Source organism: Hyaena hyaena, unplaced genomic scaffold, assembly GCF_003009895.1.
Source record: "Hyaena hyaena isolate Hyena2069 unplaced genomic scaffold, ASM300989v1 scaffold_298, whole genome shotgun sequence".
Taxonomy (NCBI): Eukaryota; Metazoa; Chordata; class Mammalia; order Carnivora; family Hyaenidae; genus Hyaena; species Hyaena hyaena.
Genome location: NW_024080927.1, coordinates 1180745 through 1324823, shown reverse-complemented (window position 1 = coordinate 1324823; position 144079 = coordinate 1180745). Strand labels below are relative to the sequence as shown.

The 144079-nt window shown below is 39.0% G+C and overlaps 4 protein-coding genes and 1 pseudogene across 5 annotated transcripts in view; 4 read left to right on the top strand and 1 right to left on the bottom strand.

The window, feature by feature from the left end:
- The window catches only part of SKA2 (spindle and kinetochore associated complex subunit 2), a 28461-nt gene extending 21150 nt beyond the window's left edge, over positions 1–7311 (bottom strand). The window contains exons 1-2 of the mRNA XM_039247317.1: positions 7191–7311; positions 2036–2042 (exon numbers count right to left, since the gene is read on the bottom strand). Coding sequence (XP_039103248.1) covers positions 2036–2042; positions 7191–7311 — 128 coding nt within the window. The remainder of the gene's footprint in view (positions 1–2035; positions 2043–7190) is intronic.
- Positions 7312–7949: 638 nt separating this feature from the next.
- PRR11 (proline rich 11) lies at positions 7950–36003 on the top strand. The gene is made up of 10 exons (XM_039247310.1): positions 7950–8030; positions 22530–22662; positions 25828–25978; positions 26220–26342; positions 29527–29787; positions 31634–31732; positions 32711–32823; positions 34415–34474; positions 34564–34660; positions 35707–36003. Exons 2-10 carry the CDS (start codon positions 22535–22537, stop codon positions 35773–35775), a joined length of 1101 nt encoding a protein of 366 aa, XP_039103241.1. The 5' UTR covers positions 7950–8030; positions 22530–22534; the 3' UTR covers positions 35776–36003.
- Positions 36004–41080: 5077 nt separating this feature from the next.
- SMG8 (SMG8 nonsense mediated mRNA decay factor) lies at positions 41081–46382 on the top strand. The gene is made up of 4 exons (XM_039247361.1): positions 41081–42833; positions 43536–43681; positions 44651–45523; positions 45942–46382. The coding sequence occupies exons 1-4, from the start codon at positions 41081–41083 to the stop codon at positions 46137–46139; spliced, it is 2970 nt and encodes a 989-aa protein (XP_039103292.1). The 3' UTR covers positions 46140–46382.
- Positions 46383–56116: 9734 nt separating this feature from the next.
- Positions 56117–112440, top strand: GDPD1 (glycerophosphodiester phosphodiesterase domain containing 1). 2 transcript variants are annotated; one of them, XM_039247298.1, is made up of 11 exons: positions 56117–56397; positions 68492–68534; positions 83324–83459; positions 85852–85897; positions 97011–97129; positions 97632–97721; positions 103474–103607; positions 109146–109205; positions 110426–110477; positions 111122–111341; positions 111677–112440. In XM_039247298.1, the coding sequence occupies exons 1-10, from the start codon at positions 56256–56258 to the stop codon at positions 111242–111244; spliced, it is 945 nt and encodes a 314-aa protein (XP_039103229.1). In that variant the 5' UTR covers positions 56117–56255; the 3' UTR covers positions 111245–111341; positions 111677–112440. The 2 variants fall into 2 exon arrangements, with proteins under 2 accessions (XP_039103229.1, XP_039103228.1); XM_039247297.1 differs by having other exon boundaries at positions 111122–111356.
- A 21677-nt stretch (positions 112441–134117) lies between these two features.
- Positions 134118–135511, top strand: LOC120241915 (annotated as a pseudogene).
- Positions 135512–144079: the final 8568 nt, after the last annotated feature.

Here is a 144079-nt window from a genome sequence, read left to right as displayed (position 1 = left end):
GGGCTCAGGTCATGATCTCGCGGTTCGTGGGTTCGAGCCCTGCGTCGGGCTCTGTGCTGACTGCCAGCTCAGAGCCTGGAGCCTGTTTCGGAGCCTGTTTAAGAGTCTGTATCTCCCTCTCTCTCTGACCCTCTCCTGCTCACGCTGTCTCTCTCTCTCTCTCTCTCTCTCTCCTAGAAATAAATAAAACATTAAAAAAAAAATTTAAAAAAAAAAGAAACCATAATCCATAGAAAAATAAATGTATAAGTTGGACTTGATAAAGTCCAACTTTATCTCACATTTATTTGAGAGGGGAAATAAGAGAAAATTAAAGGACTCTCATAATAATTAAAAAGACAAACATCTCAATTTGAAAACTGATTCAAAAATTTCAACAGATATTTCAGTAGAGAAAATATATTAACTGCAAATAAGCACATGAAAAAATGTTCAATATCATTAGCCATCCTGGAAATGCAAATTTTTTTAATGTTTTATTTATTTCTGAGAGAGAGAGAGACAGTGTGAGCAGGGGAGGGTCAGAGAGAGAGGGAGATACAGAATCCGAAACAGGCTCCAGGCTCTTAGCTATCAGCACAGAGCTCCACGCCGGGCTCGAACCCACAAACTATGAGATCATGACCTGAGCTGAAGTTGGATGCTTAACCGCCCGAGCCACCTAGGCGCCCCAGCAAATTTAAACTATAACAAGATACCACCACACAACTATTAGAATAGCTAAAATGAAGAAGACTGACAATACCAAGATACGAAATGTTGGTAAAGATGTGGAGAAACCACAGCTTTGGTAAAAATTTCAGCAATTTCTTATGAGATGAAGCATATATTTTATCACACTACCCAAGAGAAACAAAAACACTACATTATGTCCAAAGACTTATACCATAATGTATAAGTACCACAACTACTTTATTCATAATAGGCAAAACCTATAAACAACCCAAAGCCCATAATCTGGTAAATGGATAAAGGCTTTGTAAGGCTATAGCAATGGAATACTACTACAATGAAAATGGTCCAACTACTAATATGTACAACAACATGGATGAATCTTATTGTGTTAAGTGCAAGAAGCCAGGCACAAAAAAAAATGCAAGCTATAAATTATTCCATTTATGTGAACTTCTAGAAAAGGCAAAACTAGAGATTAATGATTGTCAGAAAGTTGGAGGGGAGGAGGTTGACTACAAAAGGCAGGAAATGTTAGGTGACAGAAATATTCTTTATATACCATGTCTGTGGTGGTGGTTGCATGACTGTTCACGTTTGTCAAAACTCATCAAACTATACAACTAAAATCGGTACATTTTATGTATGTAAGTTATATCTCAAAATTGATTACAAAAAGGTAATGGATATACACTTTATTATATTTCTTTATTACAAAAAGAAACTTTAAAACAAGCATTCTTGAGTTTTAAATTCAAGTATAAACTACACAGTATACAAAATTAACAACAATTAAGATTTGGGACAAGTTATCATATGAAACATGTAGCAGAGATTGTTTTCATCACTTACTAATTCACCTTAAAACTTAATTAAAAAAAAAACAACAAGATTTGCCAGAACCTTTCCAAATCTGTTATAGAAAGAAGCAAAAGACAAAGCACTTAAACAAGCCATAACAACTCTAGCTATAAAAAGTATGATCTCAGTGTGTTTCATAATGCATTAATTATGATAGTGAGCTTTTAATTAGTTAAAAAAAAGTTTTTTCAAGTTATGACTTTTTAATACATACACTTTGGGTAATAAAATTACACACTTCTTAGCAACAAAGTTTGTGACAAATTACTCACAGATAATGAAGAAAGATGTAAAGCAAGAATCAAAATTCTGGTGTGCATTCTGCTTTCAGATGCTTTGACAATACTATTGCACTGCTAGCTGTAAAGTACAGTAGTGCAATAAAGTCAGAGCATTCGTTAGCAGAAATTGGTAGGAAAGGAACACAAAAGCATCTTGCATCAGTTGAAGCTTCAGTGTGAAAAGAATTTAAAGAAGGGCTGCCATTTTGGACAGAAGACACCCCAAACCTAAGAACATGTATATCAATGTTAAAAAGAAACAACTGAACTTAAATATCAAAATAGTTTTCTGATGACTAATCTCTGATTAATATTCAACAGAAATCTGTAGAAAGGAATTATGTAAATACATCCTAAGCTTTAGAAGTTATTAACATGGGTATTGTTAAAATGTTAGGACTGGTATTAACAAACCAGTTATAATTACTACTAAAGCAAAGTTGTGAAAAAGATTTCTGTTCTTGAGACATGTTGGTTAGCTCCCCCATAGCAACTGATTGTTTAAGAATATCAGAGAAAACAGGGGTGCCTGGGTGGCTTAGTCGGTTAAGCATCCGACTTTCGCTTAGGTCGTGATCTCGTGGTTCGTGGGTTCGAGCCCCGCGTCGGGCTCTGTGCTGACTGCCAGCTCAGAGCCTGGAGCCTGCTTCAGTCTGTGTCTCCCTCTCTCTCTGACCCTCCCCTGCTCACGCTGTCTCTCTCTCTCTCTCCTAGAAATAAATAAAAATATTAAAAAAAAAAAATATCAGGGAAAACAGGGGCACCTGGGTGGCTCAGTCAGTTGAGCATCCAGCTCTTGACTTCGGCTTGGGTCAAGATCTCACTGTTCATGGGTTCGAGCCACACATCAGACTTTGTACTGGCAGTGTGGAGCCTGCTTGGTATATTCTCTTTCTCCCTCTCTCTGCCCCAGTCTCGCTCATGTGCTCTGTCTCTCTCTCCCTCTCAAAATAAATAATTTAAAAAAAAAAAGAATATCAGAGAAAACAAATGAAAAGTAAAATAAGTTTCCCGATCTCTAAATACCCAATCTATGTTTCTGGAATCTAAACTGCATTAAATACTAAAAAGCTGTAACCATCGTATAGCTTCTTATCTCAAAAGTTTACAGACTTCTAGGAATTAATGTCTCCTAAACAAGCCCCTACCTAATGGAATACTATGGAAAGGGATTTTAAAATTTCAGTGAACCCCTGGGGTGCCTGGGTGGCTCAGTCACTTAAGTGTTCAAATCTTAATTTCAGCTTAAGTCATGATCTCACAGTTCATGGAATCAAACCTGGAATCAGGCTGCACCCTGAAAGCACAGAGCCTGCTTGTGATTCTCTTTCACTCTCTCTCTCTCTGTCCTTTCCCTACTTGTGCACATGTGCATGTGTACACACATGCTCTCTGTCTCTCTCTCTAAAGCAATAAATAAACTTTAAAAAATAAATATATAGGGGCGCCTGGTTGGCTCAGTTGGTTGAATGTCCAACTCTTGATTTCAGCTCAGGTCATGATGCCGGTGTCATGGGCTCAAGCCCCATGATGTCAGGTTCTATGCTGACCATGGAGTATGCTTAAGATTTCCTCACTCTCTCTCTCTTTCCCCATCCCCTTTGCCCCTCTCCCCTGCACTCTCTCTCTCTCTCTCTCTGTAAAATTAAAAATAACACATTTTTATAAATAAACAAATACAATTTCAGTTAAGCCCTAAAGAGCTTAGATATAGGAGGAAATCATCTCCCATTTCCTTCAAACATAGAAAAATCAGGGAGAAAATAATACATGGTACAGGAGGAGGTTCTGAGATTTTAAGAATCCGGTTTTCTTGGATTCAAGCCAATTATCACCATCCTAACCTTTTAACTGGTAAGAAACCAATCAAAAGTCAGATGTAAGCCCAGAAATAGAAAAAGTACGATAGTATAACATTGTACTTTTGTGCATAATCACTAGTGGTACCACAAAAGAACACTGGACAAATACCACTCAATCAGTAAGTGAAAGGGAAAAAGTTAGAGAACAAAAATAACCATACAATGAGCTTATTCCCCCATTAATAATGTTGATTGATGCAAAATACTTTCCATTATTTTCACTAACCTTTCTTTAAATCAGCTACTTGGTTATATTGAACCTTCTAAAAAATGAACTCAAATTCAGGACAACTGGAACAGGAATGACTTGGCCTCAAATCCTAGGCCATGTAACTCAGGTATTAGAATAGTTCAACTCTGCTAGCCGAGGATTTAGTATAAGCCAAGTACTTATAATAAATAAATAAAGTATTTAAGAGTCAAATAATTTTCTGAATTAGAAATTAATCCAACTGAGAAAAATATGAAATATTTTTTAATTTTTTTTTAATTTATTTTTGAGAGAAAGAGAGAGACAGCGTGAACAGGGGAGGGTCAGAGAGAGAGGGAGACACAGAATCCGAAGACAGGCTCCAGGTTCTGAGCTGTCAGCACAGAGCACGACGCAGGGCTTGAATCCACAAACCATGAGATCATGACCTGAACCGAAGCCGGACGCTCAACTGACTGAGCCACTCAGGCACCCGTGAAATATTTTTAAAATAAGAGGATCAGGCTGTCTACAAAATGAGAATAAACACTTTCTTTTCCAAGTTCAATACTATGCGTTCTCTTTCACTTACTAAATTTTCTTTTTTTATTTGAAAGAGAGACAGAATGTGAGTGGGGAGGGCAGAGAAAGAGGGAGACACAGAATCTCAAGCAGGCTCCAGGCTCCCAGCTGTCAGCACAGAGCCTGAGGTGGAGCTCCAACCTAGAACCATGAGATCATGACCTGAGTCAACCCCCAACACTTAACTCACTGAGCCACCCAGGTGCCCCTCACTTATTTAATTTTCAACATTAGTTCCTCAACAAATACTTTATTCAAGTAATGTAGAACCAAAACTCAGAGAATTGTACAGGAAATAATTTCTTCCCAATCATAGAAACTAAACTAGATCATACATACAGCACATGGCAAATCTGAAGATAAGACGCACCCTCTTTTACTATTCGATCAATAAAAAGCAGTAATAAGAAAACTGTAATAGTTCAAATACATTTTTAAACTCTAATGATTATGGAAACAAACTAATAACTGGAAGGGAGGCGGGGAATGCTACCACTAGGTTACCTGCAAGTAATTTAAGAAGACCTGCTTTCTTCTCTTCATCTCTTAAAAAGAATTTTTAAAAACTACCCCAATCATTCAAATACCTACAAGTTTAAGAGCCTGGCTACCTCATAATTTTATAAAACTTACTTTTATCAAGATGTACACTTAATCATTTTCCCTTTAAATTGTGTTCAATCTAAACATTCAAACATCTAAACATTTAGAGGGAAAAAAAAAGGCGCCTCGGTGGCTGAATCAGTTAAGCGTCCGACTTCGAACTCCAGTCATGACCTCCTAGTTCCTTAGTTTGAGCCCCATGTCGAACAGCTCAGAGCCTGGAGCCTGCTTCAGATTCTGTCTCCCTCTCTCTCTGCCCCTCCCCCACTCATTCATTTTCTCTCTGTCTTTCTCTCTCAAAAAATGACTAAACATTTTTAAAAATTGTGTCTGACTTTGGGTCAGGTCACAATTCCACAGCTCTTGAGTTCCAGCCCTGCGACAGGCTCTGTGCTGACAGCTCAGTGCCTGGAGCCTGCTTGGATTCTGTGTCTCCCTCTCTGTCCCTCCCCTGCTTTCGCTCACAGTCTCTCCCTCTATCAAAATTAAATAAACATTAAAAAAAAATTTTAATTGTGTTCAATCTAAAAAAAAAATAAGGTCTGTGAGAATATTGACTCTTTGTGCAGTCAAAAAAAAAAAAAAACCCTTAATTGGTACCTCAAAAATAAACAGCCAACTTGAGGGGGGGAGGAAAACTGTTAAAAGCAGAATTAGTATCATTTAGCATCTTACAATTAGGCAGAAATCTCCATCTGGAGGGAGAAATCCAGAATGGGTAAAAGGACAAGATGGTGTTAAACATTTATGCCTGTTGACAGAATCAAACTAGGATACTTGACATGTTCTGGTTCTTTTGTTTGTTTAAAGACAGTTAATTATAAAAATAATAAAACTTTGAACTAAAAGTTCATTATTACAGGTTTGGAAAGTGGCAAAAATTCTCCCTTCTTCACTGCCATTCCCTCCTCATCCCACTTCCCCCCCAACTCCCACAAAGAAAATTAAAACTCAAAAAATTGTTAGAATCAACTGGAAAGCTTCAAGTCGAATTTGTATAGGAGAGGCACTACAATTCATTAATACATCAGGAGAAAATAATAAGATATATCAAGCTCTCCTATTTTCTGGCCGTGGGAATCAGGGTATGGTACTCAGTTTCTTCCAGGATCAGTACAAGTGCAGATGGCTAAGTGACCGAAGGTTCAACTTGGAGAGAGCAGCCCTGACACAAATGGTGTCTAAGTTGTAATGCAGGGTATGGTAGGGAGAGGACGGGCGGTTTGAGATGGAGAAGAAAGATTCGGGCTTTTTGAATTAATTTTGTTATATTCTTTAACAAAAAAACAAAACAAAACAAAAAACGAAAGGAGCTCAGTGATGGGCGCGTCCTCCAAATCCCACATATTAAAGAAAGCCAGCCTAATTCAAACATAGTAACGTGGGAGGGCGGGGGGAGGGCTGAAGATAGAACAAGGGGAACCAAGAAGAAAAAAAGCGCGGGCGATCAAGCTGGTAGTCTAAGAATGGGAGAGAGGGAATAGAGAACAAATGAGGAAACGATCCACAGAAGAAAACTAGGACAGCCCTTCAGCTTGGCGCCCTGGAGCAGGCCAAGCGGCAGCCGGAATCCTCTCCAATTATTCACCCGCGCCCACTACTTTCATAAATGAATGAAACTAGGCAACTCGAAAGCAGGGTGCCTTCCTTGTCCCAATTCCTCCCGCGCTCCAAGAAAGGAGCTGGAGGTTGAGGTCCCCATCGCTCACACCTTTCCCCCACCCAAAGGTGGCCCCTTCGATCCAAACATAAATTGGTCTTGGGGCTTCCTCGGCCGCTAAGAAGTTGTGCACTCGAGTCTAGAACCTTTCTCAGACTTTCTCAGCCCGCCTTGGAGAACGCGAATGGCTCTGCCCTAATGGGATTTCTCTCCGCCCCCCTCGGTTTGCTCCCCACCTCATCTTCCATCTCCCTTTCTTTTAGTGTGAACGACCTCTCCCCTTCTTGGGACGGTTAGGGATCATTCCACTCACGTCTTTTGGGGGGGAAATACACAAAACACTACCTGCACGAGCCACAGCTCCTTGAGGGAAGGAAAAGGTAAAGGCACGGAACAAGGAATTCCAAAGGCCAGGCTACCTCAGCATCTCCCGCCATTTCCCTCACGAGTTTCCCGGATGTAACCCCTTCCCCCGCGGCGGTTAAGAGACCAGGCGGCTGAGACTCCCTTTGATACAAGAGGAGGGAACTCGAATCTGGTCCAGCTTCTGCCGCTCAGGGTTTCCGGCGACTCGAAATTGCATTCCACCTTGAAGGCCATCCGGGAGAAATAAACTACCCAGTAGATCTCCTTTACTTTACACTCACCATCAGTTCCAGCTTATCGACCTCCGCCTCCATGTTGAATAGTTGACATTCCTCAGACCGCGGCGGTGCTTAAGCCGCAAGCCGTACTAGCACTGAGGGTGCCTATTGGACAGCTGTCACTCAACGTCTCGCACTCATTGGTTCCTCTACTTTACTGGTGCCCGCCCATTGGCGATTGGGTAACGCCCCCCACATGAAACACCTTCTCCAGTTGGGCAAAGACACAAAACGCCGCAGGAGGATTGGCTGCTGTACACCTTTTTTTTTCCATTGGCTGCACCCTCATCTCTACTTTCAATTTCATAGCTAGGGCTCCGCAGAGAAGAGATTGCGATTGGTATAATCGGAAGAGAGCCAACCAATTACACAAAAGCTACCACAAATAGCATAGGGTACACGACACACCTTCTGAGGTCTCCTGCTTCCCCTCCCCTTCGCTCCCGCCTTCCACTTATTCATACAAGAAGCGCCTCAGCTTTCATTGGCCAGTGCTTGGTGACATCTTAACCAATCACAAACCAGTCTGTGCTCCTACAGTACCGAGAGCGCGAATCGTGAAGAGACCTTGGCAACGATTGGCCCCTCCGTGATAAGGTTTTAATTTTGAATTGTTCTACTTGGCGAGGGAGCGGCCACTACCCGGACTGCATCTAATCCCGAGCTCTTAGACTAGTAAGTGCAGGGAGATCTCCGTTTGTTAGCTGGGCTCGCATCTTTCGTAGCTGGGCCTGTTGCTGCTTGTGTTCTTATGATTTACGGAGGTGGGGATTTTGGCTGTATTCGGGGAGATGCAGCTGGGAAGAGGAAGTTTGAGGGTGGGTAAGAAATGCTCGGCCTGGCTCCATCCTAACCATGCTTGCATTTAATTAACGCTCTGCAAAATGTTTTGGAGCAAAGCGTCTACCTTCCTTTTGCACGTTCCTTTAGATTCACTTTTGTCCGGAGACCAACAGCATCTTCATAACTGGGGCGCTTGTTAACAATGCAAATTATCGAGCTCCACCCAGACCCGCTGATCAGAATATGAATTTTAACAAGATCCTCAGCCTTAGTGGTTTTTATGCACGTTAAAATTTGAGAGTGTACATTACTTGATAGCGAGTATTACTATGTTGCTTGATAAACTCTTAATATCGTCTATCGTTTTATGAGAGTGTCAATTTGTAAAGTGTGCCCTGTTTACTCGTGCCTAATACGGTGCTGAACTACATTTTAGGGAGCTGCAATCTCGGTAGAGAAACAAGACAGAAACTAAAAAGGCAATGTTGCACAGTGTAAAACAAAATTAAATACAACCAAGTACCAGAAGTAGCCTTATGCATGTTCAAGCGTAATAAACTGGTCGAGGAAACTGATAAATTGACTGAAAGCTGCTTATGGAAAAGTGTAAGAAACCTCCATAAAAATGTGTTTTTACAAAGAGCGTAATGAAATGCAATTTTCATTTTCATTGCTGTCAGTTTTGGAAGTACCTCCTGACCAACAGCAGTTTTCATATTATAGGGTGGAGTTGTTGTTTTTAATTTATTTTTTTGTTTATTCATTTCTGAGAGAGACAGACAGATTGTGAGCAGGGGAGAGTCAGAGAGAGAGGGAGACACGGAGCCTGAAGCAGGCTCCAGGCTCTAAGCTGTTAGCACAGAGCCCTAAGCAGGGCTTGAACTCGGGAACCGAGATCATGACCTGAGCTAAAGTTGGACACTTAACAGACTGACCCACACAGGCACCCCTAGGGTAGGGTTTTAATAGAAGGAACAGTGCCAACTACTGCAGAATACTGTAATTCTTACTCTATTATTTATTTAACCTTCATACTGGGAATAGTTTTGGAGCCATCCTTAAGCATATGTAGGGATGGTATGATTTAAAGAACTTAAAAACCTCCCTCACTAAGAGATTTTCCAAAATTTAATTGTATTAAAGCATATTCGTTAACTAAAAAGGAGACCTCTTGTTAGTTAACCCTTAGCAGGAATGATTTATTTCATTCATTTGTTGAATGAGAATTATTTAGTGCTTGCTACCGTCTTGGTCCTGGGGAAACAAAGATGAGTAAAATTTATTCTAACCTTGAAAATCTCACAGTCCAGCTGGGTGGCAAACATGCAAACACAAATTACAATGCAATATAATAAATGCTATAATAAGAACATGTATACAATTTATAGAAGCACAAAAGAGATGACGTTTTCAGCCAGTATAAATTCCATAAGGACAGAGACTATGTTGGCCTTGTTTGGAATTGTGTCCCAATACCTACCACGCCTACCTACCATGGTGGATTAGCAGCACTCAACAAATATCTGTGAGAAAAAGTAACAGTATCTTGAAGGCGATGTAAATTGACTTGAAAGAGGATACCCCATGGGGCGACTGGGTGGCTCAGTGGCTCAGTTGGTAAAGTGTCTTGACTTCAGCTCAGATCATGATCTCACTGCTCTTGGGTTCAAGACCCACGTCAGGCTCTGTGCTGACAGCTCAGAGTATACAGCCTACTTCAGATTCTGTGTCTCCCTCTCTCTCTGCCCCTCCTCCACTCACACACTCTCTCTCAAAAATGAATAAATATTAAAAAAAAAGGAGGAGGAGAAGGATACTCCAAGCATGGGGAAAGACTATAGAAAGTATACTATTTGGTGTTTGCTATACCTGAAGTACAAACTGCTAATGACTAGAAAAGATGAGGCTGCAAAGGACCATCAGAGTAAATTGTGACAATCTTTTTTTTTAATGTTTATTTTGAGAGAGAGAGAGAGACAAAGCATGCATGGAGGAGGAGCAGGGAGAGGGAGACACAGAATCCAAAGCAGGCTCCAGGCTCTGTGCTGACAGCTCTAACCCACAAACCACAAGATCATGACCTTAGCCAAAGTCTGCCGCTTACATGACTGAGCCACCCCGATGCCCCTAAAAGTGACCTTCTTAAAAGTATGGTGAGGAATTTAATTTATCCAGGGGATGATAAGGAACCTTCAAATAGTTTTATGCAAAACAACAACAACAACAACAACAACAAGGCACCTGGGTGGCTCAGTCTGTTAAGTGTTAAGTGTCTGACTCTTAATCTCAGTTCAGGCCATGATCTGAGATAATTATGGACTGCTTATTAGATAACATCAAGATTAAACTTCCTGACTGTGATTATGGTTTTGTAGGAGAATGTCCATGTCCATGTTAGGAAACTCAAGTTCAAGTACCTAGGTGTGAAGTATCATAATGTCTGCAACTAACTCCACTCAGCCAAAAACCAAAAACTATTATTTGTGTATATGTATGTGCTGTATAGTTACATATATGTATATATATTATATATTTTTTGGAAACATTTCAGATTTTGTGAAAATTTACAAGAAGAGTATAATTGATGCTCATATTATTTACCTAGATTCATCAATTGTTGTCTTTTGGTTTAGGGGTGGGTGTGTATGTAATATATAATATATGTATAATATATAAAATATAAATTTATATTTTACAGATTCTTATTACATGTGTTATTTATAATATACACTATACACACACCTATACAGAAAGAAAGATAATGGAGGAGCGCTTGAGTGGCTCAGTTGGTTAAGCGACCAACTCTTGATCTCAGCTCAGGTCTTTTTTTTTTTTTTTTTTTTTAGTTTACTTATTTGGAGAGAGAGAGAGTGTGCACATGAAGAGCACAGAGAGAGAGAATCCAAGCAGCCTCCATACTGTCAGCACAGAGCCCAACACAGGGCTTGAACTCAAGAATGGCGAGAAAAATCAAAAGTCTGTCCTTTAATCAACTGAGCCACCTAGAGTCCCTCAGCTCAGGTCTTGATCTTGGGGTCCTGAATTCAGCACCACTTTGGGCTCTACACTGGGCAAGAAGCCTACTTAGAAAAAAAGGGGGGGTACACCTGAGTGGCTCAGTCAGTTAAGCGTCTGATTTCAGCTCAGGTCATGCTCTCACAGTTGGTAGGTTCCAGCCCCTCTTCAGGCTCTGTGTTCACAGCTCAGAGCCTGGAGCCTGCTTCTGATTCTGTGGAATCTGCCCCTCCTCCGCTCACACTCTGTCTCTCTCTCAAAAATAAATAAACAAAAATGTTTAAAAAATTTTTTTAAAAGATAAGAAATTGGCAAATTTAGGTGAATAGTATACAAGTATATTTTTCCAGAATGAATATGATTTTTTATTTTTTATTTTTATATTTTTAATTTATTTCTTATTGAAGTATAGTTGACACATAATGTTACACTTGTTTCAGGTGCTGACATACAAGTATTAATGATACTAATAAATTTGTCAAGGTTTGAAATTTTTCAAAATAAAAAGAGTAGGAGAAAATAAACTAAAACAAAAAGCATTTTAGGGGAAGATGGCAGAAACAAGTGAACTTACAAGACAGAAAGAGGAGGGACAGGATGAATGAATCAGATAAATATTTCAAATTCATGCATATAAACATAATATATATAACATACAGATTATATATTTTATTCTATAATGGAGAATCCTCATTTCCTCATCTGCCTTTTTTTGTGAGTGTTAGTAATATTGTTTTTAATCACCCTTAAAGTCTTTTCAAAACAAGGCAGGTAAAAAGGAAGGAATAGTACTTTTAAATAAAAAAGTAGGAAAAATGCTTTGAGTAATCATGAAAAAAAATGAGCTTCTATCTAGTGTTAGCAGTTGGAATCCCACTTATTCCAGCAAAAAGAATTTGTAGGTCTCAAGGGACAAGGATATGTGTTTTAACCTACAAAGACTGCTGTAGATTCATTCAGGTAATTATCCTCTACAGAATACCTAATGCTTTTAATAAAGCAATGATTATAAAACAAACTTCAGCTTGAGTTCTCTGTCTTGTTTGATGTAGGAAGTCATTATCTTTCATTTTTGAAAGAACAGTTATCACTTTTGAATGGAACACTAATCTAGGAATTATCTCAGACTGAACCTTTTTACCCTGACAGATGTGACATATCTCTCAATTCTCTGCATGTGCCAATTACTGTATTTAATTAAAAGGTTATTAGAGTAACAATGACCCAGAGCCCAGGACACACACAGAAACACACAGACACACACACACGTACAGAAGAAAAAGGAGAAAATATGATTTAGTTCCTAGATTTTTTTCATTGAAAAATTATCTCCAAAATGACATACATCAGCTTATATAGGACTCTTTAGAAATCTGAATGAATGGGCATTGGTACAACCACCAAAGTTCTAGGAAGAGATGGCTCAGTTTCAGAATGGTAGTACTCTATTTTTCTAGCTAATAATATATACCAGAGGGGCGCCTGGGTGGCTCAGCCTCGGTTAAGCATCTGACTTTGGCTCCGGTCATGATCTTATGAGTGGTGGGTTTGAGGCCCGGTCAGGCTCTGATGCTGACAGCTCAGAGCCTGGAGCCTGCTTCAAATTCTGTGTCTCCCTCTCTGTCCCTCCCTCACTCATGCTCTCTTTCTCTCTCAAAACTACATAAACATTTTTAAAAATTTTTGGCGGGGAAGCGCCTGGCTGGCTCAGTCGGTTAAGTGTCCAACTTCGGCTCAGCTCATAATCACACGGTTTGTGGGTTCTAGCCCCTCATCGGGCTCGGTGCTGACAGCTCAGAGCCTGGGGCCTGCTTCGGATTCTGTGTCTCCTTCTCTCTCTGTCCTTTCCCACTCCCACTCTCTCTGTCTCTCTCTCAAAAATAAGTAAACATTAAAAATATGTTTAAGTTTTTAAATAAAAATATAATATATACCAGAGATTAATTGTCAAATACTACTATAAGTCTTATTATAGTTAGAAACAAACAAATAGCAGTCCTCTGAATCATCTCTTTATAATCCTGACTCCCATTTGCCAAAGACAATTACTATCCATTCTTGTAATTGTTTCTGTTTACCTCCATGTTTCTAACATTTTTTTTTTAAATGTTTTATTTATTTCTAGGAGAGAGAGAGAGAGAGACAGCGTGAGCAGGGGAGGGTCAGAGAGAGAGGGAGTCACAGACTGAAACAGGCTCCAGGCTCTGAGCTGGCAGTCAGCACAGAGCCCGACGCAGGGCTCGAACCCATGAACCGCGAGATCATGACCTAAGGGAAAGTCGGATGCTTAACCGACTAAGCCACCCAGGCGCCCCTTTTTCCCCCTATTTTAAATACTCGAGATGATTTCTATTTTCTTGACTGATATAGGCAGAAAAAAACCTATAAACATCCACTCTCTCCAAAGTCCCCTAAACAAGGCCCCTAATCCCAACATCTAAAACTCAAAAAATAAACATTGCACTTACCATTTTGGAGTGAAATTTCTGGGATTACAACCCTTCTCCCAGAATTTATACCTCAAGATGAATTTGACAGAGGAAGAAATCATCTCACTCCTCTGGGCCTCAGTTTCCTCATCTATAAAATGAGATGATTTCATCTGTAGCAGGCTGAATTGATGGCCTCCAAAAGATCTGTCCAAGTCTTAATCTCTGGAACCTGTAAATATTGCCTTATTTGAGGAAAGGGTCTTTACTCATGTAATTAAATTAAGGACTTTTATTTTTAAGAAATCTCTACATCCAGCATGAGGCTCGAACTCATCACCACAAGATATAGAGTTGCATACTTTGCCAACTGAGCCAGACAGACACCCCTTAAATTAACGATTTGGAGATGAGGAGATCATAAACTAGTATCTGGGCAGACCCTAAATCCAATGACAAATATCTTTATAAAAGAGACACAGCGTAGAGCATGCACAGAGAAAAAGAGAAGCAGTGGGGCCATAGTCAGAGATTGGAATGATGCAGCCCCAAGCCCAGGAAGGCACCCAGCTACCCAAAACAGGAAGAGGCAAGGAACAGATCCTTCCCTAGAGCATTGAGAGGTAGCACAGCCCTGCTGACACCTTGATTTTGGAATTCTAGCCTCTAGTACTGTGAAAAAATGAATCTCAGAGATACCTGGCTGGCTCAGTCAGAAGAGCATTCAACTTTTGATCTCAGGGTTGTGAGTTCGATCCCCACATGGGATGTAGTGATTACTTAAATAAATCACAATAAATAAATAAAACTTAAAAACACTGAATTTCAATTGTGTTAAGACACGAAGTTTGTTGTAATTCGATACAGCAGCCATAGGAAACTAATTTCACTTGCAATGGCTGCCATGATAAAGTAGCACGGACCAGGTGGTCTATATACCAGAAATTTATTTTCTCACTGTTCCAGAGGCCAGAAGTTTGAGACCAAGGTGTTACCAGAGTTGGTTTCTTCTTAGGCCTCTCTTTTAGCTTGCTTTCTCACCGTGTCCTCAAATGGTCTTTTCTCTGCACACACATCCCTGATGTTTCTCCTGTGTCTTCAAATTTCTTCTTTTTATAAGGACATCTGTCGAGTTGGATGAGAGCTCACCCTAATAGCCTCAGTTTAACTTAATTCCTTCTTTTTTTATGTTTATTTATTTATTTTTGAGAGAGAGAGAGCACAAGCAAGAGAGGGGCAGAGAGAGACACACACAGAATCCCAAGCAGCCTCCAGGCTCCGAGCTGTCAGCACAGAGCCCAACACAGGGCTCAAACTCACAAACTGTGATATCATGACCTGAACCAAAGTCAGATGCTTAACCCAATGAGCCACCAGGCACCCCTAACTTAATCATTTAAAGGGCCTATCTCCAAAGACATTCTGAGGTACTGGGATTAGGGCTTCAACATATGAGTTGGGGAAGGGAGTAGGGGATACAATTCAGCTCATAACGTTCATGTTCTCTTCCCTTGGCCTTTTTATCAGTTCCCTGAGTAAACTGTAGTGTTGGCCGCATTAAGTACTTTTCCCTCTCCCAAGAACTTTCTTTCCCCAGACCTTATCTCCCTTGAGACCTGATAAATTGCAATTCGTTCTTGAGATTATAGCTAAATATCACTCCCCAGGTTTCTCGCTATTCATGATCAAAATACAATTCACTGCTTTCACTGAAGCATTATTTTGTTTTGTTCTGAGTATGTGTGTGTTTAATGTCTGTCTTCCTTACCAGACTGTCAGCTCCATGATATGACAAACAGGATTCACATTGTACCCATAGTCCCTGGTATGTAGCACACACAAAACAAATATATGAATGAATGAATGAATGAATGAGCTTGTGATAAATGAGAAAATATTATACAACACTTAGTATACTGAGAAAGCGTTCAATGCATGGTAGCTATTATCTTGATGACTCTGAGCCTTAAGAACCAAATTAATCTGTTATTACTTTGCCAAATATGTTTTCTTACAGACCGTCTTGGAAAATTCTTCCTGCCCAAGCTGTAGTCAAACATGTCACATAAGTGGTAAACTTACAAATGTGCCTGCCTGTGCTCCAACCATCCCTGGAGAATCTAGAGCTGGACTTTCTCCCACATTGCCACAGCCAGCCACCCATCTTCCTCCTCTTCCACCTCCACCTCCACCCCCTCCACCTCCTCCTCTCCCTCCACCTCCACCACCTATAGCACCTTTGCTGCTCAGAAAATCCAATCGCACTAAAGCACTTCAGGTAGGAAATAATCCAGTAATAATGTGTTTTGGTCAATGCATAATGTAGGAGTAAAGCAAGACAGCCTTTAAAAATAATTTTTTTAATGTTTATTTTTGAGAGAGAGAGAAACAGAGTGAGAGTTGGGGAGGGGCAGAGAGAGAGAGACAGAATCTGAAGCAGGCTCTAGGCTCTGAGCTGTCAGCACAGAGCCCAATGCAGAGCTCAAACCCAAGAACTGTGAGATCATGACCTGAGCCCAAATCTGGCACTTAACCTAACTGAGCCACACAGGCACACCACCACCCCCCCTGCCCCACGCTCCCCCTTTTTTTTAAGCTAGGTAGACTTTTAAGACTAGGCTAAGGGCCTTTAGAGGAAAGCCACATTTTTTTTTCTGGTTCCATATCTTAATTATGTCAATTATTATGTTTTTAAAAACTCAGGCACATAGGAACTCACAAAAGCTGGATTTAGAAATAAAAGTGATATTTTTTAATGTTTTATTTATTTCTGAAAGAGAGAGAGAGAGAGNTGCTCTCTTTCTCTCTCAAAACTACATAAACATTTTTAAAAATTTTTGGCGGGGAAGCGCCTGGCTGGCTCAGTCGGTTAAGTGTCCAACTTCGGCTCAGCTCATAATCACACGGTTTGTGGGTTCTAGCCCCTCATCGGGCTCGGTGCTGACAGCTCAGAGCCTGGGGCCTGCTTCGGATTCTGTGTCTCCTTCTCTCTCTGTCCTTTCCCACTCCCACTCTCTCTGTCTCTCTCTCAAAAATAAGTAAACATTAAAAATATGTTTAAGTTTTTAAATAAAAATATAATATATACCAGAGATTAATTGTCAAATACTACTATAAGTCTTATTATAGTTAGAAACAAACAAATAGCAGTCCTCTGAATCATCTCTTTATAATCCTGACTCCCATTTGCCAAAGACAATTACTATCCATTCTTGTAATTGTTTCTGTTTACCTCCATGTTTCTAACATTTTTTTTTTAAATGTTTTATTTATTTCTAGGAGAGAGAGAGAGAGAGACAGCGTGAGCAGGGGAGGGTCAGAGAGAGAGGGAGTCACAGACTGAAACAGGCTCCAGGCTCCGAGCTGGCAGTCAGCACAGAGCCCGACGCGGGGCTCGAACCCACGAACCGAGAGATCATGACCTAAGCGAAAGTCGGACGCTTAACCGACTAAGCCACCCAGGCGCCCCTACCTCCATGTTTCTAAAAGACATGCTTTTTACAATACTATTTCTTTCCTTCCTTTCTTCTTTCTTCCTTCCTTCCATCTTTCCTTTCCTTCTTTCTATTCAGTGTTAAACACTTATATAAATTAGATAACTGCTGATTTCCACTTTCTCTCCTATCTTTACAATATACCTATATCATATTTTTGGCTAAATAAATAATCACTGTTTATGCTCCTAAATATTGTGTAATAGCTGAACATGTAATGTTACTATGATTACATTTTTTCTTTTTTTCCTAGTCATTTTAAAATGCTTTTTAAAAAGCATTTATCAGTAATCTGGCCCCAAATTTATAGAACAGTAAACTCAGCTCAGAAAGGTCAATACACTAAGTAATTTATTCATTTCCCTTTTTGTCCCTTAGAGACAATGCTACTGATGCCTGCTGTCAGTCTTGCTCGCTTCACTGGCTGTGTGTGCTCTTAAGACAGGAATTTTTAAAATTTGTTTTAAAAACTAGTTTTTGTAGCTCTCATGACCTAAAAATGGTTTATACAATTTATAATAATTGAAGAAAAATCAAAAGAAGAATATTTTGTGACTCATGGAAATTATATGAAATTCACATTTCAGTGGCGATAAATAAAATTTATTGTAAAAAATTTATTGGAACACGGCCATGCTCATTTGTTTTAAGTACTGTCCATGGCTGTTTAGATGCTACAGTGGCAGAGTTGAGTGGTTACGGCAGAGACCAGGTGGCTTACAAAGCGTAAAATATTTATTATCTGGCCCTTTACAGAAAAAGTTTGCTGACTCCTGCCCTAGTTCTGCTTCAAAGCTGTCTTCCAAGGACTCCTGGTCACTATTGCCCTGGAAATTGCCACTGTTTATCTTAATTCTGTCTTCACACTTGACTAAAAGTTTGACAAGGTATAAAATTCCAGGATGGAAAACATTTCCTTCAGAAGGGTGGCTGTTAAGTCTGATACCATTCTATTCTCAGTCCTCTGTATCTATACTGTTTTCTATCTTGTGAAGCCTTTAGAAGCTCCTCTTTATTTTTGTGATGGCATGCCTCAATGTGGATCTTCTTTTGTGGACCATTTCAAACAGAAAATTCAAATCTTTCAGTTCTAGGGAATATTTCTGTATTGTTCATTTGATAAAATTCTCTCCATTTCTCTGTTCTCTCCTAACACATTTATCTTCCAACTGTTGTAATATGTTTTTAAAATATCTACTACTTTTAATTTTTAAGAGTTTCTTTTTCATCCTTCTTGTTTCATGAGTACAGCATCTCTCTCTCTTTTTTAAGTTTATTTATTTATTTTGAAAGAGAGAGGCAGAGGGAGAAAGAATCTCAAGCAGGTTCTATGCTGTCAGTGTATAGCGCAACGCCAATCTCAATCTCCTGAACCATGAGATCATGACTGGAGCCAAACTCAAGAGCCGGACGCTTAACTGACTGAGCCATCCAGGTGTCCCTACAATAGCTTATTTTCTGAAAAATTTCAAGTTTTCTTCTGCTTCCTATATTCTTTCCGTTTCCTCTGAAATGGAAATATTTTTCCCCCTCTTTTTATTTTGGCCTCTGTCTTTCATGTTAGAGACTTTCCTAAAATGACTGATATTCTTCGGCTGTTATATGCCAGAGGAAGGCACAAAAAAATGAAATTGGAAGCTCGAAGTACAGTAGGTGGATCTCGTCAACCTGTGGATACCACAGTGGGTAAATGATCAAGAACTCGGCCATTTTGGGAAGTCCCTAAATGTCATTATCTGTAGGTCCTTTTTCTTTGGGCAGCCAGTTTCCCTGGAGAGGAATCTTCTCGCCTTCTGCAAGGGGAATGAAAGGTATGGGGGTTTGAGTGAGAAAATTAAAATTGGTGGCCTGTGTTCTGGGAGCTGAGCTGAGGAGGCCAATTGAAAGTCTCACTTTTGAGTTCAAGAACCCCATATCTTCTGTATGATGACACACACATGACTCTGCTATTGTTATGCCTGATGGCCCACAATTCAGCACCCCTATGGTTCAACTTCTCCAGAGAATAAACCTATCCGTCTTTTGGGAGAGGACATAAATACCAGGAACTGCCTGGCTAAGAGGACTGGAAGACAGACTCCAGAAGCCTATCCAATCCTTATAATGACTTAATTAAACCTATTTTAACCCCAACTTAAACTTTAAAAGGTGCAAAGTAACTTCAAGTCCAGAATCTCCTTAAAGTAAATTATCTTGCTTCCAGTTGGTTTCCCTACCACAGGCCTCAGCTCTCTTCTAATCTGCCAAGTTTTTTGCCATTCATCCATCTGCTTTCCATTTTCCATAATTTAGTCAATATTCATTATCTGTCATAGTCTGCTCCCATTCTTTGCTTTATGGGCTTATAATTTTTTTTATTTCTTTACTGCCTTATTGTTTAAGACTTTATTTTTAAGTAACCTCTATACCCAACGTGGGGCTTGAACTCATGATCCTGAGATCAAGCATCATATGCTCAACTTACTGAGCCAGCTGGGTGCCCTATAATGTTCTTTCTTGTAAATTTCATATACAGCTGATTTTCAGAGAATACTATTGTTGATTTTTACAGACTTCTTGTATCTGTAGCCAACCTAAGGTTGCAATTTATAAACAAGTATAGTCCTAATAGGAATGGCAGTTGATATTTTCATTTATTATTCTACGGAGTAAGATAAAGTGAAACACAAAGATTTCTTTGGATCTTCACTTCAGTTTTATAAGCAGCCACTTTGATGAATCAAATACTAGTTTTCAAATACTAGAATATTCCTCAATTTTTTAATGCTATTCACAATGTAACAATTACAGACAAGATATGCTTTTAAATTTAATCTGCATTATTAACATTTTCTTTATCACTTTCTTAACAATCAACAACAAAATGAATCAAGCCCTGATTTGTAGTGTTGTTGTTTTTTTAATTTTTGTAATGTTTATTTTTGAGGATGGGGGTGGGAGGGGGGAAGCAGAGAGACAGAGAGACAGAGACAGAGGATCCAAAGCAGGCTCTGTACTGACAAGAGAGAGCCCTATATGGGGCCGTAACTCATGAACCTTGAGATCATGATCTGATCTGAGCCAACGTTGGTCACTTAACCAACTGAGCCACCCAGGTGCCCCTGTAGTGTTTTTTGATATCCATCGTTTAAATACTCCCATCATGGGCAATTTCAAGTTTTCAATATGAAGTCATTGAAAGTGGGGTTGGAAAGAAAAGAACATTCTATAGCATTTTCACTATAAAGATACAATAAGGTGAATAACCTCAAAAGCATGGATAATAGTAAAATCATTAGAAAGTGATGAGTTTTGCATCATATTTATTACCATATTAAATATAAATTATCTAGGGGGCTCCTGGGTGGCTCAGTCAGTTAAGCGTCTCACTTCGGCTCAGGTCATGATCTCACAGTTCGTGGGTTCGAGCCCCGCGTCAGTCTCTGTGCTGACAGCTAGCTCAGAGCCTAGAGCCTGCTACGGATTCTTTGTCTCCCTCTCTCTCTGACCCTCCCCTGCTCATGCTGCCTCTCTCTCTCTCAGAAATAAATAGAAAACATTAAAAAAAAATTTTAATATAAATTATCTAATTATAAGTTTATATAATTTAATTTTAATGATGGATGTGTTTAACAACTAACTCGCAGACTTCCTGAAAATGTAGCAGTTGACACTAACCCCAGCACACCATTGGAGTGGAGATAAAGGTATAGAGCCAAGTTTATACCAGAATGTCCAGCTCTTTAAAGTCTATTTTTATAACTAAGGGATTGGTGAGTATAAGGGGGGAAAAATGGCAGGAAGCCAGTTCTCTGTGTCAGTTTGATGTCTAACAAAAGATATCAAAGGGAGAGAGGGAACAGAAGGGGGAGTGCTGTGTAGGGGAGGGCAGATTGAAGACAAAAAGAGGAGGTTACCATGGAAGTCTCAGATTCTGGGGATTTCAACCAATGAACTCTGCACCTTAGAGAGAGGTTCCCAGTGACACTTCTCCATAGAAAGTTGTGGGCATGGGTTTGATGAGGTTTAATCTTCTTTTCAGGCAACCACAAGATTGCTGCTTCCTCTGAGGCTTCCCTAAACCTCTTCATTCAGAGCAATTTGGTTTTTGTGTTATTTTAAATGTGTTTAAAAAAATGAGTCCTTTAGCCATCCTTTGTAGTTAATAATCCTTGCTTGGCCTTTCATTATTTCAGCAGGAAGGAGAAGTGATATAAGTGATAAGGCGAAGTCAGCTAACTATTTTTCAGTATGTCTCCCAAGCCTCTAAGAACAACTAAGGAAAACACTCTGTTTGAAACCTGGCATCGATTCAATAAGATACTATAAGGAAATTTTACTCCTAAAAGAGCTGTTGATAAAATGCACTGTCACCCATTGCCATTAGGGGTGCCCTCTGCAAATCCAAAGCTCTTGGTAACTACAGTAACCCACTTCTGTTTTTGTAATGCACAGCGGGTAAAAAGGCTGGGTTTCTTCGGTCAGTGCAATCTGAGAGCTGAGCAAGCCTAGAGCTGCATACCAATTATTGAAAGGTTACTGGATGAAAAAAGTGGAATGAATGTGTATTTTAAAGGCCAATTGTTCCTATTCAAATGTAAGTTTTAAGGGAAGGAGGCCCAGCCCTTGAGACCATTTTTATTTCTGCTACTTGAATAAGGACATCTTTGTTCTTCAGGTAGCAACAATTGAAACCAGCAAAGCTCTTCTTATCGAACTAGCTCTGACTTCATTTTCTTTAGAAAAGGATCTAAATTAAAAGCTAACACTAGATGATGTTTTAAAATGCTTTAAAATAAATGTTTTAAAGCCCCCATGTCTTAGATTTTGTATATCTCCTATTTAATCTACTGTTGCACGATAGAGTATTAGAAAGAACATGGTCTTTCTAGACTTACTTATTTACTGCATTACATTGGGCAAATCATCTAATCTTTTTATGTCTCAGTTTACTCTAATGTAAAAAGGGGAATAAAAATCCTCTTCCCCAGGATAAAACCTTGCAGGATTTATTCACTGAAGATTCACTGAGAAAATGTACATGAAGGTGCGTAAAAGTAAATGGACATTCAGTGGTTAAATTTGTTTCTTCCACTACCAACTCCACCTATCACAGTGGATGCTCAGTAAATGTTACTGGTAAAGAAACTTTTAATACCAACTATAGCCATTTTCTCTGTTATAAGAAAGGGAAATACACTTGACTTAATGAAGAAAAGCAAGACAAGCACAATATTAGAGAGTAATGTAATGCCAAAGCCGAGTCTCTCTAAAGATACTTCAAATCTGGGTTTCCATTTTTCTTCACTTCAGGGACTTCCGGGATGCTGGTAGTAATGTATTTCCTAAGGTTGGTTACAAGGGTGTGTTCACTTTGTGATAATTCATTGAACTGTAGTGTTAAGATTTGTGCGTTTTCTATATGTATATATTATTCTAAAATTTAAAAATGTAAAAAAAAATTTTGTCTACAGAAATCATGCCCAAGTTCAAGCAACGAAGAAGAAAGTTAAAAGCCAAAGCAAAAAGATTATTCAAAAAAAGAGAAGCCTCTCACTCTGAGCCCAAGCTAATTACACCTCCTCCTCAGCCACCCTCACCAGAAAGGTAAGGTATAAATGTCGAGCAGAAAGTAATATTAAAAATCTGATCTGTTAAGGATAGGGTTGAAGTGGAAAATGTTGGAGTTCAGAGCCAATGGCCAAGAAAGAATTTTTTGAGACCTCTTCAGTGCAAAAAGATGGTTTTATTAAAGCACAGGGACAGGACCCATGGGCAGAAAGAGCTGTCACCGGTGTTGTGATGGGTGGCAGATTGTATACTTTCAAGTGGGTAGGGGGTTAGGGATAGCATAAGTCTCTAAGAAATTTGGAAGCAAGGTTTTCAGGACCTTGAAGGACTAGCTGCTTTTAGGTTAAGGTCATTTACTAACTATCTTAGTAAAACCATAGTCGTGAGATCTTTAGATGTGTATCAGCAGGTAGTATGTTTGGAGAATGATTGCTAACATATATCTTGGGAGAGTAGAAATAAAGGAAGTTTCCATAAGTATTTTCATATGCTAAAGAAGACTTACAGGATCCTGGGAGGTCAGTATAATATTAAGCTAAGACTGCCTTTTGCCAGCTGAGCTCCCAGAGGAAGGTCATTCTGTCTATTTCAAGAACTTATAAATGGACTGTAGGCAATAAGAAAATTTAATTTTTCATTTGCGTTTGTTTTCCACATCAGAATTACCAGATTTAGCAAATAAAAACACAGAATGCCTAATTAAATTTGAATTTCAGATAAACAATAATTTTTTTAATATTGTACCATGCAACATTTGCAATATACTTATTCTAAAAAATTATTCAAACTTCATCTGAAATAAAATTTTGACTGATGGGGTACCTAGGTGGCTCAGTTGGTTAAGTGTCCGACTTCCGCTCAGGTCATGATCTTGCAATTTGTGGGTTTGAGCCCCGCATCGGGCTCTGTGCTAACAGCTCAGAGCCTGGAGCCTGCTTTGGATTCTGTGTCTCCCCTCCTCTCTGCCCCTCTCCTGCTCATGCTCTGTCTCTCTCTGTTTGTCAATAATAAATAAATGTTAAAATAAATTTTTTTGACTGAGCATTCTGAATTTTATGTGGCAAACGTAATTCAAGAGTAAAAATCACAGAGAATTGTATGGGAGATGCACAGATTGACAATTTTCTCCTTCCCTAGTCAATTTAATTGTATAAATCTGCTAAGTGGTGAAATAGGGGTATAGGACTGGAGTTTAAATCTTAGTTTTGGTTTGGTCAGTTATTCTCTGGGACTTAGGTTTAGATGTGCTATTGAAAGAGACTCTTAAGTTATAGGAACCGAGGCTAATAAGTTTCAAAATAACATACTTTATACATTTTGTTGTTATAACTCTCTTTACAAAAAAGAGTTTAAATAAAGCATTAATCATGATATTATCTTAACTCTTCTCTATCACTCTTGAATATTGAAAGCAGCCCCTAACTGGTCTTCCTGCTTCTGCCCTTGCCCTATGCAGCCTATTTCAACACAGTAGTCAACGTGAGCCTATTAAAAATCATGTTAAATTGCCCCTCTACTTAAAACTCTCCAACATCTTTTCCGTGCTCAGTCAGAAGAGCGTGTGACTCTTGATCTTGGGGTTCTGAGTGCAAGCCCCGTATTAGATGTAGAGATTACATTTCAGTACATACATATATACATACATACAAACATACATACTCTCTAATGTCTTTCTCTCTCAGAGTAAAAATTAGGGGCTCCTGGGTGGCTCAGTCGGTTAAGCGTCCAACTTCGGCTCAGGTCACAATCTCACTGATCATGGGTTCGAGGCCTGCGTTGGGCTCTGTGCTGACAGCCAGCTCAGAGCCTGGAGCCTGTTTCCGATTCTTTGTCTCCCTCTCTCTTTCTGACCCTCTCCTCCTCATGCTGTCTCTCTCTCTCAGAGATATAATAAAAACATAAAAAATAAAAATAGAAAAAAAAATAAAAACATTTAAAAAAGAGATAGAGAAAAGAGTAAAAATTAAAATCCTTTGTATGACCTACAAGCCCTTTGTGATCTGACTTTGACATTATCTCTTAATTCCCTACCCTTTAGTTTCTCCACCCTAGTCATCCTGGCCTCCTTGCTGTTCCCTAAACACCTCAGACAAGACGCCATCTCAGGGCCTTTGCACTTACTATTACCCTTGCCTGGAATGCTCTTCTCACAGCTAGTTGTATTGCAGGCTTCTTCAATTTTTTTTAAGTAGGCTGCATGTCCAAAGTGGGGCTTGAACTCATGACCATTGATCCTTTGATCAAGAGTCACTTGCTCAGGGCACCTAGGTGGCTCAGTTGGCTCAGTGGCTGACTCTTGGTTTCAGCTTAGGTCATGATCTCATGGTTTGTGGGATCAAGCCCTGCATCAGGCTTCATGATGACAGCTGACAGCTCCTAGCCTGCTGGGGATTCTCCCTTTCTCTCTCCCTCTCTCTCTAAAAATAAATAAATAAACTTAAAAAACAGAGTTGCATGTTCTACCAACTGAACTAGCCAGGCACCCCTGTATTGCTAGCCTCTTTACTTTGTTAAGGTCTTTTTTTTTTTTTTTTTTTTTCTCAAAAGTCACCTTCTCAGTGAGACTTCCCTGCCCACCATACCTATAATTTCACCTCCACCCAACGTTTCTCTCTTTGTATATCCTATTCCTCATAGTATTCGCTATCTAGCAACCCATATATGTTACTTATTTACTTACTTGTACCTTTCTTTCATGACATGTAAGTTCATTGAAAGCAGGGTTTCTATCTATTTTGTTCATTACTGAATCCCTGATGCTTCTTCTTCTTTTATTTAATGTTTATTTATTTTTGAAAGGGAGAGACAGCCCATGAGCAGGGGAAGGGCAGAAAGGGAGACAGAATTTGAAGCAGGCCCCAGACTCTGAGCTGTCAGCATAGAACCCAACGCAGAGCTTGAACTCATGAACCATGATGAACCATGAGATCATGACCTGAGCCAAAGTCAGAAGCTTAACTGACGGAACCACCCAGGTGCCCCACTGATGCCTCTTTATTTACTATTTATTTTATTTATTACTGTCTATGTACTCCAAAAATAATTTGTGGATCTTGGAACTCTAGAATTTACTGAAGAATTTGGCTTTAGGTAGGTAGTCTCTACTCCTGAGTCCTACTATAAAACTAGCTTTTTATTTAAGTAGAGGCTGTTACTCCAACTCAGAAGTTTCTTACTTATTTGGTTTTGTTTTTCCTACAGAGTGGTTACTCCTTCAGCAGCTATACCCCCTAGCAGAAGCTGGCTAAGAACATCCTGGAACTTCAGATTTCCCAATATCAAAGATACAGTTAAACTTTGGACAAATCGAGTGTGGTCTATATACAACTGGTGCCAGAACTGCATGGCCCAGGTATGGGTTTGACATACTTATTTTCAGCAATATGGTTTTTCTACATACTTGGTATGCATGGTCACATGTCTGTGTGCTCAAGTCAGCACAGCACTCAGGCTAAGCTCAGGTAAGATGAAATTATGGAGTCATGTATGCCTTTGCTTCTGTAAAACATACATCAAACCACTTTCTTGTCTCTTTTTTCTTGTTTTTATCATGTTGCTTATAGAATTCAGGCTTGTTTATTTTTGAATTTCAGAGCTTAGAAGTATTGAAAGATACCATCTTTCCATCCCGTTCCTGTTACCGAGAACTTCACAGTCTAAAACAACGGTTTTGCATTTTGGAAAGTGAATTGTGCAAGCTCCAGGAAGCTGTGAAGGTTGGTGTTGGGTTTTGTTTAGTTTTATTTTGTTTTTAAGTTTTATTTATTTATTTTGAGGAAGAGAAAGGAAGAGAAAGAACAGGGGAGAGGCAGAGAGAGAGGGAGAAAGAGAGAATCCCAAGCAGGCTCCGTGCCCAGAAACCAAGAGATCATGACCTGAGGCGAAATCAAGAATCAGACACTCAACCAAATGAGCCACCCAGGGGCCCCTGAATGTTGGTATTATTAAATAAAAAAGAAATCCAGAATTAGAGAAGGAAGGCAGGCAGGCATTATCCTCCATAGAAATTCCATTATGCTTTTGCCAGAAGGAGAGATGGGTACAGGCAAGTGCTAGTCTTGGGGCTCTGTGTCCTCAGATCCATTCCTTAGGCTTCAAGGCTCTGCTGTGTACTGCAGGGGGACTAACGCATTCAGGCTGTATTTCCCTGAGCTCCATGTCACGTGGTTCCTGGTTGTGCTGGGCTAATGGAAGACATTGATGAGAGACTAAGGCTGGGGGGAGAGACTAGGCTGGGGGGTGTTTTCCCTCTTCATCCTCTGCCCTGGGCAATTCTCCAGTGATGGCTGCTGTTGTCTCTCTCACTCTAGCTCCCTCCAGGTAAGTCTACCTGTTTCTTGATTCTCCCACCTCCAGAGATGTTATACTGCTCTTCCCTTTATCCCTCCAGCCTCAGGGTATTCATGGCTTTCTACTGTTGCTAATCTCTGAGTTGCCTCAGTGTCCCCTGTATGCTTTTCAGCTCATTCATCGCCAGTGTAACCAACTGCCTACATTATATTCTTCCTCTTTTATTTTTTTAAATTTATTTTTCCCCCTATTTTTTTTAATAATTTTTTTTAATGTTTTATTAATTTCTAGGAGAGAGAGAGAGAGACAGCGTGAGCAGGGGAGGGTCAGAGAGAGAGGGAGTCACAGACTGAAACAGGCTCCAGGCTCTGAGCTGGCAGTCAGCACAGAGCCCGACGCAGGGCTCGAACCCATGAACCGCGAGATCATGACCTAAGGGAAAGTCGGATGCTTAACCGACTAAGCCACCCAGGCGCCCCTTTTTCCCCCTATTTTAAATACTCGAGATGATTTCTATTTTCTTGACTGATATAGGCAGAAAAAAACCTATAAACATCCACTCTCTCCAAAGTCCCCTAAACAAGGCCCCTAATCCCAACATCTAAAACTCAAAAAATAAACATTGCACTTACCATTTTGGAGTGAAATTTCTGGGATTACAACCCTTCTCCCAGAATTTATACCTCAAGATGAATTTGACAGAGGAAGAAATCATCTCACTCCTCTGGGCCTCAGTTTCCTCATCTATAAAATGAGATGATTTCATCTGTAGCAGGCTGAATTGATGGCCTCCAAAAGATCTGTCCAAGTCTTAATCTCTGGAACCTGTAAATATTGCCTTATTTGAGGAAAGGGTCTTTACTCATGTAATTAAATTAAGGACTTTTATTTTTAAGAAATCTCTACATCCAGCATGAGGCTCGAACTCATCACCACAAGATATAGAGTTGCATACTTTGCCAACTGAGCCAGACAGACACCCCTTAAATTAACGATTTGGAGATGAGGAGATCATAAACTAGTATCTGGGCAGACCCTAAATCCAATGACAAATATCTTTATAAAAGAGACACAGCGTAGAGCATGCACAGAGAAAAAGAGAAGCAGTGGGGCCATAGTCAGAGATTGGAATGATGCAGCCCCAAGCCCAGGAAGGCACCCAGCTACCCAAAACAGGAAGAGGCAAGGAACAGATCCTTCCCTAGAGCATTGAGAGGTAGCACAGCCCTGCTGACACCTTGATTTTGGAATTCTAGCCTCTAGTACTGTGAAAAAATGAATCTCAGAGATACCTGGCTGGCTCAGTCAGAAGAGCATTCAACTTTTGATCTCAGGGTTGTGAGTTCGATCCCCACATGGGATGTAGTGATTACTTAAATAAATCACAATAAATAAATAAAACTTAAAAACACTGAATTTCAATTGTGTTAAGACACGAAGTTTGTTGTAATTCGATACAGCAGCCATAGGAAACTAATTTCACTTGCAATGGCTGCCATGATAAAGTAGCACGGACCAGGTGGTCTATATACCAGAAATTTATTTTCTCACTGTTCCAGAGGCCAGAAGTTTGAGACCAAGGTGTTACCAGAGTTGGTTTCTTCTTAGGCCTCTCTTTTAGCTTGCTTTCTCACCGTGTCCTCAAATGGTCTTTTCTCTGCACACACATCCCTGATGTTTCTCCTGTGTCTTCAAATTTCTTCTTTTTATAAGGACATCTGTCGAGTTGGATGAGAGCTCACCCTAATAGCCTCAGTTTAACTTAATTCCTTCTTTTTTTATGTTTATTTATTTATTTTTGAGAGAGAGAGAGCACAAGCAAGAGAGGGGCAGAGAGAGACACACACAGAATCCCAAGCAGCCTCCAGGCTCCGAGCTGTCAGCACAGAGCCCAACACAGGGCTCAAACTCACAAACTGTGATATCATGACCTGAACCAAAGTCAGATGCTTAACCCAATGAGCCACCAGGCACCCCTAACTTAATCATTTAAAGGGCCTATCTCCAAAGACATTCTGAGGTACTGGGATTAGGGCTTCAACATATGAGTTGGGGAAGGGAGTAGGGGATACAATTCAGCTCATAACGTTCATGTTCTCTTCCCTTGGCCTTTTTATCAGTTCCCTGAGTAAACTGTAGTGTTGGCCGCATTAAGTACTTTTCCCTCTCCCAAGAACTTTCTTTCCCCAGACCTTATCTCCCTTGAGACCTGATAAATTGCAATTCGTTCTTGAGATTATAGCTAAATATCACTCCCCAGGTTTCTCGCTATTCATGATCAAAATACAATTCACTGCTTTCACTGAAGCATTATTTTGTTTTGTTCTGAGTATGTGTGTGTTTAATGTCTGTCTTCCTTACCAGACTGTCAGCTCCATGATATGACAAACAGGATTCACATTGTACCCATAGTCCCTGGTATGTAGCACACACAAAACAAATATATGAATGAATGAATGAATGAATGAGCTTGTGATAAATGAGAAAATATTATACAACACTTAGTATACTGAGAAAGCGTTCAATGCATGGTAGCTATTATCTTGATGACTCTGAGCCTTAAGAACCAAATTAATCTGTTATTACTTTGCCAAATATGTTTTCTTACAGACCGTCTTGGAAAATTCTTCCTGCCCAAGCTGTAGTCAAACATGTCACATAAGTGGTAAACTTACAAATGTGCCTGCCTGTGCTCCAACCATCCCTGGAGAATCTAGAGCTGGACTTTCTCCCACATTGCCACAGCCAGCCACCCATCTTCCTCCTCTTCCACCTCCACCTCCACCCCCTCCACCTCCTCCTCTCCCTCCACCTCCACCACCTATAGCACCTTTGCTGCTCAGAAAATCCAATCGCACTAAAGCACTTCAGGTAGGAAATAATCCAGTAATAATGTGTTTTGGTCAATGCATAATGTAGGAGTAAAGCAAGACAGCCTTTAAAAATAATTTTTTTAATGTTTATTTTTGAGAGAGAGAGAAACAGAGTGAGAGTTGGGGAGGGGCAGAGAGAGAGAGACAGAATCTGAAGCAGGCTCTAGGCTCTGAGCTGTCAGCACAGAGCCCAATGCAGAGCTCAAACCCAAGAACTGTGAGATCATGACCTGAGCCCAAATCTGGCACTTAACCTAACTGAGCCACACAGGCACACCACCACCCCCCCTGCCCCACGCTCCCCCTTTTTTTTAAGCTAGGTAGACTTTTAAGACTAGGCTAAGGGCCTTTAGAGGAAAGCCACATTTTTTTTTCTGGTTCCATATCTTAATTATGTCAATTATTATGTTTTTAAAAACTCAGGCACATAGGAACTCACAAAAGCTGGATTTAGAAATAAAAGTGATATTTTTTAATGTTTTATTTATTTCTGAAAGAGAGAGAGAGAGAGAGACAGCCTGAGCATGGGAGGGTCAGAGAGAGAGGGAGATACAGAATCTGAAGCAGGCTCCAGGCTCTGAGCTAGCTGTCATCACAGAGCCCAATGGGGCTCGAACCTACAAACCGTGAGATCATGACCTGAGCCAAAGTCGAACGCTTAACCGACTGAGCCACCTAGGCGGCCAAGTGTTTTTTGGGGTTTTTTTGTTTTTTTGGGTTTTTTTTAAGGATAAATAAGTGAAACCCAGTAGACTGGAATATTCCTAATGGATTCTCATAAACCAAATTAAGAACAGAAGATGGCTTAGTAAAGTCAGAATAAAAAGAGATGATAGATCCAAAGTATAGTGTCATTAGGCTGGAGGACCCAGTGTCCATTAATTACTTATCTGCCAAGGGGATCAGAATATTTGTGAATCACCAAGATAAACATGACCCTGTTTTAAAATCTGCTCGATTTTCACTACAGATGTATTTGGTTTAAAATGGCTGAGTTAAACCCAGACCCTATTGTTTTGTTTGCCATAATGTATACCTCTCTGACTATACATTCTTGTTCTATGGGAACTGAGTCATCTTTTTAGGTAATTCAAGCAAAATTTCACTTTGATTTGAGGAACTTCTTTTTCTTAATGTTTATTTTTTATTTATTTTTAGAGGGAGAGAGCTCGTGAGCTGGGGAGGGGAAGAGAGAGGGTGAGAGAGAGAATCCTAAGCAGGCTCCACATTGTCAGTGTAGAACCTGAGGTGGGGCTCAACCCCACAAATCATGAGATCATGATCTGAGCTTAAATCAAGAGCTGGATGCTTAACAAACTGAGTCACCTCGGTGCCCCTGAGGAACCCTTTCAACTCCTGTCTTATAGTGACTCCTGAGGAAGCTGCAGGGAACTAGCCCATCTTACTTACTATCAAAGCCTTACATTTTGATAAATACTTTGTAATATCATTAGCATCCATAGGTACTGAAAAAGGCATCATTTTTGATTGAATGGAAAGAATTTAATAGGTTCCTAGGGTAAATAACCATTAATATTTAAATGAGCCTTTAAAAATCTTTTTAATGTTTATTTATTTTTGAGAAAAAGTGAGAGACAGGGTACAAGGGGGGAGGGCAGAGAAAGAGGAGACACAGAATCCGAAGCAGGCTCCAGGCTCTGAGCTATCAGCACAGAGCCTGACACTGGGCTCGAACTCATGAACCCTGATTTAAAGTTGGATGCTTAACCAACTGAGCCACCCAGACACTCCATTAAATAAGCCTTAAAAAACTAGATTTGGATTTTCATTTGACTAGATATCCTGGTTATAATTTGAATTGTAACCTCTCCGTGTATTTTAAGGCTGGACCATTAAAAAAAGATGGACCCATGCAAATAACAGTTGAAGATCTACTGACTGTGAAATTAAAGAAGACACAGTGTTTTGATGAAAGGAAGAAGGTAAGATGTCACTGACCATACATACGGTCTTTCAGGTTTTAACCTGGCTGTCCCTTTCTGGAAAATAAGTATAAGTCTTATGTATAGAAGCCATTCTGTGATAAGTATTTGATGTTTTAGGGTTTTTTTGGTTCAGCTAAGACTGTAGATGAGAGAATTTATTGTACAAATGTTACATTCAGCCACAAATGAAAATAGAATTAGTCCCAAAAGTTACAGGTTCAGAGCAAAGGATCAAAAGAGACTGTTTTGGTATGAGCAAGTGAAGTCTCAAAAGTGGTCATTGCAATCAAACGGCAATGAATGTTCTAAATCCATTGAATCAAGCTCTAGAAAGTAAGCATAGAGTCCAACAATTGGTACCAGTATTCCTGGCCTTTGGCTTTCCTTAATGCTGTACCTGTGGCTCATGGGTATACAAGCTAGTGGTTTACTTGGACCTCTGCCTCTCTTTCTTCTTTTATGCTTCAGCCAGAGCATTTGCTTCTTCCTCCAGTTGGCTCTCATGGAGCAGAGATTTCCATGAGATGAAACCTCAGTTTTATCTACTATCCATTAGTCTAAAGAGGTAGAGACATACTCTGAACTTTGGAATAAAAGTTAAGCAGAGTAGGGGCTCCTAGGTGGCTCAGTTGGTTGAGCTTCCAACTTCGGCTCAGGTCTTGATCTCACAGTCTGTGTGTTCGAACCCCGCGTTGGGCTCTGTGCTGACAGCTAGCTCAGAGCCTGGAGCCTGTTTCAGATTCTGTATCTCCCTCTCTCTCTGACCCTCCCCTGCTCATATTGTCTCTCTCTCATTCTCTCTCTCAGAAATAAATTTTTAAAAAACATAAAAAAAAATTTTTTTTAAAGTTGAGTAGAATAGTAGATATATCTTATACATATTCAGCATTCAAATATTCACTGTTTCAGCAATTGTTTCACATTTTGAATTATATTTTTAAGTGTGTTTTGATACTGTCTGTTTTTTATTTAAAGCTTGTATCATCACCAAAGACCCGGAATCCACTAGTTACTGTCTCTGACCTGCAGCATGTCACCCTAAAACCCAACTCCAAAGTGCTATCAACTCGAGTTACAAATGTCTTAATGTAAGGAACTGTACTGTGTTATGCTCTAGTGTTACTTAAAAGAATTATTTTTTGCTTATCTCTAACTTTAAAGTTATATATGCTCATTGTAGAAAAATGGAAATCCACAGAAAAGTTTAAAGAAAGCAAAATCATTCAAATAACTGTATGATTGAAGATAACCACTGTTAACATATTATTGTTCCTCATTCTAGTCTTTGTATAGGTGTCTATTCTATTATTTCCATTTCATGATGCTGTTTATTATAAGATACACCATTGATTTAACAGTGGATTTGTGGGGGGAGCACCTAACTTGCTCAGTCAGTAGAGCACACAAGACTAGATTTCAGGATTGTGAGTTCAAGGCCCATGTTGGGCACAGAAAATTACTAAAAAAAAAGAGTGGATGGGGGAAAGAAATATTAGCAAGAATTGTAAAAGCAGTCCAATTTCAGAAATAATAAGGTATGAAAACTAGTATATCTTAGAATCAATGAAGTGTGTTTGTGTGCACTATTTGTTTGTGTACCTGTGTATGATCATATTGTACATACAATTAAGGCGTTTCCCATTTAATGTGTCAAGAACTTTCCCCATCTTATTAAAAATCAGGTTTTCTTAAAAATGTTTTAATGTTTATTTATTTTTGAGAGAGAGACAGACAGAGCATGAGCAAGGGAGAGGCAGAGAGAGAGAGAAGGAGACACAGAATCTGAAGCAGGCTCCAGGCTCTGAGCTGTTAGCACAGAGCCCAGTGCGGGGCTTGAACTCCCTAACTGTGAGATCATGACCTGAGCCAAAGTCGAAAGTTTAACCGACTGAACCACCCAGGCGCCCCTTAAAAATCAGTTTAAAGTTTTGGTTTTCTTTGTCTTTTGTTTTTTAGTTTATTTATTTATTTAGAGAGAGAGTGTGTGTGTGTGAGCGACTAGGGCAAGGGCAGAGAGAGAGAGAAAGAGAGAGAGAGAGAATCCCAAGCAGGCTCCACGCTGTCAGCACAGAGCCTGACATGGGGCTTGATCTAACAAACCCAAGATCATGACCTGAGCTGAAATCAAGAATCAGACACTCCACCGACTGAGCCACTCCAGCACCCTAAAAATCAGTTTAAATCATCATTTTGGCTTCTTTAATATATACAGTTCATTATATTTAAATTTCATAGGTAAACTGCTGTTTTGAGACATTTAGGTTATGATTTATTTCTACTTCTTCAGTGAATATCTTTGTCCATCATCTGTGTGAATAGCTGAGTTTTTCCCTGAGACAGAGACATAGGTGTATAATTACATATATGACATACATACCTATGTATAATTACAAGAAATATTACTTATTAGGATGATTATATCACCTTATGCTCCTATCAGCATCTACTGCTATTTTTTTTTTTAGTAGATTCCATTCGCAAAGTGGGCCTTGAACTCACAACCCCAAGGTCAAGAATTGCACACTCTACCAACTGAGCCAGCCAGGCTCCCCTCTACTGCTATTTTTTAATATAACAGATAGAACTACTTTCTAGGATGTTGCCTGTAGAATGACTGCTTTGCTTTGGGAAAAATGATAAAACCTGGCAAGCTCTAACTTTTATATTTTATTTCATCAGTACTCCTGGTAAAAGCCAGATAGATCTGCGGAAACTACTTAGAAAAGTCAATGTAGAAAGGTAATACTGTCTCTTATCTTTATGCTTTCTAAATCCACTTGAAAAATTGGCATATAACATAGCTTGTAATATTTTCATTGTCTTTGCAGGAGCCCAGGTGGAACCCCACTTACTAATAAAGAAAATATGGAAACAGGAACTGGGCTGACTCCAGTAATGACCCGGGCCTTGAGGAGAAAGTTTCAGGTAAGCCTTTAGGGGTTAAAAAAAATGTTTCCTTCAAAATTATTTACTTAGGATCATAATCTAACAGCTTTTTAAAAATTTTTTAAATGTGTATTTATTTTTGAGAGAGACAGACAGAGCATGAGTGGGGGAGGGGCAGAGAGAAAGAGGAAGACACAGAATCTGAAGCAGGCTTCAGGCTCTGAACCGTCAGCACAGAACCCGATGCCAGGCTCAAACCCACAAGCTGTGAGATCATGACCTGAGTTGAAGTCAGACACTTAACCAACTGAACCACCCAGGCACCCTTCTAAAGGGTTTTTTTTTTTTAAGTTTATTTATTTTGAGAGAGAGTGCATGCATGTGAGTGAGAGGGGGAAGGCAAAAAGGGAGTGAGAGAATCCCAAGCAGGCTCCACACTGTCAGTAAAGAGTCCCACATGGGGCTCAAACCGTGAGATCATGACCTGAGCCGAAATCAAGAGTCAGATGCTTTAGTGACTGAGCCACCCAGGTGCCCCCACTGCTCTTCCAACCTTCAGGTGTGGCTTTTAGCCCCATAGTGAAGAATGCCTCGTATCCTCCTGAAGCCTGATGTCCACATTCTAGGCAAGATAAGGTGAAAGGCAAAGGGCAGGGGCACCTGGGTGGTTCAGTCAGTTAAGCGTCGACTTCAGCTCAGGTATGATCTCACGGTTCATTGGTTCGAGACCCACATCAGGCTCTGTGCTGACAGCTCAGAGCCTGGAGCCTGTTTCAGATTCTGTGTCTCCCTTTCTCTTTGACTCTCCCCTGCTCACACTCTCTCTCTCTCTCTCTCTCTCTCTCAGAAATAAAAAAAAAAAGAAAGGCAAAGGGCAAAAGGGTGTGCTAGCTAAGCTACCCCTCATCAGAAGGTGCTGTCCAGGAACCTCTGACTATGTGAAAGAAACTGGGAAAAGTGGTTTTTAAAGTCTGACTGCATTGCTGCCCTACACAAAAACTGGATTCTGTTAGTGAGGAAGGAGAACTGTGTTGGCCACAGGAACATAATTCATATTATAACTGGGACTTTTTTTTTCCCCATAGATGGCTCACCCTAGAAGCCCAACTCAAACTCTGCCACTTTCTACAAGCAGCTTTGATGAACAAAATTGAGGCCAACTCATCCTGACAACATGTGATGATCCATAAAATACACAGATAAAATCACCCCAATCCTTTTTTTTAATATAGTAGAGTATATATAAATAATTATACTAATATATCATTCCATCTGAAGAATTAAAGTATATGTGGAGCCCCCATACATACTATGATACAAAGTAGGTTTTTGGCTATTTTTTAGTTTGCATGGTCAATAATAAAAGAACAGATAGGAAAATGCAATTTCCCAAAGTGATGTTTATCCTGGAATTACCCAAATTAAGGTTGGAGAGGTTGTTCAAATTTAACTAAGTAACAGATTTGTACACAAGAAGTTATAGCATTAAGAAAGTAAACTGGTTCCCATTCATCTTGCGTATCCTCAAATAATTAAAAAAAAAAGTGTTTCAGTCCAGAAAGCTAATGCATTCACTAAGTGCTACAGACTTGATCAGTAAAAAAGTCTGATAGTAAACAGAAAGTTGAGAGGTAAGTCCCTCCGCCCCCGCCCAAACCTTTCCGAAAGGATTCGAAGCAAAATGTCCAATATTAACCTTATAACCTTAAAAATTAGAACATATCATTTCTAGCCTTTAGGAATGATATCTAGGCAATTCTATCTGGCTCACTGAAGTCTGAGATATTCCTTTCTTTGATATTTGCTGTCCACATTCATGCAGCTAAATATAAGTTTTACAAGGACCTCGACATGAACTTTGTATTTTCCCCAGTGGCCTGCCAAGGATTATTTGAAGTCCATAGCAGATTCACTGTGAGACCTAATTCCTGTCCTCAACAGCCTCTTGTTTCAATAACAGTAATAATGCACACCTCACTGGATTTTTGTTCTTTCCTGCCACTCCAGATTTAGCAATTACAAATGCTAAATGTCCTGTTAAACAATGAATAGTTTATTTTAGCATAAGGATGTCCCAGATATTTCATGGGAGATATTTCTACTACAAGAAGTATTCATCATTTATCTGAAATTCAGATTTAACTGGCATTCTGTGTTATATCTGGTACTACTATCAGTCAGTCCCCTGCAAAGTTGCCAAGTATTTCTGGGAGCCCCCGGCTTGTCAGATATGTCTACTTAACATTGGACACAACTAGGAACCCCATAACTAGTGTGTTAAGTATCAAAGAGGAAAAGGAACTTTAATCATTAGAATGAGATCCTGTGACTGAAGGCAAGGATTAGCTTTGATGCTGATAACCTCTCCTGCAGTTCCAAGAATAAGGATAGCAGCTGCCCATGGATAGGAAAACAGGGGTTTTAGATCTTCCTTGAACTTTCTAGCCTGACAGGAAGCAGCTACACAGATCATATCCTTGAAATATCCCCTATTTAGCACAGGCTAAAAAAAGATATGTTAGTTATTTCCCAGAAATGCCTATATTTCCACAGATAAATATTGCTTTGAGATGCCGAATAGAGTGTTGTGTCACCAGACTGGAAAGCAGACCTGAGGGTGATGTTTTGTTCTTATGAGACCTATGTTTATAACACATTTATGAATGAAAATTAAGCAGGTAATAAAGTTAAGAAACATACCTGCTTCTAGTTAGAAAAAAAAATCTAGCTACATTTATATTATATATAAGAATAAAGGGAATGATCACCGAGAATAAAACATTGGAGTATTTCTAACAGTATTTTATGGGGCACTTAAAATGCTTATATTGATAAACCAGCATGTACTGTTTCAATTTGATTGAAATGACTTGATGAGAGGCGCCTCAGTGGCTTGGTCGGTTGAGCGTCCGACTTCGGCTCAGGTCATAGTATCACGGTTCATGGGTTCAAGCCCCGTGTCGGCTCTGTGCTGACAGCTAGCTCAGAGCCAGGAGCCTACTTCAGATTCTGTGTCTCCCTCTCTCTCTGACCCTCCCCTGCTCACACTGTCTCTCTCTCTCTCTCTCTCTCTCTCTCTCTCTCAGAAGTAAATAAAAAACATTAAACATTTTTTTAAAAATGAAATGACTTGATAGGCACCTGGGTGGCTCAGTCTTCTGAGGATCCAACTCAATTCCAGGGTTGTGGGATCATGCCCCTGGTCAAGCCTGGCACTGAGGGTGGAGCCTGCTTCAGATTCTCTCTGTCTCCTTCTGCCCCTCTCCCCAGCTTATGCTCTCTCTCTCTCTCTCTCTCTCTCTGTCTTTCTCTAAAATTAAAAAAAGTTGTGTGATTATTTGATCACTCTTGTGGAATAAAGGGTCATAAAAAATTGCTATAGAAATCCTATATAATAAACATTTGTAAAGCTGCTTTTGCCATTGTACCAGTATTAAAATGTGTTCTACCTTGTATCTTTTACTAATTTTTATGACATATTTTTATGTCTTTTATTAATTTTTATGATATATTGTGTCCATTTGAGAATCCTATAAATGCTATGGTTTCATTAAACTATTGCTAATTATATACTTTCAATGCTTATATTCAGAGTGAATAACAAACAGACAGTATAAACACCAAGGTACCTCTGATTATATTTTTAAATAAAAAGCAATTTAAAAACCTTTGGTTTTCTTCTCATTTAATGTTTTTTACTAGACATATAACACAGAAAAATGCGTAAAACATCAATACACAAATTAACAAATGTTAATACAAATGTTCATGTAACCACCAAGAAAGGCACATTACAAATGTCTGCTTGTCTCCCTCTTCTAACATAATCTTTTTCCACAAAAAGTAACTACTGATTTGCTTGTTACAATAAATACTTCCATGGAGCATCTGGGTGACTCAGTCAGTTAAGCATCTGACTCTTGGTTTTGACTCAGGTCATTGTCTCACGGTTTTGTGAGTTGTACTCTGCTTTCAATTCTCTGTCTCCCTGTCTCTCTACCTCTGCCCCACTCACACTGTCTTTGTCTCTCTCAAAATAAATAAACTTAAAAAAATCAAATCAAATCAAAATTAATATTTCCTTGCGTTTGCCCTCTAAGTATACATCCCTAAATGCAATGGTTTATTTTCCTTGCTTTTGAACTATATAAACAGAATCATACATTATATATTTTGTTTCTGCCTTCTTTCAATTAACATTTATTTTTAAGATTCAACCATGGTACTTATTTTTATATCTATACTTTAACCCTATAGATCACTTATTTTTGTTGTGTAAATATAGTTATCATTCATTCTTTTGTTAATTGACATTCAGGTTGTTTATAGTTTCTGGCTATTATGAATCATGTATGCCATTATGAATATTCTTTTTGTTTTAAATGTTTTACTTATTTCTAGGAGAGAGAGAGACAGCGTGAGCAGGGGAGGGTCAAAGAGAGAGGAAGTCACAGACTGAAACAGGCTGCAGGCTCTGAGCTGGCAGTCAGCACAGAGCCCGACGCGGGGCTCGAACCCACGAACTGCGAGATCATGACCTAAGCGAAAGTTGGACGCCTAACCGACAAAGCCACCCAGGCGCCCAGCCGTTATGAATATTCTTGATTACTCTAGTGTGTATACCTAGGAGTGGAACTGCTAGATTTTAAAGCTTGCCTAGGAGCTTCTGGGTGGCTCAGGCAGTTAAGCTTCCGACTTCGGCTCAGGTCATGATCTTGTGGTTAGTGAGTTTGAGCCCCACTTTGGACTCTCTGCTGTCAGTACACAGGCCACTCTGGATCCTATTTACCACTCTCTCTTTGCCCCTCCCCTGCTCGCACTCTCTCTCTCAAAAATAAATAAACATTAAAATAAAATAAAGTTAAGTAAAATAAAATAAACATGCCTATTTTCCAGAACATGTCAAACTAGTTCCCCAAGTCGTTGTACCAATCAATCCACGGTCCCTTCAGCAAAGTATGAGAGTTCTTGTTCCTATTTTCTTCAAAGGACTCTTCTTTTTAAGTTTATTCATTTAGAGAGAGAGAGAGAGAGAGAGAGTGAGCACAAGTGGGAGAGAGAGAATCCCAAGCAGAGTGTGGAGTCCACTGTGGGACTTGAACCCACAAACCATCAGATCATGACACGAGCTGAAGTCAGATGCTTAGCCTATTGAGCCGCCCAGGCACCCCATGGGGCTCTTTAATATTTGATTTTTCAACATTTTGTTTACTTGAAATATCTGTACAATGTTTATGGTTAATATATACTATTTTTCCTGGATTTATAAGTCAAAGAATTGTTAAGATGATTTTAAATCAACAAAATCACATATTAAACATAGCAAATAATCTACAGGGTGAGGATCACAGTATAATTTATGTTGATAAACATGTAGAATTTCTCATTTTAGTTGGCTTTTCAAAGAGAAGTAGGATCTGGACATGTAGAAGTAGAGAACTAGTAAAAAGCAAATAAACAAAATATTTTTAATTTTTTTTAATGTTTTATTTATTTCTGAGAGAGAGAGAGTGTGAGCAGGGGAGGGTCAGAGAGAGAGGGAGACACAGAATCTGAAACAGGCTCCAGGCTCTGAGCTAGCTGTCAGCACAGAGCCCGACGCGGGGCTAGAACCCATGAACCATGAGATCATGACCTGAGCTGAAGTCGGACGCTTAACGACTGAGCCACCCAGGCGCCGCTGTTTATTTATTTTTGAGAGAGAACACGAGCAGTGGAGGGGCAGAGAGAGAAGGGGACAGAGGATCCGAATCCTTGGCAAGGACGTGGGGCTTCAACTCCGGAACTGTGAGATCATGACCTGAGCAGAAGTTCGACGCTTAACCGTCTGGGCCACCCAGGCGCTCTAAGAAATGATTCTTTTAAAGCCTGTGCTCCTTTCAAAATCACTGGCTTTGTTTTACACGGATATGAGTGAATTAAATTCCTTTATGAATAGAAAAGAAAGGAAATCGGTTCACCTTTGCAAGATATTTCTACAGCTGTGTTTCTCAAACTGTAAAGTGTGTACAAAATCGTTAGCATCTAGTTGAAATGCATGCTCTGCTTCGGTAGGTCTGGGCTGGGGCCTGAGATTCTGCCTTTCTAACTAACTCCCACTTCGGTCTGAAGACTACACCTTCTGTAGCAAGCTTTTAAAGTTTAAACTGAACCATTTTTGTTTTTGCAAGTCACTTGATAAGCTTCTTTTGCAGTGTTTATGTATTCCTTGAAATGCAAACCAGCTGTTTCCGATTGTCTTTTTGATCCCTCAATTCCTACGGTCCCCGGTTGAGAACAATCTTAAGCTGTGCTACAGGCATAGGGAAAACCGCTAAAACTGGGAGAGAATGAGCGGGGGGCGGAACCTAAAATCAGAGGAAAGCAGGAATGAAGAAGCGGAGGAGGGATTTTAAAGTTGGACGAAAGCCGGTTAGGTTTTCAGGGCGGACCGGAAAGGGTCCAAAGATTCTCTGCACTATGGCGGGTCCCGTGAGCTTGCGAGAGCTTCTAATGGGTGCTTCAACCTGGACTGGCTCTGAAAATCCCGAGGTGTCCCCTACAGAGGGCGGAGGGAGTGTGGCTGGTGGACTGGAACCTCCTTGGCGAGAGGATGAGATCTGCGTGGTAGGAATCTTCGGCAAGACGGCTCTGCGACTGAATTCCGAGAAGTTCTCACTTGTGAATACGGTTTGCGACCGACAGGTCTTTCCCCTCTTTCGCCAGCAAGATCCTGGGGACTCAGGCCCTGGAATCAGGACCGAGGCTGGCGCCGTCGGGGAGGCTGGTGGAGCCGGAGACGCTGGGGCTGGGGATTCAGTTCGGGGAAGTGTACCTGCCACTGAAGGGAAGCGAACTGAGCCAGGCTCCCAAGACTACAGCCTTCTGCAGGCCTATTACAATCAGGAAAGCAAGGTTCTTTATCTTCTTCTCACTTCTATCTGTGACAATTCACAGCTTCTGCGGGCTTGTCGTGCCCTTCAGAGCGGGGAAGCTGGAGGTGGCCTCTCTTTACCTCATGCTGAAGCACACGAGTTCTGGAAGCATCAAGAGAAGCTGCAGTGTCTCAGTCTCCTTTACCTTTTCTCCGTTTGTCATATCCTGCTTCTGGTCCATCCCACCTGTTCTTTTGACATCACTTATGATCGAGTATTCAGAGCCCTTGATGGACTGAGACAGAAAGTACTGCCCCTCCTCAAAACAGCCATTAAGGATTGTCCAGTTGGCAAAGACTGGAAGCTAAACTGCCGACCTTGCCCACCTAGACTCCTTTTCCTCTTTCAACTCAATGGAGCCCTGAAGGTGGAACCCCCTCGGAGTCAAGACCCAGCTCATCCAGACAAGCCCAAGAAGCATTCTCCCAAAAGGAGACTGCAGCATGCCCTGGAGGACCAGATCTATAGAATCTTTAGGAAGAGTCGCGTCTTAACTAACCAGAGTATCAATTGCCTCTTTACTGTGCCTGCCAACCAAGCTTTTGTGTACATAGTTCCTGGAAGCCAAGAGGAGGACCCAGTAGGCATGTTGCTGGACCAGCTTAGGAGTCATTGTACTGTGAAGGACCCAGAATCTTTGCTGGTGCCTGCACCCCTTTCTGGGCCCAGGAGATACCAGGTGATGAGGCAGCATAGCCGACAGCAGCTTTCTTTCCACATTGACAGCAGCAGTTCCAGTTCTTCAGGGCAGCTAGTGGATTTCACTCTTCGGGAGTTTCTATGGCAGCATGTGGAGTTAGTCCTAAGCAAGAAAGGTTTTGATGACAGTGTGGGCAGGAACCCACAGCCTTCCCATTTTGAACTTCCCACTTATCAGAAATGGATCTCAGCAGCTTCAAAACTGTACGAAGTAGCTATTGATGGGAAAGAGGAGGACTTGGGATCTCCCACTGGGGAGCTAACATCTAAGATTTTAAGCAGTATTAAAGTCTTGGAAGGGTTTTTGGATATTGACACCAAATTCTCAGAAAACCGGTGCCAAAAAGCTTTGCCCATGGCCCATAGTGCCTATCAGTCAAATTTGCCTCATAACTACACAATGACTGTCCATAAAAATCAGCTTGCCCAGGCTCTTCGAGTGTACAGTCAACATGCTAGGGGTCCTGCCTTTCACAAGTATGCCATGCAGCTACATGAGGACTGCTACAAGTTTTGGAGCAATGGCCATCAGCTCTGTGAGGAAAGGAGTTTAACTGATCAACACTGTGTACATAAATTTCATTCATTACCTAAATCAGGTAGCTAAAATTTTTTCGGCGTTTTGAAATCAAAACTGAGCTATGTTTATATTTTTTTAAATTGTCATTATTATTTTATTTATTTTTTTAAGTAATCTTTATGCCTGATGTGAGGTTTGAACACACAATTCCAAGATCAAGAATTGCATACTCTATTGACTGAGGCAGCCAGGTGCCTGTTTATTCTTGTTTTAAGAGAGGCTTTTCACTATGTATTGATAATTTTAAAAAGCCTTACAGAAATTTAGTTGTATCAAATTTAAGTTTTCTCTCCTGCTCTAAAAAGAAAACAACTATGACTACTAATTATTTTCTTGTATTTAAAGGATGAACCATAGGGGCTTAGTAAATTAGAATTATTAAAGCATAAAGTTACAGAAATTTCATATTAACATTTTTATTTTGGAGTTTTTGTTGAACCATTGCAATGTAAGGTCACCATGATGATGATAAAATGTTCTTACAAACCCTAAGCATCTAAATCTTTAGATTGAAAATATGTATCATTTTATGAATTTTCAGTGCTTCTTATGTGTATATACTCAAGGTTTTGTGTTTTTGATGTTTTTGTTTTGTTTGTAATTTCTTCTTATTTCCAAAGTACTGTTTGAGAAATTTTGGGGGTTAGATGCTATAGAATATAAAATAACTTTGACTCAGCATTGTGTGTGTGAAGTTAACGGTAAGTATTATGTTTTCCAGGAGAAAAACCAGAGGCTGATAGAAATCCTCCTGTGCTGTATCACAACAGCCGAGCTCGATCTACTGGTGCCTGTAACTGTGGAAGGAAACAAGCACCTCGAGATGATCCCTTTGATATCAAGGCAGCTAACTATGACTTTTATCAGGTAGACTCTTGATTTTTTTCTTCTTCCTCTTTCTCTTTTTTTAACGACCATCTCAGTTAAAGTACATATCTTCAGAAGCAAAATATCTAGAAAAGTAGGGGCTCCTGGGAGGCTCTCTCAGTTAAGCATCTGACTCTTGATTTCAGCTCAGGTCATGATCCTGTGGTTTGTGAGATCAAGCCCCACATCAGGGTCTATGCTGACAGAGCAAAATCTGCTTGGGGATTCTCTCTCTCCTCTCACTTTTTGCCTCTCCTCCGCTCATGCTCTCTCTCCCTCTCTAAATAAATAAATAAACATTTTTTAAAATTTGAATTAAAAAAATTTTTTTTAATTTTATTTTGAGGGAGAGAGGCATGAGTCGGGGGAGAAGCAAAGAGCGAGGGGGCAGGGGAGAGAGAATCCCAAACAGGTTCCATGCTTTCAGCACAGAGCCCAATGCAGCTGCTCAATCTCACCAACCGTGGGATCATGACTTGAGCTGAAACCAAGAGTCAGACACTTAACTGAGCAACCCAGACTCCCCAAATAAATAAACATTTTTATTTTAACGTTAGAAAAAAATCTAGAAAAGTAAATGTGACTTGAGTGTGATATGTAGACATGGTAAAGTTCTTTATATGAACTTATTTGCTTACCCATTAATTGTTTATTTACTTTTTTTACTGTTTATATTAGAGAGAGAGAGACAGAGCATGAGCAGGGGAGGGGCAGAGAGAGAGGAAGACACAGGATCCAAAGCAGGCTCCAGGCTCTGAGCTGTCAGCACAGAGCCTGACATGGGGCTTGAACTCACAAACAGTGAGATCATGACCTGAGCCAAAGCCGGACACTTAACCGACTGAGCCACCCAGGCACCCCCTTACCCATTAATTGTTAATCTTGCTTTTTAGAGTGAAAAATGTGTTATTTTAAATGAAAAGGTCACAGAGTTGTTTAGTTTGTTTTATTTTGTTTCTTCCTCTGTAGCTTCTGGAAGAAAAATGTTGTGGAAAATTGGATCATATCAATTTCCCAGTATTTGAACCAAGTACTCCTGATCCTGCTCCTGCCAAAAATGAATCTTCTCCTGCCCCTCCAGATGCAGATGCTGATAAACTTAAAGAAAAAGAACCTCAAACCCAAGGAGAGAGCACAAGCCTGAGTTTAGCTTTGAGCTTAGGCCAATCCACAGATAGTTTAGGTACCTATCCAGCTGACCCACAAGCAGGAGGAGATAATCCAGAAGTTCATGGTCAAGGAGAAGTAAAAACTGAGAAAAGACCAAACTTGGTTGATAGACAGGCATCCACAGTTGAGTATCTCCCAGGCATGCTACATTCAAATTGCCCTAAAGGTCTCCTACCCAAATTCTCCAGCTGGTCATTGGTTAAATTAGGCCCTGCTAAGTCTTACAACTTTCATACAGGTTTAGACCAACAAGGCTTCATTCCAGGAACAAACTATCTTATGCCTTGGGACATTGTCATCAGAACTAGAGCCGAAGATGAAGGAGACTTAGACACAAATTCTTGGCCTGCTCCAAATAAAGCTATTCCTGGAAAGCGAAGTGCAGTAGTAATGGGAAGAGGAAGACGGAGAGATGACATAGCTAGAGCATTTGTGGGCTTTGAATATGAAGACTCTAGAGGCCGGAGGTTTATGTGTTCAGGACCTGACAAAGTAATGAAAGTAATGGGAAGTGGGCCAAAGGAATCTGCTTTAAAAGCCCTGAATAGTGATATGCCCTTATATATTCTGTCATCATCTCAGGGTAGAGGGCTAAAACCACATTATGCTCAACTTATGAGGCTTTTTGTTGTAGTTCCTGATGCTCCTTTGCAGATAATACTAATGCCCCAGGTAAGAAATACACTCTTTCCTCTCTTCAAACAAAAAAATGGCTGATGTTTGTTTTGATTGTTTTTTAAAAATTCAGGATAATATCTAATTATTTCATGAAACAGGTCATAATTTTAAATACCTTTTATACCTAATCTAGTTCTTGAAAAATAAATCATGGGTGTGTTTATCAGTTCACACCATCAATTCACATTATTTAGTTCAAAGGCAGAACTTGAAGTTAAAAATCTGTAGGAAAAAAAATCTGTAGAAAAGTAGGGTAATATTTGAGACTAAATAATGTAATTTTAGATATGATTAGTTTACCCAGTACCTACTTAATCTTATACGCTCTTTGAACTTACTGTTTGTTTAGGCATTTATCTTTCAGGTGTTTAACGTAAAATGTGAAAGTAAGTATATTACCTTTACTTTTCAGGTTCAGCCAGGCCCACCACCATGTCCAGTATTCTACCCAGAAAAACAAGAAATCACTCTCCCACCAGATGGCCTCTGGGTGTTGAGATTTCCTTATGCATATGTGACTGAGAGAGGACCTTGTTTCCCTCCTAAGGAAAACGTGCAGCTAATGAGTTACAAGGTGCTCCGTGGAGTTGTTAAAGCAGTAACACAATAAGTGTTTTACAGCCAGTTCCATCTTAAGGCTGGTGTTCTGATTTGGTGTGTATGGTTTTTTCTTTTTCATTTTGTTTCCTTGTTTTTGTTTTGGTACATGTATGCTGTGTTTTCTTGAATCCAGAATGTGCTTTGATTATAGGAGTTCAGTATTGGTATAATAGTTCCACTGTTTTATGATTTAATTGATATTTATTGTAAATGGGCCTATGCCTTCTTAATAAACACTGGTTCTTGTAGAAAAGGACATAGAATACCTGGTTGATACCTCTGTGTTTGTTTGTTTCTGTTTCACTGTCCATAATAAAACCTGTTTCTATCATAACTGAATATTGCTTAATCATGTTAAGCCAAAACTTTGTTTCGGTTAAAAAATGATGTTTTAGCTAGGATTTTCCTTAAGATGCTGCTTCTGAAATTATTTTCAAAACAAGATGATCCAATAGGTTGTTTGGTAAAGGTATGAGTATTAATTGCAAAAAAAAAAAAAAGTCCTATTGTTTGGCTCACAATTCTGGTTCGAATCCAGTCGTTCTGTTCTTGCCATTTTATTTCTGGACTGATGGGATACCATATTTTAAAGGAATGTTATTGGAACTAAAACTTTTTTTTAAGGCTTTATTTTTTTAAAGTTTATTTATTTTGAGAGAACAAGAGTGAGAGCGAAAGAAAAAGAGGAGGAGAGAGAGAATCCCAAACAGAGTCTGTACTGCCAACCTGATGTGGGGCTTGAACCCACTAACCATGAGATCATGACCTGAGCTGAAACCAAGAGTTGGCCACTTAACCAACTGAGCTACCCAGGCACCTTAAGGCCTTATTTTGAAGTAATCTCTACACCCAGCATGGGGGTTGAACTCAATCTAGATCAGAATTGCTTGCTCTACCAACTGAGCCAGGTCTCCCTGAACTGAAACTTTTTAATCCAAAATATTAATACACACTTTATCCTTTAAAAAGTTCAATATGTGAAACAACTGCTAAATGATAGAGAGCCTCAATTTATGGTTAACTTTTACCAGCATCAACATGATGCTAAGATATCACCAATTAAGTAAATGTGCAAAATAAGTTTAACACACCAAAATTGAGTGTAATTGATTACATCCTGGAAACACTGATTTTGAAATACTGGGCAAAAAGAATTGGAGATTTTAGTCTAAATACATATGAAATACAGTATTTGCTTAATACATTTTGCTACCAACTTAAAGCAGTTATTTAGATTTTGATGTTGGGGGAGAAACATGACAGGGAGCCAATTTAGAACTGCTATTTAACTAGAGATATTTTTATACCCATTTTATTATAATTCATTTAAGAAAAGGAGGATGTGAGGGTGGGCCAGTCTTCAACTCAGGTCATGATCTTGTAGCCTGTGAGTTCAAGCCTCACATCAAGCTCTGTGCTGACAGCTCAGAGACTGAAGTCTGCTTCAGATTCTATCTCTCTCTGCCCCTCCTCCGCTTGCATTCTGTCTCTCTCTTTCTCTCTCTCTCAATAACATTAAAAATTTTTTTAGAAAAAAGGAGAATGTAAGCCAATATGGAAATTAACCTACATCTTTCTTGTATCTCTTTTATTTTTCATCCTTTTAATTTATAATTCCTTGTAAGTTTTAGCAATCACAATGGCTTTTGTACTAAGCATGGTTCTTAGCTGGGTTTTTTTTTTTTATGTTTTTTTTTTTATTTATTTCTAGGAGAGAGAGAGAGAGACAGCATGAGCAGGGGAGGGTCAGAGAGAGAGGGAGTCACAGACTCCGAAACAGGCTCCAGGCTCTGAGCTGGCAGTCAGCACAGAGCGCGACGCGGGGCTCGAACCCACGAACCGCGAGATCATGACCTAAGCGAAAGTCGGACGCTTAACCGACTAAGCCACCCAGGCGCCCCTTAACTGGTTTTATTAAATAGCATACTGCATTTGGAAATACAGCTAGATTGCTCTGTAGGACATGTATTAATAGTTGTTTTGTTTTTTTAATAGCATCTAAGATTTGAATAACAAGTTGTGTAAACTTGTAAAGAAACTAACTTTGTTACAAAGTAGTTTGTAAGAAAATTTGAGTGTCAAAAGAGTAAACTTATGTCCTTTTTTTCCTTTGTTTCTTTTTTGATGTCATTCTTTTTTTTTTTTTTTTAATGTTTTATTTATTTCTAGGAGAGAGAGAGACAGCGCGAGCAGGGGAGGGTCAGAGAGAGAGGGAGTCACAGGCTGAAACAGGCTCCAGGCTTTGAGCTGGCAGCCAGCACAGAGCCCGATGCAGGGCTCGAACCCACGAACCGCGAGATCATGACCTAAGCGAAAGTCGGACGCTTAACCGACTAAGCCACCCAGGCGCCCCTTAACTGGTTTTATTAAATAGCATACTGCATTTGGAAATACAGCTAGATTGCTCTGTAGGACATGTATTAATAGTTGTTTTGTTTTTTTAATAGCATCTAAGATTTGAATAACAAGTTGTGTAAACTTGTAAAGAAACTAACTTTGTTACAAAGTAGTTTGTAAGAAAATTTGAGTGTCAAAAGAGTAAACTTATGTCCTTTTTTTCCTTTGTTTCTTTTTTGATGTCATTCTTTTTTTTTTTTTTTTAATGTTTTATTTATTTCTAGGAGAGAGAGAGACAGCGCGAGCAGGGGAGGGTCAGAGAGAGAGGGAGTCACAGGCTGAAACAGGCTCCAGGCTCTGAGCTGGCAGTCAGCACAGAGCCCGACGCGGGGCTCGAACCCACGAACCGCGAGATCATGATCTAAGCGAAAGTCGGGCGCTCAACCGACTAAGCCACCCAGGCGCCCCTTGATGTCATTCTTTATGGAAAAGCTACATTCCTCCTTAAATTAGTGATTTTCCTTAATCATTTTTGATTGCAGAAGCCACCCTAATTTGAACCTCTGAAACAAAATATTTATGCTATTTCTATTTACGGTCTGTTTAAAAAGCAGTTGCAGAACTTCTGCATGTTTGTTTTTATCCATAAGTTGGTTCATAGAGTGTTGCATTACAGAAATGTGGACTATGCAGTTTGTATTGCTTACTGCCTTTCTCATTACTGATACAAACCTTATTCAGCAAACTTCAAAAGTGATGATTTTATTAAAGAAATTATGTTTCTTCTGTAGCAGCTCTTGTTTGCTTAGCAGATGTTTCTTTTTTATTGAGATATAAGCAGATGATTCAAATTGATTTTTTAAAATTTTATAATGTTTATTTTTGAGAGAGAGAGAAAAAGCTTGAGTGGCGGAGGGGCAGAAGAGAAGGAGACACAGAATCTGAAGCAGGCTCCAGGCTCTGAGCTGTCAGCACAGATCATGACCTGAATCGGAGTCAGATGCTTAACCACTGAGCCATCCAGGTGCCCCAAAATTGATTTTTTTTCTAAATTTTTAATGTTTATTTTATTTTTGAGAGAGAGACACAAAGAATCGGAAGCAGGCTCCAGGCTCCGAGCTGTCAGCACAGAGCCTGATATGGCACTGGAACCCACAAACCAGAGATCGTGACCTGAGCCAAAGTCTGATGCTTAACCAACTGAACCACCCAGATGCGCCTAAATTGTTTTTTTTGTTTTGTTTTGTTTTTTTAAGAATCACTATGTCAGAAGGGACTTCAGAGGATATCCTTTGATGTGTCTATGAAAAGTTGTATAGAATTTTAGGAAGTAAATTATATCTTATTCAAGGAGTGCTTGTTTTTTAAAGGACTAATATGATAAGTCTTTCTGCCATGTAAATTATATTATTCTGTTGGTTTAAAGTTAGGTTCCTATGTACTACTTAAACAGGAAATCTGTATCTTAGTTGAAAAACAAACAACTTCCAAGGAAAAGTAAAACAAAGAAATTGGGAAAGTGGGACTAGGAAAGCCTGATTCACAAGAATAAAATAGCTACTCTTTATTGAATGGCACACAATTATAATAGATATTTATGAATATCCACTTGTTAGGTACTTTATGCATTTTGCCTATATTTTCCCATCCTCAAAACATTGCAAGGTAAATATTACTCCTTTTTTATAGACAAATTAAAGTTTGAAGTGGTTAAATAATTTGTCTAAGGTCACATAGCGAGGGAGTAGCAAAGTCAGAATTTAAATTGAGGACTCTAATTTTAAAGCTGTGCTCTTCCTATGTTTTGCCTTTTTAAAAAATATTTATTTTTAAAAATATTTATTTATTTATTTATTTATTTTTAAAAATATTTTTTTAAAAATATAAGAATGAAAACTGTCAATTCCTCCAACTAAATATTTGACTCTGGTCTTAAGACATGTGAATGGGTGAGTTTTTATTGTCAGAAAACTTAGGCACAATACCTCCAAAGCTTCATAGTTTAAGACTATGCATCTTGATTGTCTCTAAAACTGTACTGAATCTTATACATGATACCATCTTTTGTTCCAGATTTTCTCCTGTATAAAGTAGTACTATAATAAATTGAAGGCCTCCTTCCCCCCCCCCCCCCCCCCCCCCCCCCGCCAAAATCAACCACTTAAGAAACCTGGACAATTTACTTAATTCTTGAGTATTGTTTTCTCTAAAATGTAAGTGATTCATTATTATTTATCACAGTGGGTATTTGTGAGGAGTAGTAGAAGGGCACATAAATTCTTGATAATTATAATTTATCTTGGATTTACTTTTTATTTTTTATTTTTTTTAATGTTTTATTTATTTCTAGGAGAGGGAGAGAGAGACAGCGTGAGCAGGGGAGGGTCAGAGAGAGAGGGAGTCACAGACTGAAATAGTCTCCAGGCTCTGAGCTGGCAGTCAGCACAGAGCCCGACGCGGGGCCCGAACCCACGAACCGTGAGATCATGACCTAAGCGAAAGTCGGACGCTTAACCGACTAAGCCACCCAGGCGCCCCTTGGATTTACTTTTTAAAGTTATCCCATAATTCTAATAGTTTTGGTGATGGTGAGTAAATTTTGGTTAGTTTTAGTCCTACCTTTTATAATCAAATAAACAGTGCCTAGTACCTGCAAAACACTGCAGTAAGCACCATGACGTATAGCAGTTTTGTAGACTTGATTTGTACCTTTCCTCTTGTATCTTTCTGTCGCTATTTATTTATTTATTTTTAGAGAGAGCATGGGGGAGGGACAAAGAGAGAGAGGGAAGGAGAGAACCCCAAGCAGGCTCTGTGCTATCAGGCCAACATGGGGCTCAGTCCTACCAACCATGAGGTCATGACCTGAGGCAAAGTCAAGAGTCAGACACTCAACCAACTAAGCCACCTAGGCAACCCTCTTTCTGTGGTCTTTTAAACCTAATTTAATTTTTGTTAGTTTGTTTATGCTTCAGCTATGACAACCTCTTAAATCCCTTGACCATTTAATTGCCCTTTTTGTCTCCTACAACTTTGTGCCGGTACTAAGATGTTGCAGATAGAACGTCACTCAGTTTTTGGAATACTTCATACTTGTGCACAAAAGCCACCTAATAGTTTATGTTTAATTTTCAATACTTAGTTTTGCTTGTTAGCCTAAAGTTAGCACAGCAGCCCCCTGGTTTGCTGTTTTAAGGAAGTAGTTTACTGCATCTCTAAACATTGGATACTATCTAAAGCTTTAGTTTATTGATATTGTAAAATGGGGATAATAACTCCCTTATCTTCCAGGGCACCTGGGTGGCTCAGTTGGTTGGGAATCCTGCTTTTGATTCTGGCTCAGGTCAGGATCTTACAGTCATTAGTTCAAGCTCCACATCGAGCTCTGCTGACAGAATGGAGTCTCCTTGGGATTCTCTGTTTCCCTCTCTCTCTATTCCTCCCTGATCACTCTTGAGTGCTCCTGCTTGTGCGCACACTCTCTCTCACTCTCGCTCTCCTAAAAACAAACAAAATAACTCCCTGATGTACCTCAAAAGATAACCTTGGTTTAAACACTTGAAGTTGTGTTAATTGAAGTCCTTTATAAACTCTTATATGGAATAGTTCTTATTTGTGTGTTTGTAACTGAGCTCAGATCCTATCATATTTGAAATACAATTTAACTATTTTCCCAAAATCTTTCCATTCTAAAAATAATCCTTTCCATAAGTATAGCAACAAAAATTATTTTCTTTTTTTTAATGTTCAGTTATTTTGAGAGAAAGCCAGTGTGGGGAGGGGCAGAGAGAGAGAGAGAACTCCAAGTAGGCTTCACATTGTCAGCACAGAACCTGACTCAAGGCTCAAACCCTGAGATCATGACCTGAGCCCAATCAAGAGCTGGAAGCTTAACCAACTGAGCCACCCAGGCACCCCTAAAAATCATTTTCTACTTGAATAGGTATAAGGTAAATTTCTAAAGTATAAATTATATCCTATGTTTCCTTTTTATTCCACTCTTAGAGGACTATGTTACAACAGTTGATTATTCCTTTTTCCTACTAAGTTATGTACTTGAATTTCCAGTGATTTTTGTCTTTGATTTTATCCTAGCTGTTTTCTCAATATAAAGGTCAAGACTACCTAGTTTATAATCCCATTTAAAACATTGTTTTTGTTAACATCTTTGTTGTTTCAATGAAACCAATATGTAGTCACTGTATCCCTTATTTAAAAAAAAATTTAAAGGTAAGAGTAAATTACTTGACATTCCATTGTTCTGCTAGTACTCTGCCAACCACTTACAACATTTTAGTGAATATCCTTCTAGATATCTCTATGCATTTATGCCCGTGCAAATATGTATTCAATTTAAAATAATTGCAATCGGAATACATCTTCTTTTGTAATGTACTTTTTTTCACTCAACAACATGTGGCAGACATTTTTCCTGTCAACAAATGAAAATATGTCATTAGGGGCATCTGGGTGGCTCATTTGGTTAAGCATCCGATCTCACGGTTCATGGGTTCAAGCCCCGCATCAGGCTATGTGCTGATAGCTAGTTCAGAACCTGAAGCCTGTTTCAGATTCTGTATCTCACTCTCTCTCTGACCCTCCCCTGCTCATGCTGTCTCTCTCTCTTTCAGAAATAAATAAAACATTAAAAATTTTTTAGAAAATCGGGGTGCCTGGGTGGCTTAGTCGGTTAAGCGTCCGGCTTTCGCTTAGGTCATGATCTTGCGGTTCGTGGGTTCGAGCCCTGCGTCGGGCTCTGTGCTGACTGCCAGCTCAGAGCCTGGAGCCTGTTTCAGTCTGTGACTCCCTCTCTCTCTGACCCTCCCCTGCTCACGCTGTCTCTCTCTCTCCTAGAAATAAATAAAAAATATTTTAAAAAAATTTTTTTTAGAAAATGTGTCATTAACGGCTAGCCCAGTATCAGATTCCTATTGTCATAGCTGGGAATCTTGATGGCAGTCCACCAATCTAATGAGCACCAGTTTTCTTATTTTGAATAGTATCAAAACATAATTTATGGATTCCTTCAGAAATCTTGGGTATATGCCTTCTGATCCCAATAATATGTATTCCTAGGCAATTGTATCTGCTATCTATCACACTAATGATTTGGGCAGTGCAATTGTAGATGGGATTGAAATGACAACCTAAGGAATCATTCATTAATCTTTTATTTTTCAGAAGATCAATACTATCTTCTCCACCCACCCCCTTGAAGTGAATTAAGAATGGTGACCTTTATAATGTCAGCCACTAGGTGTTTAGTCTTAGGCAAACTATTTAACTTCAGCAGACATCAGTTTTTTTTCTTTATGATCTTTATGATGAAACAGGTCACCGGTTTCTGAATCGCTGATGTTTTTAACATCTTTTCCCCCATGACAACTAATTGTACTAATTTCTATTATTTTTTTAAGTTTAGTTAATTACTTTGAGAAAATGAGAGAGAGAGCAAGGGAGAGGGGCAGAGATAGAGGGACAGAGAGAATCCCAAGTGGAAATTAAGAGTCAGGTGCTTAACCATTCCATTCTTGATTTAAATAATGTCTTATTAACTTTGGTGTTTCTTGTAAATTTGACTCCTTCATCCTGAAAGATATCTCTGGTCATATTGGTGCAATTTTTTTTAAAAAGAGGCTTTTTTCTATTATTGTTTGCCTGTTCTTCAATTAATTTCAATTTTCTTGGGCCTCCAATGAGGTATATGTGGTCCTGCTTGGTTACTTATTTTGATAATTCTGTGTACTTTTCCTAAATTTGTTGGTAATATTTTAGAGAAAAATATTTTTACTTCTGACATAATGTTTTACTTATATAGGATACTTTTAATGCTTTCATTTTACTTCATTAGATCCTCAAAATGCCCCTGCAAAGTTAGGTACTACTATCCTCATTTTACAGATGTAGAAACTGAGGCTTCAACTAAATAATATGCCCAAAGTCACTCAGCTATGCCCAAAGTCACTCAGCTTGCAAATGGTATATCTATGTATATGGGTTTTAACTCCAGAGCTCTAGCTACTAAGCCATAGGTGCCTTTATATTTGAAGGTTAAATATTCTTAGTTACATATTTTTTTCCAGAAAATATTTATCATATACATGGGTCTATACTCATCAAAAATCATAGTCATCGAATTTAGAAAAGTTGCTATCAGGTGAGATATATACAAATATATATATGCAATCAGTACATATCCTCTGTAGGATAGAATTTAACAGCCCTAAATAGATATTTTCCTTAATTCTTAACAAGGCAGTATTTTTCATCTCATGAGTTTCTTTAAAATGTTTTATATAAACAAACAAATATTATGGGAAGGAAGTGGCAGAAAGAGAGGGAGACAGCGAATCCTAGGCAGGCTCCATACTGTTAGTGTGGAGCCTGACGTGTGGCCCAAACGCATGAAACCTGGAGATCATGACCTAAGCCAAAGCCAAGAGTCAGAAGCTCAACTGACTGAGCCACTCAGGGGCCCCTAAAAATGTTTTAATTTAAAAAGTGTGGTTATATTTGGAAAATTTTTATACTTTTTTTTCTTCCATAAAGGCTTTATCACATCTCTGCATATTTTGATATTAGATCCAGAAATAGACTAGTGAAGTGGTAAATTGATGCAAAAATCTTTTTTTCAGCTACTTTAAAAAAATTAACAAAGGCCCCCTGTTTTCTAGAACTTTTTTTTTTTATTATCTTCTAAATTTGAAAGAGGACTTCAACTATCTCCATTTTGACCTCAAACTTTCTAGTTGATTAAGTTCTTCTTTCCGGTTTATCTCTTAACTGGGGCAAAAGACCTTGCCGGCAAAAGCATCCTGGTGATGGAAACTGGAACCACCTCCCTCAAGCAATTAGGACCGTCCTGAGCCAGCTAGACCCCACCCAGGATGGACTCTAAGACTGTGTCAACTTGACCTTCACTGCCCTTCTGCATGAGGCCACCAAAATGTGTCCCACATTTTCCTTACATAAACCTGGAATTATGGGTGGAAGAACTACTGGGCCTTCTGGAATTGAGTTTCCTGTCTTTTTAAAAAAGACTTTTAAGTAATAACCTATAACCTTGTCAACATTTTTTTATTCTGAATAGACTTGCAAGTCAACAAATATTTCTTGACTGCCTATCCTGTATAAGGCATGGGGATTGCATTTTCAGTGAAATGAGAGAGGAGTCTGTCCCTCAGATATTTGACTGATAAACTAGTATGTCTTATGTAAGTGTGACAATAGGGAAAGCTCAATCTTGGCCAGATAAATGGGTGAGTTTATTATGTGTTTTAGCAAGCTTTAACTCCTCCATTGGTAACAGTTCTTTGTACTTCCTAGAGTAGGGGCTAAGATGTGTCCTGGAAACTTTCCTTTTTTGATGCGTATTTTCTAATTATGTCAGGCCTTCCTGAAGGCTATCTTTGAATAGCCTTTTCTGTCCGTGTGATGGCAAAGGCGCTGGCAAGGTTTTCAAGTTTTCGCCTGTTTGGAGCTTTTCTGAAGTGCTGTGGGTTCTACCACAGAGCAGAGCTAGGTGACAAAGGCTCACTACCGGACCTCAGCAGGCTCCTAACCAGCAGCCGGAACGCGCCTGCGTACCGCAGCCCCTTTGTTGCTCAGGCGCTGGGGTCCGGCTGCGCCTGCGTGGAGGGCTGGCGCCGGCAAGTGTGTTGCACCGCTGGCACCGGCTGGGGGCGAGCAGACTTCGAGCCGCTGCCGCCGCCGCCGCCGCCGCCGTTGCGACCGCCGCAGCGGAGTTCAGAGGGCCCGGAGGTGGGGGACTTCCAACACGGTGGCTGAAATGTCGTCCACCGCGGCTTTTTACCTTCTCTCGACCCTGGGAGGGTACTTGGTGACCTCATTCTTGTTGCTCAAATACCCGACCTTGCTGCACCCGAGAAAGAAGCAGCGATTCCTCAGTAAACACATCTCTCACCGCGGAGGTGAGAGGGGTCCCCAGATCCCGATGGCGGAGGTGGGGGAGGCTTTTTTCCCCACTAGAGCTTAGGGTCCTTTGAAGCCCCGCAAAAGGCAGGGGGGTGGAAATAACGTGAGAGTTTGAGGAAGAATGGAGTGTGCGAAAAGAGGGCTTTCTGTAGGTGAAGGCGATGTGACGGGGAGGTCTCCTGAGGGAAGGTAAGGGGTCTTTAGATAAGAGAGCCAAGGTGGGGAATTTCTCGAGTGCAGCAGCGTCAGGGGTTCTCTGAAGGAGGAAGGACTCGGGTGAGAATTAAGGGTAAATGGAGCGTTTCTCGGCGGATGGAAGGATGATCGCAAGGTCCCTTCCTCGCAGCGAGGCACCAGGAGGGTGGGGGGAGCGCCGGGCAGAGCCAGGGGTACCCAGACGGGGCACCTGAACCGACTGCTCCGAGCAGAGCCAGTGGCTGATCCGGGGCGACATGCTTCAAAATTTGAGGAACTGCGTAAACCTGGAGCGTGCTGCAGCCGGTTGTCTGCAGTCCCTGGGGCTGGTCCCACCCCTACCCCCCTCTCTGAGCACTGATAATTAAGAAGAGAGGGAAACCGAGTCACTGACCGGGGGACACTTCCCAAGGTCACAATTCGAGCTTGGGCTGGATTGGGACAGAAACTGGAGCGTCCTGGTTCCCAACGCTGCAAGCCTTACACCTGTTTTTGTGTGTGTGTGTGTGTTTTTTAAGCCCCACCCTGCACCTCAGCAATGACACCTGGATTTCCTAAAGAGGAAAAGATGATGTAGTTTATGATAGGACTGTATTTGTTTAAAGAAAAAGAAGTTGCTTCTTGGAAAAGTATCTTACAAAGGAGCCTAGATAGTCCACCGTATAGTTTACCGAACAGCAGGCCAAGTCTTTGCTTTTTCATTATTGCAGAATAATGTGTCTTTATTTTATTTCAAGATGATGTGTAAAATGTTGTGAAACTGGATTAAGTAAAGTAATTTTAATTGTTTAGAGCTGAATGTTAAACTAGGTTAAAATGGCTTGGAATTTACAGTCTAATACTTGAAATGGTAAATTCTAGGAGTTTACAGTCTAAAACTTGATTTAGTACCATACCTTTTCTAACAAGAATTGGCCAGGAATACAGTTTTAAATATCACAGAAATGCATTAGCATTCTTGTGTATAATCTGTACAATTTTATTTTAAAAACAGTCCTAAAGAATGACTTCAATAGTATGCTAGTCTCCTTACTCATGAAAAGCATCAAAGGTTTTAAGGAGTCACCAGTGAAATGCCATGTTATTGCTTATTTGGTTTATCAGTGTGGTTTAAAAAATTCTTCTTTATGTTTTATTTTATTTTTGAGAGAGAGAGAGTGCGCAGCAGGGAAGGGACAGAGAGGGAGACACAGAATCCAAAGGCAGGCTCCCAGCTCCAGGCTCTGAGCTAGCAGGCAGCATAGAGTCCAATGTGGGGCTCAAACTCACTACCTCGAGATCATGCCCTGAGCCAAAGTTGGATGCTTAACCAACTGAGCCGCCCAGGCACCCTGGTTTATCTGTGTTTTAATTAGATACATAGTTAAACTGTAGGAGGACATGACTACTAATGTCCCTTCAATCATTAAAACCCCAAACCAACTTTTAGTGTTTAAATTGTTGCTGTAGAAGCAATTTTCAAAGGTAGTAGTCCTTTTATTTTAGAGATAGGCAGTACATGTACTACAGTTGTGTTTACTGATAATTTTTTTAAATAGTTGCTTGTTTTATTTTCAGTTTGTTTTTGTATGTATGTATGTATGTAATTTCTACACTCGGCGTGGGGCCTGAACTCATGATGGCAAGATCAAGAGTTGCATCCTCTTCTGACTGAGCCAGACAGGTGCCCCATGTTTACTGATTGAAAAAAAAAGAAAAATGTGCTTACTAAACGCCCAAACCAAAAACAAAACTAGACCCTCTAAAAAGCTATCTAAACTGTCATTATGGATGGTCTAAATTTTATTTTAGAATAAATACATGTTAATCTTTGAATTTTTGTTGACACTCTACAGATGAAAAAATCAGTACTCTATTGAGGTTAAAATGTGCTGGATCAACAAAACCAGTATCAAAACCAGGATAAGCTGGATCTCCAATGCTCATTTACTGTTGGAAATACTTTAAAAATATTTTTCTCAAGATACTAAGTCATTTCAGTTGTTTTAATTTCACCCTTATGTAAGATTTTCCATTTATTATTTGTAAATATGGCATCATGAGTATTTGTAATTTCTGAGACTGTCATGAGAATCTTGACATAGCTGAAACTGTCATGGGAATCTTGTTAAATACCTACAGACTTTAATCTGTTTCCTTATATGATAGTTCTAACACAATGTAGTAAGTTCCTGTGTTCTTAGTGTGTAATATACTTTTGTTGAGTATGTGCACCAATTAATACAATTGAATCCAGAGTGAATAGAGGAGATATTTACTAAAAAATACTTTGTAACTCAAGATACTAAATTTCTGGAAAGTAATAGATAAGGGAGGAGTCACCTCCTTCCTTACTCTGAATTTTTGTCTTGGACACTGCTAACAGCTATCACTAGTCTCCCTGTACATATTACTAACATTTGGGCTAATTCTCTATTGCCCTGACTTCAGATGCCTGATACTTCATGTAAACCAGATATATGACCGTTCCAAGATTGAAACATTGATCAAGGAGCGCCTGGGTGGCACAGTCGGTTAAGCATCTGACTCTTGGTTTCAGCTCCAGTCGTGATTTCATGGCTAATGAGTTCCAGCCCCACATCAGTCTCTGCACTGACGGTTTGGAGCCTGCTTGGGATCCCTCTCTCTCCCATTCTCTCTACCCCTCCCCCCACTCGTTCTCTCTCTCTCTCTCAAGTTAAAAAAAAAATTGATCAAATTATGTGTACAAAGTCTATACACCATAATTGCCATACCCTGAAACCCTTAATGTGTACTATATTATGTTTGCTGTAAAAGCGTTATCACCTGGGTCAGATTCTGGACCTACCACTAGTTAGCTTTGGGAAGAAGACTTCGTTTCCTTGTTTATAAATTGGGACTGTTTGCTTTGCTTCTTTTTAGGTTGTTATGAAGATTAGGTATATAAAATGCACTTGGGGAGCCTGGGTGTCTCAGTTGGTTAAGCAGCCGGCTTTTGATTTCGGCTCAAATCATGATCTCATGGTCGGTGAGTTCGAGTTCTGCATCAGGCATTGTGCTGATGATGCAGAGCCTGCTTGGGATCCTCTCTCTCCCTCTCTCTCTAACCTGCCCTCTCTCTCTCTCAGAAGTAAATAAATAAACTTAAAAAAATTAAAAATAAATCAAATGCACTTTGAAAACTGTGAAATTGTTTAGAAACACCAGTATGGATATAGGAGATCCACATATGTATTTTGCAGTAGATCTTTGAATTGATTGAGAAGGAATAAGCTCACCCTATACTTATGTTTTCAAAGTTTTAATGAACATATTGCCTTTTATTAAGATTGATTGTCCTTGAAAGAAGAAATGAAGGTTTCAAAAATTAAATGCCCTAGGCTTATTTTGTTCTTGCCTCTTTAAAGCATACACTGTATCCTATTATATTATAATAGGAAATGTTAATACATCTGGTTTCTTTTCTAGACTGAGTTCCTCAAGGGCAGGTTTCAGATTTTATTAATGCTTCTGTCTCTCACTTCTAGCACAGGTCCTAACATAATTAAAATAATAGCTTATTGTTTGCTAATTATCTACTGCATGTTAGATCCCTCCCATGTGTTTACTAAATATTTTGACCAAAGAACATCTTTTATAAGTACAATGTATTGGTGAAACACCAATAGGATCAAAGATATACCCTTTGGATTAAATGGAGAGCAAGCAGTAGTTTCAAAGTTCATTTTCTTAATTTCTCCATTAAAGTATGAATTTTATTAATGTTCTTTGCAATTGCATAAGTAACTCATGTTCATTGTAGAATATTGGGAAAATTTAGAAATTAAAAAAAGAAAAAATAGTTCCGCAGACTTTACTATCATAACACAATCTCTGTTAGCATTTTGAAGTATATCCCTTTAAATACATATTTTCTGAATCATAATGTATGTACATTTATTTCAGATGCCAACTGAGTTGGCTAGAGACACGATTGTAGGGAAATAGGGAAATAACTTACTTGAATACCCCTTAATTTATCTCTGTGAGCCAATTGAATTAAGCAACAGGCTTTTTTTTAAAAAAAAAATTTAATGTTGGGGCGCCTGGGCGGCTTAGTCGGTGAAGCGTCCGACTTTCGCTTAGGTCATGATCTCGCGGTTCGTGGGTTCGAGCCCCGCGTCGGGCTCTGTGCTGACTGCCAGCTCAGAGTCTGGAGCCTATTTCAGAATCTGTATCTCCCTCTCTCTCTGACCCTCCCCTGCTCACGCTGTCTCTCTCGCTCTCCTAGAAATAAATAAAAATATTAAAAAAAAAATTTTAATGTTGATTTACTTTTGAGAGAGTGCGCTTGCGCGAGCGACTGGGGGAGGGGCAGAGAGAGAGGGAGACCCAGAATCCAAAGCAGGCTCCAGGCTCTGAGCTTTCAGCACAGAGCCCGTGGCAGGGCTTGAACTCACAGACTGCAAGATCATGATCTGAGCCAAGTTGGTGCTCAACCGACTGAGCCACCCAGGTGCCCAATAATTTTTCTATAATATTTTTTATATTTAACTTTTCTAAATCTGAATACAATTTAAGAAATATATATATCTTTCAGCCATTGCCGAAAATAAGTGCATTTTAGTTTGCTTTGTTAAACAGGAACGTACTATTAAATAAATGATAAATGACTCCATTAATAATAAGGCATCAGTAGAAATAAGTGAACAAGTTGAGTAAATGAATAAGAAAAAAGTTCTTGTTGAAAGGGCACCTGGCTGGTTCAGTTATAACATGTGACTCTTGATCTCCTGATTGTGAATTCAAGCCCCATGTTGAGTGTAGATTACTTAAAAAAATAAACTTCAAAAAAAAGTCCTCATTGAAAAGTTAAGAATATTCCCTGGATATAGGAACAAGAATGAGGAAACGAGAGGTGAAGAGAAAGAATTGATATCCTGACATGAAACATGTTTCAGGGTGCAACTGCAGAATGCCATTTCCTTTATTTTTAATGTTTATTCATTTTTAAAAGGTGGGGGGAGAATGGGGCAGAGAGAGATGGAGACAGAGGATCTGGAGGTAGGCTCCGTGCTGACAGCAGAGAGCCTGATGTGGAGCTTAAACTCATAAACTGTGAGATCATGACCTGAGCTGAAGTCAGATGATTTTTTTTTTTTTTACTTTTTTTTAATGTTCATTTATTTTTGAGAGAGAGAGTGAGAGAGACAGAATGTGGGTGTGGGAGGGGCAGAGAGAGAATCTGAAACAGGCTCCAGACTCGAGCTCGACACGGGGCTGGAACCCATGAAACCACAAGATCATGACCTGAGCCAAAGTTGGAGACTTAACCGACTGAGCCACCCAGAAGCCCCCAAACCAGGCATTGTTTAAACTGATTGTTGCAGGAAAAGAAAAATTAGTGGCAAGTATGCTTCTATAAATGATATGCTAACTAGAAAGAAAAGGAATTCAAAAATTTCATGGAAGAAGAGCTACCACCAAATAATTCCTTGGAGAGGAATGACATGCTTTTTAATTAGTCCCTTAGTTACTCTCCAGGCTTTCACCATATGAATCTAGCAAGTAATTTGTGGGTATTCTCACTGTGGAATTTGTCTTCAAGCTTTACACACAAATAGTAAGTAGAAGAATATGGGAGTAAGGATCAATGTGAATAACTTATCTGTAAAATTGAAATAAAGGTGTTCTATGAATGGCAGCATAGAAGCTGTCGCATAGTGGTAAAAAAGATAGGATCTGAAATCATATGGGTTATACTTGAATTATAGTTCCTCTTGTTGGCTATGTGACCATACCCAATTTTTTTCTGGTAGTGGAGTTTTAATGAAATGATACATAAAGTGCAAAGCACAGTGTATAGCTTCTACTAATTATTAATATGCTGACTACCTTTTCAATATTTTATTTAGTTCTAGCTATTAATTTCATAAACTTATAAAATCAAAGATAAGTAAGAATGTTTTCATACTTAAGCTGTTAGGTTTTAGTGAAACATAAATGCAGACTTTGTAAATATTAGTAAAAATTATAATAACTGGGAAAATGTACTTCAGAGTACTGAATACCTATCTTATTTTTTCCTAGTCCCAAACCAAAAGATAATGTCAAGTCAAACATACAAAAGTATTAAGACTCTGTGAACAAACAATGACATATAACTTTTTTCAAGCAAATACCTTTTTTTTAAATTTTATTTTAAGTAAGCTCTATACCCAACATGGGGCTGAGATCAAGAGTCACATGCTCTACCAACTGAACCAGCCAGGCACGCTGAATACACATAACTTTTAATATTTTGTGTGACATAATTGGAAGTACACACACAAAACACTTTTGTTGCATATCAAAGTATGATGGTGGTTGTCTTGAGGAAAAGCACTTGTGCGATCATTTGAATTGTGAGCTGAATTAGCCTTTATTTTTTCCACAGAACACCATTTTTACTTAAAAAAAACGTGGTTATTCAGACTTGAATACTTGGCAGATATGTATATGAAAATTATAAAATGAGCCAGTCATGAGAAGAAAAATAAGCTAGCTTCATTCTCTTAAGGTAGTGCCAATGATTACATTTGAGTTTTCAAGCAAAAATTGGAAATTTGGAAAATTTATATCCTCCACTGCAAGCTTCATAGCTTTCTTAAAGATTTTCCTGATGAGATGAGTTATCAACAAATGTGACTTTAAAACCTATTGTATAATAAAACATGTCAGCATTTAGAAGAGCAGCATGATTCAGTGAATTCATATTTTCCAAAAGACCAATGCATGATATAAAAGAATGCATGGGTGAAAGATGCATTCATCTTTGATGAAAGTTCAAGATGGACCAATGGATTTTCATGCAATAGAGCATGAAAAGGTGATTCATATGGTTTAGATTCCACATTGCAGCTAACTTTTAAGAAACTACCACTTGTTAAATTTTGGTGCAATATCAAAAAAGAATCTTTCTTTTCCAACTACCTATCTGGGTGAAGGTTGATATACATGTATGAAGCAGATGTGAGCATCTGCTTTCTATAAAACCAGGCATTAAAAAGATTTACATTTACATTTGCAAAAATGTAAAACAATGCCACTCTTCTCATTGTATTTTTTTTTTTTGGAAGAGAGTTCATTTTCATAAAATACTATGTTAACGAAAAAACATTATGTTAACATGTAATGGGTTTATTACTGTTATTTCAAGTAAACAAATTTAAAAATTTTAATATTGTTGGCCCCTGGCTGACTCAGTCAGTAGAGCACGCGACTTCATCTTGGAGTCAAGAGTTTGAGCCCCATGTTGGGCATAGAGATTACTTTTTTTATTTAAAAAATTTTTTTAATGTTTTTTTAAATTTATTTTTGAGAGAGAGAGAGAGCCAGCGTAAGCAGGGAAGGGTCAGAGAGAGAGGGAGACACAGAATCCAAAGACAGACTCCAGGCTCTGAGCTGGCTGTCAGCACAGAGCCTGACGCGGAGCTCGAACCCATGAACTGTGAGATCATGACCCGAGCCAAAGTCAGACACTTAACCAACTGAGCCACCCAGGTGCCCCAAGATTACTTTTTTCTGAAAGTTAAAAAAAATTTTTTTTAATATTCAGTTTCTAATATGTAATTATTAATGGATATAATCCACATAATTAAAAGCTCATTGAGGTACTCAGTAAAAGAATCCTGAGACTGAAATCGTTGGGAACTAACAGTTTAAAACATTAACTCTGGACTGTAAAAAGAATCATTGTAATCTGAAGTGATAAGAAAGCACTACTTCATGGAGGAATTGAGAATTGAATTAATTCTGGTATTGAGGTTAAGAAATATTGGGATGCTGTGGTGAAGAGAATTTTCCAGGCTTAAGCACATATGCCATGCGCTTAATATTTTGATTCTCCCACTATTTTATTTTATTTTTATTTTATTTTTTTTTTATATTTTTATTTTTATTTCTAGGAGAGAGAGAGACAGCGTGAGCAGCGGAGGGTCAGAGAGAGAGGGAGTCACAGACTGAAGCAGGCTCCAGGCTCTGAGCTGGCAGTCAGCACAGAGCCCGACGCGGGGCTCGAACCCACGAACCGCGAGATCATGACCTAAGCGAAAGTCGGACGCTTAACCAACTAAGCCACCCAGGCGCCCCCTCTCCCCACTATTTTAAAAGTAATGCATTTTGGGGGTGCCTGGGTGGCTCAGTTGGTTGGGTAACCCACTTTGGCTCAAGTCATGATCTCAGAGTTTGTGGGTTTGAGCCCCGCATGTAGCCCTGTGCTGACAGCTCAGAGCCTGGAGCCTGCTTCAGATTGTGTGTCTCCTTCTCTCTCTGCCCCTCCCCAACTTGTGCTCTCTCTCTCTCTCTCTCAAAAAATAAATAAACATTAAAAACAAATTTTTAAAAAGTAATGCATTTTCATTGTAGAGGGATTGTAAGATATAGAAGAATGCATATTAGAAAAGAAATCATTTGTATTCCAGACACCTGGAGATAACTGCTGTTTGATTTGTTAAGTTAAACTACCGACTGCTTTATTGTGCCAAAAACCAAAGAAAATGGAAAGGCACAGAAGTCAGCTTGAAGGCTAATGATATTTACTAACTTGGATCTCCTGGTGAAGATGGAAGGTGGTGTCTGCCAAACTTTTCCATTGTGAAACTGCTCCTTTTTTCTTTGTAATGAATAAGTATTTTTGTAGGAAGGTTCTTTGAAACTACATATGTATCCCATTCCTCATCAAACTTTCAGTGTATTTACTAAAATGGACTCAGTGTTTTCTTTCTTTTTTGGGAGTAGGTTCAACAGTTTCTGTTTTATTTGATGATTATTGCCATTATTTTGGTGCCAACATTGTTCCAGGTTTGGCCAATGAGAGCCTCTTCAAACTGACTTCTGTATCCTTTTAACTTCCTTGCTTTTTGGCACAAAAAGCAGTCAGTAGTTTAATTTATTTAACCTACTAATAACCATTTTAGAGGACTCTTGTCTTTATTGGTCATATTCTACAGTACTTTGTTCTTGAATATTGATTATCCGAATATAACATATTTCCATAGTTTTTAAAAAAGTTTTTGTTAATGCCTTATTTATTTCTGAGAGAGAGAGAGAGACAGCATTAGCAGGGGAGGGTCAGAGAGAGGGAGATACAAAATCCAAAGTAGGCTCCAGGCTCTGAGCTGTCAGCACAGAGACCGACGCGGGGCTCAAACCCACAAACTGTGAGATCACGACCTGAGCCGAAGTTGGACGCTTAACCGACTGAGCCACCCAGGCACCCCTCCATAATTTTTGACTAAAACAAACACCAGCTAGATTTTAAAAGTCATTTAATCTACCAAAGAAAATCAAAGTCATTTAACCTCAAAAGAGCACTTACCTTTTTTTAAAGTTTATTTATTTATTTTGAGAGAGAGAGAACTCGTGTGTGCCAGTGGGGAGGGGCCAAGAGAGGGAGAGACAGAATCTCAAGCAGGCAGGCATCTTGCTGTCAGCACAGAACCCAATGCAGGGCTCAAATCCACAAATCATGAGATCATGATGAAGAGTCTGTCGCTCAACGAACTTAGCCACCCAGGCACCCCAAAAAAGCACTTACTTAAAACAAACTGTAATCTTCGTATTTACTTCATCTGTTTTCTATTGTGCATCAATTCTAGTAACTAAATGAACCTAAAATCAAAGTAGCCTTTTTCACACGGATATTCCTTTCTCTCTGCTAAACTATGGACCTTTAGAATATTATTAGGTTAATATATACATTTCTTCATACCTTGTATTTCTATTGATTATTAATTAGGTTGTCATAAAAATACAATCTAACAATATAAAAGAAGAAGAATATTTTAATACTCTCACAAATATGTCCACATGGTATTGTATGTAAAACATGCTATTGCTAATACTTAAACAGTACCCTAAACTTGAAGTGTTTCTTTTTGTTAAGAGGAAATTGTCTGTTTTCTGAAGTATTTGGAAAAATATTTTCTAAGTATTTTTCCTGTGCATTCCATTAATTAGTAATACTGACATCTTTTAATTTTAAAATATTTTAAAACATGTTAATTGATTCTGTCTAGTATATATAATATACTGTGTCCTTTTTATCATTGCAATATTATTCATTCATCAGTCAGTGGACATTCACCAAGCACCAGTTACTAGTAATAATAGCAATAATCTTTTACTTTTACTGAATTTTCACTACAGTAAAATCTTGGATTGCGAGCAACTTGTTCTGCAAGTGTTCCGCAAGACAAACGAACATTTCTAATAAATTTTAGCTTGATGAATGAGCAATGTTTTGCAATACAAGTAGTATATTATGCCACATGTTACATGATCACAACCAAGCTGATGGTCCTTTGAAATTCACTTTGACATATTAGTATTTTTGTTTTTTGTTTTTAATGTTTGTTTATTCTTGGAGAGACAGAGACAGAGCACGAGCAAGGGAGGGGCAGAGAGAGAGGGAGATACAGAATCTGAAGGAGGCTCCAGGCTCTGAGCTGTCAGCAGAGAGCCCAGTGCGGGGCTCGGACTCACAAACCGTGAGATCATGACCTGAGCTGAAGTCAGAAGCTTAACTGACTGAGCCACTCAGGCACTCCAACGTATGAGTGTTTTGCATTATAAGCATGTTTCGCGAATGATTATGCTTGCAAACCAAGGTTTTACTGTATTTCATTAAATCTAATGTCATTAGTTATAAAATGCACATTTTAATGTGCTGCTAAGAGAAAATCTTGCCAAATAGACTATTACATATGATTCATTGTAAAATGCTCCCTAACTTCAGAAATATTAAAAAGGGAAAAACTATCATTTTTTAAATTGTTGACATAGAGCACTTGACATGTTAATTCACTTAATTACACCAATCTTATGAGACAGGTGCCATCATTATCCTCATCTTTTTAAAAGACTTATTTGGCAGGGGTTGAGGGCCGAGGGTAGCAGCACCTGGCTGGCTCAGTCAGTAGAGCATGTGATTCTTGATCTAGGTCCTGAGTTTAGCCCCATGTTGAAGGTAGAGTAAATTTACTTAATAAAAAAAAAAATCTTTTCAGTATATATTTTTAAAGTAATCTCTACTGCCAGTGTGGGGCTCAAACACACAATGCTGAGAAAAAGGGTCAGTGCCCTACTGACCAAGCCAGCCAGGTGCCCCTCATTCTTATAAAGAAGCTCAGTCACAGAGAGGTTATGTAACTTTTACCAAGGTCATGCAAATATCAAATAGATTTGAGAATGAAGATCCTAACTCCACCTCAATTACTACACTGTACTGCCTTCAGCCAGAGTGATTAAAACAGTCACTTTTCAATAATTCTTAGGAAAAGTAGGAATCAGGTTAATAATTTATGCTGTAATATAAATGTCTTATTAGAGAGCTGCATAAGAGAGTATGGGGATGCAGAGGAGAGATGGTTTAACTCTTTCTGAGGAGATGTATATGTATCGAGTCCTCTTCTGTCAAGATATTGTAGCTTAAAAATCATGTTTAAGTTCTTCTAACCTTTCTGTGTTGCTGTGACTGTTTTAATCTTTCATTCTTCCTGCTGCAGCCAAAAATATTTTTTTCAAAATACCATTAAAACACTTTTCTTTTTTTTTTTTAATGCTTTATTTCTAGGAGAGAGAGAGAGAGAGAGCGTGAACAGGGGTGGGTCAGAGAGAGAGGGAGTCACAGACTGAAACAGGCTCCAGGCTCTGAGCTGGCAGTCAGCATAGAGCCCGACGCGGGGCTCGAACCCACGAACCACGAGATCATGACCTAAGCGAAAGCTGGATGCTTAACCGACTAAGCCACTCAGGCGCCCCAAAATACCATTAAAACACTTTAAAACACTTTTAATGTCTTCATAGTATATAAACATAAAGATTACTAGATGTATCTTATTAAAGTGAATATCTGGAAAAATAAAAAGTTCAAATTAGCTAAGTAAATGAAGTTTAAATTGAATGTTTTCACAGGTGCTGGAGAAAATTTGGAGAATACAATGGCAGCCTTTCAGCAGTAAGTATATAAAAAGGTATTCTTTTACAGTTTATCTTTGAAGTGATAAAGATTCACAAAGTGAAGATAGTATACGTGTAGCATCCACTTGGGATAGTTGTTTCTATTTTATTAAAATCACGCTTTTTTTTTTTTTTAATTTAGCTAGTCTGAAGTGTTACAAAGAGTGTTTGGCCTCTGCATAACTGAAAAACTAGAACAGAGTTGTGGGTAATCAAAAGATACTATAGTTCTAAAGCTGAAAGAAGACATTTGTAACAAGGAACATACTGTGTGTAATGCTAATTAGTCTTGGAGAGAAAGAGAAAAGGAGAAAATGAAACAACTGTTACACTGATTGCTGTTTATGAATAGAGTTATGTGTCTACCCTGTAATTCTTCTACCGACCTGAACCTGTAATCTGGTCTTTCTTGTTTGAAGCTTTATGAGTGGGGATCTTATTTTTCTGAATAAGATAGATTTTTTTCAGTGTTTCAGTTATTCCTATTTCATATAGATCTCTTTTAGGGCACCTCACAGAGAAGCAGCAGGAGAGACAGGAACGAAAGCTGATTGATACCTTGTTCTTTGTCTTAGAGTAAATGATCATCATCAGTCTGTGGTAATGGTGAAAACACGGTTTTGTTTTCTCAGGAAAATAAGGCAGGGAATATGCAAAGTTATACCCCATGGAAGACATTACCTTTCCATATTTAATAAAAAAATATTTTTTAAATTTTTAAAAAATTTTTACTCAGTTTTGAGAGACAGAGCACAAGTGTGGGGAGTGGGGCTCGAGAGAGGGAGACGCAGAATCTGAAGCAGGCTCCAGGCTCTGGGCTGTCAGCACAGAGCCTGATGTGGGGCTCACACTCATGAACCATGAGATCATGTCCTGAGCCAAAGTCGGATGCTTAACTGACTGAACCACCAGGTGCCCCGAAAAATATTTTCTTAATCTACTTACTGAGCCATGTTTATGCATACAATTGGAGCTAAGAAATCAGGAGAAGTTGGCTTAAGTTTTTGTTCTGTTTCTCATCATTCAAAGACACCTTAAAATTTAGGTGTGTCTGGCTGACTCAGTCCATAGAGCATGTGACTTTTTATCTTGGGGCTGTAAGTACTAGCCCCAGATTAGGTGTAGAGATTACTTAAAAATAAAAATAACAAAAACACCTTAGAGTTTATTTTTCCTGTTATCAGGTCCAAATGTACTGCTTTTCCAGATTCTAGTTTTATCTAAATCCTATCCTCCTACGTTTGTCATTGCTTATTCTTCCTGTTCTGTAGTACAGTGCGTTTGACTATAATCCCCCAAATTCTCTTACATCCCTAAAAATGCAGAAAACTTTCCTCCTGTCTGTGGAAAAAACTTTCCAGACTCTGATACAGAACACTTTAAATTACTCTAAGTTTAAAAAAATAAAATAAATGAATTACTTTATTTGTACAGTTTACACTGAGATGTATATCAGTGTGTACCCAATATACTATGATTTATCAAATATTTGTTGTCTGGAATGTAGTGATATATATAATATCTGGGGGATAAATGCTTATAACTTTGAATGATTCTAAGCATTCTTTATGTTTAAAGTGTATTATTTTGTAAGTTTTTCTCCATATTGTTAAATTTTTACCAACCACCCTTATTTGTGAAATTAAAATACTTGGTTACAATAAACTCTTTCTAAGGATACTACCTTTGTATAATAAGTTATTTATAAGGTGGTATATAAATGGTTTTATCTTTGAAGATTGATCATCTGAAAAGTTTTTTTGAAATGCATAGAATGTCTGATTTAGGTGGTTTTTACTTGCCAGATACGACATTACATTTACTATGTTTAGTTGTTGTTTGTCTTTTTTATTTTCTTTGTTCATTTGTCTTATTTCTTAAATTCAACATATGAATAAAATCATATGGTATTTGTCTTTCTCTGTCTGACTTATTTCACTTAGCATCATATCCTCTAGGTCCATCCATGTTGTAAGTGGCAAGATTTCATTTTTTTAAATGGCTGAGTAATATTCCATGGTATATATGTATATGTAATATATATATATATGTGTGTGTGTATGTAATATATATATGTATATGTAATATATATGTGTTTATATGTAATATATATATGTATATGTAATATATATATATACACCACATCTTTATTCAGTTATCTGTTGATGGACATTTGGGTTGCTTCTACATCTTGGCTGTTGTGATGAATAATGCTGTAATAAACATAGGGGTGCACATATCTTTTTGAATTAGTGTTTTCATTTTCTTTGGGTAAATACCCAGTAGTGGAATTACTGGATCACATGGTAATTTTATTTTTACTTTTTTTGGGGGAACCTCCGTATTGTTTTCCACAGTGGCTGTGCCATTGCATTCCTACCCACAGTACACGACAGTCGCTTTTTTCCCACATCCTTGCCAACATTTGTTTCTTGTGGGGTGTTTGTTTTGTTTTGTTTTTTATTTGAGAGAGAGGGAGAGAGAGAATCTTAAGCAGGCTCTACACTCATCATGGAGCCTGATGCAGGGGTTGATCCCATGACCCTGGGATCAACCCATGACCTGAGTTGAAATCAAGAGTCTTATACTCAACCCACTGAATCACCCAGGTACCCTATTTCTTGAGTTTTTGACAAGTGTTAGCCATTCTGACAAGTGTGAGGTGATACCTCATTATAGTTTTTATTTGTTTTTCTCTGATGGTGAGTGAAGCTGAACATCTTTTCATAGTGTGTTGGCCATCTGTAGGTATCCTTTGGAGAAATGTCTGTTCATGTCTTCTGCTCATTTTTTTAAAAATGTTTTATTTATTTTTGAGAGAGAGAAAGAGAGAGAGAGAGAGCACAAATGGGGGATGGGTATAGAGAATGGGAAATAGAGGATCTGAGGTGGAGTCCGTGCTCACAACAGAGAGCCTTATGTGGGGCTCAAACTCATGAACCTCGAGATCATGACCTGAGCCAAAGTCATACACTTAACTGACTGAACCACCCACGTGGCCCTCTTCTGCCTGTTTTTCAACTGGATTATTTGGGTTTGGGGGTGTTGAGTTGTATCAGATTTTATATATTTTGGATATTAACCCTTTATAGATAGGTCACTTGCAAATCTCTTCTCCCATTCAGTAGGTTGACTTTTAGATTTGTTGTTTGTTTACTTAAGTGTACAGAAGCTTTTTATTTTGGTGTAGCCCCAATACATTAATTTTGCTCTTGCTTCTCTTGTATGAGGAGACATATCTAGAAAAATGTTTCTAAGGCTAATGTCAAAAAAATTACTGCCTAGTTTCTCTTCTAGGAGTTTTATGGTTTTAGGCCTCAGTTTAGGTCTTTAATCCATTTTGAATTTATTTTTGTGTATGATGTAAAAAAGTGGTCCAGTTTCATTCTTTTTCATGTAGCTGTCCACTTTTTTCTGCACCATTTGTTAAAGAGACGATATTTTCCCCAATAGGCTTAATTTTAACCTCTTTTTAAATTTGTTGTTTTTGGTGGTTTTTGTGTTTTGTTTTATCTTATGTATGTATCAGTGCTCTTGCTATCAATCAATACTTTTGTTTTCATTTAGAAATATTCTATTAGCTCTTTAACTTCTGGGATACTTAGAAGGTCTTTTTTCTTTCTTAATACCTGTTTCATGTGCAGCAAGAAAAAGATCATGTCAACATACTATTTTCAAGGTACATTATGTTTAAAAGGTGGAGTTATGATACATAATTGGCAAAATATAGATACTGTGCTTAAGTATGGTATATCTTTGATAGGATAAGTAGTTGAGAGTGAGATAGTAAAAATATAATGAGCAGCTAAAATTTAGATCTTATTTATGTACATGTGTAGACATACATTTTACAGAGTATATATATATACACATGTATATGTATGTCACATATATATATATGACACAGAAGTGAAGAGAAGAAGATATTAGAGAAAGTATAAATAGTTGGTCAGGGAAGCCTGGTTAAGATTCACCAGAAAATTGAAAAGATACCAGGACTAGAAGATTTATCATTTGGTACAGAGGAAGAAGCTATTTTTAAAATGTGAAAGTGTTTGGGGTGCCTGACTGGCTCAGTTGGTAGAGCATGCAACTCTCAATTTCTGGGTTGTGAGTTTGAGCCCCACACTGGGTGCAGAGATTACTCAAAAACAAAAGCAAAAACAAAAAAGAAAGGGAAAAAAATGTGAAATGTTTGAGATTAAGATGTAAGGGTATGTAGATAAGATATGTCTAGGAAATTGAAAGAGCCTTAAGAATGTATGGAAAATTATTTCATTCTAGTGGGCCGAAAGAAGTAATTAGGACTGACAAAGTAATAATTGCATCTCACCATTTTTTCCTGTTTCCTTCTTTCTTTCTTTCTTTTATTCTTTGCATCTCACAATTTCTAAAAAGTCCTGTAATGTGGTTTATAAAATGCTTTCACAAACACCCTAGGTTATGAATATAGCTCCTCTGTGGTTCCTTTTGTGGCAAGAATCCTTCCATATTGATCTCTCAGTCCCTAACACCTAGGTCTGGTGCTAATAGACTCTCACCAGTTGCTTAGCGAATGATATATGGCATGGGGAACTCAAGAACAAAGCAGAATATTAACAGAAGACAGATGAAGGAGACAGAACCCTGTCCATAATAAGTATAGAACCAAAAACTTAGGAACTGTAATACACACACACACGGACACGCACACACACACGCATATACACACACAGTTACTAAGCCCTTGAGTATATAAAATTTGGCTCTTAAGAGCTAATAAAACTAGGTTATTAAACCAGGCCGCCTTTGTAAATTCCCACAGGATGATTTGATCCCTGTGGTATTAGCATGAATGGTAAAAGAAAGAAACAAATTGTTTTAGCAATAGCTGGAAGTGTAAGTTGGCAGGCAGTCAAAGTAATTAATCAGTGACCTGGTTCTCATAGTATGTTTTTCAGAATATCTCATTAATCCTGTACTAATTTCTCATCTGTGAAATGTTGTGAGGAATTAAAGAGATTGAAATAAATTCCTTAATATAGGGTCTGTTTTAAATTAAATTGTTATTGTTTCTGTGGAATTTCAAGTAATTTCACATCTTTTAGAGCTAGAGTTTTTATTTCTTTTTCTGGTAATGTTGAACCTTGGCTTCCCTTTTACTATGCTTGTCATCAGCTTGTCATAAATTCAGTATATTATTAAAAAAAAAATTCGGCTATAAATACCTGGTGCTTCAATTGAGATAGGTGCATATTGTTGTTTATGGAAAATTTTGAACGCCAAAGTAATGAAAATTTTTCTTTTTCTTGCTATTTCTAGCTATTTGTGTATCAAATTTGGGATAATTTTATTAGGATAATTTACAAATTGTCCCGGATGCACTTACTATTGCTCTGAATTTTTATTAGCTTATTCATAAGAGATAAGCATACAATAAGTAGAAAATATTTTTTATTCAACTCCTAACCATTTCTAAAAATAGCCAACATTTTAGCTAATGGCAAACTTAGTACTTAGATTTCTTAGGTAAAAAGTATAATTTTTTTTAATACAGAAAAATATAGATAGACTCTACTCTCATTCTCCCTTCACATAGTCATAGAAAAAAATTACAAAAGAAAAGAAAAAGAAAGTAAGATATGCACATGACCAAAAATTACTAGTACGAATTTTTTTTTAGTTATATAAAGGATTTTAGGATTTTATTTCAAAACTGTTTGCTGGCTGTGTAGATTGCTTACAGTTTCTACATTTTTTATTTTATTTAAAAACATTGAACACAGAATAACAACAACATTTAAGAAAATTAGAAAATACAGAAGAGTGATTCTACCAACCTAAAATCTGTTTTTGTTTGCTTATTTCTTTTCTAAACTTTTTTTTAACGTTTATTCATTTTAGAGAAGCAGAGTATGAACAGGAATGAGCAGAGTATGAGCGGAGAGAGACACAGAATCCGAAGCAGGCTCCAGGCTCTGACCTGTCCACACAGAGCCCGACTCGGGGCTCAAACCCATGAACCGTGAAATCGTGACCTGAGCCAAAGTTGAACGCTTAACTGACTGAGCCATTCAGACACCACTTGTTTCCTTACTTCTTTTTGGATTTTATTTTTATCCGTTTGTGATTCTAGCAAACACAATTGGCAAACAAATATTTTCTTTTAAAGGTGGATATCCTTTAGAAGAGGATACATAAAGGTAATTATTTATGTCTTACTAAGAATTACATTAAGGAGCCAGGTTTGTTTTTCTCCTAACAACTAGTAGTAATCAGGACACTGAAAGGGAGTGTTAATTAGGGAGGAATAGGGGAGCAGTATGAGATTTTGGCATAAGGCCTCAAATGACCATTGGGATGGGAATTGGTTGTGGTTTTTTTTTTTTAAGTTTAATTATTTATTTTGAGAGAGAGAGGGCACGCACATTCAAGAAGGGGAGGGGCAGAGAGACAGAGAGAGAGAGAATCTCAAGCAGGCTCCACACACTGTCAGCACAAAGGCTGATGCGGGGCTCAAACCCATGAACCATGAGATCATGACCTGAGCCAAAATCAAGAGTAGGGTGCTTCACCAACTGAGCCACCCAGACGCCCCTAGGATAAGACTTGGGAATGGGATCCTCATTAGAATGGATCATCAGAAGTAAGTGAAATAAGAGAAAATGAGTAAGTGGTTGGCTCCAAAGGCAAATTTTGTCAGTTGCATAATTTTAGAAGCATTATATCTGGGATAGCCAAAGATCTTTAAAATTCCTAAAAATCCTTCTAATCTAGGTCCCACTGGATTCCACCTACCACAACCTTATTCTTTCTTTTTTTTTCTTCTTTTTAGTTTATTTATTTGTTTTGAGAGAGAGAGCCTGAGTGGGGCAGGGGCAGAGTGGGAGAGAGTATATCCCAAGCAGGCTTCGTGATGTCAGCACAGAGCCCAATACAGGGCTCGAACTCCCGAACCTATAGATCATGACATGAGTTGAAACCAGGACTCCAAGGCTCAACTGACTGAGCCAACCAGGCGCCCCTCATTCTTTCTTTTACAAGTGAATTAACACACATTAAAAAAAAACAAAAACATTAAGAAATGGGGCACCTTGGTGGCTCAGTCGGTTGTGTCCGACTTCAGCTCAGGTCATGATCTCGCAGTTCGTGAGTTTGAGCCCCATGTCGGGTGGGCTATGTGCTGACAGCTGGGAGCCTGGAACATGCTTCAGATTCTGTGTCTCCCTCTTTTTTTGCCCACCCGCCTCACACACTCTCTCTCTCTCTCAAAAACAAACAAACAAAAATGTGTTGGATACCTACAATATGCCTCACATCATGAACATTAGAAAATATGTAACAGACATAGGCCTTTCCTCTAGGATTTAATATATAGTTGTAGAGACCTGACCTTATATGAAATCACTGGTAAGCAATTTAAGTGCGTAGGAATATATTACACAAACATAATTTATCTACTTTTGTGTCTTCTCCCCTCCTCTGCTCACCATAGCTTTTACTCTTTCCATTCTTTAGTTTTAAAAAGTGTTTCTAAAACTTTCTCTCTGCTTCACCCATATTTACCTTTCCTTCATCTTGAAATGTCACCCACAATGATTAGTGTGTAAGATGCTTCGTGGGCTTTTTACACATACAGAGGTTTTTTTAACAAGTAACTTACAGAGTACCAGCTGTGCAAGGTCTTGTGCCCCGGTACTAGGAATACAGTAGTAAACTAGATGTAGTCCACAAACTGTTTAATCAAAGAGCTCCTGTCTCATGGGGGTTGGAGGGAGGACATAAATGGATACATTCAAAACAGTGTGGTAAACACAGGGTGCTGCAGGAAGTCCTAGCAGTTTAGCAGAATGTAAATTGGTGGTCTAACCCAATCTGGGGGGTTGGGAAAGATATCCTGAAATGGTGGTTTTTAAGCTTAGACCTGATGGGATAAGAGTTAGCAGAAAAGGAAAGGAAAAAAGACTTAAAAGAAAATATGTTGGGTGGCTCAGTCAGTTGAGCATCTTGATTTTGGCTCAGGTCATGACTTCACGGTGCATGAGTTCGAGCCCCACATCTGACCAGCTTGGGATTCTCTGTCTCTGGTCTTCCTCTCTCTTTGCCCCCCACCTGCTCTCTCTTTCTCTCTCCCTCTTTTAAAAATACACAAATAAACATAAAAAAACTGTTTTGTGTTATATGGAATATACATCCCATAAAATGCAGAGTATGGGGCTCCTGGATGCCTCAGTTGGTTAAGTGTCCGACTTCGGCTCAGGTCATGATCTCATGGTTCATGGGCTCGAGCCCCACATCAGGCTCTGTGCTGACAGCTAGCTCAGAGCCTGGCACCTGTTTCAGATTCTGTGTCTCCCTCTCTCTCTCTGACCCTCCCCTGCTCACACTGTCTCTCTCTCTCTCTCTCTCAGAAATAAATAAAACATTAAAAAATTGGGCGCTTGGGTGGCTCAGTCGGTTAAGCGTCCGACTTCGGCTCAGGTCATGATCTCACGGTCCGTGAGTTCAAGCCCCACATTGGGCTCTGTGCTGAGAGCTTAGAGCCTGGAGCCTGCTTCAGATTCTGTGTCTCTCCCTCTCTTTCTCTCTGCCCCTTCTCCGCTCACGCTCTGTCTCTCTTGCTCTCAAAAAATAAATAAATAAAACATAAAAAAATTAACTAAAAACATTTAAAAAAATTTTTACTGCAAAATCTAAGTATATAGCCCAATGAAATTTTTATTTTTGAGAGAGAGAGAGAGAGTGCAAGTGGGCGAGGGTCAGAGAGAGAGACACACACAGAATCCGAAGCAGACTCTAGGCTCTGTGCTATTAGCACAGACGTGGGGCTCAAACTCATGAACCAGGAGATCATGACCTGACCCAAAGTTGGGTGCTTAACCAACTGAGCCACCCAGGAGCCCCTGACCCAGTGAATTTTAATATGTATGTACCTTTGTAACCACCATCCAGATAAAGATACAGAGCATTTATAGCACCCTTAAAGATGTCCTTTTGACCTTTCACAGTCCACATTTCTTGCCCTAGATAGCCATTATTCAATTTCTATTATGATTGATTTTTCTTGTTCCTGATAACATAAATGTAATCATTTAGTATTTATACTTTTGTGTCAGGTTTTTCTTTCTTCATTTTATATCTGTAAGATTCATCCATGATGTATGAAGTAATGTTATCTGTTTTTTAATAGCCAAATGCATTCATCTCTCTCAGATATACTTAGCAGAAGTGGAATTGCAGGATCATATGGTAGGTCTATATTTATACCTTCCAAAGTGATTGTACCAATTTATACTCATACCAGCAATACATGAGAGTTCCAGTGCTCCACTGTCTTGCTAATTTGTTGTCAGGCCTTTTAGTTTTAGCCATTCTAGTGGATATGTAGTGCTATCTCATTGTGGTTTTGGTTTACATTTCCCTGTTTGCAATTTGATTTTGAACATTTATTCATACACTTATTGGCCATTTGGAAACCCTCATCTGTGAAGTGCCTGTTCAACTTTGTGTCTGTTATTTAATTGTATATTGTCTTTCTGCAAAAGACATTTCAGGCAAAGGGAGTATTTTTGTTGTTGTTGTTTATTTATTTTTGAGAGATAGAGAGTATGGAGAAAGGACAGAGAGAAAGAGAGAGAGAATCCCAGGTAGCCTCTGCACTTGTTAGTGCTGAGCTAGACGTGGGGCCTGAAACCATGAATCCTGAGGTCATGACTGAGTCAAAACCAAGAGTCACATGCCTAACCAACTGAGCCACCTAGGCATTCCAGGCAAAGGGAGTATTGAAAGAGGATGGGGCTGCTTGGAATGTAAGGTGTAAGGTGGCGAGGAGGTACAGAGAGTGAATAGTATCATCACTGTTTTGGGAACAAGGAAACAAGCATAAAGAAGCTAAATAACTTGCCCAAGTAAGTGGCAGACCCAGTATTTGAACACAGATTCCAGTGTCTGTGCTTCCTCCCCCAACTTTATTGAGGTGTAATTGACAAGTTATAATATACTTAAAGCATTTAATCAACTGTGTCTGGGTGGCTCAGTTGGTTAAGCATCTGACTTCAGCTCAGGTCATGATCTCCCAATTGGTGAGTTCGAACCCCATTCAGGGTCTGTGCTGACAGCTCAGTGCCTGGAGCCTGCTTCAGATTCTGTGACTCCCTCTCTCTCTGCCCCTCCCCCGCTCGCTTGCGCGCGTGCGCTCTCTCTCTCTCTCTCTCTCTCTCAAAAATAAATAAACGTTACAAAATATACAATGTGATGATTTGACATGTGTATACATTATGAAGGGATTCTTACTATCAAGTTAATTAACACATCCATCACCTCACATATTTACCCTTTTTTTGGCTCAGTGTTTGTGCTCTTAACCACTGTGATATACTTTTTGTAAAAGTCATAGGATCTTAGATGTGATAAGAAATTTAGAGATTATCTAATCTGATCCTTTCAATTTTTTCTCTTTTTTTCCAATTTAAAAAATTTTATTTTATCATGATAAAATATGTACAACATAAAACTTACCATTTTAGTTATTTTTTATGTGTACAGCTCAGTGTCATTTAATACATTCACATTATTATGCAACCATCACCACTGTTCATCTCCAGAACTTTTTCATCTTTCCATATCAAAATTCTGGACCCATTCAATAATAACTCCCTTACCTTCTCCCCCAGGCCCTGGTAATCATCATTCTACCTTCTGTGCCTATTAATTTGACTATTCTAAGTACCTTTATATAAGCAGCATCGTTAAATATTTACATTTTTGTTTTTGGCTTTTTTCACCTTGCATAATGTCTTAAAGATTCATTCATGTTGTAGCATATATCAGAATTCCTTCCTATTTTTATTTTAAGATTTTTTTTTATTATTTTTAAATAATCTCTTCATGCAACATAGGCCTCACGCCCCAAGATCAAGAGTTCATGCTCTAAGGACTGGGCCGGCCAGGCTACCCAGAATTCCCTTCCTTTTTAAAGTCTGAATAATATTTCTTTGTAGATATATCACATTTTGTTTATCGATTCATTAGTTGATAAACAATTAAGTTGTTCCTAATTTTCACTATTTTGAACAATACTTTTATTAACATGGTCATGTAAATATTAAAAGTCTCTGCTTTCAGTTCTTTTCTATGTGTACCCAGAAGGGAAATTGCTGGATCATATGGTAAACCTATGTTTAATTTTCTTGAGGAACTGCCATTTTATATTCCCACCAACAGTATACAGGGGTCCCAATTTCTCCACATCTTGGCTAATACTTTTTTTTCTTTCTTTTTCCCTTCTTCCTCCCTTCCTCCCTCCTTCCCTCCTTCCCTCCCTCCCTCCCTTCCTTCCTTCCAACTTTCCCTCCTTATTTTTTTTATAATGACCATGCAAAGGGTGTGAAATAGTGGGTTTTTTTTTTTAAGTTTATTTTAAGTAATCTCCACACCCTACATGGGGCTTAACCTTATAACCACGAGATCAGGAGTCACATGCTCTTCCAGTTGAGCTATCCAGGTGCCCCTCTGATTGTGGTTTTGACTGGATTTCCCTAATGATTAGTGATGTTTATCATCTTTCCATGTGCTTACTGGCATGTCTTCTTTATAGAAATATCTATTCAAGTCCTTTCCTCATTTTTGAATTGGGTTATTTTCTTGTTGTTGAGTTTTTTTTTTTAAGGAGTTCTTTATATACTGTACATATTAATCCTTTATCAGATAGATGATTTGCACATATTTTCTCCCATTCTGTGGGCTACCTTTATACTTTATCAATAACATCCGCGATGCAGAAATATTTTTAATTTTGATGAAGTACAATTTTTCCTTTTTTCTTTTGTTTCCTGTGCTTTTGTTGTCATAGCCAAGAAATTATTGCCAAATACAGCGTGGTGAAGTTTTTCCTGTATGTGGTCTTCTAAGGGTTTTTTTCATCTTAGGAGTTATGGTTAGGTCTTTGATCGATTTCGAGTTTTTTTTTTTTTTTTTTTTTATGTTCAGTAAAGATCCAACTTCATTCTTTTACCTGTGGATATCCAGTTTTCCCAGCACCATTTGTTGAAAAGACTACCCTTTCCTCATTGAATGGTCTTTGCACCCTTGTTGAAAATCATTTGGCAGTATATGAGAGGGTTTATTTCTGGACTCTGTATTCTGTTTCATTGATTTATATGTCTGTCTTTATGCCAGGACCATATTGCTTTGATTACTGTAGCTTTGTAGTAAATATTGAAATCAGGAAGTGTGAGTCTTCCAGTTTTGTTCTTTTTCAAAATTGTTTTGACTCTTTGGGTTTCCTTGAGATTTCATATACATTTTATAGTTATTTATTTATTTTTAGTAATCACTACACCCAAAGTGGGGTTTGAACTTGAAACCCTGAGAACAGGAGTTGCATGCCCTTCTGACTGAGTCACACAGGTGCCCATTGTATGCATTTTAGGATGGATTTTTCTATTTTTGCAAAATTGTTGGGATTTTGACAAGAATTTCATTGAATGTTTAGATCAGTGAATCTTAATAATAAACATTCTAATCCATGAACATGGAATGTCTTTCCATGTATGTGTATCTTCCTTAAATTCTTTCAGCAATGTGTTGTAGTTTTCATTGTACAAGTCTCATATTTCCTTGGTTAAGTTAATTTCTTAAAGTTTTTAAATTATTTTTCATGCTATTGTAAATGGATTGTTTTGTTATTTCCTTTTCAGATTGTTCATTGTTAATATATAGAAACATAATTGATTTTTGTGTGTTGATTTTTTAACTTTATTTGTTTAAAAAGTTTTTTAATGTTTATTTATTTTTGTGTGTGTGAGAGAGAGAGAAACAGAACATGAGCAGGGGAGGGTCAGAAAGAGAGGGAGACCTAGAATCTGAAACAGGTTCCAGGCTCTGAGCTGTCAGCACAGAGTCCCATGGGGGCTCAAACTCAAGAACCATGGGATCATGACCTGAACTGAAGTAGGACACTTAACCAACTAAGCCACCCAGGTGCCCCTAAGTTTATTTATTTGTTTAGAGAGAGAGAGAGAGAGAGAGAGAGCATGAACAGGAGAGGGGCAGAAAGAGAGGGAGAGAGAGAATCCCAAGTAGGCTCTACACTATCAGTGCAGAGCCTGACTTGAGGCTTGATCTCACAAACCTGAGCTGAAATCAAGAGTGGGATGCTTAACCAGTTGGGCCACCCAGGCACCCCTGTGTGTTGATTTTTGTATTCTGCAACATTAGTGAGTTTATTAGTTCTAGCAGTTGTATTTGTATGGAGACTCTTTAAGATTTTTACATATGAGATCATGTAATCTATGAACAGAGATAATTTTACTTCTTCTTCTCCAGTTTGGATGCCCTCCCCTCTTTTTTTCTTGCTTAAGTGCTCTGGCTAGAATTTCTAATCTTATGTGGCAAAGGCTTGTTCTTTAATCCTATTTTATTTTATTTTTTTTAAATGATTTTTTTTTTTTTAATTTCTAGGAGAGAGAGAGACAGCGTGAGCAGGGGAGGGTCAGAGAGAGAGGGAGTCACAGACTGAAACAGGCTCCAGGCTCTGAGCTGGAAGTCAGCACGGAGCCCGACGCAGGGCTCGAACCCACGAACCGTGAGATCATGACCTAAGCGAAAGTCAGACGCTTAACCGACTAAGCCACCCAGGCGCCCCTCTTTAATCCTATTTTATAAATGTAAAAATGTAGACCCAGAGAAGGGCATTTACTTGCCCGTAGTTTATAGAACGCGTTCTTTTCTTTTAAATACCTTTTTTTAATGTTTATTTAGAGAGAGAGGGAGAGACAGATTGCAAATGGGGAAGGGGCAGAGAGATAGGGATACACAGAATCCAAAGTAGGCTCCATCACAGAGGTTGACATGGGGCTCGAACTCATGAGCTGCAAGATCAGGACCTGAGCTGAAGTTGGACGCTTAACCGACTGAGCCACCCAGGCACCCCCAAGTTCATTTTTTTAAGCTTATTTATTTTTTTGAGACAGAGAGTGCCACATGCAAGTGGTGGAAGGTCAGAGAGAAGGAGAGAGAGAGGGAGGGAGGGAGGGAGAGAACCCAAGCAGGCTCCTCACTGTCAGTGCAGATTCCAACATGGGGTTTGCACTTATGAACCATGAAATCATGACCTGAGTGGAAGTCAAGAGTCGAACACTTAACCAACTGAGCCACCCAGGTGCCCCTATACAACAAGTTCATAGCAAAGCAGGAACTGGTGCTGATTCAGTGGGTTTTTTTATTATTATTTTTAAGCTTTTATTAAGTAATCTTCTACACCTAATGTGGGGCTCAAACTCATGATCTTGAGATCAAGAGTTGCATCCTCTGGGGCACCTGGGTGCCTCAGGCAGTTAAGTGTCCAACTCTTGACTTCAGCTCAGGTTATGATTTCACCGTTCATGGGTTCGAGTCCTGCATTGACAGCACGGAGCCTGCTTTGGTTTCTCTCCCTCTTCTCTCTGCCCCTCCCCTGCTCTCTATTTCTCTTTCAAAATAAATAAGTAAACTTAAAAAAAAAAAAGGTGCATGCTCTTCTGATTGAGCCAACCAGGTGCCCCCTGATCCAGTGTTTTTTCCATCATATTGGGTTGTCAGGAATATAGATAGCTGGTTATGGAAAGGGGAAACATGACTCTCTTATTATGTGATTACCTGAGAATATTTTCACATCAGTATGTCTAATAGATGACAGTGTAGAGAAATTTTAGTGTTCAGATATTTTTTTGCTATATGACTTGTAGCTCCAAATTTTTACATCTGATACATCTAATCTAAGTTTACTTAATTTTCAGAATGTCATTATTCTTCTTTGCATTTCTTCAGTGCAGTTACAATTGGAACTGATATGCTGGAATTGGACTGCCATATCACAAAAGATGAACAAGTTGTAGTGTCACATGATGAGAATCTAAAGAGATCAACTGGAGTCAACGTAAACATCTCTGATCTCAAGTACTGTGTAAGTAGCAATGCATGATAAACCACCATCTAGTAGATATTAGAGCTTGTAAGATTATTAAAAACAATGAATGCCAGATAGTGCTTCAATAAATAATAAAAAATAAATGATGGTGATTAAATAATGACTGTCAAAGGAAATTTTAAAATGAAAAATTTTTAATGTTTTATTTGTTTTGGAGAGAGATAGAGAGACAGCATGAGCAGGGGAGGGCCAAAGGGAGAGGGAGACACAGAATTCGAAGACAGGCTCCAGGCTCTGAGCTAGCTGTCAGCACAGAGCCCTGTGCTGGGTTTGAACCCACGAACCATGAGATAATGACCTGAGCTGAAGTCGGATGCTTAACTGACTGAGCCACCCAGGCGCCCCAAGAAATTTTAAAAACTATTCTAGGGGCACTTGTATAGCTCAGTCACTTAAGCGCCTGACTTCAGCTCAAGTCATAACCTCATGGCTCATGGGTTCAAGCCCTGCGTTGGGCTCTGTGCTGACAGCTCAGAGCCTGGAGCAGGCTTTGGATTCTCTCTCTCTCTCTCTCTCTCTCTCTCCCTCTCTGTCCTTCCCCCACTTATTCTCTCTCTCTCTTTCTCTCAAAAATAAACATTAAAAAAAAAAAAAAGATTCTATCTAACTTCCAGTGAGGATTTGTACTCACTACAGACATCTGTGGATACATCTTTGGAGACTTAACAAAATTACCAAAGTCATCAAATGTAAAACTACTAGAATTCAACTTGCTTGAAGTAGTCTATGATTTATTTGATTCAACTTAAATATATGAATTTGTTTTTAGTCTTCAAAGATAGGAAACCTGATTTTGGTGGTTTACATGCCCGATGTGGGGCTTAAACTCATAAACCACAAGATCATGATCTGAGCTGAAGTCAGACGCTTAGCCGAGCCACACCAGCACCCCAGTAGGATTTATTCTTAATGTTGTACATTCTGTAGGTTTTAACATATAATGACATGTAGGTTTTAATGTATAATGATATGTATCAACTATTGTAAGCGTCATACATAATAATTTCACTGCCCGAAAAGTCCTCGGCCTATTCATCCTTCCTGCCCCCCAACCCCTGGCAACCACTAATCTTTTTATTGACTTCATAGTTTTACCTTTTCCAAAATGTCATATAGTTGGAATTGTATGGTATTTAGCCTTTTCAGATTCCATGCTTATTTTTTCACATTTCAAATGACTACCATTATTCCATTGATTGAATATAGAGTTTTTTAAACCATTCCTCTTCTGTTCTTGGGCATTTGAATTAGTTCTAAGTTTTTTAAAAAAATAAAACAAAGTGTTTAAGGATTCTAAAATCTGGGGCTCCTGTCTCGCTTAGTTAGTAGAGCATGTGATTCTTGATCTCAGGTCATGAATTCAAGCCCTATGTTGGTCATAGAGTTTACCTAAAAAAAAAAAAAAAAAGTAAGAATTAAACAAAACACAACAGGGAATTCCCATTTTGCTGTACCCTTACCTTTACTGAATATTATAACTATACCAAAAATTTCCTAAATTTAAATTTTCATTAGTATTTATTTGTGAGTTTAAAAATGTTTCTGTATGATTGTCATTTTTTAAAATTGTCTATTCTTGGGGCCCCTGCGTGGCTCAGTTGGTTAAGCGTCTGACTTCTACTTAGGTCATGATCTCGCAGTTTGTGAGTTCGAGCCCTTCGTCGGGCTCTGTGCAGACAGCTCAGAGCCTGGAGCCTATTTCAGATTCTCTGTCTCCAGGTCCCTCTGCCCCTCCCCGACTCGTGCTCTGTAGCTCTCTCTCTCTCTCTCAATAATACATAAACATAAAAAAAGGGGGGGCCTTAAAAAAAATAAAAATAAATAAAATTGTTTATTATTGACACTTGTTTATTGAGATATTTGTATTCTTAGTATTGAGAAAAGGCCCATATATTTTTTTAATTTTTTTTTAATGTTTTTTATTTATTTCTAGGAGAGAGAAAGACAGCGTGAGCAGGGGAGGGTCAGAGAGAGAGGGAGACACAGACTCTGAAACAGGCTCCAGGCTCTGAGCTGGCAGTCAGCACAGAGCCCGACGCGGGGCTCGAACCCACGAACTGCGAGATCATGACCTAAGCAAAAGTCGGACGCTTAACCGACTAAGCCACCCAGGCGCCCCGAGAAAAGGCCCATATTAAATAGTATAGATTTCTTATAAGTTGAGAAAGTAAGAAGTTATATGATTGATTTGCTCTTTGAGATGCTCTGCTAAAGAGTACCCTCTGTAAACATACGTAATGTTTAATTCTTTTATTTTTAGAAGAAGCAAATCTTTATCTTAATGTAAGACACTAAAATACTTTAAAAAATTTTTTAAATACTTTAAAATTTTGAGAACTAACTTTTTTTTCAATTACCTCTTTTAAAGGAACTCCCACCTTACCTTGGCAAACTGGATGTCACATTTCAAAGAGGTAATATTTCCCATTTGCAGTTTAAACATTTACAGTAGAGTGTATTTATTTATACTGAGAATTAGATAGACATGTTTGTTCTCTTGACATAGTAAATTCCAGCTAAAATTACTGCCCTCAATACTTGGTCTCTCAGACCTACAGATCTGAAATCTTGGTCCTGAGATGAGGAAGGCCAAAGATTTTTTTCTTTTTTTTTTTTTTTTTTACAAATAGTTTATTGTCAGGTTGGTTTCCATATATCACCCAGTGCTCATCCCCACAAGTGCCCCCCTCCATGCCCATCTCCCCCCTTCTCCCCATCAGCCCTTAGTTTGTTCTCAGCATTCAAGACTCTCTCATGGTTTGCCTCTCTCCCTTTCCCCCACCATTTCCCCCCTTCTTCTCCGCCATGGTCCTCCATTAAGTTCCTCCTAATCCTCCTATACGTGCAAATATATGATATTTGTCCTTCTCTGCCTGACTTATTTTGCTCAACATTACACCCTCAAGGTCCATCCATGTTGCTACACATGGCCAGATTTCATTCTTTCTCATTGAGGAAGGCCAAAGATTTAACTGGTTCATTCTATTTAAATTTATGTACAGGTAATTTAAGCTTGAATATTTAAATTAAAAAAAAATCCTGAATACTAATTATAAGAAACCCAGATACTATTAGAATGGTTTACATTTCATAAGCTTCAAATTATAGCTTACTGTAATTTGTAGCAATAATCCATCATGAGTACAAACAATAAATGAAAAGACATTGAAAAGGACCCCTTTCAGATCATTACTGATTCTATAACATTTGATTTTATGACATTTCACTGCTCCCTATATTATTTTATTAAAGAGAATTCTACTCAAATAAACCACCCATTTCCTGGTCATCTCCGCTTTTTAATCACTAGCATAGCAGTTTTCCCTTTTTTGAGGGAATACTTCTCACAAAGGAACATGTATGTCCCTTGGCCCAGTTTGTTAGATTTGTTACAATGGAAGATAGACTACCTGGAGATACAGGTTGCAGGTACAGGCACCAACACTATCATAGTTCAGTCTCATGTTTTGAATGATTCAGATGAGATCGGGCGCGTTCAGGGTGGTACGGCCGTAGACTCATGTTTTGAATGATTCAAATGTAACTCAGTAAAACTATAAGATGCTGCATGTTATGGTCCTTTGTATGGAATGGCTTGTATATAGTTAAAACCTTGGTTAATATCAAGGGTCTATTGATACTAATATTCAAAACGAAATGTAACTACTTTCTTAACTAGATTTAAAATTGGCCAGTGTAATTTCTTCTTGATTGGAAAAATTTAGAAGCCAAATAAAAATCAGAAAATTGTTTAAATTAGCTCTCTCTAAAAGATGTTTCGATCTGAAAGTGGTTTGATTTTTACTTTCCAAGAAAGTATCATTAAGCTGTATTGGTTTGAGGAAACAATTTTTGAATTCTTGTAACTTAATAAGATTATACTTGCCAAGCTATTATATTTGTGTCCATTGTGGATTTGTGACGGTTAAAAACATTTTAGGGGCGCCTGGGTGGCTTAGTCGGTTAAGCGTCCGACTTTCGCTTAGGTCATGATCTCACAGTTCGTGGGTTCGAGCCCCGCGTCGGGCTCTGTGCTGACTGTCAGCTCAGAGCCTGGAGCCTGTTTCGGATTCTGTGACTCCCTCTCTCTGTGACCCTCCCCTGCTCATGCTGTCTCTCTCTCTCCTAGAAATAAATAAAACATAAAAAAAAAAAAAAAAATTTCAGAAGTGAAATGTTATGTTGTTTTTTTTTCTGTTTTTGTTGTCTTTTTTTCCGTTCATAGAGCAAAGCCAAAACCTCACAAAGCTTAAAATATCTTTTCATTTTTTTTCAGCTTTTATTCCTTTCTTTCTTTTTTTTTTGAGTTTTTATTTATATACCTTTCTCATAAAGTCATAAAACATTTGAATATGCAGTGACCTTTGAGACTGTATAATTCTATCTCTTCCTGTTATAAATAAGGAAACGGAGGCATAAGGATGTAAATTAACTTGATTAAGGGCATACAACAGATAAATGACAGAGCTAGTACTTGAAACTAGGCCTTCTAACCAGGTCAGTGTTCAGCTGCACTATACTGCCTCTCCTTCTAAAGAATCTCTTTTTTTTTTCCTTAAGATTTTTAATGTTTATTTATTTATTTAAAAATTTTTTAATGTTTTTATTTATTTCTGAGAGAGAGAGAGACAGTGTGAGCAGGAGAGGGTCAGAGAGAGAGGGAGATACAGAATCTGAAACAGGCTCCAGGCTCTGAGCTAGCTGTCAGCACAGAGCCCGATGCAGGGCTCAAACCCAGGAACTGTGAGATCATGACCTGAGCCAATGTCTTTCTACGAGATGTTTGTAATGATTTCATATTTTACAACATTTGTTTACCATATTTTGATATACCATTTTTTCTATCTGCCAGGTTTTCTTAAAAAAAACTATATATTATTTTCTAAAGAAACAGTCATATTTTTATACAAAATTAAGTTTTCAGGTAACAAAGAAATAGATTTAGGGTACAGCAGAACGTGCAGTGTGCCCTGGGGGTGGGGGTGGGGTCAGTATTCTGAGCACAGGGGGAGGGCGGACAAGCCCCACCTGTGCTGCCCTGGGCCACCTGTGTGGGCACTGCAAGCCCGGTCAAATCAGTTCCACCCGACACTTGGAAAAAGGAACGGAAGTTGTCTAGAGTTTTGTAGTCATGCAATTATTTCGCTTTTATCAAAAGTTTTAAAAGAACCAAAGTTTTCAGATATCAGAATGTACGAGTGTCTCTGTCTTCTATGTGAAAGGGTAGAAGGATCATCTGAAGACGGCTGCCCTTAAAAGTAAGTCGTTAAATAGGCCGCCATTTCTTACAGATGCTTCAGAGACACATCCTAGGAAGTTTAACTCTCAAGAGCCCAGATCATAATGCGGTGCATTTCCTCGGCTCTTAGTGTTTCTTGCAAACACCGAGGCAAAAGCATATTTAATTAAGTATGGAGCGCTTTATTTTCTCTGTCCTTCAACCGGAATCAGGTCTTCAGGGTTTCGCCAGCATTGTTGGTGGGTTTGCACACTCTCTCTAATTGGGTTTATGAATAGTCTTGTGGGTTTTCAAAAATGAAACATGCTAGGGAACATTTTTTTGCTTCTTGATCCTCTCTTTGCAGCAGAATTATATATATGTATATGAAAATCCATTTTGGTTATCTACATTTTGTATTTGGAAATTGTTTTAAAAAATAAAAAAGGAAAAGAAACATAAAAAAAAATGCTTAACCGACTGAGCCACCCAGGTGTCCCAATGTTTATTTATTTTTAAGAGAGAGAGACAGCCAGACAGAGGGCAAGCGAGCCTAGAGAGAGGGAGACACAGAATCTGAAGCAGGCTCCAGGCTTTGAGCTGTCAGCAAAGAACCCCATGCAGGGCTTGAACTCATGAACTGTGAGATCATGACCTGAGCCAAAGTCAGACACTCAACCGACTGAGCCACTCAGTCATTCCTAAAGAGTCTTTCTTTCACTCTTTTTTTAATGTTTATTTATTTATTTTGAGAGAGAGAGAGCAAGCAGGGGAGGGGCAGAGAGAGAGGGAGACAGAGACTCTGAAGCAGGCTCTGGGGCTGTCAGTGCAGAGCCAGATGCAGAGCTTGAACTCACAAACTGAGATGTCATGACCTGTGCTGAAATCAAGAGTCAGATGCTTAACTAGCCACCCAGGCACCCTAAAGAGTCTCTTCTAATGCCTTATTAATAGCAATGCCATGTACATTCAAGTTTCAGACAGCTGTAAAGAATAATTAATTTTCATTCATATTATATTCAGTTCATATCACAGTTAACTTAAGACTGCCTTAAATGTGAAATTTACTGCTTTTAAACTAATATACAATACTTGACTCAGATTAGGTAGTTGTTCCTTTCTGTGTGTGTGTGTGTGTGTGTCTGTCCGTGTCCTATTCCCCTCCTCAGAATTCTGGCTTTTCTTTTTTCTTTTTTTTAATGTTTATTTATTTTTGAGAGACAGAGCATGAGCAGGGGAGGGGTAGAGAGAGTAGAGAGAGAGAGAGAGAGACACAGAGTCCGAAGCAGGCTCCAGGCTCTGAGCTGTCAGCACATAACCTGACACAGGGCTCAAACTCAATAAGCCATGAAATAATGACCTGAGCAAGTTGGACGCTTAACCGACTGAACCACCCAGGCACCCCTTACTTTTCTTTAAATACTAGAGAGAGAGAGAGAGAGAGATTTTCCGCTCTCAAAGGAGTACAGATTTTAGGCCTCTTGCTTTCTTTGTGATTCACAGTTTTACCGGAGAAGGTAACAGTGCTTTGACTTACAACAGGCTACATTAAAAAATAAATGTAAAGAAAGAATATAAAATGTGTTAAACAAAGGGTTTGTTATTATCTATCCTGTTTACTTGAAAGTAGACTTTTTTTCATGGAAAATACATATTCTGGATAATCTAGGTTGGTCAGAATGATCAGTTTAAAAGCTCTTGCATGTTTATAAGAGGCCACTTCACTCGTCCCCTCACCCAGTACATCCTGTGCCTTACTCCTTGCCTATCACTCTAGTTTCCCTCTTTCCCTTTCTCTAGTATTTCCAGGTGGTTATCTTCTGTCCAGAACAATACTGGGGACAAACTTGTTTCCCCAACGCATTTTCTATATTCTGTGCTAGTTGAGGCATTAATTTAAATATTTTCACATCACTTTAGCATACTTTTTTCTTTTAGTTATTAATGTAACTTAAAAATCCTTGTTTCTTTTTTTTTTAAGTTTATTTATTTATTTTGAGAGAAAGAGAGCAAGTAGGGTAAGGGCAAAGAGAGGAGGGAGAGAGAGAATCCCAACCAGGCTCTGCACTGTCAGCACAGAGCCCAGTGTGGGGCTTGAACCCACAAACTGTGAGATCATGACTTGAGCTGAAATCACGAGTCAGATACTTAGCTGACTATGCCACTCAGGCTCCCCTAAGTTCCTTGTTTCTCCCACTATTAGATGAAATATTATTCTTACTATATAATGTTCCAAAGTTAATTTTGTCTGTTTGACTTTTTCTAAGTTGATCCTTGCAAAATCCTTGCTATTCACCTTAATGTGAATAGCGAATGCCCATGGCAATTCTTTTGACTGCTAAATTAATTTTTCCACACTTAACAAGCTATCAAAAATTTTACTTAACTAAAAAATAGTACTGTTTAAATGAAATGTAGCTATAGAAATGGTCTATATTTGCACTGTCTGTTACAATAGCCAGTTAACCACATGTGATTGTTTTTATTTATATTTATTTATTTATTTACTTGCTTGCTTATTTATTTGTTTTACTTTACATCCAAGGTAATTAGCGTATAATGCAATGATGATTTCAGGAGTAGATTCCAGTGATTCATCCCCTATGTATAACACCCAGTGCTCATCCCAACAAGTGTCTTCCTTAACGTCCCTTACCCATTTAGCCTACCTCCCCACCCCTCACCCCTCCAGCCAGCCCTCAGTTTGTTGTCTGTATTTAAGAGTCTCTTGTGCTTTGTCCCCCTCCTTGTTTTTATATTATTTTTGCTTCTCTTCCCTTATGTTTGTCTGCTTTGTATCTTAAATTCCACATATGAGTGAAGTCATATGGTATTTGTCTTTCTCTGACTAATTTCTCTTAGCATAATACCCTCTAATTCCATCCATGTAGTTGTAAATGGCAAGATTTCATTCTTTTTGATTGCCGAGTAATACTCCATTGTATATATATACACACCACATCTTTTTTTTTTTTTTTTTTTTTTTAGAGAGAAAGAGAGAAACATCATGAGCAGGAGAGGGTCAGAGAGAGAGGGAGACACGAGATCTGAAGACAAGCTCCAGGCTCTGAGCTATCAGCACAGAGCCCGACGCGGGGCTCAAACCTCTGAACCGCAAGATCATGACCTGAGCCAAAGTCAGACGCTTAACCAATCGAGCCACCCAGGCGCCCCTGTATACCCCACATCTTCTTTACCCGTTCATTCATCAGTAGACGTTTGCATTCTTTCCATACTTTGGTTATTGTCAATAATGCTGCTATAAACATTGGTGTGCATGTGCCCCTTCAAAACAGCACACCTGAGGGGCGCCTGGGTGGCTTAGTCGGTTAAGTGGCCGACTTTCGCTTAGGTCATGATCTCGCGGTTCGTGGGTTCGAGCCCCGCATCGGGCTCTGTGCTGACTGCCAGCTCAGAGCCTGGAGCCTGTTTCAGAGTCTGTTACTCCCTCTCTCTCTGACCCTCCCCTGCTCATGCTGTCTCTCTCTCTCTCTCCTAGAAATAAATAAAACATTAAAAAAAATTAAAAAAAAAAACAAAAAACAGCACACCTGTGTTCCTCGGATAAAAATACCTAGTAGTGCAATTGCTGGATCATAGGGTAGTTCTATTTTTAATTTTCTGAGGAACCTCCATACTGTTTTCCAGTGTGGCTGCACAAGTTTGCATTCCCACCAGCAGTGCAAAAGAGATCCCCTTTCTCCCAATCCTCACCAACATCTGTTGTTGCCTGAGTTGTTAATGTTAGCCATTCTGACGGGTGTGAGGTGGTATGTCATTGTGGTTTTAATTTGTATTTCTCTCATGATGAGTGATGTTGAGCATTTTTTCACGTTGTGGTTGGCCATCTTGATGTCTTCTTTGGAGAAGTGTCTATTCATGTCTTTTGTCCATTTCTTCACTGGATTATTTGTTTTTTGGGTGCTGAGTTTGATAAGTTCCTTATAAATTTTGGATACTAACCCTTTATTTGATATGTCATTTGCAAACATCCTCTCCCATTCCGTTGGTTGCCTTTGAGTTTTGCTGATGGTTTTCTTTGCTTTGCAGAAGCTTTTTATTTTGATGAGGTCTCAAGAGTTGTTTTTGCTTTTGTTTTCCTTACCTCTGGAGACGTGTTGAGTAAGAAGATGCTGTAGCTGAGGTCAGAGAGATTTTTGCCTTCTTTCTCCTCTAGAATTTTGGTGGCTTCCTGTCTTGTGTTTAGGTCTTTCATCCATTTTGAGTTTATTTGTGTGTGTGGTGTAAGAAAGTGGTCCAGGTTCATTCTTCTGCATGTTGCTCTCCAGTTTTCCCAGTGCCATTTGCTGAAGAGAATATCTTTATTCTATTGGATATTCTTTCTTGCTTTGTCAAAGATTAGTTGGCCATACATTTGTGGGTCCATTTCTGTGTCCTCTCTTCTGTTCCATTGATCCGAGTGTCTGTTTTTGTGCCAACCACATGTGAGTGTTGAGCACTTAAACTGTGGCTAGTCCACCTTAGAGACTGAATTTTTAGTTTTATTTAAATTTCATTTATTGCCTCTCAAGATCAAGTGTAAATTTAATTTAAGTAGCCCTATGTGGCTAGTAGCTGCCATATTAAATGTGCATGACTAGAACATCATGTTCAGACTTTTTAGATTATAAGTAACAGAAAATAGTTTATATTAGCTTAAGGGGTAAAAACCAGATTTATCATTAACTATCTACAGTAATGGTGAATCTGATGTTAAACATTATAGGATCCAGGGACACAAAAGAACTCTTTTTGATTCATACCATAGTTCTGCTTCTCTAGGCTCTTACCCTTTTCCAGTGTAGATGGATTTTGTCCTCATGGCAGGGAAATGATCACTGACAACTCATTCTATCCTGCCTGCCTGTTGACCCAAGGGTAAAAAGGCAGTCTCCTCTTTGGGCTTCAAGGGAAATTTCCAGAAAAAGACAATGACTGGCCCAACAAGCGTCATGTGTCCATCCTTGAAATATTCACTTTGGACAAGGAGATGGGCCATTATAATGGACCAGACTGAGGTCATATGGCTACCTGGGAGTGTAAATTGGCAGGGGGTCCTGTTTTTGATAGCCTAATCAGAACAATGTGGATTAAGGGAGATGCAGTTTTCCAAGGGAAGAAAGGATTCTGGGTAGGTAAAAACAAGCTAAATTTTTATGTATTAACATAATTTTTACAGTTCTATGATAGTAGTCTATGATAAGCCTAAACTCAGTTACAAGTGCTAGAAATCCATCTCAAGATAATTCAAAAAAAATATTTTTAAAGAATTTGGTTCTCGTAACTTAGAAGTCTAGAGGTAATATGCCTTCAGACATAACTGATTTCAGTTGCTAAAGCAATAATTAGTCTCTATCTCCATTTCTTGCTTTGGTTTCATTTATGTTAGCTTTGTTCTCTGGCACACCTTCTACACAGAGTTAAGAATTGACTCTGACAACATTAAAAGCACATGATCCATCCAGCTGAGGCAGGAGACCTCTCCCAGTGTTCATATTGTTATGCTTAAAATTCATGTGCTCTTTTTGTGGCCAGGGAGGCAGAGCCAGATGATTGAGGGGCTGGTCAGTATGACCCAGAGTCACACCATCTGAATTACAAGGCAAAAGGTAAAAAGACAAAAGGAATGGGATACAAAATAGACAAAACAGTAACACATTTTCCTTTTTTTTCCCCATTTACACTCTACCTTTTCATATGAGCTTTTATTATAAATAATTTTTTGACTTTTTTTATTGTTTATTTTTATTTTTGAAGGAGAGAGAGACAAGGTGTGAATGAGGGAGGGGAAGAAAGAGAGGGAGACACTGAATTCCAAACCAGCTCCAGGCTCTGAGCTGTCAGCATAGAGCCTGACATGGGGCTCAAAGTCACAAACTGCAAGATCATGACCTGAGCTGAAGTTGGACGCTTAACCTACTGAGCCATCCAGGCGCCCCAATTTTTTTACTTTCTGACATAGATTTAATTTACTTTGTTGATACACTTTGTACAATAAGATGAAATAAAGGCTCTTTTACCATTTTGTTATTCATGTGGTAGTGGAATTGCAGTTTCAGAGAGAAGGGGAGATTTTATAATACTTACATAGCAAAGGGGTGCCTGGTGGCTCAGTCCGTTAAGTGTCTGCAGCTCAGGTCATGATTTCATGCATTGGGCTCCACAGTGACAGTGCATAGCCTCCCTGGGATTGTCTGTCTCTAACCTCCCTCCCATCTCTCTCTGCCTCTCCCCGACTTGTACATTCTTCTTCCTCTCTCTCAAAAAGAAATAAACTTAAAGAATACTTATATAGCATATTATGTAAGTGATTCAAGGCAAAAAATATTAAGAAAAAAATAAAGAAAATATTTCTCACTGAAGGTAAAAAATAATTCAAAAATCCTCTTATTTTTTTGTGACTCAATTTTCTTGGAGTAGCCGTATTGATTCAATTATTTATTACTGAATTAGCAAGTATTTCCCTTGCCTGAACATATATATTCTCAAATTCTGAAAATTTCAATGGTGATAGCTTAGCAAAACTTTCCAAACAACCTCAGTATCCACTAGCAGGGTATAGGGGAGGAAACATTTTTTTTTCCCTTCTACTCTCTAGGTTCTCAGCATAGCTCTGTAACAAAAGAGAGATTAAGAAGAGAAAAACAAACAGCTTATTAATGTGTGTGTCATGGAGAAACTCAGGGATGAGTAACTCAAAGGGTGGCTAGAACTTGAGTTTATATAGCATCTTTTAAAAAATCCAATAAATTTTCGGAGAAATGACAAGAAAAAAGAGATTTTGAGTTTTCTAGGGTGGCAAATGGTGGGGAGGTGGATATAAGGGTCAATAAGGAAAGATAAAACGCCAGCCAACAGTTTGTTATGCAGAGTCCTGTGGTGCTGATAAGAGTCTAAGATTGTTGGTGATTATGTTTTGCACAAAATTAAATCTTGTTTCTAGGCAAATGGGAAAGGACTGAGATTTTCTTTTTTTTCTTTAAAAAAATTTTTTTTAATGTTTTTTATTTATTTCTGAGAGAGAGAGACAGTGTGAACAGGGGAGGGTCAGAGAGAGAGGGAGACACAGAATCGGAAGCAGGCTCCAGGCTCTAAGTTAGCAGTCAGCACAGAGCCCGACGCAAGGCTCGAACCCAGGAACCTGAGATCATGACCTGAGCCAAAGTTGGACACTCCACCGACTAAGCCACCCAGGTGCCCCCTGAGATTTTCTTATAGCTGTTTCATCTCAGTTGCCTTCAGTTCAAAATAATCCTAATGTCAAACTGCTATATTTTGAAGTGGTAAACTCTGTTACTTTTCTGTGGGAATAGTTAAATTAAAATAATTAAGGGACAGGGTACCTGGGTACCTCAGTCAGTTGAGTTTCTGACTCTTGATTTTAGCTCAGGTCATGATCTCATGGTTTGTGAGTTTGAGCCCTGCATCGAATTGTGTGCTGACAGTACCGAGCCTGCTTGGGATTCTCTCTCTCTTCTCTCTCTCTCTCTGCCCCTCCCTTGCTCATTCTCTCTCTGTCTTTCAAAATAAATAGATAAAACTTAAAAAAAATAATTAAGGGGCGCCTGTGTGGGTCAGTCAGTTAAGTGCCCGACTCTTGATTTCAGCTTGAGTCATGATCTCTTGGTTTCATGAGCTTGAGCCCCGCTATCAGTGCAGAGTCTGCTTGGGATTCTCTCTCTGTCTCTCTCAAAATAATAGAATAAGATTGGTGGATTAATAATATCAATGTCATGGTTATGATATTGTTGTATAGTTTTACAAGAGGTTATCATTGAGAGATTTGGGCAAAAAGTGCACAGATCTCTATTTTTCTTATAACTTCAAGTGAATCTATAGTTATTTCAAAAAGTTTAATGAAAAAAATTTTAATCATAATTCTAAATATAGTGTATGAACATAGAACGTTTATTTCTTACTTTTGTAAAAAAATCAGGTTAAGTCTGTAGGTACCCTATATTATAACTCTTACTAACTTATGCATAGAAGGGGCACTGAGGGCTGGCTCAGTCAGTAGACCGTGTGACTCTTGATCTTGGGGTTGTGAGTTTAAGCCCCATGTTGGGTGTAAAGATTATTTAAAAATAAAACCTTTAAAAACTATGCATGGGATAAAAATGGTCATAATGGTTATATCTAAGTTGCTGGATTTTAGATGATTTTTCTTTTCTTCATACTTTTCATCATTTTGTAAATGCCCTATTATGAATACATACTATTGTGAGAACCATACTTTATCTTTTTTTCCTAATCATCAAAAAAGTGAAAGTTATCTTTTAAAAATACCTTTAAAAATCTTGCTTTCTCAGCATGCCAGTGTGAAGGAAAAGATAACCGAATTCCATTACTGAAGGAAGTATTTGAAGCCTTTCCTAATACTCCCATTAACATCGATATCAAAGTCAACAACAATGTGCTGATTAAGAAGGTACTTAAGGCATTGCCTCTTCTGGGTGTGTTGTATCCCATTTCACAAACTAAATAAGGCTAGAGTAGGTGACTTCAATTCTGTTCAAGGAAATGTGATACTCTAGGGATCAGTATTGTTTTAAATAATGCCCTGGTAGAAGAGATCACTTTACTGTAGGAAAGCCTGTTTTCAGAGATAGTTGTCCTGCCTCAGTCATGCATAAAAGTAAGTTCCTGTGAACCAACTGTTCTGGCAATTAACTTCTTCAGATTTAACTTGTTTTGTTTGTAATTAGTTTATGTCAAATGACTAAATAGTTGTACTCTCTTAGATAAATCATATAATGGTAAAATGTAAATAATTGCTTATATTTTGTAAAATAATCTGAATTCATATATTCTTCCTAAAGTTTATGTGACTCACTGGCAGAAAGTCAATTGTAATCCATTTTTAAAGTGAGATAATGTAAATGGATTTACAAATAGGCACATGCATCAACTTTTTGAATTTTCGCATGTAGGTTTCAGAGTTGGTGAAGCAATACAGACGAGAACACATAACAGTGTGGGGCAATGCCAGTTATGAAATTGTAGAAAAGTGCTACAAAGAGGTAAGCTTCAGAAATGATACAGAATGATCTTTCTTGCTGTTGTTGTATATCTATACATGGCCTTACTATAATAATTTTTTAAATTACCTTTTTCAAAGCCTTGATACAAAGACAGTTGGTACTGGGTAGAAGCACCTAACCAGAAGTTTACTAATAATGGATTTAATAGAAATAATGGATCTTACAATTTAAGTTCAGTGTACTTGGGCTGGCTCACAGAATTCTTATTTTCACATGCTAATATTAGTTGTTTGCCAATACTTTATTATGTACATTATGAAACAAAATATAATTCCTGTCTTTTAATGTCTGGTGTGGTGGGTTTTTTGGGGTTTTTTGGAGGAGTTAGGTTATTTAAATTTTCTGTGTAATTTTGAATTAAGGAAAAGTATTTAGTCATTCAACTCTATAGCTCAAGCTTCTCTGTTCCCTGCCTCCCAAATGGAATTAATCAAATTAATCCAGGATCATAATTATCAGGTGGTATATAAAAGTAGGGCTATCTACTGAGATCCTTCTGCTTGAAGAAAGTAGATCTATAAAAAGTGATATTGATATATCTTGACATGGTATGCTAAGTCTCTATAAGCAAGTTTAGCTCTATACTACAGCTTCAATAAGTATAGCTTATGTACTTATATACTATAGCAAGTGTAGCTAGGAGAATGTGAAATTCAAAATATTAAAAAACCTTAAACATTAAAGCCTCTCTTTTAAAATATAAGTGATAGTGCAGAAAAATATTGTGATACAAGTAGCAATTCAAAACACAAGGTTTTCTTTGGGGAGGGCCTTTCTTCCTCACAAAAAAAGGCAAAAACATAGATCTAGAATTGGGACCATTACGTTAAAAGTCCAGTTGAAGCCCTCATTAAGGCAAGTAATTTTTTTATGTGCCACAGCTTCTCCGAGATCCCAACGTAGCTTGTGTACAAAAGGAGAAAACAGAGTAACCATTGGGATGAATGGTTTCATCAAGAATTTAGGACTAGGACTTTTCCATAATTAATCACATGTCATTAAAAGTGACTGTATTATTGACATTTTAAATTTTTATTTATTTGTTTATGTATTTGAGAGAGTGCAAGTAGGAGAGGTGCTATCAGGGCAGAGCCTGACGTGGGGCTTAATCCCACAAACTGCAAGATCATGACCTGAGCCTTAACCAAGAGTCAGAGGTTTAACTGACTGAACCACCCAGGTGCCCCTCAAATTTTTTTTTAAATAAAAATTAGGGGGCGCCTGGGTGGCTCAGTCGGTCAAGCAGCCGACTTTAGCTTAGGTCATGATCTCGCAATTAGTGAGTTCAAGCCCCGCATCGGGCTCTGTGCCGACAGCTTGGAGCCTGGAGCCTGCTTCAGATTCTGTGTCTCCCTCTGTCTCTGCCCCTCCCCTGCTCATGCTCTGTCACTCTGTCTTTCAAAAATAAATAAACATTAAAAATTTTTTTAAAAAAATAAATAAATAGGAGCGCCTGAATGGTTCAGTCTGTTAAGTCTCTGACTCATGGCTTTCGGCCCAGGTCATGATTTCACAGTTAGTGAGATCAAGCTCTGACAGTGCAGAGCCTCCTTAGGATTCTCTCTCTTTCTCTCTCTCTACCCCTCCTCTCTTCATGTGTGCCCTCTCTCAAAATAAATAAAATCTGTAAAAAATTCTTAAAATAAAAAATAGTGATAACAGCAAATGCTGGAAAAGATTAGGAGAAGCTGGATCTCTCCTACATTGTCAGTGGGAATGTAAAATACTACAGCCACTCTCTTACTGAATTGGGTAGTTTCTTTACAAACTAAACATACACTTATCATGTTAACCAGCAATCTCTCTCTTGGACATTTATCTCAGAAAAATGAAAACTTATGCACATAAAAGCCTGTCTATGAATGTTTACAGCAGCTTTATTTATAATAGCAGAGCCCTGGAAACCAACCAAAATGACCTTCAGTGCTTAGATGGCTAAACAAACTGGCCCATCCATATGATGTAATACTATTCAGCCATAAAGGGAAATGAACTGCTGATATGCGCAACAACCTGGGCCATCCTCATCCTCAAAGACACTTCAGTTATTGGAAAAAAGGAACCTCAAAAGGTTACATACTTGAATCACTACATTGTACATCTGAAACTAATGTATGTTAATTATCTGGAATTAAAATAAAAACCTAAAGAAACAAAAGCCAAAACAAAACAAAATGGTTGCATACTATATGATTCTATTTATGTAATATTCACGACTGTGGTGGTAGTTACACAAATCAGTACATTGTTAAACCTGCACTAACCCAAACACATGCACAGATGAATGCAGATTTTTAAAAAGGCAAAAACTGCATAAGGTCTATAGTCTAAATTAACAGTGATATATACCAGTATAGTGATTTTACACTACAGTTATGTCAGATGTTACCATTTGAGGAAGCTTGGTTAAGGGCACATGAGATTCAACTTCCTGTGAATCTATTATTTCAAAATAAAAAGTCTACTTTTGACCCATAATCATAGAGCTTTTCCTTTGATTCACTTCTTTTTTTAGAAGCCTCTGGCTTTCTGTCATTTTAGCATTTAAAAACTCCAAAACTTCCAGCAGTAATTTTCAGACATCATAGTAAAAATGTCTCAAAATATTTGTTATTCATATCATGAACATGCCATATAATTAAGTCATGCATCTTTTACAATTCTTAAAGTATGATTTATAAGAATTTTACATTAGCCCTTTAATTCCCAAATGCTAGCAACTAAAAATATAAAAATAAAAAAAAGGGGGGCACACAGTGGTGACAGGAAACCATGTAGAGCTTATTCCCACTTAGTGACTTTTAATTCATTCTTAATGAAGTGTTTAGTTTTTATTTTTTGAGAGAGAGAGAGAACGAGGGGGGAGAGAGAGAGAGAATCTTTTTTTTTTTTCTTGAGAGAGAACAGGTACAAGTGAGAAGGGTGTTGAGAGAGAGGGAAAAAGAGTGTCCCATGAAGGGCAGAGACAGAGAAAGAAGTGGGGCTCACCCAAAGCGGGGCTTGTGTTTACCCGATACAGGGCACTCGCTTACCCAATTCTTACTCAAACTCAGGAACCATAAGGTCATGATCTGACCTGAAGTCAGATGCTCACCCAACTGAGCCACCTGGGTGCCCCCACTTAATTCAGTGGTTCTTAAAGTTAGCTGGATATTGGAATCCTAAATCCTAAATAAAAATACTAATGCCTAGGTTCCATTTCCATAAATTCTATTTATTTTATTCAAATATAGTTGACACGAGGTGCCTGGGTGGCTCAGTCAGTTGAGTGTCCGGCTTTAGCTCAGGTCATGATCTCGGTTCGTGGGTTCGAGCCCCACGTCAGGCTCTGTGCTGACAGCTCAGAGCCTGGAGCCTGTCTTCAGATTCTGTGTCTCCCTCTCTCTCTGACCCTCCCCTGCTCATGATGTCTCTCTCTCTCTCTCTCAAAAATAAGTAAAAACATTAAAAAAAAAAAAAACCCAAATAGAGTTGACACAATGTAATATTAGTTTCAGGCGTACAACAGTGACTCGCAAATCGGTACTTTATGCTGTGCCCACCACAGGTATACCTACCATCTGTCAACAATATAACACTATTACAATACCATTGACTCCATTCCCTATGGTGTACCTTTTATCCCCATGAGCTGTTCACTCCATAGCTGGAAGCCTGTATCTCTTACTTTCCTTCACACATTCCCCCATTCCCCTCCCCTCTGACAACCTGATGTTTGTTCTCTCTATTTATGGATCTGTTTCTGCTTTTTGTTTGTTTATTCATTTTGTTTTTTAGATTCCACATGTGAGGGAAATCATATGGTATTTGTCTTTCTCTGTCTAACTTATTTCACTTGACATAATACCCTCTCAGTCCAACCATGTTGTTGCAAATGGCAAAGTCTCCAGATATTCTAATTTAGAAGATACAGAGTGGCACCAGCTATTATGTCGGTGGGGTGCCGGCATACCAATCCCACCCCCCCGCCCCGCCGCACCACCACCACCAGCCTTGCACAGCTCCCAGAAGTACCAGTTATTGCTTGTAGTTTTCTGGGTCCAAAGCTGTATAAGTTTTGAGGGTCATCCCCTAACCCTGTTTTTCCCATATGTTCTGTTATTTTCAGTGGATGAACTTGCATAAATCAATTTTTTCAGGGACCTGTACATTGTGTTACAGCTGAAACACCTGTATATAAATAAACCTAAAATATTACAAAGAGACATATGAACATAGAGACAGAAGAGATGCTCAAACTTATTTATTCTCTTTTTTATTTTTTAATAAAGAAGTGGGTAGTTTAGAGCTAATATTTAAGGGGAATTACTTGCGGGGCACCTGGGTGGCTCAGTTGGATAAGCATCCAACTTCAGCTCAGGTCATGATCTCACGGTTCATGGGTTCGAGCCCTGCGTCAGGCTCTGTGCAGACAGCTCAAATCCTGGATCTTGCTTATGATTCTGTGTATCCCTCTCTCTCTGCCCCCTCCTTCTAGTACTCTGTCTCTCTCTCTCAAAAATAAATAAACATTAGAAAAATTTTTTTAATAAATTACTTGTGGGGCACCTGGGTGTATCAATCAGTTAAGTACCTGACTTGATCTCAGCTCAGGTATTGATGTCACTTCAAGTCCCGCATTGAGCTCCATGCTGGTGTAGAGCCTGCTAAAAAATAAAATAAAATAGGGGCACCTGGGTGGCTCAGTCGGTTAAGCATCCAGCTTCAGCTCAGATCATGATCTCACGGTTCGTGGGTTTGAGCCCCGCATCGGGCTCTGTGCTGACAGCTAGCTCAGAGCCTGGAGCCTGTTTCAGATTCTGTATCTCCCTCTCTCTCTGACCTTCCTCTGCTAATGCTGTCTCTTTCTCTCAGAAATAAATAAAAACATTAAAAATAAATAAATAATAAAATAAATTACTTTTTTGCATAAGTTTTTCAATATATTACTTTTGTATAGAAAAAATTAGCTCACCATAATTTCTATTTGTTTTAAAGACAAATATAGGAACAGCTAGGGAGAGGAGGATACGGGGAGTTGTATACTAGGCATAGAGTTTCAGTTTTGCAAGATAAAAAGAGTTCATATCTATATGAAGCTTGCATTCTACGGGTTTTGGAATCTTGATCACATTTCCAGTAGAAACCTAAAATGGTGGCTAGATTCTTGGACTAGCTTACAAAATATTTTTTTATTTGATCCATAATGTAGCTGAAAGATGACATATTTGTAACAGTGCTAATATATTTTTATCTATAGATGTTCATATCAATATCATAACTTGCTTAAATAATGTATAACTATATCTATAGATAGGGATACCTATATATCTATATATAGATATATATGAATATATATTGATCTTCAGTTACATGTTTTTTAACTGGCAGAAAGGTTACTGAATGTTTCATATCTTCATTTCTTTATCTTGTTCTGTTAGATTTAGTGTGCTTGATCTCTAGCAATAAACACTGTCACCAACAGACGGAAGTGGTGGTGCAAAAACAGAGATTACGGAATAGGGAAACTTTAATATTATCAATTAATGCTATAGGGCTCCAAGATAGATCCTAACCCATTTGTCAAGGACCAACCGTTTTTTAAATGTGGTGTGTTTGGAGATGGATATTGATAATTCAGGGAGTGCTTTTAACAAGTGTCCAGATATAGTCCTGGAAATTTTGAGGATGTGAAATAATCTTCTTTATTTGAGCAGTTATAAAGTAACATAATATTGTTTGTATCTTTTAGAATTCAGATATTCCTATACTCTTCAGTCTACAACGTGTTCTGCTTATTCTTGGCCTGTTCTTCACTGGTCTTTTGCCCTTTGTGCCCATTCGAGAACAGTTTTTTGAAATCCCAATGCCTTCAATCATATTGAAGTAAGTGGTTACTCTGTTTTCATCAACTATTAGTATAGGGGTCTAAGATCAAGGCTCATTAATATCAATATCAGTGACAAATAATAGATTGCTGTAGGGGTACCTGGCTAGCTCAGTTGGCAGAGCATGTGACTCTTCTTTGCTTTTTAATGTTTTATTTATTTTTGAGTGAGAGGGAGCATGAGTGGGGGAGGGGTAGAGAGAGAAGAGGACAGAGGATCTAAAGCATGCTCTGCGCTGACAGAAATGAGCTGAACTCGGGGCTCAAACTCATAAACCACAAGATCACGACCTGAGCCAAAGCTGGATATCCATTCAACTGAGCCACCCAGGTGCCCTGAGCATGTGACTCTTGATACTGGTATTGTAAGTCTGAGTTCCACATTTTATTAAAAAAAATAAAATCGTTAAAAAAAAAGAATAAGAATAGATTGCTGTAGTTTTTTACATGTTTGATTAACTGACCTATATTAATAATGACTTTTGATATAATTAAGACATATTTTTCTAAAATGAACAATTTAGGATTATAAATATTTAATCTGGACCCTTTTCAGGTATCAATGACTTTATGTGCCTGTGTACTCAGAAGTCAGATACAAAGAATTGAGCTTAATTGTTGAAGCTTTTACACTAACATGTAATAGCAATTGCCCTCCACCTTCCCTAACGTGCTTGTACTTTGTTCACAATAGGACGTGGGAATTCCATTAAACTCCAAATTCACCACTATTATTATTACATTGAGGCAGAAAAACTACCACCACTGTAACAACAACCAAAAAAAGCTCTGGGAGATAGGAGACAGAAAAGGATAGTGTTCGTTTATAATAGAGACTTCTATATCTACGTAATCTCTTTCCTGGGCACAAAGCCTTGCTTTTCACACACTTATTTACTGCAAAGATAAAAATATATAAAACATTTAGCACCACCTGGCAGATAATAAGCACTTAATAAATTATAGCTTTTATTGTTCAATTGTGTTTATCATTACTATCAGAAAAAGATAGCTTTATCTCATAATCCTGCACCATTAGAATGTCATTTCTAGCTGTAAATTTATAATAGTCAGAGTCATGACAAAGGAATTTGGAATTCTTGGGGGAGATCATTTAAATGTGATGTCGTCTGGGGTACCTGGCTGGCTCTGTCAGTGGAGCATGTGACTCTTGATCTCAGAGTTGTGAGTTTGAACCCCCATTGGGCCTAGAGATTACTTAAAAATAAAATTAAATGTGATCTCACTTGCATGGAAACTCTTTTCATCCCCAAACAGAACTTTAAAAAATCAAGCTGAACATTAGTGCAGCAGTGATTGGGAAATATTGGTAAGAAAAACAGTTTGGTTGGTACCTTTGTATTTAGCATCTATGTTTCATGCTTGTTTTCCAATTTGAGCTTCTTCGTGATGAGCATGTTTATTTTACCTATTCCCAATTATATTTATGGGCAGTTTTTTGTAGCTATTTATCAAACAAAACATAAATCACTTCTTGCCTACAAAGAAACCATTTTCATTTGCTGGATTAAAATTATTGCTAACCATTTATTCCTAAAGTACTTAGGTTTCCTCTGGCCTGGCATGAACTATGTGCTCTCTAGATTATATGCACGTGCTTCTTTTTGATATAGGTATTACTGAAATACAGACATATGAACAAACTTCATAGAATTAATCTTTTCTCTAAAAAAATGTGGATTAAGACAAGGTAGAATATTGTGTGTGTGTGTATGTTCATTTTATTTTTTACGTATCACAGTGGGTGCTTCCTAAGACAACATAATAATTTGTTTAATGAGCTAATTAATGTTTGAGATACTAAATCCTTGAAATTCCTGAAACTGCAACCAGTACTTCCTACATAGGCTAGAGTTAGAGGAAAGGGGATTTTATTCGGAGAGCTTCTAATAAAAGCTGAATTCAGAGAGAAAGAAAAGAGTGAATTTAAGTGTGGAGACTCAGAAATATTCTAAGAGTATAGACAGGGGAAGTTAAAAAGGAAACAAGAAGTAAAGATCTGGAGAGAATGAAAATCACTATGTGCTATTAAACTTAGAAGCTGAGAAGTCATCATAGTATAGAGATAGTATAGAGAGGCTAACCAGAGATTTGCTTTGGGTACAATGCCAAGTTAATGACACAGGTAGTTGTTCTGCTCTTGGCATCGAGGAAATTGAAGAAGGAACTCAGTGTAGGTCTAAAGGTCAAGTATGCTCTTTCAGTAGAAAAGATAATTTAAAAAAAAACAAACAGGGCCTACATTCACTATTCTCAAATCAAACATGATACATCACATTAACAAAAGAAAGGATAAGAATCATGATCATTTCAATAGATGGGAAAAAGCATTCAACAGAGTACAACATCATTCAAAATAAAAACCCTCAACAGAGTAGGTTTAGAGGGAACATACCTCAACATAATGAGGCCGTATATAAAAAACCCACAGCTAATATCATCCTAAATGAGGAAAAACGGAGAGCTTTTCCTCTATGGTCAAGAATAAGACAGGCATGTACACTCTCACCACTTTTATTCAACATAGTACTGGAAGTCCTAGCCACAGGAATCAGACAACAAAAGGAAATAAAAGCATCTGAATTGGTAAGGAAGAAGTAAAACTTTCACCATTTACAGATCATATGATACTCTATATAGAAAACCTGAAAGACTCCACCAAAAAATTACTAGAACTGATAAATGAATTTAACAAAGTCACAGGATACAAAATCAGTGTACAGAAAGCTGTTGCATTTCTATACACCAATAATGAGGTGACAGAGAAGTTAAGGAATCAATCCGATTTATAATTGTATCAAAACCAGTAAGATGCCTAGAAATAACTCTAACCAAAGAGGTGAAAGACCTGTATTCTGAAAACTATAAAACACTGGTGAAAGAAATTGAAGAGGACAGAAGGAAATGGAAAGACTTCCCATCATGGATTGGAAGAACAAATATTGTTAAGATGTCTATACTATCCAAAGCAATCAGTACATTCGATGCAATCTTTATCAAAATACCAACAGCATTTGGGGCGCCTGGGTGGCTTAGTCGGCTAAGTGTCCGACTTTTGCTTAGGTCATGATCTCGCAGTTCGTGGGTTCGAGCCCCGCATCGGGCTCTGTGCTGACTGCCAGCTCAGAGCCTGGAGCCTGTTTCAGAGTCTGTCACTCCCTCTCTCTCTGACCCTCCCCTGCTCATGCTGTCTCTCTCTCTCTCTCCTAGAAATTAAAAAAAAAAAACAAAAAAACATTTTAAACAAAATACCAACAGCATTTTTCATAGAGCTAAAACAAACAATCCTGAAATTTCTGTGGAACCACTAAAGACCCTGAATAGCCAAAGAAAAAAAAAAAACAAAGTTGGAGGCAGCACAGTTCTGGACTTATATTACAAAGCAGTAGTAATCAAAATATACCAGTAATCAAAACATACTGGTATGGCACATACCAGTACCATAGACACATGGATCAATGGAACAGAATAGAAAATCCAGAAATGAACCTACATTTATATGGTCAATTAATGTTTGACAAAGTAGGAAAGAATATCCAATGGGAAAAAGATATGTCTTCAACAAGTAGTGCTATTAAAACTGGGACAGCAACATGCAAAAGAATTAAACTGGACCGTTTTCTTACACCATACATAAAAAATAAAGTCAAAAGGGATTATAGACCTACATCTGAGACCCGAAACCATAAAAATTCTAGAAGAGAACACAGATAGTAACTTCTTTGACATTGGCCATAGCAATTTTTTCTAGATATGTCTTCTGAGGCAAGGGAAACAAAAGCATAAACTATTAAGACTTCATCAAAATAAAAGTTTCTGCACAGTGAAGCAAGCAATCAGCAAAACTAAAAGGCAGCCTACGGAATGGGAGAAGATATTTGCAAATGACATATCTGATAATGGGTTAGTATCCAAAATCTATAAAGAACTTATAAAACTCAACACCCCAAAAATGAATAATCCAATTATAAAATAGGCAGAAGATATGAGTAGACGTTTTTCATAGGAGACATATGACACACAGCCAACAGACACATTAAAAAGATGCTCAACATCACTAATCAGGGAAATGCAAATCAAAACTACAATGAGATATCACCTCACACCCTTCAGAATGGCTAAAATAAAATCTAAAGAAACAACAGGTGGTGGTGAAGATGTGGAGAAAGAGGCTAACCCTAATGTACTATTGGTGGGAATGCAAACTGGTGAAGCCACTGGAAAACGTTATGGAGATTCCTCAAATAGAACTACCCTACAATGCAGGAATCATACTACTAGGTATTTACAAAGAATACAAAAATACTAGTTCAAAGGGATATATGCACCCTGATGTTTATAGCAACATTACCTACAATAGCCAAATGATGGAAAACAGCCCAAATGTTCATATACTGATGAATGGATAAAGAAGGTGATACAGTAGTAGTATGCTAAGTGAAAAAAATCCATCATAGAAAGACAAATACCATATGATCCCCCCTCACCCCCCGCCACCCTGTGGAATTTAAGAAACAAAACAAACGGGGCACCTCCGTGGCTCAGTCGGTTAAGCAACTGACTCTTGATTTCAGCTCAGGTTGTGATCTCATGTTTCGTGAGTTGAAGCCCCATGTCCAACTCTGCGCTGACAGTGGGGAGCCTGCTTGGGTTGCTCTCTCTCCATCTCTCTCTGCCCCTCCCCCACTCATGCTCACACACTCTTTCTCTCAAAAATAAGTAAATATTTAAACATTTGGGGGGGGAAAAGAAACAAAACAAAGGGGAAAAAAAGGCAAACCAAGAAACAGATTCTTAACTATAGAGAACAATTCAATGGTTACCAGAAAGGGGTTGGGGGATGGGTTAAATAGGTGATAGGGATTAAAGAGCACTTGTTGTGATGAGAATTGGGTGATATGTGGAATTGTTGAATCACTATATTGTACACCTGAAAACTAATATTACACTGTGTGTTAACTGGACACTAAATAAAAACTAAAAAAAAAAAAAAAAAAACTAAAAAAATAAAAAAAAAACCAGTACCCAAGTCTTTAAATATTGAAAAGGGAAGAAAAAACATGCTTTCAGGATCTTTTTAGTCTCATTTTTACTCCATATGTCTTTTAATTTGTAGTAAAGCTTGGTTGTATGTTTACACCTACTGTATACTGTATGTGCTTGCTTTGGTAGCACATATACTAAATCTACTGTATACTCAGTAATAGCAGATACAGTGAGAAAGGCTTCACCAAAAAAGAGAAAACATATGAACCCCAGGCACCCAGGATCTGGAAAGATAACTTTCATTATTTTTTGTTACCTTTTGGTAGTGGTAGCAAAAAACAAATAGCTCAAACAATAGAAACAGAGACCCAAATGGGCTTTATTTTAATTGACTTTGTTTTTTAAATAAAATTTTTTTGAGCACATACTAAGTGCAAGGCACTGTTTTTGTTTTTGGACTCATTTTATTTTATCACACTGATGCCTTCCTGTGTTTCTAATGTATGTTTCAAATTTTTATTTTGCTTCAGGCTAAAAGAACCACACACTATGTCCAGAAGTCAAAAATTTCTCATCTGGCTTTCTGATATGTAAGAATTTTAGTTTTTTGATATGCAAGTTATTGCTTTAGCTATATCTTTTAAGTACTATGTTTATAATTTAGAGGAAGCTTTCTGCATATGATTTGTAACAACATATTGAGCACCTACTCCACAGGTGGATGTATATGAGTTATTTAGAACTACCTTAACTACTAGTCAGAAAACTGTAAGAGGAATCTTGAGAGACAATCTCATCCAGCTTCAGGAGAAAACTGAGTGCCCTCCTTCCCAAAAGTAAATGATCAGCCTAGGGTGATCTAGCTAGTTAGTAGCAGAGCTGGTATATATAGCCATCCCCTTCCACCTGTTTGTGCTGTTTTCAGTAACCTGCAGTCAAAGAAAGAGTTGGTGAAAGAAGTGGGTATAGCAATACACTGTATGTAAAAGTATATATTGACTAGTGGCACATTTGTCCAGAAAAATTTGCACCAAGATTTAATAGCAGAAAGGAAGCCCCACCTGCAGGGTGGGCATCTACTTCAAAGAAAATACTCTCATTTCTAAGACATGTTGAGTTTAATTTTAGATAAATACCACAATGTTGCTGTTATGTTTCGTTTCTGTTAATCATTCTAATAGACATAAACAGAATAGAAATAATATGTATAACTTTCCCATATAGTTCATTCCCATCATGCTCAAGTGATTTGTATTCTAAGTGTTCACTTTTAAGTCAATTATTTAGAACTCTGAAAAAGGAGGTTTTCTTATATATAGTGTAATTAACAAACGTTAGATTTCTAAGATTGGACTTGAAAGACCAGTCCATTATGTAAATAAATTATGATATTATAGAACTTGGCCCAAGTCCACTACCTTATTTTAACTTGGAAAGTTAGAAACAGACTTCTCAGCTCTTTCTGACTCTCATTATGGTGTCAACAGGGAAATACAAGAAGCCTCTTCTCTACTGAGTGGCTTCAATAAGAATGGGTCTCTTGAGGATCTAGTTACGGAAGGAACAGAAAGCAGGTTCTGGTTGTCCACCAGCAGGCAGCCAGCAGTGAAAGGAGACGCAGCAGTTAAGACATAAATGTATTCACAGTAGTTATTGTGAGGCCACTTGAGGCCATTGTGTTATAGCATTGGGATTAAATTTAAGTAGGAATTATAATTCTGAATGTTAGACTAATTTAGGTCTAAGAACTGATTATAGTCCTTTGTTAGAGCTAAGAAATAACTAAATTGGTTCTGCTTTTCTTTTCTAGCTTGCTAATGAGAAAAGCCTTGTTTGACCACCTCACTGCCAGAGGCATTCAGGTAAGTTTCTGGAATGACGCATTTTGGAAACAGTGTGGCTCACCAGTATAACACAAGTGTAAAGGGCAGGAACTTTTAACTGACTTAATTTGGGCCCAGCTCTGCTGCTGCTGCTTTACTGGTTCACATATGAAAACCTTAAGTTCTGCCTTATGTTTGATAAGAAAGCATTGGTATTTCAGTAAGTGGAGTCCCCTTATGTATACAGGAGAGATTAGCTGAAGCCAAAGGGCGGGACAGTGTACATTTAATGAGTAAAGTAAAATATTTTTAAAGGGTTCAATAATTTTTTATATATATATTTTTTAATTTATTTATTTATAGGAGAGAGAGAGACAGCGTGAGCAGGGGAGGGTCAGAGAGAGAGGGAGTCACAGACTGAAACAGGCTCCAGGCTCCGAGCTGGCAGTCAGCACAGAGCCCGACGCGGGGCTCGAACCCGCGAACCGCAAGATCATGACCTAAGCGAAAGTCGGACGCTTAACCAACTAAGCCACCCAGGCGCCCCATCAATAATTTTTTAAAATTACATGTTTAGAAGGTTGTTTCTAGGTCTGCTGAGATTGTAGTGTATAAATGCAATTATAAAAATAATTTTCTATTTTAACATTTCTTCTCATACTTCTCATGCTTCTAATTTTCAGGTGTATATTTGGGTATTAAATGAAGAACAAGAATACAAACGAGCTTTTGATTTGGGAGCAACTGGGGTGATGACAGACTATCCAACGAAGCTTAAGGATTTTTTACATAATTTTTCAACATAGAAAAGGAGATACTCAGAAGCATTCAAAGAAAACATGAAGAGACCTAAGGGGGAAAAAAAAAAGTTTGCCATCATTTTCCTAAGCCATTTCCAGAATGGTAAAGGTTTAATCAGTTAAGTTTTTATTACCTCATTTTTAAGCTTGTCTGAGAATGTAGAAACTATATATTGTATATTTATTTTAAACAATATTGCAAATTTACATTTGTAAATAGTTTGTTTAGAAAGATAACTGGTTATGAATTGTAACTAGAAGATTATTGATCAAGAGTTCTGTATATGATGCAGTGTTCTACTATTATAAGTAATTCTAAAATCAAAGACTATTGGATAAATTTGACATTAGCCTTCACTGGAATAAGATCAACCTAATTAGTAAAGCAAAATTACTGAAGGCCACTACAGCTATTCTGAGTCGTCTTGTTATTTCCAGGTACATCTTGATGAAAGAGGAAAGAAAATACAGTAAAGGAGAGCTTAGAAATCAGTGATGTAGTTATCTGACAAGCTATACATTGTTAACAGAAGGCAAACTCAAGAAAGAACTGAAACTTTTTACCTGATCAGAAATAAAAACTGTAGACTATAAAATTTCTTGGTTGCTGTTGTTAATGGAATCTTGGAATCTTGTTCAGCGTAGCAGTGCTACCATGTCCTTTCTTTTCCATAACATTTAAAATGGGAATTATCAAATGTAAATTAAGACAAGATCCACATAGTCACATATTTATGTTTCCTCTAAAGAAATGTAAATTTTCCATTTTTGGCAATGACTGTTTGATCCTACATCTAGATTTTAAATAACATCTTGAATCTTAATAATCCTATAAAACTGATGAAAATACACATCACTGTTTTAATCCTTAAGGTATAACCCATCTGTCCCTAACCTTTAAGGATTTAGTCTTCTGAATACTAAGTGGAAACAATTTCTCAAAGCATTAGGCATCACTTTCTCAGCTTTTCTGATATGACTTCATGTAAATCTGTTTCTAATATTTTTGACTAATTTTCATGATCTCTTTGGGAGGTAAATATAATCTGGAATAATGAGGGTCTTTTACCTAGATTACATCTGTCATTTGGAGTTTGCCAGCTAGCAGCTATGAAGGATGATTATACTCCCATCTATCTCTGGATGATAAATAACATTTTGCTTTTTTGTTTAATCTGGAATAAAATTTTACAAGAACAAAATAAGGGTTCTTCATTGCTTTTTTGCAGTTGTAATTCCAAATATGCTTCATAGATTTTATACGTTCTCCAGAACCTATTTAATGAAGTGATGAACTGATAATGTGAGTATACACACCTGCTCTTTATCTCTAGAGTAAGGAAAATAAAAGAAAATATGGAAACACTCTATGGTAAAAAGTTGCTTCTTGGCATTTGAACAATAACTTGGGGAGGTAATCCAATATATCATTTTTACTTTCACTTACTATAATTTATGGTTATTGTTGCTAGGGATCATTTTGATTGTTTAGATATGATTCTTTTTGTTATTTTTTCATTCTGAATTTTGCTTTGTTATGATTCAGAGCACCTGAAATTATTTTGTGTCAACCAGTAGAAGATAAAGTACCTAATATGGGAAGGATGTTTACAAAGTCATGTTTTAAAAGTTTGCTAATTTGGGGGCACCAGGCTGGCTCATTTGGTAGAGCATATGACTCTTGATCTGGGGGTTATGAGTTCAAGCCCAATGTTGGGGATAGAGTTTACTTTAAAACTTAAAAAAAAAGTTTCCTAATTTTATAGTCAAGGTGACCTTAATTCACTTAATATAAGTATATAGTCTCTATAATAAGATAGTAGGTATTCACAATAACATCTCAATACTGCTTTTCTGACTGAAGTGTCACTATTTATTTATTTATTTATTTATCTGCCTATCTACCTACCTACCTGTTTATTATTATTTATTTATTTTATTCTTTTTTAATGTTTATTTTATTTTTGAGAAAGAGAGACAGAGTGTGAGCTGGGGAGAGGCAGAGAGAGAGGGAGACACAGAATCTGAAGCAGGCTCCAGGCTCTGAGCTGTCAGCACAGAGCCCGACATAGGGCCCAAACTCACAAACTGTGAGATCATGACCTGAGTCGAAGTTGGACACTTAACCGACTGGACCTCCCCGGTACCCCTATTTTTATATATATTTTTTAAATTTTTTAATGTTTTATTTATTTTTGAGAGAGAGAGAGTAGGGGAGTGTCAGAGAGATGGAGATACAGAATCTGAAGACAGGCTCCAGGCTCTGAGCTAGCTGTCAGCACAAGCCCAAAGCGGGGTCCTACCCCACAAACCACGAGATCATGACCTGAGCCGAAGCCGGGCACTCAACCAACTGAGCCACCCAGGTGCCCCTATTTTTATGTTCTTTTTAATGTTTGGGTTTTTTTGAGAAAAAGAGAGCATGAGTGGAGGAGGGACAGAGAAAGAGAGAAAGAATCCCAAGCCAACTCCAGTTCTGTCAGCATGGGGCCCAATGTGGGGCTTGAACCCATAAACTATAAGATCATGACCTTAACCAACTAAGCTACCCAGGCACCCCTACCTATTTATTTATTTAAAATACTCTGTATGCTCACTATGGGACTCCAACTCCAAGACCAAGAGTTGCATGCTCTACCGACTGGAGCCAGCCAGGCATCTCTGGAGCATCACATTTTAAATAAGCTTTAATACCCTTTCATTTTGAGATACATATTGCTAGCATAGTGAACAGCATGGTGGGAAAGGTAGAGAAGTGGTCACAAGATGTAATTAGACCTTTCTACTGGGATAGTGGTGGTACTAGATGGGACAGGCCAGGCTATAGGTCGAGTCCAGTATGCCATTTAGTAACCCAAGTATATGGCAATGAGCAACAGTTAGCAGGCATTTTAGTAAGTAGTTGGCATGAGGGAGTTTTATTTTTTATTTTTTTATTTTTTTTCTTAAATAGTTTATTGTCAAGTTGGTTTACATATAATACCCAGTGCTCATCCCAACAACATCCTCCATGCCCATCACTCCCTTCCCCTCTCCCCCACCCTCTTCAGCCCTCAGTTTGTTCTCAACATTCAAGAGTCTCTCATGGTTTGCCTCCCTCCCTCTCCCCAACTATTTTTCCCCTTCTTCTCCTGCATCGTCCTCTGTTAACTTCCTCCTAATCCACCTATATGTGCAAACATAACCATATGTTTGTCCTTCTCTGCCTGACTTATTTCGCTCAGCATAACACCCTCTAGTTCCATCCATGTTGCTACACATGGCCAGATTTCATTCTTTCTCACTGCCATGTAGTATTCCATTGTATAGATAAACCCCATCTTCTTGATCCATTTGTCAGTTGATGGACACTTAGGCTCTTTCCATGTTTTCGCTACTGCTGAGAGTGCTGCTGTGAACACTGGCGTCCATGTGCCCCTACGCATCAGCACTCCTAATATCCCTTGGGTAAATTCCTAGCAGTGCTACTGCTGGGTCATAGGGGAGTTCTATTGTTAATTTTTTGAGGAACCTCCACACTGTTTTCCAGAGGGGTTGCACAAGCTCACATTCCTACCAACAGTGTAGGAGGGTGCCCATTTCTCCACATCCTCACCAGTGTCCAGAGTCTCCTGATTTATTCATTTTAGCCACTCTGACTGGCATGAGGTGGTATCTCAGTGTGGTTTTGATTTGTATTTCCCTGATGAGGAGGGACACTGAGTATCGTTTCATGTGTCTGTTGGCCATCTGGATGTCCTCTTTGGAGAAGTGTCTGTTCATGTCTTCTGCCCATTTCTTCACTGGAATATTTGTTTTTTGGGTGTGGAGGTTGATGAGTTCCTTATAGATTTTGGATACTAGCCCTTTATCTGATATGTCATTTGCAACTATCTTTTCCCATTCTGTCAGTTGCCTATTAGTTTTATGGATTGTTTCCTTTGCTGTGCAGAAGCTTTTTATCTTGCTGAGGTCCCAGTAGTTCATTTTTGCTCTTGATTCGGCATGAGGGAGTTTTAATATGAAGTAGTGTGAGGGGCACCTGGGTGGCTTAGTCAATTAAACATCCAGCTTTGGCTCAGGTGATGATCTCATGGTTCATGAGTTTGAGCCCTGAATCATACTCTGCATTGGTGGCAGTCTGCTTGGGATTCTCTGTCTCTCTCCCACTCTCTGTCTCTCCCCCACTCCTGTCTATCTCTCTCAAAATAGATGAATAAACTTAAAAAAATTTTTTTTTAATTCAAGTAGTGAGAGCTTCCCTGTAGGACTTAAGTCCTAGGCATGTTACCAAAGCAAAACAGAACACAAGGTACTAGAACTAGGACCCACGTCTTGGAAAGAAGCTCATGTAATAAAACTGAAGAGGGGCGCCTGGGTGGCTTAGTCAGTTAAGCATCCGACTTTCGCTTAGGTCATGGTCTCGCGGTTCGTGGGTTCGAGCCCCGTGTCGGGCTCTGTGCTGACTGCCAGCTCAGAGCCTGGAGCCTCTTTCAGTCTGTGACTCCCTCTCTCTCTGAACCTCCCCTGCTCACGCTGTCTCTCTCTCTCCTAGAAATAAATAAAAATATTTAAAAAATAAATAAATAAATAAATAAATAAATAAATAAATAAAACTGAAGAACACAGTGATAACACAGGACTAATTATACTTCAGGCAACACAGAACTATTAAACTTCTCATTTCTGGCCAAGACTGGTTCTAGAAATTGGGGTGGGGCCCAGATGACAGGTGGGCATGTAGGAGCCACAACTGTGGAGAAAGAATGGATGCAATAGGTTGGGATAAGAGAACATGAAACACAAACTATAGTATGTTGTAACATGGGAAACCATCAACATGACATGATTCATAACATGAATGATTCTGCTTAGAGTTGTGCAACATGGTAGCACTGGACAGGTGCACTTAAAAAATATACAAGGGGGATCCTGAGTGGCTCAGTCTGTTAGGTGGCCAGTTTCCTCTCAGGTCATGATCTCACAGTTTGTGAGTTCAAACCCTGTGCTGGGCTCTCTGCTGTCATTGCAGAGCCTGCTTCAGACCCTCTGTCCCCCTCTCTCTTTGCCCCTACTCCCCTCAAAAATAAATATTTTAAAATATGACAGAGCCTGCTCCAGATCCTCTGTCCCCCTTTCTCTCTGCCTCTTCCCCCCATCTCTCAAAAATGAAAGTAAAAAATAAAAAATATACAAGGAATCTGCCATAGATAAGCGTTCCAATTGAAGGAAAATCACAAATGCCAGCTTAAAGAGTTTGTTCTGAATAAAAGTCATACCTCTTAAGTGGATGGCTAAACTCAACCTTAAAAACAAGAACCATATTACTGCTAGGCAGTAATATAACATACTAATTTCAGTATCAAAAGGAAAATGGAAATAACAGTCAGACCAGGCACCAAAACAACATCAGAACTAAAGCAGTCAGATCCAGGAACCAAAGAGATCAGAATACGGAGAGCATATAATTCATAAAGCCACTAGTGATACTTAGCTTTTCTAACTCTCATATAGCAGACACACTATTTGGAAAGTTGGAACATCCTATAATATAAAGGAAAGATACAAGCCTAAGCTGGAGAAAATCCTGAAACCAGGTCAGAAGGTTAACCAGATTCAGTTGATAGTAGATTGCACAAAAATTAGTAATTAATTTGGCAATAGTCTACAGAATGGGAGAGAGACTCTCCCAGCAATCCGGGCCTGAGGCAATATAGGTCCAAATGAAAGTAATGACAATGTAAGCAGGGAAACAATGAATCAACCCGTCTCTGAAGGGAAGAATTAATGAGCATTAGTGACTAGAGCTTAAAAGGAGAAGGGAAAGTCAGTACTAATTCCAAAGCTGCAAGAAAATGGGGAACTTGAAGAGGGGGAGTCAGTGGGTGGTAAAAATGATGACTGTGTTGTGCTCTTTAAATCACAAAGTTTGAAATGACAGAAAGACACTTGAGTGGCTGTGCTTTAAGTATATTAGTCCTTGGAGGAAAGGATAGTCCAGGAGGAATAGATTAGGAGTTTTGTATACTTTGTAGATATGAAATTGCAAAACTAATACTTTAGAGATGATGTTAGTTCATTCTCAGTATTTATTTTATTTAAAAAATGTTAATGTTTGTTTATTTATTTAGAGAGCACATGAAGGCGGGGGAGAGAGAATCCCAAGCAGGCCCTGTGCTGTCAGCACAGAGCCTGATATGGCGCTCGGTCCTAGGAACCATGAGATCATGACCTGAAATCAAGAGTTATGCACTTAACTGACTAAGCCACCCAGGTGTTCTTCAATATATTTTTAAAAGATATTTATTTGTTTGTTTGTTTATTTATTTATTTATTTATTTTGAGAGAGATCATGCGAGTGTGAGCAGAGGAGGGGCAGAGAGGAAGGAAAGCAAGAATCCCAAGCAGGTCATACTATGAGCACAGAACCCAATGAGGGGCTTGATCCCTTGACCCACAAGATCATGACCTGAGCTGAAACCGAGTCCAAAGCATAACTGACTGGGTCACCCAGGCACCCCTCCTTCTCAGTATTTTACTTACAGTTTGAATAGGTTGCAATGCCACCAAATGCTTATGTTGTGAGTAGCTATTTGTCTAATAGTGGTATTATTTGTCTAATCGTTTTAAAATTTAGAAATAGGGCTCCATTGTAAGATAACAAAATTGGACCTAGACAGCTTCTGCTGGGTGAATGGGGATGATTATGCTAAGAGGAGGCTGAGAAGGTATAGCTTTGTGTTACACATTCCCAATTTGACCAGAACTGCTCTACTCTTCATTCAGTTTCACATATGAGTTCCATATAAGGTTTGATTTAAAATAGTGTTTTGGGAAAAGTTTGGGCTTTTATAATCTTTTATCTAAGGTCTTTTTCCCTGCTTGTTAGGGTTGAACAGAACCTCTCTTTCCTTCCTCCTTTCCTTCTTCCCTTCCTCCATTACTTCCTAACCCACTTTAAGCCTTTTTCATTTAATCAGGTCCTCAAGCATTAATGGTTCTTCTTTCTGGCCAAAAACTTTTCAAGAAAAATCAATGGGTGGGGGAAGAACATAGGACATAAACAGGTAATCCACAAATGTAAACAGTCAACAAATAAAAAATATCTAATCTCCCTAGTAGTCAAAGACCTATCAATTAAAACATTCATTCAACAAAGCAGGAAAAATATCCAATGGAAAAAAGAGTCTTTTCAACAAATGGTGTTGGGAAAACTGAACAGCAACATGTAGAAGAATGAAGAATGACCACTTTCTTACAGCATACACAAAAATAAATTCAAAGTGAATTAAAGACCTAAATGTGAGACCTGAAACCATAAAAATCCTAGAGAACACAGGCAGCAACCTCTTTGACCTTGGCCATAGCAACTTCTTTCTAGTCACATCTCCAGAAGTAAGGGACAAAAGCAAACATGAATTATTGTGACTTCATTAAGATAAAAGCTTTTGCACAGCAAAGGAAGCAATCAACAAAAACTAAAAGGCAGCCTACAGAATGAGAGAAGATGATCTCAAATGACTTGTCTGATAAAGAGTATCCAAAATCTATAAATCTATAAAGAACTTGAAGACTCAACACCCCAAAAACAAATAATCTGGTTAAGAAATGGGCAGAAGACATGAATAGACATTTTTCCAAAGAAGACATCCAGATGGCTAACAGACACATGGAAAGATGCTCAATATCACTCATCATCAGGGAAATACAAATCAAAACCACAATGAGATACCACCTCACACCTGTCAGAATGGATAACATTAACAACATAAAACAACAGATGTTGGTAAGAATGGGGAGAAAGAGAACCTTCCTACACTGTTGGCCAGAATGCAGACTGGTACAGCCACTCTGGAAAACAGTATGGAATTTCCTCAAAAAGTTAAAAATAGAACTGCCCTATGATCCAGCAATTGCACTATTAGGTATTTACCCAAAGAATACGAAAATATATTCAGAGGGGTACAATGCACCCAAAATATGGAAAGAGCCCAGGTGTCTATCAATTGATGAATAGATAAAGTGGTATGGGAAGGGAAAAAAGGGAGAGGGGGAAGCAAACCATAAGAGACTTAATGATAGAGAAAAAACTGGGGGTTAATGGAGGGAAGTAGGTGGTGGATGGGTTAAGTGGCTGATGTGTATTAAGGAGACAAGTTGTTATGATGAGCACTGGGTGTTACAGGTAAGTGATGAATCACTAAATTCTACTCAGGAACCAATATTACACTATGATTAACTATTAACTATTAATTAACTAGAACTTAAATAAAATTTTGGAAAAAAATTTAAAAATAAGAATTATAAATAAATAAATAAAACATTGAGCAAGGGGCACCTGGCTGGCTCAGTGAGAAGAGCACGTGACTCTTGATCTCAGGTTGGGATTTCAAGCCCCACATGGGGTGTAGAGATTACTTAAATAGATTACTTAAAATATTTTTTAATGTTTTATTTATTTCTGAGAAAGAGAGGGAAACAGCATGAGCAGAGGAGGGTCAGAGAGAGAGGGAGACGCAAATCTGAAACAGGCTCCAGGCTCTGAGCTGGCTGTCAGCACAGAGCCTGACGCGGGGCTCGAACCCATGAACCATGACATCATGACCTGAGCCAAAACCGGACGCTTAACCAACTGAGCCACCCAGGCGCCCCTAAAAAACATTTTTAAAATGTTTTTATTTTTGAGACAGGGAGAAAGAACATGAGTGGGGGAGGGGCAGAGAAAGAGGGAAACACAGAATCTGAAGCAGGTTCCAGGCTCTGGGCTGTCAGCGCAGAGCCCTATGTGGGCTCAAACTCATGGACCTCAAGATCATGACCTGAGCCACCCAGGCGCCCGCAAAATATTTTAAAATAGTAAAAAATAAAACAACATTGAGTGAAATGCCAATTGCCAACTCTTTAGATGGGCAAGAGTGAAAGCATCGATGAAAGGCATGGAGAAACAGTCACTCATGAGTTGTTGGCAGGAATATAAATTGGCAGATCTCTTTGAGGATCAACTTGACACTACCTTAAATACATTTCTTTTTTTTTTTTAAATGTTTTATTTATTTCTAGGAGAGAGAGAGAGAGACAGCGTGAGCAGGGGAGGGTCAGAGAGAGAGGGAGATACAGACTCTGAAATAGGCTCCAGGCTCTGAGCCGGCAGTCAGCACAGAACCCGACGTGGGGCTCGAACCCACGAACCGTGAGATCATGACCTAAGCGAAAGTCTGACGCTTAACCGACTAAGCCACCCAGGCGCCCCCCTTAAATACATTTCTTAGGAATAAGTGCCCTAACAGTACAAATGTAGAGTGAAAAATTGGAAACAATCTAAATATGCAACATTAAGGGCCTAGTTAAATAAATTATAGGTACATAAAATGGTATTATATTACTGTTCTATATCTACTGGTAGGAAATATTTTTAAGTGAAAAGATTAAGTCATAAAGCCATATACTGTGTAAACAAAAATACACATATTCATTTTGTTTTTAAAAATGTTTACTTATTTTTGAGAGAGAGACAGAGCGCGAAAAGAGGAGGGGGAGAGAGAGAGGGAGACAGAATCTGAAGCAGGCTCCAGGCTCTGTTGCTAACAGCTCAGAACCCTCGAACTGAGAGATCATGACCTGATCCAAAGTCAGATACTTAATCAACTGAAGCACCCAGGCAGCCCTACATATGCATTTCAAAACTAAAATGATTCTTCAGCGCCGGGGTGGCTCAGTTGCTTAAGAGTCTGACTCTTGATTTTGGTTCAGGTCATGATCTCACGGCCATGAGATCAAGCCCCTCTTTAGGCTCAGCATGCAGCCTGCTTGGGATTCTCTCTCTGCCTCTCCACTGCTTGTGTGCTCTCTCTCTCTCAAAATAAGTAAATCACCTTTAAAAATAAATATATGGGGCGCCTGGGTGGCTCAGTCGGTTAAGCGTCCGACTTCGGCTCAGGTTATGATCTCACAGTTTGTGGGTTCGAGCCCCACATTGAGCTCTGTACTGACAGCTCAGAGCCTGGAGCCTGTTTCGGATTCTGTATCTCCCTCTCTCTCTACCTCTCCCCCACTTATGCTCTGTCTCTCGCTGTCTCAAAAATAAACTATAAAAAAAATTTTTTTTAAGTTTTTTATTTATTTCTGAGAGAGAGAGAGAGAGAGAGCATGAGCAGGGGAGGATCAGAGAGAGAGGGAGACACAGAATCTGAAACAGGTTCCAGGCTCTGAGCTGGCTGTCAGCACAGAGCCTGACACGGGGCTCGAACCCACAAACTGTGAGATCATGACCTGAGCCGAAGTCGTATGCTTAATTGACTGAGCCACCCAGGCGCCCCCCCAAAAATTTTTTAAATAAATAAATATAACAAATGATATCAAAGTTGTGGTTTTTTATGATGATGGAATTACAAGTGGCTTATTTTTAGTTGTCTAGATTTTCAAGCTTTTCTACAATGAATAGACATCAATTTTAATTAATCAAAATTAATTTTAAAATAATTTAAAAACAAAAGCCTTTCCAAGGTGCCTGTGTGGCTTAGTTGGTTAAGTGTCTGACTTCAGCTCAGGTCATGATCTCACGGCTCGTGAGTTTGAGCCCCGTGTTGGACTCTGTACTGACCCCTCGGAGACTTCAGCCTGCTTTCAATTCTGTGTCTCCCTCTCTCTGCCCCTCCCCTGCTCACATGCTGTCTCTCTCTCACACACACAAATAAACATTTTTAAAAAGTTAAAAAAATAATAAAAGTCTTTCCATGTCCTATAGAATTGTTTGTGTCCAGGGCCTATTAGCAGGTGACTGTTCTCCAAATTTTGGGTTCTTTCTTTAGGAAAGAAACCTTTAACTGCCAACCTGGAGTTGAGCAAAGAATTCATATTCCTTGCTTAGCCAACAAATCAGGAAAAGAGGGATTATGGCTTTGCTTTGGGTGTGATCCAGAGATTGATCTAGACCTTTTTGGAAAATTCATAATTCCACAACTCAAAGACATTTACCTGTTATTAATTCTTTGATGTATTTCATTAGTTTTCACAGTGCACAATTTTAGAGGTTTTTACATGGTTATGATCCCTACTGCATAAATACTTTTCACATTTTGGTTTTTTTCCCCACTAAATATAGCATGAACAGTATCCCATGATATAAATTCTTTCTTAAGCTTATTTATTTCTTTATTTTGAGAGAGACGGGAGGAGGCGTAGAGACAGGGAGAGAATCCTAAGAAAGCTCTACACTGTCAGTGTGGAGCCCAATGCGGGGCTCAAGCCCACCAACTGTGAGATCATGACATGAGCTGAAACAAGCAACTGAGCCACCCAGACACCCTGATACAAATTCTTTATTTCCTAGTTATTTTACAAATATGGAGTGCTGTTTTGGGGCACCTGGGTGGCTCAGTCGATGAGGCGTCTGATTAGTCAGTTAGGCTCAGGTCATGATCTCACGGTCCATAAGTTTGAGTCCCACATTGGGCTCTGTGCTGACAGCTCAGAGCCTGGAGTCTGCTTCAAAATCTGTCTCCCTCTCTCTCTGCCCCTCCTCTGCTCGCACTCTGTCTCTCTCAAAAATAAACATTAAAAATAATATACAAATATAAAAAGAACAATATGGAATGCTGTTTAATCAAGCATATGTGCCATGATTTACTTAACTAGTTCTCTGACAATGGAAATGTAAGCTGTTTCTAATTGTTTATTAGTATAAATAATAATGTGATGGACATTCTTAGGTATACCTCATTCCCTCAGACCCAAACAATCATGAAATCCTAGATATATAATCTATTTGCTTTTTTCCAACCCCAGTGCCACCATCCAAGTACAAGTCACCATCATCTCTAGACTGAAACAATACAACTGCTTTCTTTTTTATAATTTTAACGGAATTTATTTTTGAGTAGGTAATACAGTCACTGGTTCGTAGAGTACAAAAGGGTATGTGCAGTGACATTCCTCTTTCCTCTCCTATCCTCCAATAACTGAATTCCCTCTCTGGAGGAAATAGGAAATTGATGTTATCATTCATTTATGCAGTAAATATTTATTGAGCACCTTCTATAGGTTAGTCACTTATTAGATCTGGAGGTATAATGGTATAATGGTAAGCAAGCTTATACCATGGTGTATAAGCTCATGGATTTTACATTCCGCTTGAGAATACAAACAAAGAGAGTGAACAAACATGATAGCTTGTAATGGAAGCAAATATTCTGAAGGACATAAACAAGGGATTGTGATAAATAATAAAATCAAACTTACTTCAGGTAAAATGGTTAAGGTAGCCCTCTTTGAGGAGGTGGCATTTACTCTTAGATCTAAAGCAAGAGGAATGAACCATGCAAAGAAAATGAGGAAGAGTGCTCTAAGCATCTATAAGAGCTTATGCAAAGGGCCTGAGGCAGTAAAGAGCTTGGAGGGTAACAAGAATAAAAAGAAGAGGAGAGAGTGTGCCTGAGGGGCTCAGTCCATTAAGCATCTGACTTCAGCTTAGGTCATGATCTCACAGCATGGGAGTTTGAGCCCCACATCAGGTTCCAAGCAAGCAGTGTGAAGCCTGCTTGGGATTTTCACTCTCTCCTCTCTCTCTTCCCCTGCTTGTTATTTCTCTCTCTCAAAATAAATAAATGAATAAATATATTTTTAAAAAAAAGAAGAGGAGGAGGAGAGGGAGAACACAAGTGAAGAGATTAGCTTTTGATGGGAAGAAGGACTTTTCCTCCACTGTCAATGAAAAAAAAATCAAGCTACAAATAAAAGCAGGGCTTTGTAGTTTGAGTGTTGAGTTTTCATTCAATGGTTTCTAATTTCTCCATGAAAGCTGAACTGAGGCCTTTACTAACACTGAAAATGGAGAAAGGGTTATAAAAGTTTTGAGGAAAGTCAGGGCTTTCTGTCATAGTCATCTTGAGGAGTGAGAATGTGTTCCTATTAGAGAAATGTACTCCCTGGGCTGTTTTGTGTTGACTAGAGGCTTGAGATTCTGTATTTGAAATGAAACCAATCAACTTGATTGTGATTTCTCAAGTCATTAAAAGAGTTGATAATTTAAATTAAGAAACCAATCAACTTGATTGTGATTTCTCAAGTCATTAAAAGAGTTGATAATTTAAATTAAGAGAACAAAAACATCTTGAAGGAAGTGAGTAGGAAAAAAAGAGTGAGCAGAGAGTTAAGCCTTAGGATATGCCCAAAGGAGACAGAGAAGGTGTGGTCTGAGAAATAGAAAGTACAGTGTCCTCAATCCCATGAAAGTAGAGAATTTAATGAAGAAAGTGGTTATCAGCAGTGCCCAAAAAAGACACTGAGATTGAGGGAGGCAGGGGCTGGGAGGGCATGAGTGCATTTGGTTAAAAGGAGGCCTCCTTAACTACGGTTCACTTATCTCTCAAATTGATGGAACCGATATCAGATTGTAAAGGAATGAAGAGTATTGAATGGTACTAAATGAGGCTGGTAAAAATCAGCCATTTATTCAAAGAAATTGGAGAACCAGCACATTTGAAAAGACAGTGACATCAAGTGGGTTGCATTCTGAATGGGAAGGCTTATAAATGTGACAAGAAGGAGGTAGTGAGAGAATGGGAGATATTAGAGAGAGAGAACATGTGAGTAAAGATCTCTTTCAAGAGTGCATGGGTTTTAACTTATTCAGTAAGTTTTTATGAATCCTCTGCCATGCTAGACACCTGGTGCACAGGTGTGAGCCACACAGAACAATCCCTGCCCTCCAAGGTGCTCATGGTCTAGTTAGTAGGTAATTGAGAGCTAAGAGAAAAGGACGAAGAGGTTTTCTTTTTGTTATACCCCAGCATAGAATGAGAGTATAGCAAACTAGGATGCACCCGGGACACTTGGGTGGCCCAGTGGCTCACATCCCAACTCTTGGTCATGAGATTGAGCCACACAGTGTGGAGCCTGCTTGGGATTCTCTTTCTCTCCCTCCCTCTCTGCCCCTTCCCCACTTGTGTGTGCACATGTTCTCTCCTTCTCTCTCTCTCTCGCTCAGAAATAAGTAAATATTTAAAAAGAAAAAAGTAAAAACGTATCAGTCCTATATCAGACAGGGCCCTACCCTTAGGACCCCATTTAACCTAAATTACTTCCTTAAGGGTTCTGTCTCCAAATATAGTCACGCTAAGAGCTAGGGCTTCAACATATGAATATTGAGGGCATAATTCAGCCCCTCTAAAATTCAGGGGAGCCCATAACAGGTGGGGACGTGGGCAGTGTGGGAGAGCTAGAGATTATGTGCGGCACAAGATGGAGATGGGAAGGGTAATTTGAAGAAGTCTGAGAGAGTTGGAGAAGGAAACACATTAGCCACCCATGGTGGGGCTAGGGTAGACAGAAAATCTAGCATGGCCCAGAATTGTCAGAATGGATCTGATGTTTATTTCTTAGTTTCTGAGGATAATTAGGTGGAGATTTACAGACAGCTGATACCAAACAAGTCCATAGATTGCTAGAGAATAAAACAAACAAATAAAAGCACTTTTCCAACATTTAAATTCAAAATAAGCTTCAAGTGGCAGTGAGTTTGAAAGTTTGGGTGTTGCGGGGCACCTGGGTATCTCAGTCAGTTGAGCCTCAACTCTTGATTTCAGCTCACGTTATGATCTCACAGTTTGTGTGTTTGAGCCCCTCATTGGGCTCTGTGCTGACAGTGTAGAGCCTACTTGGGACTCTCTCTCTTTCTCTGCCCCTTCTGTACTCTCTGTCTCACTCTCTCTCAACATAAATAAACTTTCAAAAAAAAAGAGAGAGAGAAATTTTGGGTATTGCAATAATGGTAATATATTACATTCATATTGTAAGCATTTAGGTTTTTCTCATTTTACATACATTTACCTAAAACAAACTGGTGGGGTAGGTTGATATCAATTTAGTTGATATTACCACATTCCCATTTATTAGATGAAACTGAAATTAGGGAACTGACATGGTCACCTGGCTAGGAGTGGTCATCTTAATCTTCCTTCCCACTCACTGCGATTTTTCTAAAGTTAAATATATATTTTTTAATGTTCATTTTATTTTTGAGAGAAAGAGAGAGACAGAGCATGAGTGGGGGAGGGGAAAAGAGGGAGAGAGACACAGAATCCAAAGCAGGCTCCAGGCTGCTGTCAGCACAGACCCCAATATGGGACTTTAACTCATTAACCATGAGATCATGACCTGAGCCGAAGTCAGTCGCTTAAGCGACTGAGCCACCTAGGCTCCCCTGATTTTTCTAAAATTTATATATTGGGGCGCCTGGGTGGCTCAGTCGGTTGAGCATCCGACTTCAGCTTGCGTCATGATCTCACAGTTCGTGGGTTCGAGCCCCGCATCGGGCTCTGTGCTGACGGCTAGCTCGGAGCCTGGAGCCTGCTTCAGATTCTGTGTCTCCCTCTCTCTGACCCTCCCCTGCTCATGCTGTCTCTATCTCTCTCTCAGAAATAAATAAAAAATATTAAAATAAATAAAATAAAATTTATATATTTATTTCGAGAGAAAGAGTGTGTGCATGTTTGCATGGGTGTGTGAAAGTTGGGTAGGAGCAGAGAGAGAGGGAGAGAAAATCCCAAAGAGGGTCTGCACCATCAGTGCGGAGCCTGTTGTGGGGCTCGAACCCACGAACCGGGAGATCATGACCTGGGCTGAAATCAAGAGTCAGCCACCAGGTGCCACTCTGATTTTTGTAATCTGTCTTCAATTCACCATTCAAAACTGAGAGAAACATCCAAAACCAGGTAGAAGGGAAGGGTATATGTGAACTTTATAAAGCTATACAGGAGAAAATCTCCACATGTCAAATGCATTTACTGTCCTCTGACATGGCTTTGACCATATTAGTAGCACCATGGAGAAGGGGATAAATGGTTGGTATTCCTGTCAGTAACAAACTATTGACAGTGGGAGTAGATGGAAAACTACCACCACTTTCTTTGAAAAATTAAGAAATCTCAGATAAAAAACAAAAAGTATACTACACATTTGGAGTCTAACATCCGGAATTGACAAATATTCATTTATTATTATGTGTGTTTTTTCACCAGTCCCATTTTCCTTCTGGTTTGGGAACCCTAGTATGAGATCAAAGAGAGAGACAGGAGAGAAAGATTGGTATTGATTCTCCAAGGTCTCCCTCTCTATAAAATTGCTTTGGGCTGAATGAGTCCCTTGACTTAATGGCAAGCTTATTTCAAGTTGGCTCTCTCTCTATGACTCTTTTCTTCTAGTTTCTAGTAACAGCTCCCAATCTTTCTACATTCTGTGGGTTGAAGAGCCTTGGGCATTTACTGTCCTGATTTCCTCATACCTTTGTAAACAAGCTCTTATTAAACAGCACTCAAATTATTCTGATTTGAGAGTGCACCTGTTTCCTGCTTCTTCCCTGACAGATCCACCTGGGAAGCTAGGCAAAATGCATATTTTCAAGCCTTTTCCCCCCCATTCTTTTTATTAATTCACTTAATATTCATTCATTCAACAAATATTTGAGGGTACCTGGATGGCTCAGTCATTAAGCATCTGATTTCGGCTCTGGTCGTGATCTCGCAGTTGGTGACTTCGAGCCCCATAGAGTATGAGCCCTGCTTTGAGTAAAAACACGAGCCCCAGTGAGCCCCGCTTCTCTCTCCAACCCCTGCCCCTGCCTCTCTCTCTCTCTCTCTCTCTCTCTCCCTCTGCTCCAATGGGTTGAGTGACTCACGCAAGATTGCACAGCTAGTAAAGGGACAAACCTGATATGCAAACCCAGTTCCTCAGAAACCAGGTTCAAATCTGGTTTCACCACACAACACTGATGTTCATAGGCTGACTTTTTCTCCATAACCATAAGTCACAGAGTTTCTTTTATTTTTTTTTTAATGTTTATTGATTTATTTTGGGAGAGAGAATGCATGCACACACAGGCATGAGTTGGGGAGGAGCCAAGAGAGAGGGAGAGAAAGAATCCCAAGCAGGTTCTGAGCTGTCAGCCCAGAGCCGAGGGTGGGGCTCATGACCTGAGCTGAAATCCAGAGTTGGACTCTTAACCAACAGAGCCACCCAGGCGCCCCGTCACTGAGCTTCTTATATATGATCATAGGAAGACTGTGGTAAAAGGAATCAAATTAGCTCTCATGTCGTTGTTTTCTTTTCTCTTCAAGACTTTTGATGAAACAAAAATATTTAAATACATCCGTGCAGGACCTCTCCCAAATTGTCGTATTGTGTTACACTGAGGTTTTTTTTTTTTTTTCAACTCCTCATTCTAACCATTTTCACCATATTATGAAATGAAGGAGTTTGAGTTTTAAAAAATCCAAGAGTAGAGGTGCCTGGGTGGCTCAGTTGGTTGAGTGTCTGACTTCAGGTCAGCTCATAACCTCAAAGTTTGTGAGTTTGAGCCCCACATGGGCTTCTTCGCTGTCAGTGGGGAACTTGCTTCAGATCCTCTATCCCTCTCTCTCTCTCTCTCTCTCTCTGCCCCTCCCTTGCTCACACACTCTCTCTCAAAAACATATGAAAAACAAAAACAAAAAATATTTTCAAAAACCCAAGAATTTCACCTTTTCTGTCTTTGATCACTGAGGTCATATATTAAAGCTTATCAATGATGAAGCTATAGTTTTGTATGCTTAAGTAAAATTCAGATGAACTATATAACTCTTCATAGGTTCTTTCCCAATCAGTCCCTTCTTTTCTGCAGCTGATTCATTTCCCTTTTTTGTTGGATATATTACTACAGTCATCATTTTTGGCTCATATGACTATGAAATAAGAAACATGTAGGCGGCTTTGCAAAATCAAACAGGATTCACCTGGCCCTACTAATAACTTAGAGCAAACCGAATTTAACATATCAAAACCTTAGATAAATGATATCATCTTGGAAGAAAAATACCCACTTGGCTCAAGTGGGAAATGCTGAGAAGAAATATAGCAACACTTTTCTCAGGAAAGAAGTTGTCTTTTTTCTAAATTTATCGGTTTTTGGAACAACTTCTCCCAAACAATTTGTTTTAAAAAGTTATGAGAACCATTCACAATCTTTGGAATGGCTACTATAACATTTTTTTCAGAAAATAAGTATTGGCTAGATTGTGAAGAAGTTGGAACCCTTGTGCACTGTTGGAGGGAATATAAAACAGTACAGCTGCTATGGAAGAATAGAACAATTCCTAAAAAAAAAAAAAAAAGGAATTATCCTATGCTCTAGCAATTCCACATCTGGGTATGTATACAAAAGAATTGAAAGCAGAGACTTGTGAAATATCCATACCCCCATGTTAATAGGAGCATTATTCACAACAGTCAAGGAACAACCTAAGTGTCCATCATCGATAGATGAATAAACAAAGCAGGGTATACATATAATGGAATATCATTCAGCCTTAACAAGGAAGGAAATTCAGCAATATGCCACAACATGGATGAAACTCAAGGACATTATATTAAGTGAAATAAGGCAGTCACAAAAATACAAATATTGTATGATTTCACTTATATGAGGTACCTGTAATAGTCAACTTCACACAGGGAGAAGGTAAAATGGTAAACGTGAGGAACTGGGGCGGAGGTGAATGAGGAGTTTGTTTAATGGATAGAATTTCAGTTTTGCAAGAGTAAAAGGGTTCTGGAAATAAATGATAGTGATGGCTGCTCAACAATGTGAATATGTTTAATGCCCCTGAACTGTACATTTAAAAGTGGTCAGGATGGAGGGAACCTGACTGGCTCAGTCAGTAGAGTATGCAACTATTTTAAAAGTTTATTTATTTATTTTGAGAGAGAAACTCAGAGAGCATGAATGGAGGAAGGGCAGAGAGGGAGAGAGAGAGAGTCCCAAACAGACTCTGTACCGTCAGTGCAGAGCCCCCCGAAGCAGGGCTTGAACTCATGAATCCTGACATCATGACCTGAACTGAAATCAAGAGTCAGATGCTCAACCAACTGAGCCATCCAGCCACCCGCAAGATTTGCCACTCTTGATTTCAGGGGGTCGTGAGTTCAAGCCCCATATTATGTGTGGAGCCTACATAAAATTAAAAAAAAAATCTTTAATGGGTAGGGTGGGTTAAATAAAGATAAGTTTTAAAACTAAGTTCAAGATAAATTTTTAGTAAATTTTGGGTGGTGGAAAATTACGGTTTTCTATCTATAGAGCCATTCCAGAGCTTCCAAGAGGGCCTCTAACTTCTGCCAAAGCATGTTACCTTATGCATCTAAAATGTAAAAAATGTGAAAGCTTATCTCTATGGAATGAAAACTTATCTGTGTAAAACTGGTCAACTGACATTTTACTAAAACTCCACCCAAATCTAAAAAAAAGCCCAGAAATTAAGATGGTAAATTTTTATGTTATGTGTAATTTACCACAGTTAAATTTTTTAAATTTCTTTTGGTAATTATTTGGAAGGCCTAATAAGACTTGACAATTTAGAAAGATAAATATTTACATCACTTATTTTTTAGGTAGAATTTGAGTGAATGGAAGTATTTTAGATTTTTATATTGTTAGAATTTTAGCATTTATTGACCCTCTATTGTAGTGATTTTTTCTAATGTTTATTTATTTTATTTTCTTATTATGTTTTTAATGTTTATTTATTTTTGAGAGTGAGAATATGAGCAAGGGAGGAGGCAGAGAGAGAGGTAGACACAGAATCTGAAGCAGGCTCCAGGCTCTGAGCTGTCAGCACTGAGCCCAATGTGGGGCTTGAACTCATGAACCATGAGATCATGACCTGAGCCAAAGTTGGAGGCTTAATGGGATGGGCCAACCAGGCATCTCATTTTTTTTTTAAGAGAGAGAGAGGGAGAGAGAAAGAGAGAGAGAGAGAAGGAGAGAGAGCAGGGGAGAGAGGCAGAGGGAGAGAGAGAGGGAATCCCAAACAGGCTCCATACTCAGTGCAGACACTGGGCAAGGCTGGGATGTGATCTCAAGACCCTGGGACTATGACCCAAGCTAAAATCAAGAGTGAAACACTCAGCTGACTAAGCCACCCAGGCGCCCCAATTGTCTATACTAAATATACCCAAACTGAGCCAGGGTGGCTCAGTCAGTTAAGCGTCCTACTTTGGCTCAGGTCATGACCTCACGGTTAGTGGGTTCGAGCCCCCTTCAGACACTGTGCTGACAGCTCAGAGCCTGGACTCTGCTTTGCATTCTGTGTCCTCCTCTCTCTGCCCCTTCCTGGCGTGCACTCTGTCTCTCTCTCTCTCTCAAAAAGATGAATAAAGGTTAAAAAATAATGAAATAAAATAAACATACCCAAATAGAAATACTTCTATGCCTCAGCTCAAGTCATGGTCTCCAGGTTCATGAGTTTGAGCCCCTCATTGAGCTCTGCACTGATGGTGCAGAGCCTGCTTGGGATTCTCTCTCTCTTTCTCTCTGTCCCTCCCCTGCTCCCACACTGCTCCGTTTCTTTCTCTCTTACTCTCTCTCTCAAAAAAAAGAAGAAGAAGAATTAAACTAGGGACATCAGAGGGTAAAAATGTTTATGTTTTTTAAATCCAAAAATTATAAGATAGATAGGTAGAGGAAAAAAAATGGTTCTCTCATTCTTCATACAATCCCATATCCCAAAGATGACAATAGTCTGTCATGTGTTCAGAATATTTTCAAGTATAAACAAATCATTCCATTTTTTATTGCAAATGATATCATACTATTTATATGGTTCTATAGCTTACTTTTCTCATTTTGCAATCTATTCTGTGTTGTTTAATTATTCAAAAATATTCTATTCACAGGATATTTTGAGGCATTAGTGAAAACATAGCGTAGGTTACAACAGTGGATTGTGAAGGATTTTCATATTTTTGGCTTGCCACTTTCTTATCCAACTGTGAAAGCTTTCTCACAAACCAAAGATTTGATATGAATAATATCTAAACATGAGCTCTGGGAAGACAAACTTAAAATCTGGCAAATTGCTTTTGAAAAGCTCTATAGGAAAACATAAAAGTTAATGAACTTTACTGTATTTTGAATTTCTGTTGTCTTTCTTTTGGGTTCTTGAAAGGAAATTATTAGCACTAATTCCTAAAAAAACTCCTGACCAACAAAAATCTTGTTACCTTCTTACTACCCTATTTCCTTCTGGGGATAGTGATTGCTTCTTCCTGCAAGAACTTCTTTGTTCTATGTTCTTCCTTTTACATTCCATTTGAAACATTGTTCATATTTTGTTACCTGACCTCTACTTCCCTAAGCAACTGGTATTTGGTTTAAAGTCTTAAATTCTGTTAGACTTAGTAGAAATAACTTTTATGGAGTGCCTGGCTGGCTCAGTCAGGGGAGCATGTGGCTCTTGATCTCAGGGCTGTGGGTTCAAGTCCCACGTTGGGTGAAGAGATTACTTAAAAATAAATTCTTTTTAAAAATTACTTCTATGATATTTCTGACATATAGTTGCTCAGATTCTAAGTGGAAACATCATTATATACTCTATGAGCAAAATCTCAAGGGCTAGAGGAGGGTCCCCAGTAACTTTTACTATATAAGATCTGCACTGTTTCCACTTCATCAAGATTAAGAGACTTATGAAATATAACACCCAGATGTGTAGTTTTGGATTAAATTCTGGTTTTGAGAAGCCAGCTGTAAAGGCTATTTGGAGATTATTGAAATTTGTATATGGGTGTTAAATGAGATGAATAATTACTGAAATGAACTGGTAGAGATCACTGAATTGAAGCATGTTATAAAGCAACCTGTATATAGGGGCACCTGGGTAGCTCAGTCAGTTCAGTATCCTACTTCCGCTCAGGTCATGATCTCCCAGTCTGTGAATCTGAGCCCTAAGTTGGGCTCTGTGCTCACAGCTCGGAGCCAGGAGCCTGCTTTGGATTCTGTGTCTCCTCTCTCTCTACACCTCTCCTACTCACTCTGTCTCTGTCTCTCTCTAAAAAATAAATAAACATTTTTAAAAAATTTTTAAAAAGCAACATGTATATATTCTCATTTTGGTAAAAATGCATACATCTATATATCTCACCATAGAAACATATCTCAAAGGAATATACCATAATATAGTCTTTGGTTGTATTAGTATGGTTTTATATTATCTAATTTTCTACAATGCTCAGAAACTGATTTTATAATACTAAAAGCTAATTTCTTATTTAAAAACAAAAACTGTAGTAAAGGCTTATGGAAAAGGAAAAAGTTATAGTTCTAAAATATAAATTACAATTGAATATTACATTTCACATATAAAATACATTAGTTGAATATTAAAATCACTATGCTTAAAAAACCTTTCAGCCATTATTAGTCATACGCACCTACAATGTCATCAATTTGATATTAATATTGTTATATGCTGATGTACTGCCATTTAATAAAAGTTCCTTTTCATTTTTTTCCTTAAAAAAATAAAAATAAAAAAAATAAAAACAAAAACTGGGGGCACCTGGGTGGCTCATCCAACCTCTGATTTCGGCCTTGGTCGTGATCTCACTGTTTGTGGGATGGAACTGAACACTCCCTCCAGTCCCCCACATTGTTAGCATGGAGCGTGCTTGGGATTCTCTCTCTCTCTCTCTCTCTCTCTCTCTGCCCCTCCCCACTCACACACACATGTTCTCTCAAAATAAATAAATAAATATTTAAAAATAAAAACTATAGTTTCTAGAAAAAAACAAGGTGAATTATGCCACTTATAAAGATAATATTCCTTTTTTTTAAAAAAATTTAATGTTTATTTTTGAGAGAGAGAGAGACAAAGTGCAAATAGGGAAGAGGGAGAAAGAGAGAGGGAGACACAGAATCTGAAGCAGACTCCAGGGTCTGAGCTGTCAGCACAGAGCCTGACACAGGGCTTGAACTTGTTAACTGTGAGATTATGACCTGAGCTGAAGTCGGACGCTTAACTGACTGAGCCACCCGGGCTCCCCAAAAGATAGTATTTCAAACCAGTTAGAAAATGGAATTTACAGGAATCACCATGGCGGCTGGGACCTTGTACACATCCTGAAAACCGGAGGGCCTTCAAGGCTCTCATTGCTGCTCAGTACAGCGGGGCTCAGGTCCGCGTGCTCTCTGCACCACCCCACTTCCACTTTGGCCAAACCAACCTCACCCCTGAATTTCTCCGTAAATTTCCTGCGGGCAAGGTTCCAGCATTTGAGGGGGACGATGGATTCTGTGTTCGAGAGCAATGCCATTGCCTACTATGTGAGCAATGAGGAGCTGCAGGGAAGTACTCCTGAGGCTGCAGCCCAGGTGGTGCAGTGGGTGAGCTTTGCCGATAGCGACATAGTGCCCCCAGGCAGTACCTGGATGTTCCCCACCCCGGGCATCATGCACCACAACAAGCAGGCCACAGAGAATGCAAAGGAGGAGGTGAGGAGAATTCTGGGGCTACTCGATGCTCACCTGAAGACGAGGACTTTCCTGGTGGGCGAACGCGTGACACTGGCCGACATCACAGTTGTCTGCACCCAGCTGTGGCTCTATAAACAGGTCCTGGAGCCTTCTTTCCGCCAGGCCTTCCCCAACACCAACCGCTGGTTCCCCACCTGCATTAACCAGCCGCAGTTCCGAGCCGTCTTGGGGGAGGTGAAACTGTGAGAATATGGCCCAGTTTGATGCTAAAAAGTTTGCAGAGAGCCAGCCTAAAAAGGACACCCCCAGGAAGGAGAAGGGTTCTCGGGAAGAGGAGCAGAAGCCCCAGGCTGAGCAGAAAGAGGAGAAAAAGGCCACCGCCCCTGCTCCTGAGGAGGAGACGGAGGGGTGTGAGCAGGCGCTCGCTGCAGAGCCGAAGGCCAAGGACCCCTTTGCCCCCTTGCCCAAGAGTACCTTTGTGTTGGATGAATTTAATTTAAGCGCAAATACTCCAATGAGGACACCCTGTCCGTGGCGCTGCCGTATTTCTGGGAGCACTTCGTAAGGACGGCTGGTCCCTGGGGTACGCGGAGTACCGCTGCCCCGAAGAGCTCACCCAGACCTTCATGAGCGGCAACCTCATCACCGGAATGTTCCAGCGGTTGGACAAGCTGAGGAAGAACGCCTTTGCCAGTGTCATTCTCTTCGGAACCAACAATAGCACCTCCTTTTCTGGAGTCTGGGTCTCCCGAGGCCGGGAGCTTGCCTTTCCGCCGAGCCCAGACTGTCAGGTGGACTAGAGTCCTATACAGGCGGAGACTGGACGCTGGCAGCGAGGAAGCCCAGACGCTGGTTGGAGAGTACTTTTCCTGGGAGGGGGCCGTCCAGCCTGTGGGCAAAGCCTTCAATCAGGGCAAGATCTTCAAGTGAACATCTCTTGCTGTCACCTAGCTGCCTGCACCTGCCCTTCAGGGAGATGGGGGTCATTAAAGGAAACTGAACATTGAAAAAAAGAAATGGAATTTACATATGATATTGTGACATCTGCTAACCACCTGGGAACTAAAAAAAAAGAAAGAATCCCTGTGTTGTATCTTATTACAAAATAAATTCAAATGAAGTAAAGATTTAAATGTTATGAAATAAAACCATAGAAAGCTGTTTTCTTATAAACATAGGCTAAGTTAATGTTACATTGTAAAAGCTTTTCCTGAAAACAAAATCCAAAAGCGAAGAAGGAAAATATATATACATTTGATTACATAAAAATGAAATCTTCTGGATGTATGCTATATATTATATATATTGTATCCCAATGAGCAATTGAAAATTTAAATCTCCTGTATATCCAAAAATACTCTAAAGTCAAAAGACTGGGAAAAAATATTTACAGCACAGAATATAGTTGAAAGATTAAGTTCTTTATTTTATGTAGAGCTCACACAAATGAAGAAAGAAAAGATGAATAATCCAAAAGAAAGAGGGGCAAAAAATATAAATAGGCAAATTAGAGAGAAACAAAAAACCTTTGAAAATAATTTTTTGTTGTTGCTTTAAACCAAAAGTTTTTTTTTTAATTTTTTAATGTTTTCTTTATTTCTGAGAGAGAGAAGAGACAGCATGAGCAGGGGAGGGTCAGAGAGAGAGGGAGACACAGAATCTGAAACAGGCTCCAGGCTCTGAGCTAGATGTCAGCACAGAGCCCGACGCGGGGCTCAAACCCACGAACCGTGAGATCATGACCTGAGCCAAAGTCGGAAGCTTAACCCACTGAGCCACCCAGATGCCCCATATGTTCCACAGTTTTAAGTCCCTTTCTTCAGAGGTTCAAGTAAATATGGGAAGCTATTAATAAATTTAGCATATTTTCTCATAAGAATGGTATTATAGCCTCTGCGTTCTCAATCTAGTACACAAAAGCCTATTTAACCTGTAATGTCAATGGATTATAATAGTAAAAATGCCAATTGTTCAGTTGAATTTTATTATAACATTTACCCCTAACTTTTTTTCTTTTTTAATTTCTTTATATATTTTTGAGAAAGAGAGCATGTACACATGAGTTGGGGAAAGGGAGAGAGAAACAGAGAAAATCCCAAGCAGGCTCCACACTGTCAGCACAGAGCCCAATGCGGGGCTTGAACTGAGATCATGACCTGAACTGAAATCATGAGTCAGACGCTTAGCTGACTGAGCCACCCGTGTACCCCTCCTCCCAACTTTTAAAAAATTTTTTTAAATATTTATTTATTTTTGAGACAGAGACAGTCATGAATGGGGCAGGGGCAGAGAGAGAAAGAGACACAGAATCTGAAGCAGGCTCCAGGCCTTGACCTGTCAGCACAGAGCCCAACGCAGGGCTCAAACCCACAAACCATGAGATCATGACCTGAGCCGAAGTTGGACGTATAACTGACTCAGGTGCCCCCAAAATTTATTTTTTATTGTGAAATGTTTTATTATCTTTTTAATATCTATAAGCTCTATAGCCATGTTCTCCTTATCCCTACCTGATACTATCAATTTGTATTCTCTGGTTTTATGTTTTTTCTTTATCAGTGTTGGTATCAGTTTATCCCTTTTATTAATCTTTCTAAAGAGTAATCTCTTGGCCTTTTTTGAGTTTTTCTATTATAAAACATGATTTTTATTTTAATTGTAATAAAATATAACAAAATTTACCATCTTAACCATTTTTAAGGGTACAGTTCAATCTTGTTAAGTATATTCACATTGTTGTGTACCCAATCTCTAGAACTTTTTCATCTTGGAAAACTAGAATTCTTTTCCCATTAAACAACAATTCTCCATTTCCTCTCCTCCTAGCCCTTGGTGACCACCCTTCTACTTTCTATTTTTATGAAGTTGATACTGTAATATAATTGAAATCATAGGTATTTTTTATGATTAGCTCATTTTACTTAGCATGATGTCCTCCATGTTGTAAATGAGTCAGAATTTTCTTCTTTCTTAATGCTGAAAGGTAACTTCATTGTATGCATGTATATACCACATTTTGATTGTCCATTCATTTATTGATGCCCTCAACTTCTAAATAATTATAAGCTTCAGAAAGTTACAAAAAATAGTCTTAATATGGTGAATATCTTTATACCCCTCACCTAGGTATATCAATTGTTAACATTTTGCATGTGTATACATGAAAGAGAGAGAAGAGGAATACTGCAAAATGTGAGCAATAACATTATACATGTGTATGTGTATAATGTACATTTTTAGATAAACTATTAGCAAGTAATTTGTAGACATCATGACACTTTGCCCTTAATTAGTTTAGACTGTCTCTCTTAGGAACAATTACATAATCTGCAGCACCTGGTGGTTAAGCTTGTTTCAGCTCAGGTCTTGATTTTATAGTTCGTGGGTTCAAGCCCCATGTCAGGCTCCATGCTGGCACTGGGGAGCCTGCTTGGGATTCTCTCCCTCTCTCTGCCCCTCCTCTGCTTGCTCTCTCTCTTTCTCAAAATAAATAAACCTAAAGAACAGTTTCATAATTCTACATAACAACACCATGATCATACCAAAGGAATTTAAAATTGATACAATAGGGTCAATATTTATATTTCTCCATTTATTTCCAAAATGTCTTTGTATCTTTTTATTTTATCTTTTTTTAATGCTTATTTTTGAGAGACAGAGACACCACAAGCAGAGGAGGGGCAGACAGTGGGGGACAGAGGATCCAAAGCAGGCTCTGCACTGACAGCAACAAGCCCGATGTGGGGCTGGAACTCAACGAAGATCATGGAGATCATGACTGAGCTGAAGTCTGACGCTTAACCGACTGAGCCACCCAGGCGCCCTTAAACCAAAACTTTTGAGAGCAACTGATCTTTAGAATTTATATGTGCTGCTTCTCTTTCCCAGAGCCTCTGATACTACTTGGTTTTTGAATTGCCTGATATCTTAGTTGTTTTACATTCTGGTTAGTTTAATTCATTGGAACCTGAGTTAATGAGATACCAGCGTGGCTTTTGATCCTCAGTAGAACATGTAACTGGCTTCGAGGAACGATTTCATATCACTGAACGCTGGCAACCTGCCTCACAGATATGTGCCATTATCCTCAGGAAAGCTGAGAAAAATGGTGTGGCTCGTTCATTGCAATCTGTTGAGAATACTTGAAGCGCAATATCCAACTGACAGTATTAGTAAAATTATTTTCAAAATAAAAGGCATCAATACTATCAGCCTTAGAGTGATGTTTTCACTGAATGTGAATATTCGATTTTCTTTAGTTAATACACACATGTGTATCTAGTGCGGTTGGGCCCTAACAACAGGGAAGTCATATTTTAGAGAAAGACTTAGAAAAGAGTGTAATGGTCCAAGGACAGTTTCTAACTTGGCATCTTATACTCACTTACTACCCTACTATGAATCTGTAAATTTTATATAAGTTGTTATAGAATAGCCGTTATTTCTATAGTGAAATACTCCTTCAATCAAAATGAAGTGTCATCTACATACCAGGCACTGTCCTTGATGTTGGGGACTTAATAAGGAATAAGATACAATCCCTACTCTCAAGAGATTGGTGGAAATATAACCGAGGCGCGGGCATTCAAGGGCACCGGGCTCCTGGGATCCCGAATAGAGCAGGTTTGGCCACTCGCTGCTGACAAAAGCCAAGAAAAGAATTTATCTCAAGGAGGCCAGTACCAGGAAGACAAAGGACTATCCTCTCAAAGACTGTCCCCAAAGTGCCAAAATTACATCGTTGTTTATATAATGAAAATGTGGGACAAAGGTCAGTGGATATGTGCAAGGTGGGTGGGAAAGGTCAGGTCATCATTGACTTGGCGTCAATGGGGTCTTGCTGATTTAAGGCAGTCCTTATTGCTTGAGGGGGTGGTTTCAGTTCCCTTCATGGGATGCTTTGTCTGCAGGGGCTTTTGTCTGAGTTTAGAGATAAGTCGGAAAGAAGAACTTAATCAATTAGAAAGTACAGACTGAAGTCAAAATGGAGGCAGTTGAAGTTCTCTTTCAGGAAATTGTAACTTACAAGGCATTTTATATATATTCCCCTCTTGATTCTTATAGAAGTTCTGTGAAGTAGTCGTGAAGAGACAGAAGCTCAAAGTTCCAAGAATTGCCCAAGGTCAAGTAAATCAGAGTCCCCAAACACAGGTTTTCTGAGGCAGAGCTCATGATATACAAGAAGGATTAATAGTATCTGACCTTGCAGAGAATTTGGGGATCTGACTTATTTCTCTGTCTTTCCTTTCTTTTTCATTTCCTTTCTTTGCCTTTAGACAAAACGAATTTTTCATTCTTAGCCAATAGTGCATTTGTACTTAATATTTGGTTTGTTTTTAACTTTTTAATGTTTTATTTATTTTTGAAAGAGAGAGAGAACAAGCAGGAGAGGGGCAGAGAGGGAGACACAGAATCTGCAAAGCAGGCTTCAGTCTCTGAGCTGTCAGCACAGAGCCTGACGCGGGGCTTGAACTCATGAACCATGAGATCATGACCTGAGCTGAAGTTGAAGGCTTAACCGACTGAGCTACCCAGGTGCCCCTGTACTTACGTTTTTGGAGAAGCATTCATGTTCTGGCTATTTATCTCTTGAGACTACTTAGGCAATAATCTGTAAAGGATCTTAAATGATAGTATAACAACTCCAAAGTGCTCTTGTTGGGATTTTTGTTTTGTTATAAAACTAAATATTTTCCAGTAGAGCAGAAATGTCTTACATTTTTCTTTTTGTCTGCAATGTGTACTGTAGGTATATAAATGTTGCTTTCTTTTGGGTGTTTCAGTCATGTACAAAACTACCTTTTAATTCGCTGAGCTTCTGTTGTGCAAGTAGCTTGTTTTATTCATCTCTGCTGTTTCTCTCTTTCCTAACTTGGCAAAATGTATATGAGGTACATGTTAGATCCTCATTAAAACTTCAAGTTGAAAAGAGCAAAAAAAGAGAAACTGAGTTATAAAATTCTTTTTGGGGATGCCTGAGTGGCTCAGTCAATTGGGTGTCCGACTTTGGCTCAGGTCATGATCTCACGGCTCGTGGGTTCAAGCCCCGCGTCGGGCTCTGTGCTAACAGCTCAGAGCCTGAAGCCTGCTTTGCAGATTCTGTGTCTCCCTCTCTGCCCCTCTCCTGCTTGTTCTCTCTCTTTCAAAAATAAATAAAACAGAGCCTGGAACCTGCTTCGGATTCTGTCTCTCCCTCTCTCTCTGACCCTCCCCTGCTCAAGCTGTCTCTCTTGCTCTCTCTCAGAAATAAATAAAACAATAAAAATAAATAAATAAATAAAATTCTTTTTGGATGAATAACAACATTCTTCAGGGTTCATAGTTCAGATAATTTAGTTAATCCCATATTTACAATTAGAAAAACCCGCTAAGGGATCTGTGAACTTTCAGTATTTAGTAAATGAAGATACTATAACTTTCTTTATGTAAATTAGCGCATTCTTGTTTGGGTTTTGATTTGTTTTGGTTAGCATTTTCTTCTCACATAATCAGCAGTCTAAAAAACACTTTAAGGGCGCCTGGTTGGCTCAATTGGTTGAGCGTCCGACTTTGGCTCAGGTCATGATCACACAGTCCGTGCATTCGAGCCCCGCATCAGGCTCTGTGCTGACAGATCAGAGCCTGGAGCCTGCTTCAGATTCTGTGTCTCCCTCTCTCTCTCTGCCCCTCCCCTGCTCTCTCTCTCTTTCAAAATAAAGACATTAAAAAAAAAACCACTTTAGGGAGGAAAGAGCTTTGACTGCAGGAGGAGGTGATATGGAGGTTGAGCAAGGTTGTTAACACTGACTTTGCTCTTACTGTCTGCTGTTGGCCAACCTGAAAGAGGACTTCAACTTCCTGAATTTTGACCTCAAACTCTACAACTGATTTAAATTTTTCTTTCCAGTTTATCTCTTATCTCACACAAACGACCCTGTGGGCAAAGTATTCTTTACCTTCTCAAGCATTAAGGACTGCCCTGAGCCTGCAAGACCTCGCCCAGGATTGATCCCAAGACCATGATGACCTGACCTTTTACTGCCCCAACAGCACGTACCCACCGACCTTTGTCCCACATTTTCCTCATAAACCTGGAAGAATTTTCTGCACTTTGGAGACAGTCTCTGAGAAGTTAGTCCTCTGTCATTCTGGGTTGGGCTATTTGAAATATATTCCTTTCTTGTTTTACCACCACCTGTCTTTGGATTTTGTCAGCGGTAAGTAGCCAAACTTGGTCTGTTTGGGATCCCTGGAGCCAGGTTCTCTTGCACCCCTGAGTCCCCGGCTAAGCCACAACAAGATTGTGTTCGATACCACAGTTTGAAGAAAGTATGAGATGTGGTAGCCAACTTTCTTCCTAAGTGTATGCAGAGAGTTTGTTATTATTATTATTTTAAATATTTATTTTGAGGGAGACAGCATGAGTGGGGGAAGGACAGAGAGATAGAGAGGGAGAGAGAATCCCAAGCAAGCTCTGTGCTGTCAGCGCAGAGACCAATGGCAGGGCTCAGTCCCATGAACCCGTAAGATCATCATCTGAGCTGAAATCAAGAGTTGGACGTTAAACAGCTGAGCTATCCAGGTGCCTGGAGAGTTTATTGTGATGATGATGTGGTCACTCAACAAATATTTGAGTGTTCACATTGTGAGGACTCTAGGGATACAGTAGTAAAAAGGCAGGCAAGATTTCTGTTCTGAAAATCCATTCTGAAAGTTTTAATTCAAATGTGTGTGGGTTGACTGAATCGCCATGGTGTGTTCTCCTGTGGTAGGAACCCCTCCCTAAGGAGAAAGAAAAAAATTGAAGATAGAAGAGAAGACTTCAAGGTCACCTAGATATGAGTCCAGCTGCCTACATCCCCCATGTTCCTGTAAACTGAAACAACTTAATCAGACTGCATGTTTGTGTGTATTACCATATATGGGAGACAAAGAAATAGAAAATGCATAAAAAAACCTATGCCATATGATGTGGGCCACTCAGTTCTTTTGGGTACGAACCCAACTGAGTGGTGCCGGCATAAATAAAGTTGCTTCCTGGAAAGAAAAGTCTCAGTGTCACGACTCTCTGAGCGAGAATCCTGCAACATTACCTGGGGGCCTCGCCCGGGACTCGGAGACGGTGGTTTGCCACCTACCTTGCCACCAGGGTACGAGCCTCGGAGCACCGGGAGAAAAGACCTCACCTGGCGCCAGCGGACCTCTTGATCCGTAGGGGATTAGCCTATCCCGGTGGGCCGGGGCGAGGGACCTGTGTGCGCTAACGGAACCCGAGGCCCAGGAACCAGCTTAAGGAGCGCCACCCATCTGACTGGTAAGAACCCGGGTTCGTTTTGGTGGACCTGCCCTAAGAGGCAGAAGGGGAGCCTGATCACCTCCCAGAGTTGCAGTAGTAAGTCCACAAGGGAAGAGGAACGAAGCTGCAACTCTAAGGCGCTGGATGTAGGGCGATGGGCTGGAGTCGTTGTGTGAATGTGTGTGACTGAGACGGACAACGGGAAGGTTCCGACCTGACCAAGGGCCGAAGCGAGTGTTGAGTCCCAATCCGCGGTTCCGTGGTGACCTCATACGGCTTAAGGCGGCGTCAGACTTTCTCGGGAGTCTGATCCGGGTCAGGGATTGAAACTGAAACCGCCAATGCTAAGAGGAGCCTGAAATATCTCCGAGAGGAGAGCGGCCGGAAACGGACAAAGCGGGTGTGCGTCCTTTCCAACCTGGTCCCCCTCCTTCCCTGGTCTTCCCTTTCTTGTGCGTGAAAGTCGTCTGTTAGGGGGAGGAAATGGGTGGAAAGCAGAGTAAACTGACTCCCCTAGAGTGTATGTTGAGGAATTTCAAAAAGAGATATTCAGGAAATTATGGTGTAAAATTAACTCCTGAAAAGCTCCGGACATTCTGTGAAATTGACTGGCCATCTTTTGGGGTGGGCTGGCCCTCTGAGGGCTCACTTGATAAGGAACTAGTTGGCCGGGTGTTCAGAGTCATTGCAGGGGACGCAGGCCACCCTGACCAATTTCCTTATATTGACTGTTGGCAAGACCTGGTCCTGTCCCGTCCTCCTTGGCTAAAAGTCTGTATTGAAGAGAGCTGTAAAGTAATCCTGGCTCGCCTCACAGCTTCCACCAAATACCGGCCAGAGGTTAAAAAGCCCATACTGTCAGGAGAACCTGAAGAAACCCCGCCACCATATGTCCCACTGTACCCCTCCCTGCCGCCTGTGCCTCCAACAGCCCTAACTGCAGAAGCCTCATCGGAGTCTGCCCCCAGCCCCAAAGCCTTACCACCCCTCGCACCACCGACCTCCCCAAGTGTGACTGACTCACCCAAACCACCAATCTTAACCCCCCATACACCTCCTGAACGGTGGCGACCAGAGAATCAGGCCAATAAAGGCAGCCCTTCCCTACAGCCGCACCGAGGAGCCCAACAGATGCCGCTGAGGGAAATTAGGGGTCCTATCTATTATGATCAGGAAGGCCAGATCCAAGGAGGCCAGCGTATTTACATGTACCAGCCCTTTACCACTACGGATCTCCTGAATTGGAAGCACCATACCCCCTCCTATACGGAGAAGCCCCAAGCTATGATTGACTTAATGCAGTCCA

Coding starts and splice junctions, on each gene's coding strand:
- PRR11 (XM_039247310.1), top strand. CDS start 22,535: ATGCCCAAGTTCAAGCAACGAAGAAGAAAGTTAAAAGCCAAAGCAAAA. Junction 31,733..32,710: donor GTTTTGATGAAAGGAAGAAG/GTAAGATGTCAC, acceptor TTTTATTTAAAG/CTTGTATCATCACCAAAGAC. Junction 34,475..34,563: donor AGAAAAGTCAATGTAGAAAG/GTAATACTGTCT, acceptor TTGTCTTTGCAG/GAGCCCAGGTGGAACCCCAC.
- GDPD1 (XM_039247298.1), top strand. CDS start 56,256: ATGTCGTCCACCGCGGCTTTTTACCTTCTCTCGACCCTGGGAGGGTAC. Junction 97,722..103,473: donor TAGAAAAGTGCTACAAAGAG/GTAAGCTTCAGA, acceptor TGTATCTTTTAG/AATTCAGATATTCCTATACT. Junction 109,206..110,425: donor CTCATCTGGCTTTCTGATAT/GTAAGAATTTTA, acceptor TTTCTTTTCTAG/CTTGCTAATGAGAAAAGCCT.
- SMG8 (XM_039247361.1), top strand. CDS start 41,081: ATGGCGGGTCCCGTGAGCTTGCGAGAGCTTCTAATGGGTGCTTCAACC. Junction 43,682..44,650: donor CTAACTATGACTTTTATCAG/GTAGACTCTTGA, acceptor CTTCCTCTGTAG/CTTCTGGAAGAAAAATGTTG. Junction 45,524..45,941: donor AGATAATACTAATGCCCCAG/GTAAGAAATACA, acceptor TTTACTTTTCAG/GTTCAGCCAGGCCCACCACC.